General features: G+C 52.1%; 2 protein-coding genes and 1 pseudogene across 4 annotated transcripts; 2 read left to right on the forward strand and 1 right to left on the reverse strand.

Moving 5' to 3' along the window:
- Positions 1-1,266: 1,266 nt before the first annotated feature.
- TMEM255B (transmembrane protein 255B) lies at positions 1,267-45,359 on the forward strand. Of its 2 annotated transcripts, XM_037042093.1 has the most exons (9): positions 1,267-1,420; positions 8,710-8,852; positions 11,745-11,807; positions 26,522-26,611; positions 31,610-31,690; positions 34,417-34,502; positions 35,951-36,110; positions 40,063-40,206; positions 44,233-45,357. In XM_037042093.1, the coding sequence occupies exons 1-9, from the start codon at positions 1,366-1,368 to the stop codon at positions 44,398-44,400; spliced, it is 990 nt and encodes a 329-aa protein (XP_036897988.1). In that variant the 5' UTR covers positions 1,267-1,365; the 3' UTR covers positions 44,401-45,357. The 2 variants fall into 2 exon arrangements, with proteins under 2 accessions (XP_036897988.1, XP_036897989.1); XM_037042094.1 differs by lacking the exon at positions 11,745-11,807 and having other exon boundaries at positions 44,233-45,359.
- On the forward strand, positions 13,568-16,220 carry LOC118984265 (neugrin-like; annotated as a pseudogene).
- A 6,216-nt stretch (positions 45,360-51,575) lies between the features above and the next one.
- Positions 51,576-96,445, reverse strand: GAS6 (growth arrest specific 6). 2 transcript variants are annotated; one of them, XM_037042095.1, is made up of 16 exons: positions 96,119-96,445; positions 95,672-95,838; positions 79,843-79,867; positions 78,233-78,295; positions 71,117-71,239; positions 70,007-70,129; positions 65,842-65,964; positions 64,865-64,986; positions 63,334-63,452; positions 62,923-62,963; positions 62,406-62,554; positions 60,310-60,474; positions 58,916-59,084; positions 54,594-54,766; positions 53,169-53,397; positions 51,576-52,127 (listed from the first exon to the last, which is right to left on the reverse strand). In XM_037042095.1, exons 1-16 carry the CDS (start codon positions 96,195-96,197, stop codon positions 51,973-51,975), a joined length of 2,025 nt encoding a protein of 674 aa, XP_036897990.1. In that variant the 5' UTR covers positions 96,198-96,445; the 3' UTR covers positions 51,576-51,972. The 2 variants fall into 2 exon arrangements, with proteins under 2 accessions (XP_036897990.1, XP_036897991.1); XM_037042096.1 differs by lacking the exon at positions 62,923-62,963 and having other exon boundaries at positions 62,406-62,595.
- Between the last annotated feature and the right edge of the window lie 7,068 nt (positions 96,446-103,513).

Consider the following 103,513-nt stretch of genomic DNA (forward strand, 5'->3'; position numbering starts at 1 on the left):
GCCGGGAGGGGTTCGGAGGAGTACATTCTAACCAGTGTCCCTCCCTGCAGCTAGGCACGCGGGCTTTGCAGGAATTCTGGGTCTCCTCTTGGTCACACCAGTTGACCTCCCAGACCCTTGGTTTTCTCATCTGTGGAATGAGAATGATTCGGAGGTTGTTGAAGGATGTTGTGAGGCACGGGAGGCGGACCCACTTAACTCCTGAGATATACAGTTACATGTTGGTACTGGTCAGCTTCAGAACTCGTCAAACCCTGTACTCATTGCATGTTGTTAAGAAAAAACGCTTAATCACTTGTCGCTTGCTTGGTACTCATTGGTTTCAGCACTTGTTGCAAGTTACAGAACAAACAGACAAGTAGGGAGGTACCACTGTACTCACACCTGCCGTGCCCCTGGGGCACACTCACACCTGCCATGGCCCTGGGGCACACTCACACCTGCCATGGCCCTGGGGCACACTCACACCTGCCATGGCCCTGGGGCACACTCACACATGCCCCGCCCCTTTAGAGCCCTTTTCAGGTTACTTAGCTCAGGTAGCTCAGAAAGCATTTTTAAAATCTTTCCCATTTCAAGTTTGCACCTAAAATTTTCTGTGACAAATTTATTATTTGGAAAGGCAATCATTTCTGGCAACACGCATACACATTTAGAAAATATACAAGTATTTTCAGCAAACCTGTGGAACTGCAAGTCAAGCCCATCCAGCTTCTGGAACACGCCACTGCACAGATGGTGGGCATGAGCTGGGCCAGCTGGCCTGGGTTGCATAAGGTGCTCAGCCACTTGCTAGCTGTGTGGCTCTGGGCTACTTATTTTACCTCTGTGAGACTCAGTTTCTTCATCTGCAATGTTAAGAGTTATTTTTCAGTTGACACACGTGGGCATCCCCGTAACAACCACTCACTCCGGAATTTAATTCTGCACTGGCCCTGGTCGTGGGCACCCAGAACAGACCTCCAGAAAGTCTGTCTCCCTCGCCGTGTGGCGGTGGGACAGTTTGATTTCCCAGAAAACTGGAGGCGCCTGGGGGCTGGAGAGGGGGGTGGAAATAGGAGCAAGGGGTTCGGGAGACCAGGGGAAGAAGGGGAAGAATGGAGGTGGCGGGAGGGGGAAGAATCGGGCAGGACAGGAGGCAAGAGAGGTGGGACCAGGAGGAGAAAGGGGACTGAGGGGTGGGAGGGAGGGAGGGAAGGCGAGCAGGTGGGGAAGGAAGCAGCCAGTCTCGGGGCGGGGGTGAAGGAGAGAAGGGGCGGTGCTCAGAAGCGGCAGATCCTTCGGCCACAGCGCAGCCCGACTGTCGCCGTTGCCGTCACACCAGGAGAGCCGACCTCGCGCGCCCTTGCCAGGAGCAGCCCCGGGATGCAGCCGCCCGCCCTGCCGGTGCCAGGGCCCCTGGCCCTGCTGGACACGATAGGTGAGGGCGGCCGGAGCATCGTCGCAGGCTCCCCGCGGGCCCCCGCTGGCCCCGGAGCGTGCAGGTCCAGTCCTCCCCACCTTCTTGGAGCTTTTTCTGAGGAACCCTTGCGCCCCTCGAAGGGCACAGGCCCTTCGTTATTCATATTCTCGCTCCCCATTTCTTTCCTCTTGTTTCTGTCTGTCTCTGAGTTTGTGCATCTCTCCCTGTCTCTTGCCCACTACCTTTCATTAGGATTTATATGAATGGGACAACCCAAACTGCCCTGCTTTTCATCTCTACCTTGTTTCAGTCTCTAAATATCCGCCAGAAGTTCTTTCAACAAGCCAGTCAGCTTCTTGCTTGCAAGCGACCAAGGCGCTTACAGCTTGTGTGAGTGTGTGTGTGTGTGTGTGTGTGTGTGTGTTGCTCCTATTCAGCACACCCTTCCACAGACTTCTCCCCCCAAAATTCCCAGAATCTCGAATTCTTTGATTTCCGGAAGCAAGACCAATGCAGCCTGGAAGCCAGGCAACGGGTGGGAAAACAGGAAACCTGTTGCTTGTTCACAGGTTGGGGAGCTGGCCGAGGTTCTCTACCAGGGGGTGGCCAAGAGGGGAATAATGCTGGGTGTGTCTTCTGAAGGGGAAAGGGCAGAGCAGATGTTGAGAAGATAAGAGAAGAGAGGCCCACAGGAAGGGGCTCCCGACAACTGGGGGAGTCCCTTCAGGGGACTCCAGGCATCCAGGGATCTGCCGGGCCTGCCCCTTGCTTCAGAAATGATCCCATTGAAAACTTCCGGTTTTTAAGTCCATAACCCTGTTTGCAGTATCTCTGGAAAGCTTCTTTCTAAAGTCGGGTTAGTAATATTGTTTGATTTTTAAATAATAATCAAGGACTTTGGCTTGTTCCTCGAAGAGATAATTCTATGTCCTTGCAACTCTCTAAAGCAAAATGCTCTGTGGCAAAACTTGTTATTTTTTTCACTGTTCAAAGTTGGCAAAACTTATTTACATGCATTTTCCTCCTTCAGGAAATAAATTGTTCACTAATGTTTAATAATAATAACTTTATGTTATGAATGAGTTGTTACTCTATTATTATCTTAGAATGACTTGATGGTTTAAACATAACATTTGACTTCGTTTTTCTTCTGAGGAGGAATTATACATTTAAAAACACTAAACGTTGGTGTTTTATGTAAAAACACTAAACATTAGTGTAGCTGGGTGGGATTGTGGGTATTTTCTACCTTATCTTTGTGTTCACAACCTTGGGCAGGTTATATTAAAATTCTAAAAAAGGGGGAGAAATTGATGGCTGAGGGGTACATCATTATGCCTTGGTCTACTTTCCTGGGGACTGTCACTTTCCTTGGGTGTCCTTACATGGTTAAAAGAGCTCATTCTTTCTGGGAGGCCCAGGCCCTGCTAGCTGGGAGGCCATGACTTTGAATACCTCCAGTCTTTGTGGGATCCCCTTCCCTTCCTGGCTTTACTAAGTGGAGAAAGCGCTGAGTGACAGAGACAGAATCTGCCGCAACCCCCAACCCCCTGCACTTCTTTCAGACATGCCTAGCTTCTCCTAGAAGCTGTGGTTTGGCAGCTCTGGCCGAGACTGGGAGTCGGGACAGGCAGGGGCAGGAGAATGGAGGGGCTCATGGGGAGTGGCAGGTGATATTCTGAGATATTCTAGATAGAATGCACTGGGGGATAGACTGGAGTTTGGAAAAACAGTGAGCAAGACGGGAGAGATATAGCTGTTGACCCATTGAGCTTCACACATTGGAACTGTTCCCCTCAACTCCCCGTGGGGGAAACACTGGTTAAGAATGGCTGAAATAAAAAAAAAAAAGAATGGCTGCTATACCATGGTAACATTAACACCACCATGATTAATATGCTTATTAATGCCTAAATATATTCACTACATTCATAAAGACGTGTAAAGAACACGGGAAACATGGGTATGTTCTCTCACTGGATCCTTGGAACAGTCTCACGAGGTGGATGAAGCAGGTGGTTATTATTATCTCCACTTCACAGACCAGGAGACTGACATTTATTCGTTCATTCAACACGAGGACATAAGCTGCCGCCCAGTCTGAGCTCGGCCCTGGGATCCAGTGAGGAAGAAGACAGATGTGGCCCCTGGGCTCCCTGAGTTCTCTTTCTGCCGGGCTCAGGGAGGGTGAACAGCTGCCTGGGGTCACACGGTTGGTTGGGGCAGGGGCAGAACAGTGTGGGTGCAGTCCATGCAAGCCGCCAGCACAGATACACGCCTAACAGTAGACATTTTAGTTAACAGGCACCATGTTAAGGGCACTTTAATTGTGACAATGCACATGATGATATTCTTGCTAATGGGATAGGAGAATCTAGGGAAGAATTCAGGTAATTCTAGCTGTCTTCCTCTAAGTCAAAATCCTCTTTTTCTCTAACCTGATCTAAAAATGTACATCTTATGGTAATTATAAAGATATCTTACCCATTCTCATCTTTTTAAGTTAATTTCTTTTTTTTGTGATATCCTATATTTGTGAAGAATAAGGTCAGGATTTTCTTTTTATTATCTCTGTTTTTTCTGGAGTCTAAATATGACAATGCGTGTCATTAGAATTGAGATTGCTCGGGACCATTCCTTCCCAGAGCCCTGTGTGAATTATGCTGGCTGTCTTTCCTAACCTTCTAATAACGTTGGAGCCATTGCCAGAAATACTGATGACAGGGGGTAGCTTATACCTTCTGCTTTGTATCATGCAGTTTCAGGGGGAAAAATCAGACTTGGGAAAAAGTGGTGACATGGTAAAGTTGTATTGAAAATGGTTCATACAAAGATTTTCATGAGGTCTTCAAATTTTTACTGAGTGGTTAGCATGTCAGAATGTCACCGACAAATCTGACAAGGGCTGCCCAGTTGCTGCTGGCTTAGTGGGTCTGGTCAGGTCAAGATTCACAAGCTTGAGGAACTAGGATATAGTAGCAGGATACGTCTTCTGCAGACAGATCCCAAAGGGATTGAGAGATGAGGCCCATGGAAGGTTATAACTGTGTCTGGGAGCAGATGCTGAGGCATCTAGTTCCTTATTTGGGGCATAATAAACCTGCAGTGCAGTTAATTAAGGCAGATAGCAAAGCAAAATCCCTTGAGGAGGAGGGCATTTGTCTGACAATTTTGTCAAGTACTTAGCCCCATAAACTCTAGTTTAGGAGTCCTATGGCTCTTAAATCACCTGTCAACAATCAAAACATTAAAATGGGAAACTAAGGGGGAAATAGTCGAGGAGGAATAGCTGACGAGGAAACTGCACTAATTGAAAGCAGTTGGCATTTGGCTGGATTTGCAGATATTTGGAGGCTGGGAAGGGGAATAGAGAAGATGGGAGAGATTAATCCTAACCCGATCAAATGAGACAGAGTCAGGCTGCTTGGAGAAAAGCTGATGTTGCTGCCCAGTTACTAGCAACTAGCATTGTTATCATCGATATGATTATGCTAAGAACCTCCCCTAGAACAGTCACATTAACTTCCGACATGTAGAAGATACGTTTTTACCGTTTGTGTCTTTTTTTTCACTCCACCTACCTTCCTAAAATTAATTAACCAGAGCAGAATTTCACCTGTGGGGAGGCTTCTTTCTTTTGTTTTTCTCTGTCTCATTCACCTGTTCTCAGAGGGGCAGGTGAAATTGCCACTCAGTCTTCTGTTTCCCCACAGACACCCCCCCACCCAGTCCGCTGCCGTCATTCCCGGAACTGCCGATCAGTACCTGACTCCTGGGCACACTGTCTTGAACATAGACTCTTGGCTTCAGGCTTTGAACAAATGCAAGGCAAAAGCCCTTGCTGTCTGCATGCATGCGTGTTTGCGAGTAAGACGCTGTAAATATGAAACGAGGGAGAAGCCCACTATCGGGAACTCCCAGAGCGTGTGCCGATGCTGTGTCCCGAAGAGTGAGTGTACGGAGTCTGCCTGCACTGAGGGCTGTGTTCTCCTGTAAAACGTGCTTACGGACGCCTCTCCCTCAGCAACTCTCCTATGTTGGTAGTAACAAGGACTAGGAAACAACAATGGAAAGAGCAATTTAACACAGTCAGATAAAGCTCTCTTCACTTCTCTTGCTCGTAGATGAAGAATCCTGGGGAGCTTCGGAGAACTCTTTCCCAAGCTTGCGCAAGGACTATAGGCTGATCTTCTGTTTTGTAAATCTGAACTTTACTTCAAAACTTTAAATTTTTTCTTAAAAATGTTTTGATTTCTTTTCCTGAAACTTCCCTTGTAGAAGTTTATCCTAAAAAAAGTGACGAGAAGTGATAGAAAGATTTATGTACAAGTATGTTTATCATGTTGTGTTTTTTAAAAAAGATTCCTTTTTGGGGAAGTTTTAGGTTCACAGCAAAGTTGAGGGAAAGATACACAGAATTCCCACACATACCTCTGCCCCCCATGTGCACGGCCTCCCGCCCACCAGGATCCCCGCGAGCGTTGGGTGTGAGTCACAGACAGTGAACCCACCGACACACCCTTGTCCCCGGAGTCCATAGTGTGCATTGGGGGCCACTCCAGGCGTCGCACATTCTCTGGGTTGGGACAAATGTATGGCGACATGTGTCTGCCATTACTGATCTCAAAATGTCCCGTGCTCCACCCACCCACCTCTCACACTGGGTTTTAATTTAAAAAGTGTACAAACAACTCAAATAGGTTCACGGACACTTCCATTTTGTGGAATGCACATTTATAAATAAGAATGACCTTTGGACAAGTATTTCAAAAGTCGGACAAATTCTTACAGTTGATTGTGGAAAAAAGCAGATTTCTAAAACACGTTAGTCCTATTTTAAGAAAGACCAAAGCCTGCCCACTCTCCAATTCTGGGTGAGAGGTTGCTGTGAATTTTATTTTCTCTTTTGTATTTTCCTGTGCTCTATAACTGTTCTACAATACATATTGCTTTTATGAGCAGAATAAAAGCCATACATTTTTAATAGAAAACTGACAGTCTTTCTTTTCCTTGTGAAAAGGTCACTATCACCTCAGTTATGTTTCCCAGCACTGGTGAGGCTTGGTTTTTAGTTCACAGATAGAATGAGAGGTATGGGGAAGAGAAATTCCTGAGGTCACTGAAAAAGTCAGATGTGAGAAAGAGGAAAGGAGAAGTGTAACTGAGAAAAGACAGGTGTTGAGAAAACTCCGAGATTGCTGGAGCTGAAGGGGCAGTGGGATTGCCTCTTCAGGGTTGGCCTGCATGCTGCTGCTCTTCCTCCCATACTCAGGGCAGGCATAATTAATCAATCTAAGCACCTCTGATACCCATCTATAAAACCGCAGCAGGTACAGGAAGTGACTTGCTTCTGCTCACGTGGCAAGCAGGGCCTGTCCTCTTGATAAGAGTGAAACCGTGGCCTGGGCCTCAGGCCACCATGGGTTAGCATTTGGCCAGTGCTCTCAGGGCTGAGCACCTGGGGAGGGTTGGGGGGCATGGGAATGGTGAGTGTGACTAGACAAAAGGTTCGGAATGTCATTCTAGAATACATGCTGAGTTCAGACGCACTGGGAGATGCTGCAGAACCTGTGTCTGAGCAATGGGGCTGGGGGCGTGGTCATGGGCAGTCTGCATTGTCTCCGAGCTCCTGTGCTGTCTGCTCACGTGTCCACTCATGGGGCCACTCGTACACCCACTCTGGCGTTCACTCTGGGTCCATGCATTCCAATCCCTTTGAGCTCACTCAGCAAGAACTCTGCAGAAGCTGCTGTGTCGGTCCTGGGAGCGCATGGCAAGGGGACGTCTGAGGTTTAAAGGAGAGATGTGACCTGTGGCTGGCCCCTGGGGACTACAATCATGGCAACTTTGTTGTTGCGGTGTGGTAGCCTTTTGAAGTGAGGGCTGTGATAGGGCCTAGAAGACTTGCTGTACCCTGTATTCTCATTGAGGGGTACACAGCACCAATGTCAGGAGCTCCCTCAGGGAAGGCTCTACCCTTTATGGTGTGGCTGGGCTGCCTGGCTGGTGCATCCTCACATGCATGAGCCTCCACAGAAGGTTTTACACAGTCCCTCCTTGTTCCTCGGCAGTTTACTCTCCACACAACAACCATAGTGCTGCAGGAACCAGAAAAAAAAAAAAAGAAACCAGAGTACCTCCCTCCTTCCTCTGCTCAGATCTCTGCAACAGCCTGGCTCTCTCAGAGGGTAGCCAGAGGCAGATACAAGAGTCCGTCCCTGTGGACGCAGGAGATAAACTTGCATTTTTAGGGAGCCAGAGAGAAGAGTGAATAACAGAAGGAACTCTGGAGCCGGTGGCTGGGATTTAAATGCCAATATCCACGTCTGAGTCCGGAGAGGCTGGGCCAGGGCTTGCAGAGCACAGCCTTGCGGGTGGTACTAGGGCAGGGCCACCAGTGCAGAGGCACCCCTCCTGCCTTCACCCTGCCGTGCCAAGGTCCAGGGAGCTGCAGGCAGCACCTGGGCCCAGAACTTCAGCCGATGGGAAGCTGGTGGCTTATTATCTCAGTGAATGAAGTGATCTTGTTCCCTTCAGGGTGAAGGTAATAGGTGCTTTGGGATAAGAGTCTTGGGAGAAGCACCTTCCCAAGGAGCTGGAGAGAGGGTGCTGTGCTGAGGGCTGTGTTTAGTCCAAGAGAGGCGCTGCTGAGGGAGTGTGCGTCTCACATGGGGCTCCCGTCAGCCCCCAGAACGAAGAGTCCTTCCTGAAGCATGCACCCTTGCTAGGTCAGCGTGCTCAGTCGAGCCAAGTTTTTCTACGTTTGCACATCGATTTATAGTTTCATGCAATTCATTTCTGAGTATGTAACCATCCTGTCCTTAGGTGTTGCGACCTTGACCTTGACCTGTCTATAAGCTTTGCTGATAGACTGCAGAAGTGTACATCTTCAGAGGCAAATCTTCTGGAGTGTAAAAAGTCTGCACACCTGCAATGCACGTGCTCACCTGAGCCAGCGGTTGCTATCAGATACGAAGCTGTTTCCCCCATTGAGCACCATGTGCGTGCACACACGCACGGGCTGTGTAGACAACTTTGGCACCAAAGGAAGATCATGTTTTTCCTTCCTCCCCTATTTTGTTTTGGAGTCATGGGGACCAAGATGGCTAAGCTTCGCCCTCTGAGGTGGGCACTGACGGGGAAGAGAGCAGCAGGTGTGTGTCCTGGCTCTGGAACAGACAGGCCTTCCAGAGCCTGCTGGGCGCAGAGAGAAGAACCACACAGACAGCGAGTGCACTCATGTTTGCTAGGACCTCCCTCTGAGCCCTGCCCCCTACTAACAGCTTCCTCGTTTATCCTCCTCCCAGAAGGGTTTACGAGAAGAAAGAAGATCTCCCTTTGGTTTGTGGGGTCTCTGCTGGTGGTGTCCATCTTCATCCTGACCATCGGCCTCGCTGCCACCACCAGGACGGAGAACGTGACCGTGGGGGGCTACTACCCAGGGATCATTGTGAGTGATGGGGTCCTGGGGTTGGAGTGGGGTGCACGGGGGACCACAGATTTCTGCGTGGTGGTGACACACTTCGTTCCAGCTGCGTGGAGTTCAAGGGTTAGGGCATGGGGACTTGTTTTGGTGCTTGTGGTTGGCAGAGTCATGAGCCCAAAGGCGTCTGTGTCCTACTCCCTGGGATCTGTGAGTCTGGGCGGCCGCACAGCACTGGGGGGTCCAGGGTGTGGACACTGACCCTGCATCACCCTAGGGGCCCAGTCTCGGCCCTTCTAGTGGAGGAGCAGGCAGGAGAGCCCCGAGTGGTGTGGCGGGAGAAGATGTTGATGATGGACGAAGGGCCGCCAGCCGAGGAGCGCATCAGCTCCAGACATGGGGAAGACCTGGCCCCGCGTCTCCCCAGAGCCTCTAAAGGGAACCAGCCGGTGCGCCCAAGATGACCAAACCAGTCCTCAGACAAACGTAGCTTTAAAATACACCTACCAAGGAGCCTTGAGTGACGACCACATTGGCGGTGTAATCGCATGGGAACAGCAGGGAAGTGACCGGTACTCAGATCTGGCACGAAGCAGTCACCGAAATCCAGAGTTATCGGGGAGATTTTCTGACTGAATTCACATCCATGGTTACCGGCGATATTTTTTTATCGGCAATAACATTTGCCCCGAGTGTCTGAATTGTGCACAGAAAGAGTCTGTGAAATTGCCTTTCATCAGCTATGACGTCCTTAAAATGCTCCAGAACCTGGAGGTGCTGTGTATGATAAAGTGCTAAACCAAGGTATTTTTTTACGAAGTAAGCTCATTAAATACATTATTCTCACTAAAGGTATTATCAAGATTAGTAATAATATTGATAAAATTTTGGGCACTCTTAATATTTAAAAATTTTCATCAGTGCCATTTATATCATCTTTATATTATCATTTATTTTTATTTTCATGTATGCTTTATAAATTGGCATTACCTGTATATAAGTTATGCGTAAACCCGTCTAAACAGCGTCTGCGCAGAAAGAGCTTTATCTCATGAAGTGAGACAAAGTGAAATCTGAAGCCAATTCAGGTGGGAGACCCTGCTTTTCTGCCACGTGTCCTGGATGAGAAGGGAGCCAGAAATTCGGGGGGGGGGGTGGGGGCTGATGGCTGTGACGATACATCCTTTCAAATTACTTGCAAAGTTTCAAGATCAGTTTCGAGTAGTAGAGGGTTGTTTGTTTGCTTGTTAAGCTTCTCTTAGGCAGGATTTCCCACCTCTAAGAGCAGCCTGGGTGTTATCAGAGCTTGATCTGTGAAGGACCGAACCCCTGGGCGTGTCCAGAATGAAGCTGGCTTCAGCCTGGACAGTTCTGAACACACACTCATGGAGATGACAGATGAAACTCACCAGAGGAAAATGTGGATAAAAGTCGGCTCCGTGGGTGCCCTCGGTCAACGCAGACCCTTAGAGTGGAGTGGGTCTCAGCAAGAACTGGGACTGGATGGGGGAAACACCTCAACATTTTGGAAAGGGGATTTTTTAAAATAAAAAAAAATGGAACTTAGTGAAACTCAGTAGATATATTTTAAATAGATTTATGTTGGAATGGAATTTTGATATTTTGAACTGTGCGTGGAGTTAGATGGTGATATTTTGAAGGCCCGTGTGAAGAAAACATTCCCCTCTCCTTACACCTTGAGAATTCTCAAATTATTGGTAAAAATGGCATCTGCTCGCGCATGTCCATCTCCAGAGACATCATTACAGATAAAGCTATCTGTAGGCATGAATAGGTCCAGTTTTTAGTGCATTAAATTTGACAGCGAGTCCTTAGACTCCACGCCGGTGCTGGTCCGCGGGGTTGGCTGTCCCCAACCTGACCCCAAAGGTCACTAGGAAGTCTGATGTGCAGGGCTCACCCACTGCGTTCACGTGGCTCTAATGAAGGGTCCCAGGGCAGCACCCCCAAGTTGTTTGCAACAGGCTTGTCACCAGCTGCCCTGAGCAGTGTCCTCTGTGGGCACTGCTGAAACTCCAAGTTTTTTAAGCTGAGAGGAAATTAAGAAATCCTTTCGTCAGGTGGGCATGGAGGATGAGGCACACCTTTGTCTCTTGGACACTCTCAGGTGGAGGGATCTTGGTCCCCAGCCCTTGGATCCTTCATTGTGAGATGAGAGTAGCCATGTGTGTGTCTCTCCAACATCCCAACACCCCTTCCTCCCAGAAGCCCAAGAGCTCAGGCTTTCTCGAGGAACAAGAGGACTGATTCTTAGGAGCCCCTAGGCACTCTACCTTGTCCCTCTCCTCTTGTTCCCGAAGTTTACTTGTGTGTCCGCTCCCCTGAGTCAAAAACTCATCTCCCAGTGCTCTCAGCGTGTCCATGGAGCCTGGTAACACTTCTCCTGAAATACCATGGCTCTAGCTTCCTAGTATCTTACCCAAGGAGTCCTTTCAGACTGCGGCACTTGAGACAGGCCCAGGAGAAACATCAGGTGGGCCTCTCACCTGGCGACCAGATGCAGAGATGAGCCGTGAGTGGTCTGGGCCACGATGAAGGGGCTGTCCTCTATAAGGGCAAAGGGGCCACCGATGCTCTCTTTCCCTGAAATTGAGAGATAAACTGACCCAAGACTTAAAATGCTGGAACACAGAAGATAAGATGGATTCATGTCTTAGCTCTTTCTGTTCCAATCACCTGCTTCCACTGAACCTGAGAAGCCCACCCGAAGGTGCATGGACCAGTCTGCCCCTTAGTGGCGGGAACTTTGAGAGGTGGGAGTGGCTGGCCTTGGCCCTTTGATAAAAAGTTTTAAGGGCAGCAGCAATTTCCTTTAACACTGTTTACTGTTGAAAGTCAGCATCACGCCACCAGGCATGCTAACCAGGTGCTTTCTCCTTGTTTTTCCTTTGCTCTCAGCTGGGCTTCGGATCTTTCTTAGGAATTGTTGGCATCAACCTAGTGGAGAATCGGAGGCAAATGGTAAGAAAGTACATTGTTACTTTCAAATGGCAGAAGCTCATCTTTTATTTTATGTGGCTGGGTAATACAGAACTGTTTTCATAAATTCTTGTTTCGGGCTGTTTAATGCAAGTGTATAAAAATACAATTGGTTTTTCTATTTAGTCTTGTATCTTGCAACCTTGTTGAATTCATTTATTAGGTCTCTCTGTCTCTGTCTCTGTCTCTTTATGGATTCCTTAGGATTTTGCATCTATAAGATTAGGTCACCTGCAACCAGAGATAGTTTTGCTTCTTGCTTCTTTTTTCCAACCTGGATGCTGGAAGTCCATTTCTATGGCTTTAGTAAAAGAAATGTAGGCCTTAGAATGGAGGGATGAAAATACAGAGTTGGCAGCAGCTGCCAAAGCAGTGCGGGGCCCAGGTCCCATTTAGCCTCTCCAAACACAGGGCGGGCTGGGGCCACCCACGTTCCTCGGCGCTGAGGCCTCTGACCGGCATTGTTGGCAATGCCTACACAATCTCATTTCTGCCTTCCCAGGGAGAGCATTCTTCCCAGGCTACCTTTGTGTGGTAAACATATATTTCACTCTCTAACGTTTAATGTAATGCTTATGAAGACCGAAACCTGTGCCCATCACTCATAGTGATGTGATCCTGGGAAATTCGCTTGACAGATTTGAATTTCGGTTTCTTCATTTTCAGGGCTGCTGGGAGCATGTGAGTTAATGCATCTGAAGATGTCTAGCACACGGTGGCCCAAACCGGTGTTCAGAGAGTAGTAGCCCCATTGAATACTGTATCTAGGCACCTAGGTTAGTCAGAACATTGAAGTTGTTTCAAAAGAAGACAGTAGCAGGCTGAGAAAATGTCAGCTGAAGAGAAGATGCTTGTACATGTGTTTTAAATGCTTCTAAATATGAAGAATGCTTTCTTTTTTCTTGATTTCTTTTTATTTTAATTATTTACTGAAGAAAAATTTAATCGTATTGCAGAGCAGACAGACTAGTATAACGAACCCCCCCTGTACCCATCACCCACCTCCCTCAACTACTGACCTGAGGTCAGTCTCGTTGCATCTCCCACCCGTCTCTTTCCTTCTCATATTATTTTGAAACTAATTCCAGACAGGGTATCATTGCATCTGTAATGATGTCATTACCTGGTACCGTTTCACTCTGTTCAATCTAATCATTAGAAGTGGCCTCACCATTATCCCTGCCCAGTATTACGTCAGTCTCCAGTGATATCTAAAGAATGCTCCGAATCGAGTCAGCTTTTGAAGTTTTTCCATTGATAAATAAGATTACTTTGTAGTTACTGAAACAAACCTATGAATCATTGATTCCATAATAGCTCTATCATGGTCCCAAAGGCCAGAGATGGAGACGTTAAAGGCCTAAAAACTTTGTTAGCTGCCAATTTCCCCCCATTATATGTGTGCTTGTACACACACACAGAAGAATCTCCCCCAAATATACTTTAAATGCCGCTGATATAGAATAACCAATAAGGACTAATAAGTGGCTTATAGATTAAAAACATTTCCTGCAAAGGGTTAGGGCCTCAGTCTTTGTCTAGTCTAGAGATACATTTTTTTTCTATTCCTTTGAGTGTTTTTGTTTTTTCTTCAGCTATTTAGGGTGTTTTGCAGTTCTATGTGAATTTTCCTTTTTTCCTATTTCCGTAAAAAATGCCATGACTGTATTTACAGCGATTGTATTGTCCTTTGAGTATTGTCCTTTGATTGTATTGTTGAGAACAGTCTCCTGCTTGTCTTCCTTGCCACTCCTCTGCCCAGTGTCGCCAGCTTTTGATCTGTAGGGGACAGGCTGAAAGCAAGGGGTCCCAAGGGACACCGTCCCCTGAAGATGCTGCCACCTACACCTTCCAGAAGTTTGGTTCACTTTGGGAGAAGGGTGGGAATTGGGGTAAGGGGGTGACTGGAGAAGCCACTGGAATTGCCCACTGTCCCTGCCATCTGACCAGCTGGGGTATGTGACAGACACTAGGTCTGGTTAGAAGATAACAGGTCAAGGAAGCTCCAGTAGGTAAGCATCTGCGTGTTGAGGCTTCAAGAGTGTGTACCTGCTACTTAGGAGGCTGACTCATGACTCCGATTACATATGGACTCTACCTTTGGGTGGCCCCTGCTTCTTGTAGCCCCACCAGGGACCACCAGGAGAGGCACAGGTGGGCCTCTGCCTTGCCACTTGCTGGTGTGTGAGTTCAATGGGCTCTGTGACCTCTGAGGACTGGCCTCCATTCCACCCACATGGCCTTGGCATCTGGACCCTGGTCCTTCTGTTCCTTCCTGTTAGAAGCAACCGACCACAGGGGCTGTGGGCCAGTCTTTCCAAGCGTGCAGGGCCGGCTGTGCAACTCAGAACGCGTTTTGCTGCACTAACCTGGAATTTCCCACACGGCGGGCTGCAAGTGTGTGCCAGGATGTGGCTCTCTGGCCAACTGCTAGTTAGAAGCCCGTGCTTTCATGGTTTCCCCTTTACCCGCCAGCCCCTCTGAAGAGATGTTGCCCTGCAGTCCAACCCAAAGGCTGCATGGGGGGGCAGGTGTGAGACTCTGTGCTCCCCAAGTCCCGGGAGCAAGCATCTCATGACCCACTGGCTCAGTTTGTTGCACACACATGGGGCAAACTGATGTAGGGCCAGGGGCTCTGGGTGTCCGCTATTGCAGTCATGTGCTCACAGACCTGCTTCGTCTAAAACAAACCCCGGAACTTTTATTTTCACTGCTGTGCAAGCCATGTCCATGGGAGGCCTGTTTGGAAAAATAATCAATTCTCTGGATGGATCCAAACATCTGCCTGTTTAGAAAGGGCCCTGGGAACCTCCCGAAGAAGAGCCGCAACTGGGTCTGTTATTGCTGCCGCTCCACCCAGAATAACTTGCAACTAGAGCCTCGTGTGTGTGTTAGAAGATGCAGGTGTGCGCATGAGCATTTGTTGAGGGAAAATGACATTATTAATTCCACCCCTATTTTAACCAGCCCCCACCCCAAATAATAATCAATAACTATTGATAACCACTAAAGAAGGCAGCTCTATCAACATGGCGGGGACTCTGACCCCCTCGCTTGGCGGGCATGTCCCTGCTTCCCATAGCTTGCTGAGGAGGGACGGTGGGCCCGGGCTCTATCAGCTGGCAACGGAAGGAGTGGGAGCTGCAGGAGGTGGAGAGGCTCTGGCTCCCTCTGGGGCCCTCAGCCTGAAGCAGGGCCTCCTGCCCCTGCGGTCAAGGCCACGCCCCTTTGGCACTGGGCGTCCAGCCCCGAATTCACGGTGGCCTTTGTCCTTACCCTTATCAGAGCCGCAGGGGCAGTTGTTCAGCTCCTTTGGGACCACGGGCCCCTTCACCAGCGACGTACTTCATCGCCCGTTTGGAGAACTCGGCTCGCTCCAGGACTGTTGTTCTGGATGTCAGAGTTCTGGGGCGGTGAACACAGAGAAGAGGCCTGGGCACGCTCTGTGATATAGCCCGACACTCTTCAACCACCCACCCTGCTTCCAGGCCTGGCTTCTGCCGTGGCTCTCTTCTCCAGCATCTAGACACAACAGATAAAAGCCATCCAGTTCCAGAAAATTTGGAGGCACGTAGGGATGCCAGCTGCCCCACCCAGGACTCCGAGGAGGGAAGCCATATGCAGATCCAGTATTTACATATGAAAATTGCGGAGTCCTGGTCAGTTCCCAGATTGGCTGAAGGCTTTGATGTTAGCACAATGTGAGAGAAGGGTTTTAAAAAGCAAGTTTGTTCCCACATTGGAGCAAACAGTGGAGCAGGGTCAAAAAGTCCTTGAGAAAGCTGGGCTTGGCCACTCACTCCACCAGCTTCCAGGCCCTGGGGATACCTGGAAGCTGCTTTCTGCAGGCCACTCTGTGTCAGGAGGAGAAGCCTCATCCCAAGGCCAGGGTCACAGCCAGCTTTGGAGGTGATAGAACAGGACACTCCCAGTACAAACCCACCGAGGAGCCAGAGGGAGGGAATACAGGAATCCAGAGCCTGGAGAGGAGAGCCTGGGGCCTGTGGCTGCAGCCCATGGTCATTCGGAGACAGCTGCAGAAGTATCCCACCACCAACTGCCCAGGCACCAGAGGAACTGGGAGTGATGGATCGCCAGGTGTGAACAAGCTGGAGGAGTTGAAGGCAGCAGAACGGGTGACCAGAACTTCAGCAGCAAAGTAGTGCAGCAGGGGCGAGAGTTCTTCAACGACAATGAGAACTTCCTGTACAGGATTCCAGCTGGAGCCTGACTTGCGGAGATGCTGTGTGAAACACAGCTGGGCTAGTGTGTTTGAGCCGTCTGGATTTCTGCATATGGATTACCCACCTCGGAATAAGAGGACGCAATGAGCCTAGAAATAGAGAAAAGAACTGCTTGGATTTCAGTCTGACAAGGGACAGTGAACTTCACAGGGCAGATGTACGTGGGGGCAGCGTGAATGACTGGCTGGGTACGGTCCAGCTTCCTGGAGCGTGGCTCTGGGTCTGACCCATGTGGATATTCTGTACTTACCCTTCTTGCTTAGGTTTCCCCTCTGTGTCAAAACCAGCCTGTGTTAGGAGTTTCTGTTGTACTTGTGAAATATTTGGGAAAAATGGAAAAGTTTGCCTTCTGACTTTGTTTACTTCTTGATTAATGAACACTAACAGTTCCGGAACTATTTAGTCAATTGGCTGTTTTCATTATATGCAAAATAAAGTGAAATATAGCATTAAAAATAGCCCTCTATTGCTGAATCACACTTGTCACCTCTCAAGCATTTCTCGTGCACTGATTGTTGTCGTCCATCCATTTCTCTCTTCAACCAACATCTCCCAAGCACACTCCACGTGCAAGGTGTCATGTTGGGCACTGGTGGGGAGGTTCCGACCTCACGGAGCTCAGACTTGTGCACAGAGCACCAGAGGGTACCAGGGAAGCTGGGTGAGGGAGGGCAGAGAAGAGGCAGGTGAGGCTGAAAAGGGCCAAGAAGGATCCAGTTCAAGGCTGGGAGAAGGTGGAGCTCCTGGTGGATAAAGCCTGAAATAGACCAGGAGAACCAATGGCACCGCCGCCCTTTCAGAAGGTCAATGTGAAGTTAACTCTGTGTCTGAATGCCTCTCTCAAGCCCTTTCACTGGGTGGGTGATGTACCATGAGTGCCCTTCCCCCAAATGGTGGAGGGGGTCCCTCCCCAACCCCATGAGGGTTTCACTGGATAACCAATGACCCTGCTGGGGTCTTTCCCTACATATCATCTCCTCCTCTTTGACCTTGTCTCTCATTATTACTTTAAATATCAACTGAAATCCTTCTTGGCTCCGTTTCCTGTCTCCCTTCACCTGTTTCTCTCTGTGATGATAAGCGAGGTCCTGCGGCAGGCCACTGATCATCACAGGGATGTCATTTCTGTGTCCTATAAGAATACTTGGTAGATTTGATAAGAGCAAATTCTCATAACAAATTATCCTCAGGAACACATAGAAGTGTTTGGTCTTTTCTTGAATAATGAAAATTCTCTATCTGAATAAAACAAGGCAGGTTCTATTTCTGACAGAGGACAGGGAGGGTCGGGGAGACAAGAAAAGAGCCACTTTCAGCTCCCTCCCACCTTAAGTAGGACAGAGCCTTTGCTTTATTCCTATCAAGATTTCCACCTAGAGGTTCAGGCCATCATCGCCCCCTACTGGGAGGGCCTGGAGAGGTCAGGGTGCATTGCAGACTGTCCTCTTCTCTGGGTGCTGAGGTAGGGAAAAAACACTAAGTGTGTGCTACTCCTCACCGAGTTCCTGCCAGCTGACCTCTCTCCCTCTCTGTCTCTGTGCCTTTCTGGTCTCTATCTATCTCGGCCTTTCTGGAATGCTCTGTCTCCCGCCCCCCTTCTTCTGTTTTCGTGAACTCCAGTTCCTCCTTCAGATCTCAGCAAAACGTCAAGCCCTCAGGAAAGCTCCCCTAACCTCCTAGATTCCTACTTTTAGAACAAGTAGCCTTCCTAGCACTCACCTGTTTATAGAGACATGTTCCCTGGGGTGTCAATCCAGTTTTCTCACCACCCAATGGGAACCCACATGCGTTTGTTTAATGAATGAGTAAATCTTTGGAAGACGAGAAATTTAGGTGGAAGTTGTTGCCGTGCTTTGGGCTGCAAAAAACACCTGCCTTGACTGGCAGAGACTGTGAGGGTTTGTATCTCTTCAAGACGTCCAGAGCGGGTGATTTCACGGTCGGCTGCCTCAGTGGCTCAATGTGTCCTAAGGCCCCGCTTCCTCTCTTTCTGTTCTGTCCTCCTTTGGGTTGTCACCCTCCAGAGGTAGCAGCATCGAGATAAGGAAGCAGATGGTGCCTTCCTTTGATTCTTCCTTAGGAAGGAGACAAGCTTCCCAGAGTCCATAACAGACTTTCCCTCTCATCTCATTGGCCGGGTCCATGCTCGTTTCAAAACCCACCTGGGTCATGGGATTATCTAACCAATAATAGGCTCACGTAGGAGCCGGGTGGGGCCATCTCCACAGAGGGATAGGATAATGTGGAGGTGAGGGACCCAAACAAAATCAACCATAGTTAGCAGGAAAGAAAGGAGGGGTGGGTGCCGGATGGAGAGCCAGCACGATTTCCTACAGAGATCTCTCTTCTTTGAATTGGACAGTCCAATTTCAGGCAATGGATTCTATCACCCATGTATCTGAAAAGACGCATCTCATTTCAACAATAGTTATCAAGAGCTTACAGGGTACCACAAGGGAAACAGTCTCTGCCCTACAGTTTTAAATTTTGGTGCAGTCCATTTTGTCTATTTTCCTTTTATTACTCATGCTTTTGTTGTGAAATCTAAGGATTCATCGCTAAACTGAGGTCATGAAGATTTACCCTTGTTTTCCTTGCATCGTTTTAGCTCATTGATCAGTTTTTTACTTAATTTTTGTATGTGGTATAAGGTAAGGGTTCAGCTTCATTCTTTTGCATGTGGGTATCCAGTTGTTTCAGTACCATTTGCTCGGGAAACTCTTCTTTCACGCCATTCAGTGGTCTTGGCTCTCATTGAAAACTGATTGGACATATACGTTTGGGTTTATTTCTGGACTCTCAGTCCCAATGACCAGTAGACATTGATCTAAATGTCTAGCCTTCTGCCAACACCACACTGTTGTGATTGTTGTAGATTTCTAGTACTTTTTGTAATCAGAAAGCGTGAATCCTCTGACGCTGTTTTTCTTTTCAAGGATTGCTCCGTCTGTTCAGGGCCCCTCGCCCTCCGTATGGCTTTTCCATTTTTACAGAGAGGCCACCGACGTCCTGCTAGGGGTGCGCTGGACCTCTAGATCGCCTGGGGAGTGTTTCCATCATAACAGCGTTAAGTCACCCAATCATGAAGATGGGAGTTTTCTGTTTAATTAGGTCTTTTAAAATTTCTCTCGGCAATGCTTTGTAGCTTTCAGTACAAGTCTTTCGTCTCTTCAGTTAAATTTGTATCTAAGTATTTGAGATTTTTAGATGTTATAAATGGAATTCTTTCCTTAATTTTTTTCAAGATGTCCATTGATGGTGTATAGAAAAACCACTCATTTTTGTGTATTGATGTTGTGCCTTGCAGCTTTGCTGAATTCATTTATTATCTGTAGTAGTTTTTGTGGATTATTTGTTATTTTGGTGTTTTGTATATACGAAGTCATGTAAGTAGAGATAGCTTTACTTCTTCCTTTCCAATGTGAGTGCCTATTTCCCCCCACCTAACTGCTCTGGCAAGGACTTCTAGGACAATGCTGAAGAGCGGACATCCTTGTCCTTGCCCGGTATCAGGGGGGGAGCGTACAGTCTTCTACCATCGGGTAGGATGGTAGGTTAAGGGACATTTAAAAAGAGCTTGAGAGGAATAAAAATAAAAACAAAAACAGCCAAACTCATGGGATATGGCAAACATACTGCTCATTTAAAAAGACCCTCAAATTAACCTAATACTTTATGAACTAAACAAATAACAGCAAACTAAACCCAAAGCCAGCAAGAGAAAGGAAATAATAAAGGTTAAAGCAGATTTAAAAGAAATAGTGAACAGAAAAACAACAAAGGGAATCAGTGCAACTGAAAGTTGGTTAAGCTGGAGGGTTAAGTCGGGTAAGCTGGAGGTTTTGATAAATACCCTTTATCATGTTGAAGAAATTCTCTTCTATTTCTAGTTTGCTGAGTGTTTATATCCGAGAGGATTTGGATTTTGTTAAACACTTTTTCTTCACTAATTAAGATGACAGTGGAGGTTGTTTCTTCTTCATTCTAGCAATGTAGCATATGACATTAATCGAGTTTCTTGTGTTGAACCACTCTCGCAGTCCTGGACGTGGGGTATGATCCTTCTAACGTGGGATGGGATTTGGTTTGCTAGTATTTGATTGAGGATTTTCACTCTCATATTCAGAAGGATCTGGTCTGCTGTCGGCCTTTTCTTTCTGTAGCTTTGTCTGACTGAGGTGTCAGGAAGTGTCCCCTCCTCTTTATTCTCTGGAAGAGTTGGAGTAGGATTGATGTAATTCTTTAAATGTTTGGCAGAGTTTACCAGCGAAGCCATCTGGTCCTGGGCTTTTCTTTTCTTTGGTGGGAAGTCTTTGGTTATTGACTCAATCCCTTTACTTAGAGGTTTGTTGAAATTTTCTATCATTTCCAAAGTGAATTTTGGCCATTTGTGTGCTTTCCAGTAATTTGTCCATCTCACATAGATCCTCGAATTTGTTGGTGTGTAACAATTCACAGTATTTTCTTATAATCCTTTTCATTTCTGTAAAGTTGGTAGTAACATTCCACTTTCATTTCTGATTTCAGTCACTTGCCTTTTCTCTCATTTTCTTAGTCACTCTAGCCAAAGACTTGTCACTATTGTGGATCTCAAAGAACCAACTTTCAGTTGCACTGATTCCCTTTGTTGTTTTTCTGTTCACTATTTCTTTTAAATCTGCTTTAACCTTTATTATTTCCTTTCTCTTGCTGGCTTTGGGTTTAGTTTGCTGTTATTTGTTTAGTTCATAAAGTATTAGGTTAATTTGAGGGTCTTTTTAAATGAGCAGTATGTTTGCCATATCCCATGAGTTTGGCTGTTTTTGTTTTTATTTTTATTCCTCTCAAGCTCTTTTTAAATGTCCCTTGTGACTTCTTCTTTGACACATTGGGATGTGTTTAATTTTCACATATTTGTGGATTCCCCATTTTTCCATCTGTTATTGATTTCTAGCTTTGTCCATGGTGGCTGAGAGGAGGAAAGGAAGCAACAAAGATGAAGATACAAAGGGTAGGGGTGTGGATGGAGGAGACAGAGTGTAGGGGTGAGGATGGTGTGACCTGAGCTCTGAGACACTTCTGAGTTCCTTAGTTGGGGGAGCGCCACATCAGATGGAATAAACAGAGGAAGGAGGAAAGCAGGAGAGAGAAATCGTAATGAGCTAATATTTGTAAAGTTGTAGAACAGTAGCCACATACCGTTTGCTGAATAAATACAGTTCTTATCCTGGAAACTGTGAAGAAAGTGTTTCCAGAGGAGCCTGATCAGCCCTGTGAATGCTGCTGACAGATTAAGTCAGGTGAGGCCCGAGGCTGGACCGCAGATTTACACGGTGCAGGCAATTGCTAACCTTGACAAGGTAGCGACTGAAGGCGAGTGTGCAGACAGCGGTATCAACAACCCTCTGGAGGAGTTTAATGGGAGAAGAAGGGTGGAGGAGGAGGAAGGGAAGGGAGGAGGTCCAAGGGAAGTGGACATCGAGAAAATGGTTTTGTCGTTTAAGAAAGGAAGGGTTCTGGCACGTCTGTGGGGAAGGAAAGTCTAGCAGAGGGTGAAGGCTGTGGGGGGGCAGCACGGGGGTGCAGTGCTTGTCAGGGGTAAGAGGTGTGGAGTTGCCCGTCTGGGCAGGTGTGCAGCCCTTTGTCCCTGCTACGGGGCACAGAGTGTGGGGGCTCGCACAGGGCTGGGCGGTGCGATCACATCTTGTACAAACTCTCTTCTGATGGCCTTTGCCCTCCCAGGGAGTTGAGCATGTAGAGTCACCTGCTGTTGGGAGGAAGGGTGTGAGGGGCTGGTGGGAGGAGCAGGTAGGGGTGGGCGTGGTCCTTAATTGAGGGAGGACAGGTTTCCATGCTCACCTGTTCAGATTTCAAGAAGTTGGAGAGCTGTGTTTAACTCAGTTTGGGTTTTGGCAGGTGAATGTAAGAACTTAAGAGAAGAGCAAAGGGTTGTGGGTATTCACAGGGATAATGACTGACCAGGGTCTGTAGGCTGGGACTGCACACACAGCTGAAATACGGTAACCAGGTGGCTGGACCGGGGCGAAGGGCCAGAGCAGGAGGAGGGTCAGTGCCTGCGTGGCGTTGCTGAGTGGGTGGTAACACGATGCAGGCCGTGTGGCCAGCATTGAGGGGCTGCATGCTAAGGAAGATGGTGATGCGGGCTGGGGACTGAGAGCCAGGGCAGTGGAAAGGTCGTTCTGGACCTCAGAGTCACCAAGAATCATGGCTACAGTCACACAGGTGAGGGCAACCATGAGCCAGGAAAGAGGAAATGATCTGGAGGTTGGTGAATGACTCAGCCTCCAGGAGACTGAGTCAGGGACATGGACTGAAAAGTCTGGGGTGTGGGGGAAGAAGAAAGAAGGGTCTGGGTGGTGATACCCACCCAGGCAGAGCCAGGCCTGTCCCCTGCCCCGGGGACCCATAGTGGAGCCAAAGGGCCCCAGTCACAGCCAGGGGAGATGTTACAGAGGGGCTGAGGGTTTATGGGGTTTTACCCGTGACCACACCGGAGGACACAGCAGAAGGTTTCGGGAGGCTGGTTCAGAAAAGAGAAGAAGGGGATCATGGGAATGAGGACACACAGAGTCCTGACCACCCCAAGCGACAACCTTCCCAGCCACAGGCTCTCTTCTTACCCTGTTTTCTTTCCATCTTCTCTTATCACCACAGCCTTATCTGCCTATTTGGTGTTTGTTTTTTAATCTACCTTCCCTGTTGAAATGCAAATCTATGAGCCAGCAGAGATTTGAAGGTGACCTCCTACTGAATAACCTGGTTGCCCTTCTCCCAAGAGAGGAGACCTCCACATAGTACAATAAAATATATTTTCAACCTCAATAGAGAGCCTCTTGGAGCGGCTAGAGTAATAGACAGCTTCTGTTTGCAAAAGCTACAGGTTCTGGCAGTCCTCACATCCTATGGAAAGTGATTTGGTTTGCATCTTTGGAGAACCTATCGGGTTTCTGCTGTGTGCCCTCTTCTGGCTTGGTGTTGTCAAGCTCACCCTTAGCTTGAAGGAGAGTTGGTAACACCCGGGAAGGGGAGGGGGGGCCATGGCAGGAAACCCAGCTCGGGTCCTTCCTAAGGGGCAGCCCTCCTGTCGCCGATTCTGGCAAGTTTTCACTTCCAGCCCAAGAGCTGGAGGAGAGGATTTCCAATCTGGTTCCCAGCACTATCGCCTGGACCCTGGGGCTTACGCAGCCAAGAAGTTCTTGGGCAATATCACGCGTGGTATCATGCCAGCACTGAATTTATTGTGCGTGCGATCTTGTTAGCACTGAATTCATCACAAGTATATTCAGGAATTCACCCTGCGAGTGGCCTTGCTCACGTGAAATTTCACCTTTGCAGGGGTAATAGGAGGGAGGGCAACGGGGCAGAACCAGCTGCAAGTCCATGGGGACATTGAAATGGTGGGGACAGTTTGTGCAAGACCAGATCAGACATGTTGGAGGGAAGTCCTGCAATGTTAAAGGACACTTCGGAGATTTTGTGTTTTCTATGAAACTCTGGATGAAATTGGGTGTAGGCATAATGTGAGGGTCTCTTGGCTGTGCTGGCTCTGCCCAGGCAGGGCTGGGCCAGGGCTGGCTGCCTGGGCAGGATGTGGAGTGTGGCGTTCTCCGAGGGTCGTCGAGTTGGTCCATCGTGACATAAACTCACTGGGCAGCGGCTTCCGGCACGGCTCTGGTGGTCCACTTGTGCGGGAGAACTAACTGGGTGTCCGTGGGTCCGTGTAGTGCCACTTCTGAAGTTTGGCAGGTGCACCCTATGCTAAAGGAACTGGGAAACTCCAGAGTGATTTTGTTCATCTTTGAGTCTCTCCTCATTTGCCCTCTGGCTGCTAATTCTGTCCAACAAGAATCGAGGGTGCCCTTGTGGAACAGAGGGCCGTGTCCCTCCTATGTGGCTATGTTGGGTTGAGGGGCCTTACAATTAATCACAGAAACATCCTTGGGAGGAACAATGGGGAAATAACACCCTTCTCTCTGAGCCAATGCTAAAATGAGCTGGCATGGCCTTGGGATTCAAGGTCAGTAGGAAAGAAAAGCATGAACCATGGGGTTTAGTATTTCATCTTTGACAGGTGTGTGCCAAATGAGGACAAAGGACATCCACCTGGGAATGGCGGGAAGGTCAAAGAGGAGGCTGGGAGGACACAGCGGCCACATTAGATACAGGCTCTCCCCCACCCCCTGCTTCTGAATCTTTTTTATATGTATTTTTTTATAATAGCAATACAAAAAATGTAGGAAAGTACGGGTAGGTGTGATTCCTCAAGTGATTTTTACAAAACTCTTTACATCTTAATCATTTTATTTATATGCAATAATTTTATAGGGGAAAAAGCCATATGGCTCTTCCTTTCCTCACTGAGGTAAAGGAAGCATTTTTGCCTTTGGCTGTATTTCCCCAGCATGGCTGAACTTCAAATGTTCCTACCAGTTGTGCTTCCGACCGGTTCCTTAATGGTAGGAAGCACAGCTCCTGGCTGGCGCAGCTTCTGGAGGAAATTCGGCTTATTTCTCCAGGGATAGCTCCAGGCCTTGCCTCATCCTCAGGGTATAGTGGGTCCTCCCTCTTCACGCACATCAGAAGCTCTTGGTTTACACCTTTTTCAGTGGTTGTCATCCTGGGGTGCCAGTTCTTCATGGTGGGGTTCTCCACTCTGTTTCTCTCCAACATCCAGAACAGCTACCGAATCCTTACAGAGTCGATTGACCCAGGGCAGTGGTGCAGGATCGCTGGTGCTAACAGGGCCACCACACTGTAGAACACCCAATAGGAAATCCTTTTTCATTGTACAGACCAATGCTTATACAGGCACAGATCCCCTCAGGGAGTCCCCAAGTTCTCTCTTAGTGAATTCGTCATAAAATGTCATCTTCTGTGAGGAAAGGCCAAGGACATCTGTCAGTTTTGTCACCTCTGCACCCAGAGCACCTAGACTGGCTCAGGTATCCAGAGGTGTTTATTCAATTCCTTGATAAGTCATAACCAGCACCTTTTTTCCAGGTGCAGAAACAGGGTCAAAAAGGCGACCAGCCAGAGATTCTCCCCTGAAGGACTCAGGCAACAGCTCTGATTTGCAATGCAGGGCAGCGGTTTGCATTCAAAGCCACACGTGGGGGCTGGAGTGGGGGTGCAAGGGGCGGGGCTGCCTCCACGGTAAGCCTGAGAGCCATCCCCCTGCATCTGACCTTGGAACAGCAGCATGGACGGGGCCTCGAGGCTCTTCATCTGCCCCTGGAACAGCCCCAGCCAGTTTCACACCAGGACCAAACTCAGAGTTCTGGGGCGTCTAACTAGGCAACGTTTCTTACCTGCTCCCTAAGTTTTGTTGAACAAGTAAATAATGAATATTAACAAGGATGGAGAGGGAGAGGGCTATATGGAGTACAGTGACCAGTGAGCCCGACTGCATCGTTAGTGAGTAACCCAGCCACAGGGAAAGAACCAACCTAAGTCATGTGGAAGACAGGTTTTCACGGAGGCTGAGGACAAAAAGAATGCAAATACTATACCCTAATCAGTGGCTTGCTTTTCATACAGTCTGGATTAGTACATACACTGTGGATCACGATAGCAGAGTTCTCACTGCTAGAGAGAGGAGTTATGATGAAGAAGGTCATTGATGTGGTTTTGCAAAGTGTTGGTATTGAGGGAAGGACATACAGGAATTCTTTACACTATTTTTGCTATTTGTTTTGGTAAACTTGAAATGATTTTGCAAGAAAAAAATTCAAGAAATGGCTAACAACCTTAAGATAAGATCAATTCTCAACCTCACTAATAACAGAGAAATGCAAATGGAAATAACAATGAGCCTCTTTTGCCCCCATCAGATTGATAAAACAAAAGATTAATAGTATGAAGTGTTGTTTGGGATAGGAGGGGATGGTGTCGGGCTGTTGGAGGGAGGGAGTCAGGCTGGCAAAGCCCCTTTACGGGACAGCGTGTCCTCTTGCTCAGATTCTGAAGTGCAGAGACCCTGAACGTGTCCTCTCCAAAAGTAAGGGTTCTTGAATGTTCCAGGAATCGATCCTACTTATACACAAGCCCAGACTTTATATAGAGAGCAAATGCAGGGTCTCTGTAGCAGAGTGTGTAACAGCAAGAAACGGTGAACCATTTCAATGCTTGTTGTAGACACTGGTTAAATAATCCCTGATTATTCGTGAAGATCGTGCAGAGAGGCAGGGGAGTGAAAGTTCTCTCCCAGCCACAAAGCAGCCTGTTTGTTGTGTGAAATAAGATCATCAAGAATGAGTCTTGCATGGAGTGAAATCGGGCCCAGGGTCTGTTTTGGGCTCAAAGTCATTGAAGACAGAAGGTAGGGGTGAAGAAGTGAGGATTCTGTGACAGGCCCAGCTAATGTCAGCTTGGGACTTGAACTCGTGTGTATTTGAAAAAAGGCTTTTGTTAAACCTCGGACACCCACACGCTCCCTTTGCTTTCTGCTTCCAGTTGGTGGCAGCCATTGTGTTCATCAGCTTCGGCGTGGTGGCGGCCTTCTGCTGTGCCGTCGTGGACGGTGTGTTTGCTGCTCGGCACATAGTGAGTTCCATCTTTTTAACTCCATGCTCAATTGCTCTCCTGAGTTTTAGAGATCAACGTACAAAACAGGTGTCTTCACCTTCACCGTTTCTGTTTTCATCTGTGTCTGTCAATAGCAAGAAACTGTGAACCATTTCAATGCTTGTTGTAGACACTGGTCAATTGTTGTCAATTGATGTCTTCCCTTCTCTTGCTTTTCTTCATTTCTTGCACACATGCCCATGCGCACATCATCACCATCATCACATTAGAGAAAATCAAATTCTTCAGTTTTCCAAGTAACTTTCCTCAGGTCTTTCTTTAAATTTAACAAGATGCAATACATCCTAAAATTCACTAACTCATGATGTCCCAGAATCTATCATTCAAATCCGTTTCTCTTAGAAAATTATGACAGAATTTTCTAGGTGGACACTGTAGACTGGGAAACCTTTAGGTCCCTCTAATGGTGCAGATGCCTGAGATGGAAGATTCTATGAACAGTCACAGTCACATGCCACCCAATGATGTTTCTGTCTATGGCCGATTTGCCTATGTGATGATGGTCTCATGAAGGAGCTGAAAAATTCTTATCACCTGGTGACTCCATAGCCATTGCAGGGCCACAGTGCAACGAATTACATGTTTGGGCTGATGCTGGGGTAATCAAGCCCACTGTGCTGCCGGTTGTATGAGTAAGACAGAGGAAAACACAGCAGAACCTTCCGGGGCGGGCCTGCTGCTGTGGAGTCAGCTGGGTCCATGCAGGGGCCCCAGGCCGGGGTCCAGAGGGCCACCTGGAAGAGGCGGAGGCCTAACATGCCCTGCTGTGGCCAGAACTTGCGCCATGATTGTCTCCAGCTCTCGGCTGGAGCTCAACCTACTGAGCCACACCAGCCAGGACCAGAAAGTATATCCTTCGATCCAAACCTGATTTCCCACCTGTGCCTAAGTAACTGATGAGGACATGTTGCTCTGGTGTTGGACTGTCATACCTGCATTTTCTCAAATGTCACTCAATCAGCAGATATTGATCGAGGGCCTCACCCAAGCTCAGGATGCAAAGATGGATGCGCATTGACCCTTTCCTTAAAGAGCAAGCACCCTGGCCCTCACATCATGCCAGCTGGAGGTTGGTAACCTCAAGGTCTTCTAAGGAGGAAATCCCATGTCTGTCCTCAGAACGCTGTTGTGGACGTAGTGCCTCGGAGACAGACGTGTGTGGGTGCACAGTTAGCGGGCAGACCTGGAGATCTGCAGACAGGGGCAGAGTGATGCCGCCTGACCCCCAGCCAACTGGTTTCCCTTCTCAGGAGGTTTCCTCTTACCACAGGGACCCTGAGAGGCTGCACGAGGCAGCCACGTGAAGCCCTGGTGGGGCCACTCGGGACTGGTTAGTAACAACAGTGCCGGTGACAACTCTGACCATGAGTTTGCAGATGCCACACAGACCCACCCCTTTCTCTCAATGGGAGTGGAGAACAACGGGCTGATAGAATTTCTTATGAGCATTTTCAAAATGAGATCATCACTGATGTGTCTACTTTCCCAACCAGATTGAAGGCTTGGGTCTGGCAGGTGGTTTTGGAAACCCTGGTTTTGAAGGAAAAACCTTCCTTACCTTCCTGAGAGAGATGCTTCTTCCTGATGGTGCAGGGGGCGGGGGGCTCACAGGGGCCCCAGGCGCTGGAGGTAGGGTCCCGGCCCTGCTGCTGTGTGCGCCAGCTTTTCCCGGGCCCCATCTCCCCACCAGTTCACATCGGTGAGAAATTTCCTTCAAAACCAACGGTTTCCCGGGCGGAAGCTCTCCCCTTTCCAGCACAGCAGTAGTGAAAACGGAGGCCTGCTGCCACCTCGGCCCTACCTTGTTTTATGGATGGACAGGATTCTTCGAGGCGATTCATCATTGCAGACAAGTATAAATGCCACTAGACAGAGTTCCAGGCTCCCTTGTTCCACATTGGCCAGATCCCTCGTGAAGTGGAACGTGAACCCTGGGAATCAAAAGGTCGTCGCTGGCAGGAGATCTGTCAGAAATTATTAGCCCACTTACCTATTCCCACCCAGTCAGGTGCTGGGCTCACAGTTCATTGCAGGAGAAATGGGAAATACAGGAGTTTGTAATCCTTGGCTGGGCCTCCTGTTCCAGCTCAGGGTGGACTCGTCTCTAGCAGAGCAACTTCATGGCCGCCCCAGAGTGTTTTAGTGGCTATTTTGAAGCATCTTCAGTGACCAAGGGCACAGCGCCAACATTGGGGACACAGTGTCCTCTTGCCTCCTGGGTTGCTCCTTGCTCCTTTATTCATCTCACAGCCACCTACTGAGGTCCTGTCTCTCTGCCAGGTGTGCAGTGGACCAGCGGCAGCTGGCTTCTCTGGAAAGGGCCAGGGAGTTAACACACAAGGGCTGTGGCCACGTAGCCTCTATCACGGCTGCTCAGGCCTGCTGTCCAAGCACAATAGCAGCTACAGACAATATGTGGACAAATGATGGTGGCTGTGTGCAATAAAACTTTATTTACAAAATCAAGTGGCTGGCCAACCCCTTCGGGGGACACGTGAGGTTTTCATTGAGTGTTAACGACTTACAGTCTGATGATTCATGTGTTGTCTTAAAAATAATTTATGTGCAATGATTAAGAAATAAAACTGTGTTCAGTGGTCTTCCTGAGCACCTGATGTCCACTTTCCTAAGCCATGACACTGACTTTGGGCTTTTTCCAGGCCCAGAGAAGGTTACGGTTTTCCCCCCAAAACACAATTTTCAATTTCATCATAAATTTGAAAACTAAGTTTGTATGATTTGGCTGGGACTCAAATAGTTTACAGTTTTATTTAACTCAAAAGAATAAGGATTATTTCATCCTGATTAAATAGTAATGATTAGATAGGACCACTGGTGCTTCTGTGTTAGGAAAAGAATTCACTAAAAAGTCCAAGTTTTAAACCAAGTTTTCATCACTGATTTACTGTGACACTCAGCTGTGAGTTCATTATGTTCTAGAGTTGTTCGGGACTAAATACATGTGTTCCCTCCCCCAACAAGAGCTGAGTGTAGAAGCCCTGAGCCCAGTTCGATAATGCTGGAGTTTAGGCTTTGGGGAGGGGATTAGTATTAGGTTAGATTGTGGGCCCACGATGAGATCAGCGCCCTTATGAAAAGAGACCGCAGCTCTCTTCACCATGCGAGGACACAGCAAAAAGGCAGCCACTTACGCGCAGGGACAAGGTCCTCCCCAGGCCCTACGCACGCTGGCACCCTGACTTCCAGCCTCCAGAACTGGGAGATAAAAGTCTGTAGTGTAAGCTATCCTGTCTGTGGTATTTGTCACGGCAACCTGAGCCGACTGAGACAGAGCTAACAGTAAAATGTGCTCTCTCACACCTGGTCGGTCAGCCCATGGGCTGGGAAGGACTTTCAGACCAGGAAGGTGTGAAGGTGACCTCTGAGTGACTCGTGAATCTGGGTGCTTTCAGCGAGGCACCAGCGTTTGGTCTGGAGGGACATTTCCACATGATCCTAGGCATGAAGAAGAGCATTTGTCACAGGGTCAGCCCCTCAGAGCCGGAAGCTTTTCACCTGCACATTGATCGATGCAGTTGCATGGATTGTGCCGGTGCTGGCCTGACTCAGTGGGGAATAGACACTGAGCCGCAGCTGCCGATGAAACAGCCTCGTTGGGATGACACCCAGAAGGTGAAGGGAAGAGTGGAATCGGGCAGGGGGGCCGCCAGCAGAGGGCCCCCAAGGCACGGAGCTGACCCTGATCCACAGACTCGCCGCCCTCCAGCCCCACTCAGCCTCCCTTTCGTTTCACGTCCCACTGTCTTCCGTGTTCCACAGACACCTCCCTTGCACCGCTGTCTGTCTCACTGCAGGAAGGTTGACTCAATGAGGACAGAGACTCGGGTCCATCCCCTGCCCCCACTTGCTGTGTTGTCCAGAATGGGCCTGGCATGTGGTGGCAAAACCAGTCTGTCACAGCTGCTGCTTGGAGGAACATGTGCATGACTGTCCTTATCTGTTGCCTTTGGTAGTTTTTCATACTCTTTTCTTAGGTCAGAAGTAGGAATGCTTTGAGAAAAATGACTAACATAACAAGTAATAAAACTTAATATAGTCGTTGGGATTCTAACTCATTTATAATGTACAGTTTTATGGCATTTTATAGCTCCTGTGTAGCCCTAGCTGTTCCTTACCATAGAAATTATAGGCACTTTGTAATTGTCAGCTTTTGGTCTGTCTCCTTCACTAATCCCCCACAGGCAAGCACTATACCCTCATAATTTGACTCTGATAAATAGTTGCCTGGGGCCACAGGTGCACACTTGGGTGGTTGGTGGGTAGATGGATGCCCGGGGGGCGTTTGAATGGATTGGGATGATTGGATGGATTGATACAGGAACGGATAGATGGAGAGATAAAAGGATGGGTGGATGGATGGATGAAGGATGAATAGATAAAGAGAGGAAAGGAGGGAGGGAGGGGGAGAGACAGATGAATAGATGGGTGGATAGAGGGAGGGATGGATGCACAGATAATTAAATGATTGATTAACTAGATAGAGGGTTGGGTGGATGGATGGGTGATTGGCTGGGTGAGTGAGCTAGTCTGAAACGTATCTTGCTCTCTTCCCAGTGGAAATCTATATTTTGGTTTCAAGGGAAGAGACGGGAGCCAAGGGGTGTTGAAAGTTGTAGGAGCGTACCTCAAAAGTCATGCACCCACCTCCCTTCAGCCGCCCCGTGTTGGCCCACGAGAGACAGAGGGTCAGTCCGGCCGGCAGCACCAGGGGCCTGCTCCCCTGGGGCACTCATCTGCCTCCTGCATGCGGGAGCTGGGCTGCTCTGCAATGAGCTGTGGTATTCCCTGCTTCGGGCTGTCCGTCTGGCAGGCTGTACTTGGCTTTGGCATCCCTCCTTCACAGAGGTCTGACATTGGCAGACAGGTTTGAAATCGCCTCTGACCACTCCTGATTCAGGGATGAAACTGTACCATTCCATGTGTGTCTGTGTCTAGGAAACAAGACCCCTCACCACGGGAAGATGCCAGTTTTACTCCAGTGGGGTGGGGTACTTGCACGATGTCTACCAGACGGAGGTAAGCGAGAGCGCGGGTTGATGTTTCCGGCGTCATCCTGCTCATCTGTGGCTCCCACACCGTTGTCTGTGTCCCTAGTCATAATCTGAGTGTTTGGATTCTTACAGTTCTCCCTGTCATGTCTTCCCGGTGCCGTGGCGAGGCATTCGTGGCTCACGCTTTGTTCTGAGTTCCCTTTGACACCTCAATGTGTTGTATTTCTTTTAGAATCATAGCTACTGACTTGTCTTCTTTGACACAAGACAGTCCTGGAATTCACTTGTCCAGTTTATTGTGGTTTATCTGATGAGCATTTTTTTATTGATTTAATCACCTCAATAAAAAGCTAGCACACTACACTGACATTGGCCAAGAAACTCCCTGACTGCCCCCAGGCCAAGGACGTCAGCAGGGTGATTTCATTTCTATTTCTAGCTGTGTGAAGTGCCGAGAGCAACAAAGGCCATCCTCCCTCAGACGGCCGCAGGTGGGCGTGTAGCTCCCTTTGTCTGGCCTTTTCACTCCAGCCCTGTGTAGACTCGCAGGTTTAACTAAACACAGCCCCTCAAACTGAGTACACATGTCGGAAAAGGGGAGGACAGAGTAGCCAGGAGTAGCCAGGAGAACATGGGGGAGCAAACGCCATGGTTCATGTCCTGCCTGGTTGTTGGGATGCCCCATGAACCATGGGAGGAGAGGGGGCGTCCTGCTCACCGTGGCACAAGGCACTGGGTGGGTTTGAGGCCAGGGCTCTGCTGCGCGCCTGGGGCTCCCTGTTGCTTCTCTCCAAGGCAGGAGGCACCTTTCTTCTCCCAAGGCTGGTCCTGGTACTCACAGCCTTTCTCCTGGCCAGAGGGGGCCTTGAGGACCTGTCCTGCTCAGAGGGTCACTCTCTCCGGGCCCTCCATGTGTACCCCCACCACTCCAAAGGCCCTCGTGCTGCCCTTTCCTTCTTTCCTACTCACCCTGGTGTGTTCAGTCCAGGTCAAGGTCAGCTTTTGCTCTGCTTCTGGGATCACAGACAAGCAAGGTCCCCGTCGTGACCCGGGTTTTCACCTTCTGACAATCCCACATTCGGGGCTGCCCCACCTCCATCCCTGCAGCTGGGGTCCTCAACCCCACTGCCCATAGGAATCAGCCCAGGAGCCTGAGCAGATCCTGATGCTGGGTCCCATCCTAGGGAGAGGGTTTTAGGGGATCTAGGTATTTAAAATCTCCCCAGAGATAACAGGGAAGAAGCTGCCCACATAGTGCAAACCAGGGGCCAGCAACCTTCTCCATAAGGAGTCAGTAACACTTTACGATTTGCCAGCCAGGCGTTCTCCATCCCAGCTGCTCACCTCTGTCTCCCCAGTGTCAGAACAGCCACGGGCGATGCACACACAGATGAGTGTGGCTATGCAGAGTGTCACCTGCGGAACTGACAGTGGACCAGGCTTCGCTTCAGGCCCCTAGTGGCTGACCCTGCTCTAAGCTGGTGTCCTGTGCTGTGGCTCTTCCTAGGAGGGAGACACCTCCCGGCAGGAGACACCCTAGGTTAGGCTTAGGCTGGTGGACCCCCAGCTCCCCATCCTGAGGCTCTGACCTTCTCACGAACTGGTTGCTGGGCTCAGAGCCACGCCTTGCCCTTGCTCTTCGTCCCTGTCCGTGACTGCTATCCTGCCATTCCTCCAGTTTTGCCTGTCACGCCTCCCAGCCCGGTGTCTCATTCTGGGTCTGAGGTACACTGGGGCTACCTTCCTGGCTCCCCGGACTGCGTCTGGTCTCCACCCTGTCTGGACTACTTCCCATACCATGTCCAGTGCTCCGGAGGGCCCCATTGCCAGTTTGGGTGATTTCCAGAAAGTAGACACAGAACTTTGAAAGAAAGATCATGTGCCCAACGGGTCGCTTGAGCCCTCCAACCCTCTGGGTCCCCAGGGAGGCTCTGAGGATTTCTAGGGGAGGGTCCGCCTGGGTCTGCTCTCAGAGCCGCCCTCAGCTCCTGCGGAGAGGCCTTGGAGAGCCAGCTGGGTCCTCCGCCTACCACTCAATGTACCCTCCTCCTTCGCAAGCTCCTTCTTCCCAGACATCACTGCCTTTTTTCTGAAGATCGGTTGGTCTCTGCCCCGCTTACCTCCTAAATGTGGGTAGCACGGCTCAGTCCCCACATCGAACAGTGTAGGGGAAGGAGGAAGGCATGTGTTTGGGCCCTAATCTTGCTTTTTTTTCAAACATCAAATGTCCTCCAAACATTTGTAGGCCTGGGGGACAGCCTCTGCCTGGGTTAGGGGCTCCGCAGCGGCTGGCTTGGTTAAGTCAGGCTGCTGGCAGCTGTTCTCTGTGTTGTCAGGAAGGATCCTGGCCAGAGGGGTCCCACCTGGAGAAGGTTCCCCCAAACTGGAGGTATCCCCACTTGCAGAAATCCCTGCCTGGACGGGTCCGTATCTGTAGGAGCCTTCACCTGCAGGCACAATGCTATGAATCCTCTCTCACCTGTCCATCAGTTGTCCATTTGGACACCCTGGCATGACTGAGCCTGGTCCCCCAACTCCCCCTACAAGGCAGGGTCCGGCCACACCCCAACCCCGCAGCACTCCGCAGCACCCCACAGAACAGGGGGAGGGCGGGGAAGGTCAGGAAAGGTGGGCTCCGGAGGGAGAGCTGCCTGACTGACCAGTCAGGCTCAGCCCTGCCCCCGTGGGGTGGAATGAGCAGGCACATGGGCGATAGGTCTCTGAGCCCTGACAAGGTCTCTCTGCCTGCAGGTCACCTGTCACTCCCTGAATGGCAAGTGCCAGCTGAAGGTGAGGAGCAACACCTGCTATTGCTGTGACCTCTACAACTGCCACAGGTGAGTCCAGTGGGAAGTGGGCAGGGGACAGCACCCTCACGCCCCCCTCCTCCCCCTCCTCTGCTCTCCCCTGTCCCTGGACACCGCACCTGCGGACACCATCTCCTTAGCGTTCAGGCATTCAGGTGGGGGATGGGCGCTGGCTCCATTCCACAGATGAGAGAACTGGCCTCAGTGATGGGGTAGGGGGCGGGGAAGCGTTCTGTAAGCCCCGTGGCGTGTCTGTGGGTGAGCCTGTGCGTCTGGACTGTGAGTTTCACCAGCAGCTGCCAGTTTTTTCTCGCCCCTTAGCTGGGACAGGCGGCCAAGCGAGGCCGGAGCTGGGTATTTCCCTTGATCGTACTCTGACCAGTTAGGTTCTGGTTAGCCTGCTTCTGAGGACAGGCCTTGTTAAGAACAAATACTTTGGAATCCTTGCCCTCCCTCTGCTGGAAGCCCGAGGGCATTTCTTCTCTGATATTTACTGTGGGAACCTGAATGAGCTCCAGCAGGTGAATCTCACCATACTTTGGGGACCCAGTCACGGGACAGGTTTCAGTGCTCAGACTTACTTACAGCGGGTCGTCCATTACAGGTCTGTTTTCTGCCCACCCCTAGGCCCCCCAGCGCTTCCGCTGCTGGGTCTGTGCTCCGGGCAGCCGGGCTCCCTGTATCCATTCATCTGCCTCTCCAGTCTGGGGAGCAGTGATTTGGCCTGCATCCCCCCCTTTTGTGATCTAATAAGTCATTGATTTTTCAGTCTGAATCAGCTGTTTACTTGTTGTTAGGACCAAGTGCGTGGTCCAAGCCAGACCCAAAACCCTCCTGAATTGTCTTTTATGTTTATGTTGATAGCCTGAATGTCCACCTTAAAGCTGGTGGGAAGTTTTAATGTTTGTTCCTGGGGGACCTCTCCCCTGAACTGTTGAAAATTCCAGGGGATTAAGCTGCACCCTGTTCCCCAAGAAGAGGCTTCCAGGCCAGCCCAATGGCCCACGGCCATGAGGCTGCGGTCCAGAACCCTCCCTGGACAGACCACCGCAGGCCCCTGCTGTGAGGGCCAGGACAAGCCTCTCTGCCAGCGTGGCCAGGTTGGGGGACTGCAGCTGCCAGCCTTTGCACGCTGCCTGCTGAAGGCTGACCTAGTCGGGGCCCAGTTGCCCTGTGCAGGGCTAGTGTTTGGGGAGTGTGCCCAGTGCTGGTGCCGCCCTCTCTGCTCAGAGCTCTGGGCTCCTTTCCTGGATGGATGCCCAGATTCCTTGGGGACAGCTTTGCTACCTCGGCCTCAGGGGACAGCCAGGCAATGCCTCTCCCAGCGTGACCAACAGGGGGCCCTTGGGGCGTTTGAAAACAAAGACCCACAACTTGCCTTGTCCCAGCACTGTGTCCTCCCAGCCCTGCTCAGTCACGTGGCAAGGTCCTTCCTGACCACAGGTGGGGGTGACACCATGTCTTCTCCCCGCGTGCAGCACTGAGTACTCTCCCACCTACTACGAGTTCGTGGATGTACGCAGCTGTCAGGACGTGCTCCACCTCTACCGGCTGCTCTGGGCCTCAACTGTGCTCAATGTCCTGGGCCTGTTCCTGGGCATTGTCACAGCAGCGGTCCTGGGGGCCTTCAAGGACATGGTGAGTAGTGCCACCGGGGCTGGGGGGCGACAGCACTCTGGACAGACCAGGGCTTTGGGCCCATGTCCTTGGAGGCATGCAAGGTGGTCTGGCCATCCTTTCTCCCAAACAGGGAAACTGAGGCTCATGAAAACCACCCACCATATGTTTTAGTGATGGCAAGACTTCACGGACCTGTCTGGGAGCAGCGTCTATTCCAGCACTATCCCCCCTCTCTGAGGCTTGTGCTGCACGATCCCACTTAGGAAATGGAAGTTCAGCTGCAGAGAGGGAGAACCTGAACTTGACACTTTGACGTGCCTGTCTCCACCACCTCTCATCCCACCTGCACATGGAATCACTGGAGCTTCTAATTGAGTAGCTCTGGGGGGCGGGGGTCCTGGGGACTGCATTCTCCCAGACTGCTAGGTGATTCTGATGCAAGACCTCTGCAGAATGGGTGTGTCCGAGTTTGGGCCTCATGTGTCAGCGCTCCAGGGAGGGCGGTGACTGCAGGGACCTCACGGGGAAGGTGGCTGGCTCTAGCTGAGCCCCTCCCTCAGGGCAGTGCCCTCAACATGGTTCTCTCTTCACAGCAAAACAGCTCATGCCTGGAGCTGGGCCGGCACAACCTCCCTCCTCCAATCTTTTACCAGTGGAAACTTCTCTGTTTCAAGCTAGAAATTCTCCCATGGTGCAGAGGTGGCAGCACCCCAAGAACTCCCCCTTCGTCTGTAGAGGTGTCACAGGCAAAGGGACAGCCCTCTGGGGTCACCAGTTGCAAACACCAAGGCATACACAGAACATGTTGCTCAGGGATGAGGAGCCACCCACCCATCCCCCAATTTTAACTCTAAGCCCAGCTCAAATTCTCACGCAGACAAGTCCCCATAGGCCAAACTCCAACCTGCTTCCACAGCTAAAACTCTTCCTGAGTGGTCTCTTGCTACTGGCTGTTCTGGAGACTTTGGTCACTGATGATTTCTAGTGGCTTAGCCTGGAAGCCCTCCTGAGATCTGCGATTTTCCTGAAGGATCTGTTTCTCTAAATAAAACCTGAGATAGCCTGGGAAACCCTGGTGTCCCCCAGAACCAAGCCTTTCTCCTGGCTGCCACCCTGGAGGGTGCAGACAGCCTCTCCAAGCTCTCACTGGGTCACAAGATGTCTTTAAACTCACAAAAGACAACCATCCTCCGAGGAGGAAAGTGGCTGGTTGCCGTGCCTTCAGGAAAGTCTCCAGTGGGCGTTGCAGCTGTCCCAGGGCACCGGGGCCCTGCGGAGGGTCCCACAGGTGCCTCCTGTGAAAACCCTCAGTATAGGGGTTTTTTGACTGCAGATAGTTCAGGGGTTCCTTTCTTGGTAGGTTTTCTAGAAGAGCAAGGTTAGATTGGGGGTTGGATCCCCAGTGTGTCTGGTTGGAGTTCACCATCCCCACAAGCCTGGGTGAAGTTTGCTGGGACAGCAGTCAGCCTGGAGGTTTTCCTGGGAGGGGCCCTGTGTTCCTAGGGTTTACAATGCAATTGCTGGGGTGTTCTGGCGGGAATACAGTGACCCCAGGGGGGGCACTGGTCTCAGCAGACCGCAGTGTTGTGTCTAAACTCTGCTCTGGAGAATTTTCTTTCTCAAATCCAAAGCAAAAAGGGTGATTCCTTAACATTTTACACCTACTGAGTAGACACTCTTAGAAGTTTAATGGATTTTGTAATTTTTAATTCCTTTAAGGGACAAAGGTCCTCTGTTCACCAGCCTGCAGCTGTGTGTGCCCTCTTGGCCTGTGAGGGCTTCACATGCAGGTCACCAAGTGCCTGCTGCAAGCTGGGGGCCAGAGTCATTTCTTCTGTCCAGCACGAGGAGTCCCCCGGGTCTGCAGAGGGTCCCCTGAGGCTGATGCTTTGGTGACATGGCAGCACCTATGTACACAGTCATTTAAAGCCAGTCTGGGGAGGAGGGGTCTGCCCTGGGTCTCAGGCGCATTGAGGAATGCAGGCAGACAGTCCTGTTGGCCCAGCTGGGGCCTCCTCCAGGTCACCCACACAGTGGGACTCGGGTCAGAAGGGTGGGTGAGTGCTCAGGGCAAGACCAGGCAGATACAGGGAGCCAGGGCCAAAGTGGGGCCGGGCCTCCCAGTGTTCCCCGCAGACAGAGTGGCCATCATTCTCTGTCACTTCCCTGTCACTTCTCTCTCCATGCCAAAATGTTAAGCTCCCTCATGGGGCACCCGCCTGCACCACCCCCACCCCATCCTTTCCTAAACCCCAAATGGCACAAATGCTGAGCAAGTCCAGGTGGGTTCCTCTCTGGCCCCTGAGGTCATTTGTGAACCTTGACCTTCAACCTCCATCACCCGGGCTTAGCCCAAGCCCCCAGGCCTCCGGCTGCAGCTGTTTCCTCTGGCCAGGGTGCCCCCTGCAGCCTTCTGTGAGGCCCAGCTCCTGCTGTGCCAGGACAGCTCTTAGGTCAGCCTAGTGCATACAGTTGGCACTCAGCAGTGTCTGTTCATGAATATGGCATCAAGGTGGCCAGGTGTGCAGGCTTTGCCCTGAGTTTTTTGTTCTCTCTCTCCCTGTTTTCGGGATTCCCTGTTCACTCCTCAGAGTGACCCAACTCTCATTACCTCAGTTAAGAGCCGTGGTGTGCAGGACCTTTGTGTGGAGCTCCTGCTGGAAGGACCCCGGTGCTGGGCTTGGCAGGGGAAAGAATGGGTGTTATTGTGTAATCCCCTCTCCTCCTAGGGGGGTGACTGCATTTCTAGGGGCTGGGGGAGGGAGGCGTGAGCACAGGATGTGCAGAAGGCAAGCCTGGGTTGGGGAGGGCAGGAGGCAAGAGGTGAGTTAGCAAAGGGACTGCCCCTGCCCTGACCCCAAAGTCCCCCCTCAACTCCCGGTGGGGAGCTGGGAACAGGCAGCTCTGGGTGGGTTCTCACCTCCCACCACTGTCTCCTCTTGGCCCACGTCCTTCCTGTCTGGTTAGTACCGCCCTGAAGTTCTGTGGCCTGGTTCCAAGCTCCAGCCTTCCCTTCTCTCTCCACCCCTAATCCTCAGGACCTTCGGGGGTGGTGATGAGTTTTCAGATAATATATATTTCAGATAATATATCTGAATATATATATATTCAGATAATATATACTTTTCAGATAATATATATTATATACAATATACATATAATATATATATATAATATCCAGATAATATATCTGTATATAATATATACAGATAATATATAATATATAATATATACCTCTCCGACATGGCAGCGCCTGCCCCATGGGTGTCAGATGGGATCCAGGTTCTGTCCTCTTAGGGAGGGACACATGTCTGGTCTGTGAACCCCCTGAACTCCCCATGTGAGTGACTGGCTTCCTTCTGGGGAGGGGTCTGTCCTGTGGCCCGTCTTCCCTGGGGCGCAGGTGGACAGCTAAGAATCAGGGCCCTTGTCCTGTTCTCCTTCTGAGAAGTAGAGCCACCCAGCGAGCTAACAAAGCATGAGCCCTGAAGCATCTGGGATGCCTCGGGGATATTTGCATCTCTGCAGAAATCCCTGGGCTGTGGTCACCTGGGGTGGCACCTGTGGGAAGCAAGCCCAGCGCCACCGTGCCTGCGAGTGTCCAGGAAGCTCCCTGGAGTGGAGCCGTGCTGAGAGGTGCCCCCGACACCGCCTGCACCTGGAGAGGAGGGACCGGTGGCTTTCTTGCTTTTCCAAAAGGGCACCCAAGAGAGCCCGGGCCTAACCCGGAATTTTGGTGGGTCCCTGGGACAAAATTTTTAAAAAAGCAAAAATAAGCCCTGCTTTTTTGGTGTGCAGCTCCAATTCGAGACCTATTGATCTGAGAATTCGTGGCATCTCCCTGTGGCCGATTTGATAGGTCCTCACCTTCTTATTGACTTGAGGATGGGGCTCCCTGGAGGGCTGCCTGAGGCTGGAGGTGCCCAGGCTCTGGGAGGGCTGGCTGATGCATCTCCACTCTCCGCGGCAGGTCCCCCTGTCCCAGCTGGCCTACAGACCCTCTGCTCCTCCGCAGATCCTCTACAACCCTGCCCAGCAGATCCTGGCCTACTCGGGCTTCTGCCCGGCACCCGCGACCCTCCCCACCTGCTCGTCCTACCCTCTGCCTCTCCAGGTAGGTCCAGCGTCACCTGCCTGAAGCTGCTGTGCTCCTACTACGGGCAGCAGCCACGCAGGACAGTGCTGGTCAGACGGGGCTCGGACGGGGCTTGGGCTGAGGGAAGACCTAGGGCTTCGCTGTCCCGATGTGGGGAATGCAGAGGCGGAGCATGCGTGGATGGAAAGGGGGACAATCCAAAGGGTGACGTGGTGGGAAATCCACACACAGCGCCCTCACACAGACACTCCACAGCCCCTTTGACAGTTTGGACACCCTTGGCTCCGTGTGGCCCTCGTGACCCACTCATTGCTGTCTTTTGGGACTCTGACTTTTCTAATCCACAACCTGGTCCCACGAAGGTTCACTGCAGTTTCCTGGCCAGAGCGACTGGGGACATAACGAACACGACGTGCCTGAGTCCTGGCAACACAGCAAAGTCACTCAGGTGGAGCCACGTGAATTTGCTAACATCCAACCACACTGTTCCCACAAAAGTGGTGATTTCACAGATTCACCCTGCAACAATGCTGTTGGCCTTGGGGTTGTGGGAAGAGGAACGCCTGGTGGGGGCGCAACCTTATTTGTAGAGTGGTGTTTGCTTTTTCCTTCCATTGTGGTTTCGGCTTTTCCTTCTTTATGTTCCTCTATATTCTAGGAAGTATCTGGTTGAAATAGACCCTGGTAATCTGTCACCTTATGGACTCCAGAGCAGGGGCCCTATTGACGTTGGGGCCAGATAGCTCTGAGGGGTGGGGCTGCCCTGGGCGTGTTGAGCAGTGTCCTCAGCCTTTAGTACAACCCCTGTAGAGACAACCAAAAGCATATCCAGATGTTTCCCAGGTTCCTCAGGGGGGCAAAAATGAGAACCACAGCTCAGTTCGGCTTCCATTTTGGGGTGGGGCAACCAGATGGACTTAGCACACATCCTCTTGCCTATCTTTTTTTAAAAATATATTTCATTGATTATGCCATTACAGTTGTCCCATTCCCCCCCTTCACTCCCCTCCACCCTGCACACCCCTCCCCCACCATTCCCCTCCTTTCATTCATGTCCATGTGCCACAAGTTCTTTAGGTTCTGTATTTCCCATAATATTCCTGCCCTCACCCCTGTCTATTTTCTACCTACTGTCTATGCTTATTCTCTGTACCCTCTCCCTCCTTCTCCTCCTCCCACCCCCCTGTTGCTAACCCTCCATGTGATCTCCATTTCTATGGTTCTGCTCCTGATCTAGCTGTCCTCTTACTTTGCGTTTGTTTTAGGTGTGGTTGTCAATAACTTGAGTTTGCTGTCCTTTCACTGTTCATATTTTTATCTTCTTTTTCTTAGATAAGTCCCTCTAACATTTCATATAATAAGGGCTTGGTGATGATGAACTCCTTGAATTTGACCTTATCTGCAAGACCAACCACCACCAAGTTGTAGGAAGTCCACAGAGTTCAAACGCAGGAGAAATTGTGTTTCCGTGCTTGGGCGGGAGGGGCGCTGTGGGCAAACGGGCTGTGGGGCTCAGGCCCTGATCACCTGTTGTTGTGCAGTCACATGTGCATCTCCACCTGTGGTTGGAGGGGGCCAGCACCAGGTGAACCATCCCGGTAGGCAAGCCACAGCCGGGGCTCCCGGTCAGTCTGGAGCCTGGCTGCAGGGCGCTGCGTGGGCATCCTGCTCCTGCAGGTGTGACGTGTGCCCTCAAGAGATGTGCTCCTTGTAGGAGTGCAGGATGTGGGTGGATGGTCTTCCGTCTCTGCAACACGCTGCTGGGCAACGGATCTACTTCATTCCAGTGTCATATTCCGTCCTTTGGGGGACCTCTGGCTCTTCACAAGCAGCAGATGCCCCCTCTTTCCCCCTCCCCGGGGAGGCCTGGGCTCCCCTCCTGATGGCCTAACCAGCTATTATCACCAGCACAAGCAGGGGTATAATTGCATCTACATCAATAATCAAATTTGGAGGAGAGGACAAATCAATGAGGTTCCTGTGTTTCCTTAGGAGGAAAACAACAGAAATGATGCTTCTGCTTCTGCTGACGAGCAGAGAAGGAAGGGGAGTACTTAAATGTCCTCTTGGAGTTATTAGCAGCAAACTAGCAAAGTCACATAGTCACAGGAAGGGAGACAGCTCTCGGTGGGGACTGTTTTTGAGCAGTTGGCTAAAATAAAGGTTTTTGAAGAGAACCCGCCTCCTCTGCCCCTAGCAGTCGCCTGGTCAGGACAGTCAGGGGAGGGACTGGCGTCGATGAGTTTTGGTGAACAAGGAGACAAGCAGAGGTTTCGTTCACACCCTGTAATTATGGGAATTCTTGTCCACTCCCCTGGTGGGGGCTCCTATGTAGGCAGAGTCCGTCCCTTGGACGGCCCTGTCTGTCGAGGTAGTTTATAGCTTCTGGTGTTTTACTCCCTGGTTCGTGGTGGTTTATTCTGTGGTTCGTGATGGTTTACTCGGTGGCTCCTGGCAGTTTACTCTGTGATTTGGGGCAGTTTCCTTCATGGTTCCTTCTACTTTACTCCCTGGTTCTTGGTGGGTGATTCTGTGCTCTGGGGTGGTTTATGCTGCGGTTCGCTCAGGTGCTCATTTCTAATGAAGAACTGAGTGGACACTTGCATGGTAGAATCTGGAAGCTTCCAGTAGATCTGAGAGAATGTTCTCTTAGAGATTTGCATTGCCTCTGTGGTCAAAGGAAGTGTGAATTTGAGAGAAAGAACGAGAGCTGGGCAGGGCCCTGGGGCTGTCAGATCCGGAAAGCCCAAGCTGTTGACCTTGAGGAAAGTGACATTCTTGGCTTCAGGTACAGCTTGTAAGGGAATCCTTGTTTTAGAATCCCAAGGTGCTGGGGCTGCAGGGCCTCCTCAGTGGGCGAGGTTCCAGGAAGAGGCGAGGCAGACAGGCTCGTCTCCTGGGGACACGGGGGCCTGGCAGGTAGAGAGTGAAGGCTGCCCCGCACTGCCCCGCACTGCCCCGCACTGCCAGGGCATGGGGGCCCTCATACGGGTGCTCTGTGTGTCCACAGAAGGCATTGTTTGCTTTATTTATTTAAATATTTATTGTAAGTAGGTGTTTTCAACTCAGAAGAACAAAAATTTAAGAGGTTTGTCAGCAGGGGGAGAAAACCTGGAAAACACTTTTCTTCTCAGAATCCCTTTTACTTGAGTCTATGTCAGGGTTCTGGAGAGAAACAGAGCCAGCAGGGTGGATGCAGCACATGTGGAGACCCAGCCACAGACCCGGGTCAGACATGCGCAGAAAGGGGAAGACGGGGATGGAGCAAAGGGGCCCAAGACCTGCAGGGCAGGAGACCCCGGGAAGAATGGCTCTTGCAGTTTTGAGTCCAAGGTCAGTCTGCTGGGAAAACCCCCTTTCCCAGAAACCTCAGTCTGGTTCTCTTAAGGCCTTCAATACCGCTCGGATGAGGCTCACCGACATCACAGAGAGCCGTCCACTTTACTCAAAGCCTACAGATCTCGATGCTGATCACGTCTACAAAACACCTTCACAGCAACGTCCAGACTGGTGTCGGACCAAACATCTGGGCACCGAGGCTGGCAAGAGGACACAGAAAATCAACCGTCACATTGGGAGAAAAATGCTGAGCTCTTGGTGTTTCCCTTAAAGTACGAAGTGCTGGGTGAACCCGGAAGTCCCCAAATGAGCCGGGCAGCCTTCCTCTCTGACGTGTTTGCACTTCCGCGTGTCCTGATGTCAGCCTGGTACAAGACCACCCCCTGGGAAGTCAAGACTCACACAGAGCAGGCAGGAGGCCTGGGAAGTCTGAGGATTCCACAGCTGGGTGTTTCCACAGGCGCCTTCAGGAGCAGGGTTTGTGCAAAGAAGGCCCCAGCTGGGCAGCCTCGGGCCCTCCCTCTGGCCTCCCTGAGAGCACGCTTTGGTCACGGAGTGTGCCCACGAGAAGGGCCTTGGTTAGGCGGGTGACCCTGGGTCGGGGGAGCCTGAGCCCAGGTGGGCTCTTTGAGGGGTACTCCATGTGGACTGCATGGGTGGCCGCCCTCTCCACTGACTGAGGAGGCCTTTTCTGTTCAATTGCAGCCACCCAGCAGCTTCCCAGCCTCGCCGTCCACTGGCCTCTCTCTGTCCGAGGACACGCAGCCTCCGTCCCAGCCCAGCTCCAGCCTCAGGCTCCCACCCATCGCCCCACCTCTCTGTGCTCCGGCCCCTTCCCTCCCTGGGGAGAAGCCGCCCCCCTACGCACCATGACACCGATGGGGTAGATTAGAAGATAACTTCTTTTCTGATCTGTTAAAAAACAAAGCGGCCTCTGCAAAGCCTGCTTCTGTGGCCAACCTCCTAGAGACACCAGGAGAAGGTGCCTGAAGTATGTGCCCTCTGGCCCTTCCTGGGCACATCTAGGTGAGGAGAGGCCAGGACCAGCGGTGAGGACGGAGCCCCAGGTGGCCCAGACCCAGGCAGCATCTCTGCTTGGTCGCTGTGCCCACCACGTACACCAGATACCAAGCAGCTAAAACTTCTAGCTGTCATCACTTACGTAATACCAAGTTTTATTTCCCTACAAATTTTTATGTCTTCCTAATTAGTTAGTTATCATTATTATTTTGTAAAAGGGATATGACCTGGGGTATCCATTTGTCTTAAAGGAAATGTGTCGGAAGTTTACATATTTCTGTGGGCCCCCAACAAGGGCAGGGTCTCTGCTCCAGTGCTGTGTTCTCCTGGCATTTCCTCGCTTGCACGAAGAGGCACTCTGGTTCAAATACAGAGTGTTGTTTCCGAGGCCCACCTGTTCACTGTGGTCTGTGTGTGTTGTTGTTTACAAATCTGCCATCACACCCGGAGAGGGCTTGTTACCTGAGGCTGCGTTTCCTATTTAAAGCTTCTGGGCTTCCACCTGTCATCCATGGAGTGTGCTGGAGGCCACTGGTCTGCCCTACAGGGCACCCTGTATGTTTACCCCTCTGGAGTGGGAGGCTTCTGAGGCCCTTCAGCCAGAGTCTGGGGTGCAGCTCTGTCTATTACAGACCGAGGGCCCAGTGCGTGCCTACCTGCTGCCAGACAGGCCTGAGGCAGCAGGTGGGCACACCCTTGGAAATGATCAGAAATCCTGCTTGAGTGACAGGCCAGAGTCCCTAAATGACAGTCCTGGACCACTGCGGAAAAGAGATATGGGAGAGGGAGAGGGGAGAGGAGGAAGGTGAGGGAGGAAAAGGAGTGTTTTAAGAAGACGGTCTACTGCTCCCCCTGCTAGCTGGGAATGCCTCTCTGCCTAACAGACAGAGTATTCTTAGCCCATATAGAAATGTCTCACGTTTAATTTTCTGAGCATACAGAAAGCTCCCTCTAAAGAAGGTAAACACACACATTCAAATAAGGAAGCGACACACCTGGAATACAGCAAACACAGGGAATCTGGCCAACTGACCTTGGACAGGCTATTGATTAAAGACCAGGAAGCGAGAGGCCTGGCCGCTGGGCCAGGAGCCGTGCTCAGTTAACAGTTTTGTTACGTTCAGACTCACGCACCCTCGGCTGTTCCAGGAGAGCCTGAACGGATGGTGCCTCCACATGGCCCTGGCCTCTGCAGGACAGGGGCATCCTCGGCTTCCTGTCGGACAGGGGGTGCCCATCCTCTGGGTTTCTAAACGGGAGAGATGGCACTGGTTGTGAAGAGGAAAATTTTTTTTATTAGTTGAGACTGTGGAGAGTGGGAGGTGTGGCCTCACAGTCAGACCCATGCAGTGTCGGAGCTCGGAAGCAGGCCATCTGACCTGGGGTCCGACACTCCCAGCCAAATGTCAGTGATGATAATAAGGTGGCAGAGCCACCCCACCTCCCCTGTGGCTGATGTGTCTGGGGTCACACAGCAAGTACCTCAAAGAGCAACGCTCTTCTGCCTGGAGTTTAAGAATCAAACTGTTCAAATGAGCCAGGAGGTCTTTGCAATCCCAGACGATGAACCCATTTGGGGGGTTTCCTCTTCCACGAGCACTGGGCAGGGGAGAAAGGTCAGCTGCAGGAATCCTGAGCATGTAAAGAGCACCTGCTGGGCCTGCAGAGAGGGGAGGCCCACCCCGCTGTGGGCGGGGCTCGGGCCTCATCGGGGTCCATGCCGACCTGGGTGCTAACGGCAGAGAAGCTGAGTTGCAGAGCTGACATAGAGCCTGTGCCAGCTGGACCTGGGCCACAAACCCCGGAGGACAGCCGGGTGCCAGAGAACACAGGGACAGCCTTCATCCTCCACACATGACCTGGGGTCAGAGACGTGCGGCGGCGTCAGTGTTTCCCCAGACTGTTCGCACCAGCGTCGCCCAAACCCATTTCTCTCTGTCCTGCAAAATCTTTTAATCTAGCCTAGAGCCAAGACTGATAAAAAAATATTAAGCTCCAAGGCCAACAATTTTGCTCTTGCCCACAAAAATGTCTTTATCCCTTGCCCCAGCCACAAAGAATGTGAACAATTCAACTTCCAGTCTGGGGGTGGCTCCCAGGCCACCTCCCCCACCTTCTACACACTACAGCCCTACCTGTTTCCCAGTCCCCCAGCCACCTCCGGCCCCCATGCACTCACACTTGGTCCCCCAGCCCCCAGGGTTAGCTTCTCTACCCCTGGCCCACGGCACTGGGCACACCCAGCCTGCAGTGTGATCCAGGTGCCATTTCTCAGTGGAGGAGGGGACCATCTCTGCCAAAACCTTTGCCATGCTGCCACGGACCCTGACCTGGCTCTGCCTGAGCCTTGATACGCTGTCGGGCGTGGACCCTAAGCTCTGATGAGCACCACCCAGGGTGGGTCTTCTGCCGAATTTACCCTGCCTCATTCCTGTTCGCAGATGGCAGTGGGTGCTAGGGTGCCTGGGCTGGAGTCTGGTGGGGTGGGGGGTGTCAGGAAGGCTGCTGATGGGTACAGCGTTCCCTCGACAGGACTTCTGCAGAGCAGAAGTTTTAACTTTAATAAAGTCCAGCTCATCGGTTCTTTTTTTCGTGGCTCATGTCTGTGATGTATCTGAGAAGCCATTGCCACATCCAAGGTCATCTAGATTTTCTTCTATGTTATCTTCTAGGAGTTTTATGGGTTGTTTGTTTGTTTTTACATTTAGGTCTGTGACCCCTTTTGAGTTAATTTTTGTCAAGAGTATAAGATCTGTGTCTAGATTCACTTTTTTGGCTTGTGGATGGATGTTCAGTTGTTCTAACTCCATTTGTTGAAAAGACTGTTTTTGCTCCATTGTATTGCCTTTGCGCCTTTGTCAAAGGCCAGTTGACTGCATTTATGTGTGTCCATTTCTGGGCTTTCTATTCTGTTCCACGGATCTATTCGTGTCTTCTTTCAGCAGCGCCAAGCTGCACTGACTGCTGAAGCTTTATAGTAAGTCTTGAAGGCAGGTAGCGTCAGCCCTCCAACTTTGTGCTTCTGGAAGTTGTTGCTTATACCATGGTTTAATTTTAAAATCCTTCCCTTTACTGTTAGAGAATTTTGTGTTTCATTTAAGAAATATTTCTCTACCCTAGAGGATGAAAATATTCTTCTCTCATAGGGGTCAGTGCAGTTTTTCTACAAAGGGCCAGGCAGTATTTTCGGTTTTGAGGGCAGTAGGTGTGTAGCCACTACTTAACTCTGCCATCTTAGCACACGAGAAGCTGTAGATAACAGTAAGTTAATTGGCGTGACTGTATGCCAATAAAGTTTTATTAACAAAAACAAGAGAAGGTCACAATGGGCCCACAGGCTTTAGTTACACATTAACTTCTAAATGCTTTAGAGATTACTTTTAGACGACATATATACTCAACCTGGAGTTAACTTTCTGTGTTAGATAAGGTAGCAGTCAAATTTCCTTTTCTTTAGTGCAGTGGTTTTCAACAGGGGTGATTCTGTACTCAGGAGACATCTGACGGTGTCTGAAGACATTTTTGACCGTCATGAGCGTATGTGTTGAGCAGGGTATGAGCTGTTGCTACCTGTGTGCAGCTGACAAGGATGCTACTGAATGACCCAAATGCAAGGAATAGCCCTCCACACAAAAAGGCGCTCTCAGTCAATAGTATCCTATAAACGAACACAAAGAACAAAACCAAACAAAGTTGTTACTATTCTTCTCTTTTATAACTATTTATTTACTATTTTAAAAGACTTTATTTATTTATCTTTAGAGGGGAAGGGAAGGAGAGAAGGAGAGAAATATCAATGTATGGTTGCCTCTCGTGAGTCCCCTGCTGGGAACTGGCCTGCAACCCAGGCACGTGCCCTGACTGGGAATCGAACCGCGATCATGTGGTTTGCAGGCTCGTGCCCAATCCACTGAGCTACACCAGCCAGGGCCTATCCTTCTCTTTAAAAAAGCCCTGAAAGGGGTTTTTAACCCTTTTTTAACCCCACAGGCAATAAATGTGCCAATAGCATAACCCATTTCTCGCTCTGTCTGCACAGAGCAAATCAAGTCATCTATTCTCCTCCTCCATAGTTCACACTCAGAGTCTTCCCAGTTCTCCCACATACCTCACACTCAGGTTCCTCCCAGTTCTCCCACATACCCCACACCCAGGTTCCTCCCAGCTCCACCCCCGTACCCCACACTCAGGTCCCTCCCAGCTCCACCCCCGTACCCCACACTCAGGTCGCTCCCAGCTCCACCCACATACCCCACACTCAGGTCCCTCCCAGCTCCACCCCCGTACCCCACACTCAGGTCCCTCCCAGCTCCACCCCCATACCCCACACTCAGGTTCCTCCCAGCTCCACCCCCATACCCCACACTCAGAAAACACGGAGCTCTCTATCACAGCCTTCTCTGCAGCCTGACCCTGCCCAGACTGGACAGTGGCAAGGACGCCAACCTGGCTGGCACAGCTGGGGGATGTATTGCAGCATTTGGCTCTGTACTTGCCATAAGCTTTTTCTTGACCATAGTTAGAATAACCTCTGGCACCCAATGGAAGTCTAAGGAAACCAAACCAGGAAGCAGATGTGCGCCTAGCTCTCCCTGGACAGAAGGTGAACCCGAGGCGTCAGAAAGCCTCCAAGATGCTGGTCCCTGTTGCGTGTGTGTCTCTGAGGGGCTTCCAGAGTGTCCGTTCCCGGAGCTGAGTGCATGTCCTTGCACGGCTCTTGGCCGTCCTGGCCTTCTTGGGGAATTAGGGCTGATGGGAGGAGACTCCTAGCCAGCCAGGGCAGCATTCCTCACGAACATTCCAGAGCCGCCTCCATAGTGAACGAAAAACAGAGCACACCGTGGGGAGTGTTGCAGTGACCATGTTGATAAACAGATCGGCGCGGCCCCGGACTCCCACAGCTGTATGGGGCCCAGTGGTGGGCAGCAGGGGTGGAGCTGTGCTCCTCAGAGCTGTGCGCAGCCGGCTCTGGGGGCCCACTGGGATTGGGGGCAGACCTCCTGCTTATTGAGCAGGGGACATTCCTGCCTGGGTCTTCCTGGTCAACACCAGAGTCCCCAGGAGCTGGGCCCCCACGGACAGCCTGAGGCCACGTCCTACAGCTCCAAGCCCTGGCCCAACCAGCTCGGCCCAACTGGGCTGCCTGCCCGTCCCAGAGCCAGCATAAGGGGCCCGGGTTTGGGATCCACTTACAATGGAGCCGGCACATACATTCCCCTCGGTCACAGACCGAGAGTGGGGAGACCCACAGAGCCGTGAGAAGGGGCTGGGTGAGGGCCACCTTTCACACAGGACTTTGGCTGGTGATGGACACTAGACGAGGACACCGTTGGTGGCAGCAGCTCAGGGGGTGCCTGACACGCTCTACGCGGCACCAAAGCTTTTCCTGCATCTCTTATTTTCATGCAACATTGTGGGAAATTACCTGAAGAACCTCTTAGACTAGTTTTCGGAAGCCAGGAGCCAACAAAACTTCCACCCAGATGTTGCTTGAAGTTTGGGGGGAACAACAGCAGAAAGGACGCAGCCTGCATGGCCCGAGAGAGCAGCACTGTGCGTCTGTGGTGGGTGGGGTGCCTGGGCATGCACACGTGGTTGCGGGATGGGCAGGGGAGCGGGAAAATGGGTTCAAGTCAGCAGGTGCCCCAGCGACATACTCTGTACCTTCCATGCCTCCGTCTGGTCACGTCTGAGGTGACTGTGGCCCAGGAGGGCCCTCTTGATGGGTGTTCATGATTGCCGTTTCTTCCCAGCGTCATGGGGACCCCTGCACCTTTGAGGGTGTGCCGACCATCTGGTGAAGAGGGAGGGTTGCATTCTCCCAAAGCAGCTTATGTGGGGTCATTCCACCTTGCCGATCCGGCCTGGCAGGGGCCTCTGACAGTGTCTTTGGGGCCATTCCCCTCTTTTCAGAAGCCTAGGGGACTTCCTCCTCCTTCAGTGGAGCCGCACCCACGTTGCTTCCACGCGCTCATTATTTAGCTGTGGGTAGATTCTTCAGGCTTCCCTCCCCCTTTCCGAACCTGTTTATCTGGACTCGGAGTCCAGTTGTGACTTACAAACGCGTTCAGCAGCCAGGAGGACGCAAAGACAAAGAAACCTCAACAGCTCTTTTCTGTGCTCGGTGAGTGTGGCTTTTAGGGATTGACCCCATAACGGTGACGTGATGAAGCTATGGGACAGTTTGCTGCCCCATCTGAGGAAGAAAATCTGAAAGCAAATGACCCAAACCTGCCAGACTGCCTCAGATCATACACGCTGGGGGTTGGTATTTAAAAATTAAAAAAAAAAAATCTCTGCCTTAGAAGAATCGTTCAGGTGTCAAGTACAGTCCCCACCCGAGGCCACAGACTTCTCTGGGACCCTCTGCTTGAATGCCAGCTGCAATGGCCCTGGGGTGTGAGGCACAGGCCCCTCCTTGACAATCACGTCCAGCAGAGACATGTCCCACACCCACTGTGACCACGACCTCGGGTCTTGGTCTCCCCGTCAGGACCATGGGCCTCTGAGACCTCTGCTGTGTCTGGTGGCTTCCGGCCTGGATGCGTTTTCACGTGGCCAGTGTTGCCATTGCCCCCCCCACCCCCGGGGCCAGAGTGCAAGGGTAGCCTACGCCACCCCTCACTTGTAGACCAGGAGCTGAGGCCCATTGGAAGCCTCAGCGGGACCAGTCTCCTGAGTCTGGTGCACCTGACACCAGACCAGGTGTCGTTTCAGCTCTGCTAACAGCCTCTTGGAGGAAATGCGGGGATGGGGGACAAGGGAGACAAGCAGTGCCGGCCCTGCGCCTTCATGTGCCTGCCTCTCCCCAGCAAAGTGGGTTCTTCTTTCTCAGAGGGCCAGCTCCAAGGGGGCTGGTGGCGCAGGCTGGCACCGGGGAGATGCCGAGGAGCGGGCAGAAGTGGCGTCCGGGCACAGGCCTCCCTCTGCCTCGGCCTTGGCCCCATGGCATGAGTCGTCCCTTCTCTCTTTTCAGTCTGAGTGACGGAGCACCACAGAGGCAAACACCAGAGACTACCAACACAGAATTAAAAAGGTTTCTGTAAATATTTTATTTTCCCCTATCTTTAGGTCAGAAAGAAGCATCTGGTAATAAAAATAACAGAGAATTATGTTCCTGGGTCCCTTCTGGCGTGCGCAGACCTCCTGCCTCCACCCTCGGGCTGGTTCTCGGAGCCCAGCCTCACGCAGGGTGCCTTGGGGCTCGGGTGTTTCTGGGTCATTGACATTAGTCCTCTCAACTATTTACACATATATTACAAGGTAAAGAAAGGTCTCAAAAGAACTCAGCTTGCAAGGATTCAGTGTTTCAGAAGCTGCTCACGCTGGGCGGGCTGGGGTGCCTGATATCGTCCCTTCCTGCTCGTTTTGGAGAGGAAATGTGAAGAGTGCTGTGTGGCCTCTTGTGTTGCAGCAGTGGTCAGTCTAGGGGCTGGCCTGCTTGACCGGGGGACAGGAGTGTGACGTGATATCGCTGTGTTTGTAGGCGGCTTCGTCCAGGTCCAGTACCTTCTGGTTGACCTCCAGCATCATGCAGCCACGGTAGAAAGCCGTGACTGGCACCGAGGTCACCGGCACATCTGGGACGGGGGGGAAAGAGCAAATACCATCTTAGGTGTCCCCACCCTGGTGTCCCCTGCCGCAGTGCTCACTGGCACCATGGGACCCTCTCAGTCCCCGGACTTTCTCCTCCAGGGCACTATTTCCATTGCTTCCAGAACACAGCCATCCCGGCCGGGCTACGCGCCCAAAGGCAAGCACTAAACATCTGCCGGGCAGGCTTCGGCGAGAATCCCCCCCAAGGAAGTACACAGATAGTCACGCCAGTTAAATAAATATTATCTTCTTCTCGGCCCAGCTGAATCATCCCCGCTGCCCGCTCCCTGGCCCTCTCACCCTCTTCAAAGCTTTGTTTATTGAGACTAAACGGGGTTTGTGTCTGGTAGCCAAGGCAGAAAATCCTGCTATCTGAAGCGAGTGAAAACCCGAACTGCACCAGGGGTGCAGACGAGACTGGCTTACGTAACAACACCTGGCCCTCGCCTGCCTTTTCACCACATTGCCCTGATCCCTCGGCTGGTGACAGGCAACACAGGCAAGGACGCCCTCCCTCTGATGAGAAACATGTCCTGCCCATTGTAGGAAGCAGCTACACGCTGGCCCTCCCCAGACTCAGGGGGAGCTGGTGGTTACTCTGTTCACTGCTGTGGCAGCTGGGCACCAGGGCTCAGGGAAGAAGGCAGGCCCAGGGCCCTGGGGCGCCTGATTCCAGCCTGGCCCCAGCAGCTGGGCCGCCCTGTGGGTCTGGGTCGAAGCCACTGTCTGGCGCATGCTCTGCTGGGTGCTCCTGGAGGATGTGGAGGGGTGGGGGCAGGTTCAGGCCATTGCTTGCTCCCAGGGAGCATGTTCTCAACCTCAACTGCTAAGCTGCTAAGCTGGTGCTGACAAATATGAAGGCAGCACAGTGCCAGATGACAAACCCACCTGTGCTTTCCCTGCTGTAAAACAAGAGCCCATCCCAGTATAGAGAGTCCCAGGTTTGATTTGGGGTAAGCGAGTCGGGGATGGTCAGGACAGCTAGTGCCCCCATCTCTAGGCATGCAGCCCGCAGTGAACCCTACCTGGCAGTCCCCCAACGAAGGTGAGCACAGAGCCCTGCAGGTGCCTCTCGAGGACGGCCAGCCTCTCCTGCAGCTCCGCAGGGCCCACTTCACTCTGGCCTTTTGTGCCGTCGACCACCAGGGTGGCTCCACCCTTCTTCATGGAGATGGTCACCACGTGCTCTTGGCTGTCACAGACCTTGATCTCCATCAAGGCCACGGTGACATTCTCCACAGCCAAGATGACCAGCTGCGGGGGAGAAGCACACCTGAGTACGCAGCAGTGAGGGCAGTGCAGCCCCACAACTTACCCCTTTGTGTGTCATGTCCTGGGCTAGAGGCCTACTGGTCTCTCAAGTGCCCCAAGCCCTCTTTGGGGGCAGGGGTCTCTTGCAGGCCAGGGGCATCACAGGAAGCCACCAACACAGGGCAGCAAGTACAGGCAGCAACCATAAACAACCCTGCAGGCAGCTGAGCCGTGCAGCCTGGGCGCTCATGCTGGGCAGCGCACGCACGCCTCCTGCACCAGGGGCCAGAAACACACACTGACAACAGAGCAGAGACAGCGTGACGAGCAGAGGCCATAATCGCACGCCAACAACCCAGACGCCCGCAGTGCTGCCCTCTCCTCTCCCTCACTCTCGGCACCTGGGTGGTCACCCCAGCTGCTTATCCCAAATGCCGGGGGCTAGTGTGAAAGGGACCCATGCCTTGCGGGTGGTGAGTGAGTCTGGCTATAAACCGAACCGGTTTGTGCCCAGTCCTGGTCAGGAGAAGAGCTGGAGTACCGCTCTGGGTCAGCCACGGTTTTGCACTTTGGACAAGGGTGAGAGGAGAAAACCTATTTCCAGTGCCTCTCAGTTAGTTGTTCTCTAAGAAAACTGCCAGCCCAAAGACCAGAGACAGTTGGCTCAGAGTCAGGAGACAGTGGGGGCTGCGTTAAGTGGACAGGGCAGGCTTCATCTGGGTGTCCAGCCGCACTCACGGCTCTGCCTCTGTCATCCAGGGAACGATGTTCTCAGGGGGTCCGGGCTGTACAACTCACTTTTCAAGAGAAAATGGAAACCTGAATTTGGGAGTGAAATCATCTGACTTAAAGGTGAATGACTAATTCAAATGTTTTCAAACCACTGAGCTGGCCAACTGTGTAGGCAGGAAAGTCACCCCCCGCACCACTGGCTCAAAGGCCCCTGGCCTCCCCAGCCTACAACAGAGAAGATGTACAATTGTGTCAGGTGATCTGTGTCCACCATGTCCCCAAACCCAGCTTGGTTGGTTAGACTCTGCTAAGAGATGTGTGGGGAGAGGACAGAACTTCCCGAGGTGGGCACTGAATGACCTGACCCCAAGAAGGGCTGCTGGGGCCCTACGGGTGCACAGCCCCAAGGGCAGATTGCTGGGTGCCGGGGCAGCCCCTCCACCCTAGGGCAGGATAGCACGTGGTACCTGTTTTTTGAGCTTCTTGGTAGAGTGGTAGTCGACCAGGGCCACAGAGAGAGCCACGGTGTGGTTATCGCCCACCAGCGCGAACAGCACCCCCGTGTCGGTGGCGGGGCGGATCCGAGCCACAACCTCTATTTCCCAGGTAGTGTCGGTCCCAACGTCCAGGGATGTCCGTGCTGCAAAGAAGGCGGCGCATAAAGAGGCCATACAAACCAGGGAGAGATGGGAGTGAGCGGAACACACCGGCCACAGCTTCCGGCCCTGCCCCGGGCGGCGGAAATGCTGGCCTGGCTGCAGATGCAGGTGGGAAGCCAAACCACCACTCCATGGGGAGCTTTTAAGAAGCCTTCGCCGTCTGAGCCCACAGCACCTCCATGGGAAGTGACAGGAGAGCCTGCGCCCTAGTTCAGGCTCCACCCACAGTCAAAAGGCACTGGGGCCACCGAGGACGGCTGCTCCTTCCTGGCCACGCCAGCGCCCAGCTCCCAAGTGCCCCTGTGAGTGACCAGCGGACCAGACACTCAGATCCGCTGAGACCACAGTGCAGGCATGCCACATGGGCTGTGGGTGTCCCCCTCCACTGCACCGAGTCTCGCCTGCGGCTTCCAGGCAGTTCTACAGGGTTGGAAGTACTTTGAATCAAGAGTTTAAAAGCAATGCAGATAGAAGCTGCCACTACCATCGTCCCAACAGACTATATACAATTTTATATTCTGAGTTGCGATTTTTTTACTGCTCTAATGTCTCAGTGGACTTTTTTATTTATATGTATACTATGAGTATAGTATGATATGAGTGATATGACATATCATATATAATGTATCTAAGTGAAACATGTATATAATACCTACCTATATCTTACACAAACAGCCCCCCAAACCACTTTTGGGTGGAAAGGGCTGCATCCCGGTTCTTGGAGGACAAAGACCGCCTGTGTTTCCTCCTCCTGTCTGAATCGCCTGCTGATGAAGACGCCAGAAGAAAGCCTCTTCCCTCTTGGTTTTTAAGTGTTTCTGTTTCAGCAGAACTTCAGCGTTCAGATGAAGGAGCGGCGTTTGGGCCGAACGACTCTGAGGCCATGCCCGCACGTGCTCCAGCTCAGGACGGGGTTAGCGCCAAGGGTGGATCATGACGCTGGCTTCCGTCTCTTCCCCACTGGGCTGTGAGCTCCTCTAGTGATCTGTGGCCCCTTCCTCAGTGGAGTCTCCACAGTCAGTGCTCAGTGATTGTTCACTGAACTGAATGCAGAGAATTAGAAAAATAACCACACACACATTCTCCTCTGTCGCCAAGTGTTCCCTTTACTTGTGAAGGAAGAGAGAAGAGCGCTTGTTCTCTGGCACGTAGGTTTCCCCTTGATGGGGTCAGTGCCTCGCTGCATGTTGGAGCATTGTGAAGGCACAGTGCCTAGGTTCTCCCAGGGCGTTTTCTCGGGCACAGGACGGGCTCTGCCACGCACCCCATCCCACCCCGGGCTTCACGGACTTCGAGGCCTAGTGCGTCCAACCGATTTCGAACTACCACAGAGCGGAAGAGTACAGGACCTGCAATTTCCTAATGAGTCTTTTCTGTGCTATAGTGCACAGAAATGGCATAGTTCAAGATTTATTAAGAACACACAGAGTTCTAAACACCAGTTAGACTTTGCTGTCGTAAAACGTACAAACCAAAAGCACACAGCAAAAATGGTAAGCAGACTGTGCTGTGTATAGTCATGGGAGTGTCTGCAGTCACCGCAGATCCTGCCTGTGATGTCTTTGTTACACCATGAAAAACATTTATAACATTGAGTGAAAAAAGAGTGAAATGTTTTACATTACATGGTTTGATATGAAACATCATAATGATGTCCTAGCTTTGTATGCATAAAGGCACAGACTAAAGAATAATTCATGTGTTGTATTAGGAAGTATGATTAGGAGTGAATGGTTCTTTCCCCCCAAATACCTGTAACGACTTGGTACTTATCTGACAATTACAGCGAAGGTATGAAGGGGAATGGTGATAGGATGTCTTGAGAGGATGGCCTGCCTCACTAAGGAGGGAGGAGCAGGCCTCATTGCCTCCAGCTGGATGGACCCTCCTTGAACTTGGAGGTCCCACTGGGTGCTGGAGGTGACATGTGCAGGTGAGATCTGAGGAGAGAGCATGCCGCCTGCCTAGGCTGATGAGCAGGGGCAAGACTGAGTGTGGGTGTTTAACCATGAAAGGAGTTTAGGAACAGGGAGGGGCTGGGGACACCCCAGTGGGACATTTGCAGGGTGGGAATGAGGAAAGAGGCCCGGCAAAACCAACTGGCCTCAGGAGAGGTGGCCATGGCAGCATCGCTGGGATCCTGGGCAGCCGGGGCCACAGAAAAAGGAGCCGGGCTGCGGGTCAGGAGCCAGAGGGGCTCAGCATGAACCCGGCAGAGCTACCGGACAGAGAAGGCTCTGGACGTGCGTTCCATGGGTATGGTCTAGGGGCCTGTGAACCTGCCAAAAGAGCTTGCACAATTCTGTGCACACGCTTCCCTGGGCCAGGACATGTGTCTCTCCTCACCTGCCCAGGTTCAAAGCCGCTCAGGTCTATGAACCCAGGCAGAGTATCGAGTGAGAGCTCCAGCTAGGGTGTGCTCCAGAAGCAAAGGTTAACATAAGGAGAAGATTAGGGGGAGTCGTGTGAGTCCAGAATCAAACAACCAAATGTCTTAGCCATCTACCACTCATCCAGCCTTTCATACCGATGTCCTCAGAACAGTGTCTCCAGTGGGTGGGCCAAAAAGTTCGTTTCGTTTTTTCTGTACGGCAGCTCTCCTAGCACTTAGTTGTCTTTCACTTCATTTGGAACAATTTTGTTAGCGTGAACTGTGACAGCTGTCATATCAGCGTGCATTTTTTTAAAAAATCAAAATTTTGTGCAGCCATTTTCATATTGAAGATGGAAGAAGATAAGCAACATCTTTGGCATGTTATGCTTTGTTATTTTAAGAAAGGTAAAAAAAATGCAACTGAAACCCAAAATAAGATTTGTGCAGTGTGTGGAGAATCCACTGTGGTTGACTGAATGTATCAGAAATGGTTTGCCAAGTTTCTTGGTACCACTGGCATTTTGGCCAAATAATTCTTTGCTGAGGGGCTGTCTTATGCATTGGAAGGTGTTCAGCAGCACCCCTGGCCTCTACCCACTAGAAGCCAATAGCAGGAGATAGCTGACATTCTCAGAATGTCCAAATCAATAACATTATGGCTGGAAATGAAAAATGTGTCTTATTTTACGGGAAAACCATGTACAGAATTTTTAGCCAATCCAGTATCATCGGGCAATCAATCATACAATTTGGAATGTTAATTCATTTCATATAAAGTTTACGTTTAAATGAATGCTTATGTGTCAGTATGTTAGGATTAGTTTTACTGTGAATTGTCACTAATTTGATAATAAAAGGAAGGAGACATATGTGTTGTGTTTTGTTGTAAGAAATTAAGGGCCCTGCTTTACAGAAGCCAGGAGGGCCTCTGGGCCCACCTCTGCAGCTACACCCACTTCCTAGGCAACGCTGCTGATGGACGAGGCATCCCCACCACCCTCAGGTCCAACCCCTCAGCATTCCCACCCGTGCTCTCCGTGTGCGCAAACAGCGTTCAGGGCCGCAGCCTGCCACACCTGCCTGCCCATCTCCTGCCTTCTTCCTGTTGGGTGTAGAATCACGCACCAGCTTCTTGTTCCTTTCACTGTTTTTTTTTTTTTCTTTCCTCCAGGTATAATGAAAAGCTCCTTTGTGGCTTTCAACATTGGCTTGGCGAGCCTCAATTCTCCTGAGAATGTCAGCCTTTCTGGCAGTGCTCCGGGCTGGGCCACTGGCTTCTATTCCCTAGAGGGCCTTTCTCCTTCTCCAGTTCTTCTCTCTCTTTGAAAACTTGAGGGCCCTGGGTCCACGAAGCAGTCACGCTGCCATTTTTAGGTACTGCCCCAGCTTTACTCCTCATGAGTCCGTGGTGACTGCTACATTGAGTACAGTTTGGGGAGCTTCTCCATCCACCTGGACAGACCTAAGCTTGTCTTGTCTCGGAACCTTCTGCAAAGCGCGCTCTTACAGACTTCCCATCCTACCAGCCTCCCCATCTCAGCCACCACAGCACCGGCAGGGTGGCCGTCCTCTCTCCATCTGTCATTCCTTCCTCACTGGCTAACTCACCCCGCTGCCCAGGCCCCACAGCTCACAGTGGGCCCAGCCTCTCCCCTGTCATCCTAGGTAAGAAGCTGCTTCGCGGTTTTCCTGTTGTTTAGTGTACACTGGCTTAAAGTACAGCCCCAGCCATCCCCACCCGGGAGCCGAGACTTACCGTAGTCGAGGCTGTAGAAAGCAAATCCACTCCCGGGGTAGAAGGACCCTTTCTCCGTCACAGAGAAGCACTGCATCTTCGTGTTCAGTTTGACTGTTTCTTGGATGGTGGCGTCTTCACCATTCATCAAATTCCAGCTCCTCATACAGCCATCCAGGCGGGGGTTTATCTGGAAAGACAGAGAAATCCTAGTGGCTTCCCTGGGGCCACACAGGCTCCCAGATACCATGAGGAGACCCTTTGGCGGGTGTGGCTGGTACCAGCCTCGTCAGATAAGTGGGCTACCCTCCAGGCTCGGGCGTGTGGAAAGCTACTGAAAAATGGACAAATCCTCCTGGTGGAGGTTGTTTATCTCATTAAGGGCACTGTGCTTGCCAGATGACTCACTGTAGGGTGCCTCTGAGTGGCGCGCGTGTGGTCAGCCCTTTCCGTGCAGGAGAAGGAGACCACGTATCAAGTAGCAGACCCCACTTGCTCAGTCTGCATTGGGTGTCCCCACTCACAGAACAGAGTGAGGAGCACTGACCACCTGCTGGAGGGGTACAGGACAAGGCGACACATGTAGCAGCTGTGCCTGGTATCCTTACCCGGACCCAGAAAGCGCCTGTGGAGGTAGGTCCGGGAGCCAGAAATACTGATTCAAGCCCGGCCATCCATCCACTTTCTATGTGGTTTTGAGCAAATCAGGGCACCACAGCTTTTATCTGAGAAACAAGGAGGGATAAGGGGGAGGGCAATGGGAACTATGGGATGGAATTATGGGAACCGGGGCCGGATTCTGGAGGTCGTGTGTAGGATGCCCCTGCTCCATCCCCTGGAGGGAAGGGGGTGCTACCACCCACTGTTGGGAACACCAACACACTCCTGACTCATTCTCGAATTGGGTGTGGATCTCATCCTCAGAATGCCAACGATTCTGGCCCTGGACAGCGGCATGCTGGGAGATGGAGACAGACAGGGGCAAAGGCATGTGGGACGGGGAAGGGGAGAAAGGGCAGGACTTTGAACATGACCAGTACTGACCTCCCCACTGGGTCTTTTTCCCCTACGGAAATCCTGGCAGGGTTAACAACCCAAATGTTCTTGGGAATTGTCCAAAAAAGTTGATTGCTCTTTTTGTTAAAGAGTAATTTCATTGTGTTTTATCTCCACTGCAAAAATAGACATTTTCATTATCAATTCAGTTGAAAAGTCAAATGTGTCTCAGAGAAGGAGATGTGAGACTCGGGACGCAGGCTGCACCTGCTGCTTGTTAGAGCAGCTTCTGGGGGATGTTACCTTTCGCCGGGTCCTTCGCCAAACCTGGCTAGTGCCAAACACGTGGCGGCTCACGCTAAACCTCGTCTTCAGACCGATCCCAGGTTCTGACCCCAGGGACTAATGGCGGCACTTACAGGCTGGATAAGCTCTTTCTCCTTGAAGGGAATGCCTCCCACGGTCAGGTTCAGGTGGTACAGGCCTCTGTCCGGCTGAAACAGATCCCCCGCCACCACGATCTTCATAACAGACTCCTTGTTCACCTTGATGACCAGACTCTGCTCCAGCTCCTCAACGGATATCTAGGAAAACCAGTGCTGTGAGGGGTGGGAGTGGACCTCCAGAGGGCCACCCAACCTGCTGTGCATCACCACCTGGGACGCAGAGCCTCAGGTTGACAACGCTCATCACCTACACCTCCTCCGAGTGCCCACACAGCCTCCATGCAGCTGGCGCTGTGGCTCAGGCTCTGACGGCCCCCCCAGCACTGCTGCCCCCGCCACTGCTCTCCCTGTGAGAGAACCCACCTGGGGCCACTCTCTCATCTCTTGTCTTAGAGCCCCTTCCCTAAACCTCAGCCAAGGGGTGGGAATTATGCCTCATGTCCCTGCCCCACTGAGTCAGCCCTGCCCTGATGTCACCTCCACACTGAGTCAGCCCTGCCCTGATGTCACCACCCCACTGGGTCAGCCCAACCCTGATGTCACCTCCACACTGGGTCAGCCCTGACATCACCACCCCACTGGGTCAGCCCTGCCCTGACATCACCACCCCACTGGGTGAACCCTGACGTCACTGCTCCCCCACTTTGGTCCTTCTCATCCTTAGCTGTGCACAGTTAAAGGCAGAAAAACACGTTTTATGTCTAAACTTCCAACACTTCCTCAGTCCCTGACACACACTGAATGCTGAATGAACAGGAGTCCATTCTGAAACTTTCCATTCTTTCCTACTTTCCATGTAGAAAAATCTTTAAACCTATTGCTCTGTGCACTGTGTGTCTTCCGATTTTCCAGAAATCTGTTGATTTCCTCTTTGTCCAACGTGGAGAAACATTTATGTACTTGGGTCTGAGTTTGGCTGGAGAACGTGGTGTCTTACGTGGGGCGCTGCTGGGACAGGGACCGGTGAGAAATGGGGGAGAGAAGAAACCCTCCACGGGCAGTCCACGCGTGAGGGAGGGGTGGCAGCGCTGCCCACTGACTGGTCAGGCTCCCTCCAGCTTTCTCACCGCAGGGCACTGTTCCCAACCGCACCCAGCACCTCTCATGCCCCACAACCTCAGGGCGGGACACCTGCTTCAACCCCCGAGGCTGCCTCCTTGCAGATTTATTGTTTTATCTGTAGCTTTGCTGCTTTGGAGATACTTGCACTTGAAGAGGTCAGGAAAAAGGGAACTAAATAGTACTTGACAGGATGGAAATATTAGCAAACATCTGCAGCGTTTTTATCCCCAGAGGCTGGGTGAAATTTTCCATTTTATCTTTACTTCTAAAGGAAAAGAGAATGATTTTCTCGTTTCTCTTTCAAGTATTTACTTTAGAAAGCCCATTTCCAAGTAGGCAGCCTCTGGGTTGCTGGGGGAGCCTGCTGTAGCACAGGCTGCTTGGCCCCAAGCTTGGGACGCAGGACGAGGCAGTGAGCTCCAAGGCCAGCATCTAGGGGACAGCTGCCCCCAGGTCAGGTCTAAGCAGGCCATTCTCCACAGAGAGGCACCTGAGGGCCAGTTTGCCCGGATTTCATTCAGCAGGAACAGAGTAGATTCCAAAAGCCAGAGCCCAAGACACTGCCAACGTGTCCCCTCTGACCCTGCCTTCTGCTGATAGGTGAGATCCTGGAGCCTGGACAGGCCACATGGACACAGTGGCAGGTGCCGGGGCCTTGATCAGGGTTTCCCAGCACCATTCACAGTCTGAACGAAGGTGTCTCTGCAGGGGGCACCCTGTGCCTTGCAGAGTATCTAGCAGCGCCCCCTGGCCTCAACCCAGGGCCGGGTCCCCCCCCAAAACTGTGCCTCCAGACACAGCCGGGGTACCCTGGTGGAAATGCCCCTGCCGATGACACGAGGAGCTGATGCCCCAGCAGAGTGTCTGCTTCCAGGGGGCAGAGGGCCTGTCCTGCCAGGTGCAGCACCCACGAACTGCTGGGCACCTGTGCGCACAAGCAACTGCCAGGGCCTGCATCCCAGCAGACCCCGGGCCGGCCCAGGAGGGGCAGGGGTGGCCACACTTACCGTCTGCCACATGCCGTGGTTGATGATAGGCCCGCTGCTGGTGACACGGGAGACGCCGTGGTAGTGAAGCTGCAGCTCCAGCCGCCCAGCGCGAAGGCCCAGGACGATCCAGTTGTTGCCTTGATGGCCTCCCGCAAACAGGAGGATGCCTTCAGGGTCGAAGGTCCTGAAGTCAAACTCAGCCACCAACCTGAGGGCCAGCACCGAGAAATAAACTGGTTACATGCAGGTCGATGGGTCCGGCCACCTTCCCTGGGAGACCTCAAACTGGCCTTGGAAAGAGAAGCAGGCCAGCAGGCCAAGGTCCCTGCAGACCCAGGCTGAGCCCCCCACAGGACCCACAGTGGACTTCCTGGAGGAAGTGTCCAGCTGGCGCTAACCCAGAGCCCAGCGCTGAAACTGAACTGTGGCTGCGTCTGTGCCAAGACTGAGCTGATGGCCAGGGCGGCCAGGACCGGTTGTCTGTGTGTTGGCCTGGGGACACTGGAGCAGAGNCCTCCCGCAAACAGGAGGATGCCTTCAGGGTCAAAGGTCCTGAAGTCAAACTCAGCCACCAACCTGAGGGCCAGCACGGAGAAATAAACTGGTTACATGCAGGTCGATGGGTCTGGCCACCTTCCCTGGGAGACCTCAAACTGGCCTTGGAAAGAGAAGCAGGCCGGCAGGCCAAGGTCCCTGCAGACCCAGGCTGAGCCCCCCACAGGACCCACAGTGGACTTCCTGGAGGAAGTGTCCAGCTGACGCTAACCCAGAGCCCAGCGCTGAAACTGAACTGTGGCTGCGTCTGTGCCAAGACTGAGCTGATGGCCAGGGCGGCCAGGACCGGTTGTCTGTGTGTTGGCCTGGGGACACTGGAGCAGAGCCATCGGTCGGCCACTTCCCTGGGGCCCTGCTGGGTCTGCTCACCTCGTGGGAGCCACCTCCTCACCTCGTGGGCTGCAGCCTTTTGAAGCGCAGTCTGATCACCGGCGTCCCACTGAACATGCGGCCCAGGTACAAGGACTTCATGCTTTTGGCCACATTGAAAGGCACACAGGGCAAAATGTCCTGTCGGAATGGGAGCAGGGAGTGTCAGGCAGGGCCAGGCCCTGGTTCAGCCCTGCTTCCAGATGCAAAGGGCCTGTCCAGATGCCGCAGCAGCCCTCAGCCTCCCCGGACACCCTGCCCAGGGTGGGCCCCTGGCACACGCACAGGCAGTGCTGGGGCGTCAGGGCTGCGTTCTGGCTGAAACCCCCGTGATTCCGTGACAGCCCACCCAGCACGTGGGGGCTTGTGAGCGAGGCTGGTCCTACCTCTGCTGAAGCCTTGGGCTCGGGCGCTTACAGCCCTGAACGCCCTGCAGTGCTTCTCCCTGCCAACGGCCCTTTTCCTTTTATTTTTTTTTAGATTCAAAAGATTTCAAACATGCAGAAAAGTATAGGGAATAATAAAAACAAGCTACAAAGATCGTAAAATAAATAAAATATGGAGGCTGAGGAGACTGTTGTTTCTAGAAAGCTGCTATCCAGTAACATTTTTTCCTGATGTCCTAGGGGCAGTTGTGGACATGTTAGTGTTCTGGTTGCTAGAACTTGTTTGTATACTTTAGTTGATTAGTTGGACCATTTTTTAAGGTTTTGTGTTACTTGTCTTGGCATGCATTTTATTTAAAAAAAAAATTCTTCATGGCCCTGGCTGGTGTGGCTCAGTGGGTTGAACCTCGGCCTGTGAACAGAAAAGTCACCAGTCTGGTTCCTGGTCAGGGCACATGCCTGGGCTACGGGCCAAGTCCCCCTTTGAGGGTGAGGCAACCGACCTATGTGTCCCTCACACATTAATGTTTCTCTCCTTTCTCTTTCTCCTTCCTGTTCACTCTCTCTGAAAGTAAGTACAGAAAATCTTTTTAAAATAATTCTTCATGGATAATGACACAGTAACTGGGATTCAAAAAAATTATGTTAAGCAGCATTTGAAGACACAAACTCCTGAAGCTTGCCTTTACCAAGTGGAATGGGTCAGGTGTGCCTTTTTATTTCCTTTGTTCCTCTTGTCCCTGGAAGCTGCTCTGTAGTGTGGCTTCTCCACAGCCCAGAGAGAACAGTGGGGAGCCCCAGCAGGGCGGCCAGGGGCCCGCAGAGTGGGGGCAGCGCACTGACTGCACACCCGTCTCCGAACCTGGGCAGATATGAGGGTGCGAGGAAATGCGCACTTCCAAGCAAGCGGGTCCCACTGCCTGGCCCGTCCTGGAGCAGGTGGCTCTGCAGCCATCAAGTAAACACGACCAGACCCCTGGGATGGAACACGCCTCCCATCCCACCTCTCTCCGCGTGGCCCCACGGACACCAGGCCTTTCAGCGAGAGAGATTCTCCCAGCAAACCTTCCCACCAGCCACTAAAGGGCCAAAAGAGGAGCTGACTTGGGCAGCCCAGCAACAGCGAGGGCCAGGCCAGAGCATCCTGGCCACGGGGAGGGGAGCTACCTCGCAGGTGTTCATGTCCTGGGACAGCTTGAGGCCCCCACGTCCATTGCAGTGGCAGGCGTAGGTCCCTGGAGAGTTGACGCAGGCCTGCTCGCAGCGTCCCTCTGCACACTCGTCCACATCTGCCAACCACAAGGGAAATGTCCCCGACCTCACTTTGTGCAACCACACACACTTTCTGTCTCATCGCACACATGGCGCTTGTGTGCACCATGAAAATGAATTCTAAGCTAGGTGGCCCAGGAGGCCCTAACCCTAAACCCCCACTCCCAGAACTCCCACCCTGGACTCCGAAGTCCCGCTCAGCACCCAGGCCTGGCCAGCCTCAGCAGTCCATGCCTCCTCTGCCCTTCCCTGAAGGGAGCAGATACTGTACAAGGTGAGGGAGGACGTCAGGACAAGCTAAGCCCACTGGCCTGCTACCAGGTCAGCGAACAAAGCATGTCTGTGTGAAGCTTGGCCTGAAGGTTCGGGGCAGGTTCGTGCCATGAACAGGAGTCCCTGGGTGTGTGAGGGGCTCAAGGGACAGGCCTGGAGGGGAGATGGAGGAGGGGGCAGGGCTGGGACCACCCTATCATCTCCCTTAAGTTTTGGGCAGCTGCCAGGGCACCAGGCAAGAAGCTGGTGAGAGAGAGCATTTCTCTGCACTTCCTGAGGACATGGCTGGGACTAACCAGGGAGGGACGATCTCATCGGCCTGTCCCCAAATACAGCAGGTCGAGCTGAGGCTGGGGAGAAGGCTGAGTCTGCCGTAGTCCACAGGGCATCTTCTTGTGGAACCTTATCTCCTGGTCTGCGGTATCTGTGTGTCTGGAGAAGGTGCCCAGCTGCATCAAGAAGTACGTGTGTGCATGTGTGTGGGGGGTGTACACACAAATGTGTGTGCACACATGTGCATGTAACAATGTACATATCTCTGTGTGTGCGGTGCAGGTGTGCACACATGTGCGGTGCCTGCAGCGGCTGGGGTCACGTACCTCGGCAGGCCTTGTCCTGGGAGCTGAATTCGTAGCCCTCGTCACACAGGCAGGAGTAGGAGCCCAGCAGGTTCTTGCAGCGCGCCTCCCCACAGGCGTCTGGGTCTGCACATTCGTCTATATCTGCAAAAGACCCCAGAGGACCCCAGCTGCAGCCCAGACTGACAGCAGATGCAGCCAGCCCAGGCCTGCCTGGAGTGAGACAGAAAGTTACTGTGGCCCCGGCTGGCAGGCGGGGAACAGGCGGCCGAGAGGCATCCTTGGTGCCGGCCCCCCCGTCCTGACCCTGCCCTCTTCCCTTCCAGCCCTGTGCCGCCTGCCGCTTTGCCCACCCACTGGCCACAACAACCTGAGGGTTCGAGGGTGGAGGGAATTTCTGATCAGGGTCTTGATCGAGAAGGTCAATTTCACGCACTGGACAGAGCACTGCTTGGCCAGAGGTGTGCACAGAATTGTTTACTTTAAATAACTGCAGTATGGGAAGGTAAGAAAGTCACCCCTAAGGGCCTTGGAGCTTCAGTCCCACCTAGCACCCTGCAGCCCCTCGCTCCCCTCTGGGCACCTGGACTCAGCCCCCTACTCACACTGGGCTCTGTCCATTGGAAACCAAACGCCCCAGGACTGACATATCCTCGAGGCTCTGTCCAGATGTTTCCATCCACTCTGCCATTTTGGCAACCCATAAGTAGAAAAACCCTGCAGTTAAAAACCCACTTCCTTCAGCCACAGAAGGAATATCTAGAAAGTGCAATTGTTACTTCTAGAAAGTGTGATTGTTACTTCAAATAACGTGTGATTCCTCAGGCGGCAACATAGAGCCCTGTATCGCAAAGCTTCGCAACTCCTCCTCATTTCTTTACAGGGGTAGTTTACTCACCAACACAGGCTTTCAAACACAAAAACTGTAAGACCTTGTTCGCAGATGTAAGAGCGAGCCAGCACCACCAGCACGCGTCCCCAAGGGAAGTGTGTCAAACCGCCAGGCTTTCCTTCGTCAGCACTGATCTGTGGTGGTGCTTCTGAACTTGCGTTTCATTTCAGCAGCCAAGCGGGCCAACCCCACGCCCGGGACCTTATGAACCTGGCTTCCCTCAGCAAGTGTGGCAGTGGGTTCAGCCTGGCACTGGCTGCACTGGGGACCCCAGGGAGGAGACTGCCCTCCTCCCCCTGAGCACCACGCTCACACTTGGGGCCGCAGGGCCTGGGCTGTGACTGAGCAGCCGCCCAGCACAAAGGGTGGCTTATCAGCGCAAACTGACCACAGCAGACAGTAACCTGCCACAGTCCCAGGGCCGCCCTGCGGCCTTTACCAGCCTTCACTGCCTCCACAAAAGCTTCTGGTCTGGAAAGATGAGCAGTCGCCAGATGTACCTGAGTCAGCAACCAGACAGCACCTACTGACCTGTCCCCACAGGCCACTAAGGCGTTGCTGCTGGGCAGAGTGGCCACAGCTGGCCTCTGCGGGCTGCTCCAGGGTAACCTAGACAACGTTCCCTAAGCCCTAGCTGCCCAAGAGCCCCTGAAAGCCCTGCTAGGCCTGGATGGTCCCCCTTAAAGTCTCTGACTCAGCTGGCAGGGAGGACCCCAGAGACTGCCCTTCTCACAAGTCATAGAGCTGTCACAGCAGCGCCGCGGAGGGGCCCGGGGCTGGGGCTTTCTCTCCTGGCTGGAGTCTGTCCTTGCCACATCCAAGCAGACCCAGCACTGGGCCGCCCTCCCCCACAAGAAACAGCGGCTGGAACCCCCAATTCCACGGTGCCCACCGTGACCTTAAGTCACCCCACTTTCTTCTCCCAGAGCAGCTGTACTCCCGCAGAACCTCCTGCAATGCGGCTCGTGGGGCTGGGGGCCCAGACTGTGCCCCGCCCCCCATCCTTGTGCCCCGCCCTCCATGGCCTTAGCTATCTCCACTCCGTCCTCTTTCCTCCCCAACCCTCCTGACACTTTGCCCACTGAGGATGCTGCAGTCCAACTGGTAATCATGGAATGCGATGACCCAAGAAAGCTGAACGGGAGCAGGCAGGTGGGTGGTGTTGGCACTGGGCACAGAAAACCCAGACCCCACCCGACTGAGTTCACTGTGGTCAAGGGGCCCGCCAGCCCTGATGTAGGTGCCAACGCCCCTCCCCCCATGGGGTCCTCCTCTGCTTCTCCTCTTCGGAGAGGGCCCAGCCCAGCACACCTGCCACACAGCCTGACGCTGCCCCGTCCCTTCCTGCGGCAGCTGAGGGGAGATGGTGGACAGTCCTGTGCCCTGAACCCACCGGCCCAGCACCCCCTTTTCTCTTGCTTCCCAGGGACAGTGCTTGAAGCAGAGGTGCAGGCGCCCCCGCCTCCTCCCTCCCAGCATCCAAGGAGGACGTGATGGAAGATTCAGTCTCTTCCATGGTCCTCATTCCCCAAAGCGTCCTGGGTCTCCGTCTGGTGTCCCAAGATCCCAAAAGACATACGGATGGCCAGGAGAAGGGAGCTGTGTGAGGCCAGTACCTGCAGGCACGCCCTGAGACCGGGCATGGGGGTGGGGCTCCTGCCAACACACTAGTTCCTAATCAGCCATGCTAATGAGGGCACCTTTTGGGCCTCGTGTGACTCAGGTGGGTGCAGAGCCCCACCCTGCTGTCCTGTGCACTGTTCTGGGGGGAAAGGCCACAGGACGCAGGGCTCCTCTCTGACCACTGTGTCCCCCTTGAGCTTCCCAGACTTGGGGGAGGGTGAAAGGAGACTAGTACTTCGGTCGCTTGGGGTCTTCCCAGAAGGTTGAAGCAGGGCTCCCTGCTCTTCGGTGCACGGCGGCATCGCTGGGGGCATCTGGAGAGGCCAGGAGAGGGCTCCACCTCAGGACCCAACCAAGTCTGGGCAGCTGCGAATTCCCCAGTGGCCGCAGGTGCACCGGACACAAACCCCGAGTTCAAGAGCTTCTGCTCTGCAGGTGGGTTTTCAAGTAATAGAGAGACCCCTGGGGCCATGTAAAACACTTCTGCCCAACAACGGCAGTGTCCTTGGTTGCTCTTAAGATGAGGACATGCCTGCAGGTGCGAGACTTTCCTCAGGGCATGGCAGAGCCATGTACGGATGCAGCCCCTGGCCCACAGCCCTGGTCTCAGGTGGAGGCGGGCAGGTGGAGGGGAATGAGTCACTCTGTGCACTCGGGCGAACACTGTCATGGATGCCAGAATGCCTCCTGATCATCGGCGATGGGGGCCACCAACGTGGACTAAAGTGGAAGCTGTTCTCCAAGAGGGGGGAGTCTCCCTTGTCCTGACTCTGAGATCCGCCCCGTGGTGTCTGACGCTGCTCTCCCCGACCTGTCTGTCCCGTTTCCTGGGTGCGTTGCTGGCAGCACTGAGAAACAGGCCCAGACTCTCCAGGGTACCACAGCTAAACAGACGTTAGCACGCCTGGACCGGAGGGTGGGGAGAGAGGAGGAAGCAGCCCCCTGAAACGTGGGGTGCCGCTCCTGGGTAGCCCCCAGCAGCTTTGACCAGGCGACACCACGGCCGCACAGGAGCAGATAGGATGGGGCCATAGTTCACAGTCTCCTTCTCAGGCAGGCACAGGGTGCCAGACCCTGGGGAACCCAGACCAGACTGCACACAGAAGAGAAAAGGGCTGCTGGGCTGCCTCCTGCTTTGCTCAGGGAGTGGGTCTTTCCCAGAGGCAGGCTGATAGCTGGGCAGGGGGCAGGGCCTTGGGGAGGTGAGCAGGGTGTGCATCGAGAGGTGAGACCCTGGGACAGGGGCCTCTGCCCCTGCCCATGTCCAGAGATGTCCTGAGCTCTGAGCTGCACAGAGAAACCTGCGGGGCTGTGGCCCTGGAAGGAGGCCCAGCAGCCGCACCCGTGCAGGGGTGCTGAGCTCCGCCTCTGCTGGGCTGGCCTGGTCTACGGACACAGTGACTCATCCAGTGTGAGGTGGTGCTGGGCAGCTCTCTCTGGCTGCTGACATGCCTGGGCATGTACTCGTCCTTCAGAACAACCTCCTCCCTCCTCTCCAGGGGCAAAAGCAGCAGCCACCACCAGCATCGTCTTGCAGAGAGCCAATGTGACTGACAACTTCAGCATTTGGCAATTGCCAAAATAAAAGAGGGAAGGAGCAGGGAGGCGGGAGCCCAGGAGGGGAGGGGAGGGGAGGGGCCGGGAAAGCCTGCAGGCGACCCAAGGCCTTACCTTGGCAGGTCCTGCTGTCCTGCGAAAGCTCGTAGCCACTGTAGCAGGCACAGTGGAAGCTGCCTGGCTTGTTGTAGCATATTTGGTTGCACCCCCCGTTCTTCTGGCTGCATTCGTCGATATCTGGGCACACACAGGACACAGAGGGACTGGGGAGAGCCCAGAGGTGGCACGCAACCCGCCTTGAGCCTGTGGCAGCAACTGCGGGTCCATCTCCACTGCATCCACCCTCAGACCACGGGCAGGAGGGGGTAGGGAGGCCGCCTGGGCAATGGATGCTGACCATCCACTGTGCCAGCTCTGTAGCTGTCCAAGTGTGCATGGGACTGGGGCAGGAGTCGAAAGTGCCCAGGGTGGACATGGCTGGGCAGCCACGAGGCCCCGGCTCAGTCTGGCCAGGCCCCCCAAGCACTGAGCTGAGCCCTCACAGGCGACCTGTGGGTGGGGCCTCCAGTTCAGCTCAGCTGCCCCGGGAAGGAGCCCCAGGAAGCTCTGAGCAGGGGACAGGGCTCTCGGCCACAGTGAAGGGGTCCGCCTGAGAGTTCTAACCAGGCACTGGGGGATATTTCTTGCAGCTTCTTTGTTGACACTGTGCAAATGCAGACTCAAGGGGGCTCGGAGATGGAATCCTACTGCTTTACAGTGGGCCTTCCCTTTGCTCCAGGCCTGCTCTTGGAGAGGACTCACTCCACTCCTCCCCAGTTCTCCCAAGGAGCTGACAGATGGCTTCTCAAGCTGGACAGTACCTCTGCCCCAAGAGGCAAAAGCAGGGCCTCCAGCACTGTTCAAACGTTCTCACTCTTCGGATGACTCTGATGAGGGGCCGAGGATGCCCTGCTCGCCCATCTTCTCCCTCCTTGCCGGGGGGCTGAGTGGAGGCCAGCCAGTGCAGGGCTAACTCCTAGGACACCCTGTGGGCTCCTCCATGCCTCCCCGCTCCGGTCTCTGCCAGAGCAGGCCGGCACGGCTGTGTCCCCAACTGGGGCATGGAGGGAGTTGAGGCAGGGAGAAGACGCAGCTTCTCCAGCTTGGGGGTCTCTCAGATGGCCCTACAGGGAGGTCCCAGCACTCACACCCTCAATCCTAGTTCCATGGCTGTGGTGGCCTTACCTTTGTCACAGCGCCGGCCCCCCCAGCCGGCCTTGCACTGGCAATAGAAGTTGCCCATGAGGTCTTGGCAGACTTGGGTCCCCTCCTTGTTGCAGGGCTTTGGATAGCACTGGTCAGGCAGGTCTGGGGGGAAAGGAAGGAGGTCACCTTGCTGAGCTGCTCCCGGCCAGCTGGGAGGAACCAGTCACGCCAGGCGGCAGCACAACCTCTCTTCGGGTTCCTGGGAACATGGGTGCTTGGCAGGGGCACTCTGAAGCAGGCCCGGGTCACCGGGGTGCTCTCTACTGACCCAGGCTGGCTACCTCTGGGTAGGAGTAGGGTCACAGACCAGGCTGGCCAGGCCCCGGGCTAGTTCCAGGAAGGAGGGCCGGTGGGGCCAGGGCGTTGGAAGTCTCGGCCCACCAGGGAGTGAGGGAGGAGAGGGATGGGCCTGGCTCAGCCCCATGAGCTCAGACCTCCCAGAGAGCAGGTCAGCAGAGCCCTGGCTGACCCAAGGGCCTTCAAGGCAGATGAGGACCATTCCCCACCCCCGGTGGATGCCTCTAACCCTCTCAGGCCAGCCCCTGGCCTACTCAAATCATGAGTGCATGGACCTTCACCAGCGTCCTCACTACTGGGCTGGGCCTCTGTGGGAGCACCACCCCCTTTTACCCAGAAATCTGCCTGTGCAGGATGGGGCATGGCCCTAGACCCTGCCCGCACTGTTGCTCCCATGCCCTCCCACCACGTCCCAGGGTGGCAGTGCCCAGCCAGGTGTGCTCTGACCCGCTTGCTTAGGGAGACATCTGCCTGGGATAAGCATGTCCATCACCAGCATAATTTCCACTTGTTTTAGGCACTATGGTTAAGAGACTGTCCCTGTGGTGTGTCTTCCAAGGGCTCTCCATGCAACAGGGAGTCTCACAAACACAGCTGAAGCTTCCATGACACATGGCTGGCAGGGTGCTTACCCCACCGTGTGGCGATCGAATGCTCCCAGGCTCCAAGCAGCTGAGAGCAGAGCTCTTGGGGGAAAGGCATGATCCTGCCCAGAGCTCCAAGAACCCTTCGGCAAGGCCCCTGGCCGTGCCAAGGTGGGCCTGGCAGGCAGGGGCAGGCCTTCCCATCCACGTCTCTGCCATCAACGCCCAATTGGCAGCACTGTCAGGGTTCTCAGAACCCTGTGGAGAGGCTGCACTCCGCTGGCCTGAGAGACACTCCTGCCCACAGACACACATGACGGCTGAGCCACGTTCTGGGGGGCTGGGAAACCCCGACTGGCCAGGCTCAGATGGCGGAGCAACACAGGCGGGTCTTGGGGAACAGCGGGCCCTGCCTCACCGCTGCTCACCTGTTGAGCTTTCCAAAGCCTCTCACCCAGTGTGCTGCATCCCGGCCACTCGGCCACTCTAGGCGCAGGGCCCACACTGACCTGCCGCGGTGCATCTCATCCAGTTCCCACAGGGAGCGCCACGCGATCGTCGGCTCCTGAACAGCCCACTCTCTTCCCTCACCTAAAGCCGCCTTTGCCTTTGCTCCTCAAAGAATCTTTTGGCTGTCTTTCTCTCATGGGCCTACAGACATTAAACATCTCCTGGTGACTGCTGTTTCCCCATTTCTCTTCTCCTCCAGTCCAGGGGACACAGACCTTATTCAGCCCCTGACAGCACAAGGTCCATGGCTGAGGTCCAAGCTGAGAGCTGGGCTGGCGCCTTCACAGTTGGGGGTGGGGAGGGGGGAGACACTCCAACCGCCCTCAGTAAACTCATCGGTGTCCATGGTGAGTGGATATCGGCTGCACTGACAACCGCAGCAAAACAGGCTTCTCTTTGTTTTATTTTTGGGTAAGGGCAGCTAGGTCCATTTCCCCAGCAGCCCCGAGACTGCGGTCACCCAGACCAACTGGCTGTCAAAAATCCCCAGGCCCAGGCAGATGGCAGATCAGGCAGCAGAGGGGCAGGTGACATCAGGGGCATGCCCCTGGGCCTGGCTAAGACCAGGTACACTCTAGCACACAGCATCCGCTGTCATTCACACCTTTCACTAGTACTGTTTCCAAGGGACATACATCCATCTACGGCACCTGAATCAGGTATGGCTACTTTTTCAATTTAGAAGTGAGCAGTCATCTTAGGGGTTGTGGCAGGAGGGCCGATGCTCCCCCGACCCGGGGGGACCTAGGACACAGCGACTCTCCAGCTTTCCCTCTCCGCCCCCACCCCATCCAGACCCGAAGTCACCATTCATCCCACTGCCTGGTCGCTGGGGCCAGGCTCCAGCCAACCAGTCCTCCAGCCGCTGAAGCACCAGGCCAGAGTCTTCTTTCTTAAAGTGAGTGGCATTTCCTGCCCAACTCCAAATTTGGGGACAGCATTTCCACCACAGGGACAGCATTTCCACCACTTGCTCTTGCGTCACAGTGGACTCCTGGCAGGCCTGTTCCCCTGCCACCAGCTGCAGAGGCAGCTGGTCTCTGCGTTCCTCCAGCTCCCTCGAGATCGAGTCAGCCCTCGTTGCCAGCACAGACTCCACACGGCACTGTGCTCTGCATGCCCTCGGTGGTCCCCAAAGTCTGGGTACCCTGGTTGGTCCTCAGGGAATCTGCATAATCGTGTCTGAAAAATGAACCCATGAGTCTCTCGTGGAGTTTTTCTTGTGGCTTTCCGTGGCGCACCTCAGAGTGGGCTTGCTTTGCATGATCGCAGCCAACACAACAGTTGTGGATATGCAGACCGAACCCAACGTCTCCCAGTACTGCTGAGACGCTGCACAGTGGTTTTTGGCAGGGAGCCCTACGTGCCTTCTACCCGTGAGCAAGCAGGGACTGGGTCCAGTGATCAGAGGAATTCGGTCACGGAACGAGGGAGTGTCACGTGCAGGCTCCTCCGGCTCCCTTCCCGTGCTCACTGTAACGAGGGTCATCCTCTGGGGACAGGAGGGATGGGGAGATCGAGGCCAAGCCCAGCCCCAGGACTGACATGATGAAGGGACAGGCCTGCTTTCTGGACTTCGTCTTGGCAGGAAGGCGCTCTGAGGGCTGGAGGAACCGGCCATGGGTGACGTATGCCGGGCCTGGCCAGCACCCGAGCCTGGGTGGAACAGTCGGTTCACCTAACACCTCCCAAGACACTCGACACAAGGCCCAGATGGGCCTGCAAGGGTGGGGAGTCAGGGAGGTGGTGTGCGTCTCCATCTGACGTGGTGGTTAAAGATCGAAAGTTATTTCAGAAGTACACACGTGTTGCTTTGGTGTGGAGCGCTGTTCGCTTCATCTAGAATTTGCCTAGAATGCCTAATCCCTGCTTAAGAAAAAGTTCAGGGTCTCCAGAGCTGAGGAGCCAATACTAGCTTCTACTGAGGTGGAATTTTCGAAGAGATTTCTACACAACCCCATCCCAGGAGAAAACCCCTCAGAGCCCCTCCCCGCCAGAACAAAGTGAGGAAAGCAGGTCCGCCCCCATCTCTCTGGTCCTGGGCTAGGCCTCTCCCTCCCCGGCCTCATTACAGCGAGAGCGGTGGCCTGGAACTGCGGCTGGAGCGGCATGTGGGGACTGCGGGGCTGACCTCGGGAGGCCTGGGGTGGCTGCGGGTGACCCACAACTCCACGACCGAATTCCTCTGATCACTGGACCCAGTTCCTACCTGCTCACGGGTAGAAGGCACGTACGGCTCCCTGCCAAAAACAGCCGTGCAGCAAAGGAAGGAAATAATAACTATCAGCGCTGGGTGGAAAGGTGAAGGGATTAAGCCAAAACCAGACACACCCCTCCCCCCACCTCAGAGACAGACACCACAGTAGGATGGTTACCTGGGGAACGGAGGGGGATGAAAGGGTGGAGAGGGGAGGAGGGGACCAACAGCCACCGAAGGAGACCAGACTGGGGCGGTGAACACAGGATACACAGGTGATGTGTCCTAGAATTGTACACCTGAAACCTGCATGATTTTATTACCCAGTGTCACCCCAATACATTCGATAAAAACAAAAACTCCTCGGGGTTGAGACAAACTCTTGCAGGCCCAAGGGCACCCATTTCGCCCCCTCCCGCCGCCACCCCCCTCCCAGCCCCGCCTGTCCCCAGCAAGCCTGCAGAGGGTTCCCAGGCTGACTGACGACCTGTGACCTGTGCCCGAGGCAGGGCGTGGGAATGGAAGGAGCTGCTTAGGAGATAAGGGGCTTATCTTGGCCTTGAGGTGGCTGTTGAAGGAGAGGGAGGAAGGAACTGTTTGTTACTGTGGCCTGGAATGTGAAACATCTGCTGACAGCCACCGGGATGGCTCTCTCAGGTGCCTCTGATTCGCCCGTCCCAAATGTGAAGGTGATGACAAGTTATAACCTGGACAGCACGCTCCACCATGGGGACCACTGTTCTGACTGAGGAGAAAGTACAAAGGGATACCCCCTCGCCAGGAGAATTGGGCCTGGGGCTGATGAAACCCGCCCTGGGCAAGGCAGCGAAGCCCTGGCTTCAGAAAGTGACCGCAGGTGGGAAGCACGCCCGCATGAGAGGGAATCTGTGAACAGGGAAGACTGATGGTGTGCGAAAGTCTGTCCCCGGCCTGGGGCTGGTCTGGGCTGAACACTAAAAGGTGATCTCTTTGAGGCTATTGTTTGATTTTAACAAGAATGGATAACCACAACACTAGGCTACACACTGCCTGTGACCACCAGAGGCGACTGTTTTCAGGGGGGAACGGAGGAAACAGCGCCAAGTTGCCTGAATTGGTCCCAGCAAACTCAGGCCCGAGGGCACATGTTGGAGCACAGCGAGACAGGGTGCACGTCCTTCCCGGAGTGACAGCCCAACTCCCTGGCAGTCTTTACAGGGTTCCTCCTCAAGGACAATTGGTGTATTTGTGCAGCATCTCAGGCTTCAGGGACTTCTGTCCTGTCCAGGACTCATCTGAAGAGCACAGGGCCCTGGTCAGGTGCCCAGGGAGGGAAGGAGCCTGCTCAGGGTCCCAGGGGGTCCTGGGCAGGACGGAGAGAGCGGGCGTGGGAGGCAGCCTCCTAACTGCCAGAAACTGCATTTAGCACATCTGGCACGAGCAGCAGCTGCAGGAGATCTTTCCTTCAAACAGCAGCTCCGGAAACATCTCTGGGATTCTCCCTCCTTCCTCATCTCCCAGGCTGTCTGCCACCCAGGCGGAAAAGTCTCAACCGATTAAGAAATGGTCTTTGCTATTCAAACAACTCAAGTCACTTCAATGCCACAAAAGCTCTCGCACAGGAACCACACGGGCCAGGACTGCGGCAGGCTGAGCAGAACCCCAGACTGTGGATGAGTGCTGCAGGGACAAGGCTGCTGCCCCCTGGAGAAACAAGGACACACGCAAGCCTGTCCTTCATCAGGAGAAGTCCCAGGCAGTCATACAGTTACATAAAACATTAGATAACTTTTTTATAATCTCAGAAAATGGACAGCTTAAAACCTGGGAACTAAAACAACCTAATGAATTTGAATACGTTATCGTAAACTAAGAAATTAGTTTGGCAAATTGACAACAACAACAGAAAATGCTAACTAAAAACAAAAAGCCAAAATGACCCAAAGCTGAATTGCTCCCTGTCTGGCTGAGGCCCCAGGGAAGTCCTGGATGACCCCTGGGGAGGCTGGGGTCAAGGCCTGACCCTGAGGGGAGGGGCTGGCTCCAGGTCTCCCTCCAGGCATGACCATGGGTTTTAGCTTCTCTGAGTTAACAGACGCCTCTGCCCAGGAGGGAGCGGGGAGCCAGGCCACACAGCAGCACTCCTCTCCCTTTCCGCGTTAAAGGGATCATTTCCTCTGCTCTTCTGGCCTCGGCTGGGGCCTGTGATGGGAGCAAGTCAGAGGTAGCTCGGGGCCAGCATGTGGACAGAGCCCCAGCCGGCCAGGGGCTATGAGCAGTTCTGGGCCTGGTCAGCCTTCCAGGCTGACTGAAGAGGCTGGTCTGATGCCAAGCGCAGGACAAGTCCTGTTGTGTGGCACCACTGGCACCTCAGTTCTCCCCACCCGCAGAACAGGTGCGGTGAAAATACCAACACCACGGGCTCGGTGCCCGTTAACCGGCTGCACTCGAAGCACCTCGGACCAAGGACGGCCCGAGTCAGGCTCAGGAGCAGTGGCCACACAGTTCCATGTGTGGGTTAAAATTCACACAACAGGAATGCCAGTCTTCCTGTATGCTAACTTAAAGTAACATCAATAATAATAAAAAATGAATTATGACCTGAGGGGGAAAACTGTTACCTTTAGTACAAATGGCAAATTTGCAAAATCTAATCAAGAGCTCCTACAAATTGAGAAAATAAGTAAAGAACATGAACACATCATTCACGGAATACAAAACCTTAAGCACGTGAGCTCAGCTTCATTCATGAGTAAGAAAAACATCAACTGAAATGACTGGATAAAATGAATTAAAATAAAACATCATCTTTCACCATTTATATTGGAGGAGATCAGAAAGTTTTGAAAAATGCACTAGATTGTGGAAGAGGTACATGCTCCTGCCCGGCCGCTGGCGGGCGTGGGGGTGGGGGGGCGTCACAGTGAAAAGGGAACACAGGTTTGAGCCTGCAATCCCATCCCTAGGAACTGAGTCTGCAGATACACTTAGACGTGTAAGAGGTGACAGACGTACAAGCCTACCACTCCGGTTTGTCTGTAGTAATAAAAATCTGGAAATAGCCTAGGAGTCCACCAATATACATTGGTCAAATGATGCTTGTCACCCCCGCCGGCGTTGGCAGGAACGTGCTCGTGCAGCTCTGTGTGGACTGACAGGGCAGGTACCCCGGCACCTGGTGGCAGAGTGGGTCATGGGACGCCGCTCATATTCTATGTTCTCAGAACTGGCAACCGTGGTGGCCTCTGGGAAAGAGAACTTGCGGTTGACCAGGAGGCAGGCCCTGGGATGGGCATTCTCTTTACACCCTGGTGGAAGGGCGCGTACCGTGAGCATTTCTTGCTGATTCAACACCAAAACATACTCGCTTAAACAAGACAGTTTATTGAAAAGGGAGCAGACTTTGGGGAGGTGTTGGAGCCCCTTGAGGTAACGGAAGCAGTTAAGACCCCCCCAAAAACCACAACAAAGCTTAAAGTTACACAAACTCACACGGCTTTGAGGAAGACAGGAAGCAGACAGACTTACTTTGAGCGCACTTTACAAAATCTGGGTGTTTCGTGTACGGAGATCCATATTTACTGATGCACGCTGCAAGAAAGAAACGGTGCGTCACTCTTCAGCCACGGGAGGCGACACGGACCTCAGAAGCAGCACTACCGCCTCTTAGACTCCTCTGGAAAAGTAGGTCATTCACATTTCCTGGGATGCTACGGTCCTCCAGCCACCACGCAGCTCAGCTTTTGTTAATACGCCTTAACACAACCCTGTCATCCTGACTGACAGGAACTTGCCTCCACCGAGACCGCAGGCCCTGCACCCCAGAGCGTCACCGCGCACGGTCTGCGGCATCTGCTGAGGGTCCCTCTGCCCTCTCTCGAAGAAGAATTGCTAATAGCATTCAGAAAGTTTTCTGATCTGAGCGTAGTCAGAGAGTTCAAGTTGACCCCTGTTTGGAAACACTGCCCTTATTTTGAAAGTCAACCTGCTGTGGAAATTCAAAAGCAGATTCTGCACATTCTGGACGCTGACTGACAGTGGAATTCCCACAGGAGCGTGGGGGCAGGGATGCGAGGCTTGGTGTTTTGAGCACAGGCTTCCTGGCCTGATGTGAAGCGTGAAGCTGTGCAGAGCGGGCGTTGAGCCACTTTATCTGGTCCTTCCACAGGTCCCTGGTGCTTCTCCAGACCCACGAGGACAGTGGCACAGGCAACAGGTAGTCCCTAAAGGGGGTACTCATGGGATGACTGGTCACCCTTTGCCTCAGGAAACAAACCCCAGAGACCCAGAGAGCCCAACCGAGAGCCCAGAAGCACCGGGTACCCCGCTTTTCAGGGCCAGCCGCAGGTCCATTTTGCTTGTTGCCAGATATGGGCCCAGAGGAGGTTCCCACCTCTAAGAGGGTATAAGGCCAAGGGAAAATTTACCAGCCTGCACTTAAAACATTAAAAAGGAAGGCCCTGGAATACATTTCTCTCAGTATAAGTGGTATGCTTCCAAAAACATCTTAAAACAACATTGATTAAAGGGTCAGCTCTCAGGGAAATCCAGGCCCCTTTTGGGTTGTTGGGAGGTCACTGCCATTCGCCCCGTCCCTCTCGATCCCTCCCCAGGGCACTTCAGACCTTCCAGAGGCCACCCTACACACAACGACATCACCACTCAACGGCCAAGAGGGTGTCTGCCGGTACCTTCCTGTTGTTCAAATTAAATAAAAAACAGTTTTCAATGATCTCAGTTTTAATTAACAGCATGGTAAATATCCATAAATACAGCCCGCATGAATGAAAGCTCTTTGGCATCCTCAATAATATCAGATACACAGAGTCCTGAGATCTGAAAGCCTGAGAATTACTAAATTAATCGTATTTCCAAATAATAAGCTAATCCTGGACTCAGAGCAGAAAAAAGGTTTGCAAATAATGGCTTTGGACCGAAGTTAACATGGAGCATTACGGTACAAAAGACACAAGTGTTTTGACACTCTGGATAGTTTCAAACTCGCTAAGGAATTAAGCAATCTTCCCTCCAGGAATAACTTGGTAATGAGGTTTTGACCAATTGTTTCTCTGACTTGTAACACATATTCCCCAACTATGCCTTTATGACAATTAAAGGAAGCAGTGATTTAAACTTACCTAAGTATTTCGGATAAAAATATTCCTGCAGAAAAAGAAAAAGAGCAACAGTTTACTGGCACGATACAAAGTTTCCCACACCAGACAATCAGTCAGTTAACCGAACCTCGCCTTTCTTCCTCGGCACATAGAACAGACACTCTCGGGGAGGCAGGTGTTCGAGGACAGCGGAGAATTTCTCCACAGCTGGCTCATTTCCAGGACCAGCAGGGCAAGAACCACCCAGAAAGCCACTTCCTGCTTGGAAGACCAGCACGAGGGAAGTACCTCTGCAGAGTGCATGCCAAGTCGTCAGCCTGGTTAGACTTCCTGTAACCAGCAACAGCGATGCCATTTATAGTGACTTCGAAGGCGCCACTCAAAGTGTCTTGCAGAGGGATAGGAAATGTTGCAAGTCTTAGACCCTCGTGGAGGTAGAGGTCCTCGCAGAAACCGGAAGCCTCCTGTGGGGCTCTCAGCATGTGGGCACTGATTTGTATTTACTCAGTTTGTAAAACAAAGCAGTGCTGGGGGAGTTATGGAAGGTCTAGGCCAACAGTCTCTTTACCCGTGAATGAATGGGGATCTGGAGGTCAGCACTGCACAGGGGACTGTCAAACATGGGAACTGCCTGACGTGTCTCAGGGGGCATCAGGGACCTGCTAGGAAGGCCGTCGGGATCCTTCTGCCCCAGACACAGACCCCAGGCCATGGGCTGGTTAGAGCCCCACCACGTCCACTCTGATCTGCCCCTTAGGGCCAATCGTGGAGCAGTTTGGCCCTAATTGTGCCCCTTAATGGAACCAAGTGACTGACTAAGCAATGGCAGCCACTGGGTTTTGGGTGTCGACTATTTGCAGGTGACATTCCATATTTTTACATTGTTTGTTTGATTTTCACAACCACTACCAAGGCGGGCCTCTTTAATTAGCCCATTATCACAGATGAGGAAACCGAGGCTGAACATGGGTGGCAGAGCTGGACTGAGGTCACGAAGCTGCAAAGGGCTCCCACCGGCACGCTGCACCCCAAAAGAGCGTGGACGAGAGCTGGTGGGTTGCATTTACAGACTGAACAGCCAGAGATGCCCCCAGGGCCACCCACACAGGACATCGCTCCTCCCCACATCCGCCAGCTTCCTATGCTGGTCCTGGCCCGACCTCGTTGGTCAGCCTCGCTCACAGGTTTGGCCAGCGCCCCCTTCTCTGCTGTTTGTGAAAGAGGCCAAGTGGGCGGTGCCACTTGAGGACAATGAGAGTCCTTAGACTGGGGTGGCACTGGGGACACTTTGCTAAGAGACGTCAGATTAGATGTGATTTTAAAAAACAAACCTCTCAAGACCTCTACAGGAAAAGAAATGGCCAGGGCAGGTTCGACACTGCAGCTTGTGTGACAGTTGCAAAGACCGCACTCAGTGCAGATGTGACGGAGGGGGCGGCTTTGGAAGCCAGAGCTGCAAAGTCAGGGCGGCACTGTCCTCTTCGCCACACTCAGAGGCCCACGACAGGCCCGGTTTCACTTCCCTCACTTCTTTCTCGTGCTTTCGGTGACGGGTTGGCCAACCTCTGAGCACTGGAAAGGCAGGCAAGGCCAGGTGCGCTCTGCCAAAACCTCACACACCAGAGGCTAGAAGATGGCGCAAGCAGGGAGTGACATCTGTCTGGGTTGACAGGAAGAACAAAGGCCACCGGGTTTTGTCACAAAAGGAAAGGTGTCGGTTCCGAAAGAAAAGATTTAGAACGAATGCCGAAAGTGTGCACTCAGGTTTAGGGAACTGAGAGAAACGAAGTAAGATCTGAAAGCAAAGAAAGACTCCGAGTAAAGTGCCTAATTATACAGGAACATTCACATTCACACAGCTCTCCAGAAAGTTCTATCACGTTTTCCCGAACTGTGACTAGTCTATAGTTTTGTGGAGCGTGTTCAGTAATGCGTTCTACTGTTGTGAGAAAACATTACTAATAGAAAAACCACGCTTGTCTCTCCTCAGTTAACCACACCTCTTGGGAATGGGGTCACTGAAACCACAGGGTCATAACCTGGTGACAATTCATCCTGAAGTGTGTGCTTGATTTATTAAAGGCAGGGAAAGGGTGGAGAGCGTGTGCTCACTTGCCCGGTAATCTAGGAGCGAGACGGTTAACATGGAATAAATACAAAGCTGAGATGAATACCCTTAAAAATGTTACACACTCTTCCAAGAGAAAGAGACATTTCCAATCGTCCTTCAAAATTCTAACAGAAGAGGAGGGCCTGTGAGAATCACGGCGAATGCAGGCACCAGACAGGACACAGAGTTGCCCTCCCCTGCATCACAAGGGGGTCAGGGCGTAGCCTCGGTCCAAGGCCCAGGAGCTGGGTGGGCTCTCACGAGCAGCAGCACCCCTTGGGGACTCACAGACAGGCCACCACAGCTCAGATGGCCAGACTCAGAAGCAGGGAGCAGTTACCTGCATACTTTACCCTCTGTCTTCTCGACTCCAAGAAAAGTAAGGCCTGGGTTCTGAGGTTGTGTGAGGGCCAGAGCAGGGAATGGGCGGGCCAGCAGGAGGCTGGGACCACCCAGGCTGGAAATGAAGCCATTTGTCTTCTGGCAACTGCTCCAGGCCCCGCCCCCTGCCTCAGGGATTTGCTTCTACTTTGCTCAAACAGCTAAAGACAGAAAGAAGTGGGCAAAACTGCAGGCTGCTGAACTGTGAGCTGAAGCTCCAAGAGAGGAAGGACACATCATTCTGCCAGGACATAGCCCGGAGCTGACCAGCCCAGGAAGGCCCTCAGGAGCGACTGCTAAACATGTGGGTGGAAGATGGAGGGGTGCGTGCGTGGATACCTGGAAGGATGAGTGAACAGATGGAGGAACGAGTGAATGAATGTTCAGGCAAGCATAGTCGGACAATTTTCACGGAATTAGACTGGACGGTTAATTCTAACCCAGATAAGCACCCTGGGAGAAATATATAAATCAATGGTCTCAGCGCAACCCCTTCAAAATATGGAAGTTAATTGTGGTTCCTCAAGTTTACAATGTCTTTTTAAAAGTTGCATTTTTAAATACTTGTATTTTTAAAACTTGGATCCTCACTCTTCACTGACATTTACCTAACTTTCCTTCTGTTGTTCTCTCCAAGGGCCCTACCCTTCCTGCTGGCGATTAGACAGAGTCCACGCAGGATTGGGCAGTTACGCCATCACCCTTACCAACAGGGACTGCCCGCAAGGGAAGCGGCCTGCGTGCAAAGGGCACGTACCTCTGTGGGCTCCAGGAGGCTCGGGGCGCAAGTCGTGGTGGGGAGCCCACCAGCTGGGAAGCATCCCTCTGTAGAGAGAGTTGAGCATCACCCGTCACCCCAGCCTCCTCCTTGGACGCCATCCCCCTGAGCTCCTGTTCCCCGTGGTTTTGTAAACACGGGAAGCTTGTACCCCAGGCACCTTCGAGGAGCTGGGTCCCAGGAAAGGCTTGGCCCACTCAAAAGTGAGGCCTGCCAATTTGTTTGGAAACTACAAAGGAGTGTCTCCATGAAAAAAACCACACCTACTCTGCCTTTGCTCCCTAGTTATTCTGTCCCAAATGGTCCCCTTGCTAACATGGGGAAAGCAGGAAAAAAGAACAAGCTTGGTGAAATCCTTGGGAATTCCTGCCTGTTGACAACTTCTCACCAGCCTCCACCCTACGCTCGCTGACCACCAGGACCCGTCTGCCTGGCTGGGTCTGTGTCCACATGGCCCTGGACACGGCAAAGGTCAAGAGCAGCAGGAAGCAGCCCAACCTCTGCACCGGCAGGGCGGTGGGTTCGGGAATCCAGCTTCAGAATCACCTAGTGACCCTGGGCAAGCCTCCTCGCGGGCGGCCTGCCCGGCTCACAGCCCCAGAGCCCTGGCCACTGGCCCTCCTGCGGGCTCTTTCCCTGTGGCTTGGGGAGAGTTTGGAGGTCTCACAACCAGACTCAATGCTGAGAGCAGATTCCAAAAACTGTCAAAAATCACACAGCCGAGCCTGTTGAAACGTACATTATCAAGGCGGAAACATCACCTGGATTGGGACCCTGTGGAACTGAAGACAGTCACCCTCACGTAGCTTACGTACAAGGACCATGCACAGCTGGGAAGGTTCTAGAACTTAGGGCCTCTACATTCTTCGGGTACAAATCTACTTTAACTTTGTCAGCTCCTCAGGGCTAACAATGGCCCTGCAGGGACAGGGTAGCCAGTGGAATTAAAGACCACATCCACCTTGACATTGCCACTCACCTTTATGTAGCTGCCTTAATTCCTGCCTTCCAAGGCACACACAAGTTCAGGGGCATTCACTCCCAGTACCGCTGTGGGACCCGCTGTCTTAATAAATGTGGAAACTGCTTTGCAAACACATCAATGCCATTTGGGCATAAACCTTTAGGGAGCGGGCCATCTAGAACTTTGGTCTAGATTTATACAATGCATTGCAGCAGGGATCGCATGTCACAATACAATGCATGGCACTCATTTTTCAAATGATAAAGCAAGAATGCATTGCTTCTTTTAATAAATAAGTGGCTGAAATTTTATTTCCAAAACTCTTACGCTATTTGACAAAGTAGGCTGAGACTCAGGTATCAGTAATGTTGGAACATTGACAGGACACATACAGGGAGGGCAAGAGTAGGGTTATAGCTGAAGATGAATCAATAATACAATAATAAGTAAATAACAATATAAGAATAAACTTTTGCATACTCACAACTGTAAACCTACTTTTGCCCTCCCCTGGATATAAGGTGTTTTCTATGGAAACAGTCAAGAGAATTGACTAATCCTTTTTAAAATATATTTTATTGATTATGCTATTACAGTTGTCCCATTTCCCCCCCTTTTTTCCCCTCCTCTCTGCACACCCCCCCACTCCCATTCTCCCCCTTTAGTTCATGTTCATGTACATGTCAGTTCTTTGGCTTCTACATTTCCTATACTATTCTTAACCTCCCCCTGTCTATTTTCTACCTACCATTTATGCTACTTACTCACTGTACCTTTTCCCCCTCCCTCCCCCTTCCACTGCCCCACTGAAAACCCTCCATGTGATTTCCATTTCTCTGATTCTGTTCCTGTTCTAGTTATTTGCTTAGCTTTTCAGTTTTGGGGTGTTTTTTTAAGGTTCAGCAGTTAATAGCTGTGAGCTTGTTGTCATTTTACTGTTCATATTTTTTATTTTCCTTTTCTTAGATAAGTCCCTTTAACATTTCTTATAATAAGGCTTGGTGATGATGAACTCCTTTAACTTGACCTTATCTGAGAAGCACTGTATCTGCCTTTCCATTCTAAATGAAAGCTTTGCTGGATAGAGGAATCTGTCCTTGCCTTTCATGACTTCGAATACTTCTTTCCAGCCTCTTCTTGTCTGCAAGGTTTCTTTTGAGAAATCAGCTGATAGTCTCATGGGAACTCCTTTGTAGATAACTGTCTCCTATTCTCTTGCTGCTTTTAAGATTCTCTCCTCTTTCATCTTGGGTGATGTAATTATGATGTGCCTTGGTGTGTTCCTCCTTGGGTCCAAGTTCTTTGGGACTCTCTGAGCTTCCTGGATTTCTTGGAAGTCTATTTCCTTTTTCAGATTGGGGAAGTTCTCCATTATTTGTTCAAATAAGTTTTCAATTTCTTCTCTTCTTTTCCTTCTGGCACCCCTAGGATTCGGATGTTGGAACATTTACAGTTGTCCTGGAAGTTCCTCAGCCTCTCCTCATTTTTCTGGATTGTTGCTTCTTCATTCCGTTCTGGTTGGATGTTTATTTCTTCTTTCTGTTCCAAACCCTTGATTTCAGTCCTGGTTTGCTTCCCGTCACTGTATATTTTTATTTCACATAATGCAACCTTCACTGCTGCCTGAATCTTTACGCTGTTGAAGTACCTAGTGCGTTTCCTGGAGCATCCTGATAACCAGTGTGTTGAACTGTGCATCTGATAGGTTGGCTATCTCTTTTTCGCTTAGTTGTATTTTTACTGGACTTTTTATCTGTTCTTTCATTTGGGCCATTTTTTTTTTTGTCTCCATGCACCTATTACATAGTAAGGGCAGAGCCGTAGGTATTCACCAGGGCAGGGCAATCCACACCATTGCGTTGTGACACTGTATGTGGGGCAGGGGTCCGAGAGGGAACAATGACACTTGCTCTGCTCTCTGCTGGTTTTCGGTCACTTCTCCCACTTCCAACAAGCAAGTTGGGCCCTTCTCGTGCTGATTCCTGTGTGAGTGGATTTGTGTATGTTCTAGGACCCGGTGGGTCTCTTCAACAGACTCTCCTGTGAGAATGGAAGTTTCTCCCAGCACCTCAACCCCCACAGGTGTTTTCAGTCAGAGGTTTGAGGTTTTATTTCCCCACACTGGGATCCCGGGTTGCGTGGTCTGTCTCGGTCCCCAGTTGCTCCTCCCAGTTTATTGGCATGTGAATTTGGGACCGCCCGCTCCACCAGCTACACCTTGCCCCGAGTCCTCTCTGCCTCCCTCCCATCTCCACCCCTCCTACTGGTCTGGATGAATGTTTCTTCTTTAACTCCTCAGTTGTTGGACTTCCACACAGTTCGATTGGCTGTCAGTCTGGTTGTTTTTTTGTTTCTAAATTTGTTGTTGTCCTTCTTTTGGATGTGGGAGGAGGCACAGTGTGTCTACCTACACCTCCATCTTGGCTGGAAATAGATCCTGTAATGCTGTCTTGCTAGCACCCTTGACTTCTAAGAGAAAAGCTTATCAAAGTCACGTCAGTTTGAATGGCCACTATTGAGGTTTTCAGCTTCTCAGAGTTGGATGAACTCACCACCCCAGTCTGACTGTGGTCACAGCAGCACTCAGGGGCATTCAAAGTCAAACTCGGTCCTGCCCTCGGACCCCTGAAGGGTTCTTCATTCCTAGGCAGGCATTACTCAGATCTGGCCATGTTCTTCTAACATGGTTAGAACCATGGTATGAACATGGTTCATACAAAATCCTTCTTTCCTCCCTCCCAAACTCATTTTCTGTGATTCTCTAAACTAGGCACCTGCTTAAGCACTCCATGAACCCGAAGGAAACGGACACCACTGTCTGCACCGGGTGGCTTCCCAGGGCAGGGGCTTCCCCGTCACTGAAGTGTATGTCCATGGTCAGCGCTGCTACTGAACAAAATCCTGGCCATCATTCCTGAGCCACGGGACAAAAGCTGGGAGCAGCCCTGTCACTGACCCCAGGGGCGGGATGCAGTGTCGTGTAGTACACAGTCCAGAGCTCCACACACCACTCCTCCCTCATGGCTGTCCCCTTGCGCCCAATCCACGTGGCATGACAGGGACAGGGGCCTGAGCCAGCAGGGGACTCATTGGTGGCTAGAGCCCACTGGAAAGCTAAGTCCTCCAGGTGTTTTTCATAACCAGTTTTAGGACAAAACACTTGTAACCAATGTGAATTGATACACGCTCTTCTGGAAGCTCGGGCTCTGGTGTGTGCAGCAGTGCACTTGGCGGGGAGAAGACGTTGGCCCCTCCCCAAACCCCAGAGACGACGTTCCCTGCAGTCTGGGCACATCCACAGTACCACCCAGCTGCACTCTGCGTGTACGCTTCTCGCGAGCTCTGGGTCCCCGGCAACCACAAGGGGCCCTGAGTGGGGTCCTCAGGCTCTTCCCCAGCCACGCTGGGCTCCCAAAGACGAGGGCTGCAGCCCTCCCCTCACTGCACAGTTGACAAGTGACTGCACAGGCCAAGCAGAGGGCACCAGGGAAGGGGAGGGGAGGGCTGGTCCCTCCACCAAGTAGCCCATGAAAAGGCAGGATTGTGAGAGTGCCGCTGAACAGACCCGTGTGAGAGGTGCATTACGCAAAAACTCTCTGACACGGCTAATTCTAGTATCTGTCACCAAGTGTGAAAATATTCACAGGAGTTAAAGAGATTTGCTCCCAAATATCTCTTCCCCACTGCAGAGATTCCCAATTTTCTCTTCATCCTTAGAAATAGAACTTTGGGTTTATTTTAGAGCTATAATGTACCCAGCTAGCTACCCTGCATTCCCAGCCTCCCTCGCAACTAGGGGCGACCATGTGACTAAATTCTAGCCAATGAGACACGAGCACAATGTAAAACCAGTAGACAGTTGGGGGCAGGGAGCTTTGCTCCTCCACCTTCCCTGCTAAAGTGCAGATGTGATGGTTGGTGCTCCAGCATTTGACAGGTGTGTGAGGAGGCCCCGAAGACCCCGCACCAGCGGAAGCATGGCTGCTGCCCACGTACAGGCTTAATGGTGGTGACAGGGGAGCGCCAGGATGACCTGCCCTCCTCCTTCACCCCCGGGGGGGCCAGATTGCACTGCTTTAGAGAAACCAAGCAGATACCAGGGAAGACACGCTCACACCACAAATGCAAAGTTGTACTTCTCTTTTTATGTTTCTTTGGGAAAAACAAAATGATGTACTTTCCTGTCATGTAAGAGAGCAAAATAAAATGCTCGACGGAGTACAGGATTAACAATTTAGCAGCTAAGACAGCCCGGGCCCGAGGACCTTTGGGGCGAAGGTATTTTTCTCCAGAAGTCCCTTCCAGCGGGTTGTGTAGATGCTTTGCTTTGGGCCCACGCTCACCTTCCGAAGGTCTGCACGTTTAACTCGGAGTTTGGTGACCTGAGTTTCCATCTGAATCCTCCACCAATGAGCTAACTTGGACAAGTCTCTAAATAGATTCTTGGGCCGAAGTTCCACGTGAGTGCCTAAAACGAGGTGACACCTAAGACTCTCACTAGCCACAACGTTATTGCAAAATCCTTGTTTGTCCCTGGCTTACGAAAGGGAAAAGCAAGTGCATTCTGGTGCCTCTCTGGATGCAAGCTGACCCACAGCGTGCACGTGATTAGTGGGCATGACAGGGACAGGGGCCTGAGGGACACTGTCCATGACAGGACAGTGCAGCGTGGACAACGGGGAACTTGGGGAACGCGCCTGGCGGTTATGGTTGCAGCCAGCACACGATGCAGATGCAGGGAATGGATTCCTACATCACAAACGGGGGGGTTGCCTCTGAAGCTGAGGAGTTCGCTACCCAGTGAGGCAGGAGGGAAGCACAAACCCACGGGCCTGTGTTGGCCCCTGACAACTGCCGACGGGAACCTCCTAAACACGTTCTTCCATTTTTTTCTGATGCATCCTGCTAAAGCAATGTGTGCTCACAGCAGAAGGCTCCCGGGAGGCTGCACCTGCAGCCGCCAGTCACCGAGCCATCCTGGGCAGAGGGCCCCAGCCTGGCCTCAGGGAGGCCCCTGTGTAGCTGGGTGTGTGGCTGCAGCTGTGACCGGTGCACCCCTGTCCCCGGGAGCAGGCGGAGCCCAGCTCTGTGTTTTATAGAGTGAAACATTCCAAGCAGAGGTCCTGGAAAAACTGGGTCTAGAAGGCAGATTTTAAGGGCTGATGTAAAAAAACGTATTTTATTATCCCAAGCAACAACATCAGAAAGAAACAAATTTCACTGCAATTTGAAAACACAAGCCCCCCCCCTAAAAAACAGTATGTTAACAAACATGACAGTAGCATGTTACTATCTCTCATGAGTATGACACTTCAACCCGTGCTGTCAGTCAAAGCAGATCTGGGCCTCTGCCACGGGGACATAAAGGACCGATGTCCTTTTCAACTTCTTCCACTTCCAACTCCGCTTTAAAGATTAAGTTAAAGCTTTTGATGAACTACCTGTCAGGGTCCAAATCGACAAGGCATATACAGCAGGTTTGCACCGAAATCATTAGACTGTACTAGCTGCTAAAGAGGCACAGAGAATTTCCAGCATCGAACACCCATCACTACTCTGTGACCCACAGAAACAGCTCCCAATTCCGGCCTGCGAACGAGGGGAGAGCGAAGCAGGCGGAAACCCGGACCCGCGCCGCGGTGCTGGAGCTGACTGACCTGGGAAGTGCCTGACTGTGCTGAGCCCGGCTACTGGGAATCTCAAGAAATAGGCCTTGAGCATCAGCTTCCTAAAAGGGTGTTTTGTTTCTAAATAACAAAGGCAGACGTTCAGTGTTTTCTGAAATGTCTTTAATTGGTCTCGACAGATGTGGAGCCCACTGAGGAGGGTGAGGTGTAATTTATGGGGCCGGGCCTGTTATTACACTGGAGAGCCTGACTGTAAGTCCCTGTACACTCCTCAGATTAAAACCAACATGTAGGTAAGCACAGGGGTGACAGAAGGTGACTGGGCGGGGGGGAGCCAGACAGGGTTTGTTCCCTGCTCAAGGCCCATCTCATGGGTGCTGGGGACCTGTGGGTGCCAGCTCTGACCTAACCAGCCACCTGCAGGAGCCAAGTCCAGAGAAGGCATAACCGGTCGAACAACAATTCAGCGACCCAGCCCCTGTGACACGCAACCTCGGGCCTCTGGTGGCAGAAGCCCAAGTGGGATAGGTCCCAGGCAGGGAGGCCTTGGCCCAAAGAGGTCAGTGGGAGCAGCCATTTGCCCTGGGATCAGGATGCTCCCCAAGCAACAGAGCCCGGAGAGGGGAGTGGGGGCTGGGTCTCCACAGGGCGAGGGAGACCTAGGCTCACTTCTCAATGGACCCACAGTCACAGAGAGAAGACTCCAAGCATTGTGTGGCTGTGCGCCAGCATGTGTGTGTGTGCACTGTCTGTGCCTGTGTCCCTGTGTGCGTGGGTGTGTGGATCTGAGTGCACATCTGTCTATATGTCATGTGTGGTGTGTGTCTTGAGTGTTCACGTGTTGGGGAGACAGAGTTGGGTGTGGAGGGCAGGTAGGGAAGCAGAAAGGCGCAAGGGGGCCACAAGTGTCTTGGCTGTGACAGCCAAGGTGTCACCATGGCCGCCAGGGGACCCACATTGCAGAGGCAAGTCACTGGGACTGACAAAGTCCCCCTCCTCCTCCTTCCCCACTCTCCCACTTCTGCCCCTTTGAGACCCCTCAGGCCACCCGAAAAAGCCTCCTTTTTGAGGGAAGGGTTTTCTCACCTCTGTAGGGGGTGCCCCTCCTCAAGCCATCCCCAAAGAATGTGAGATCTCAGAAAGACAGGAGTCCTCAGCGTGCAGGCCAGCAGCACACAGGGCTCTGAAGCTGAGTGCACCCCTAAACTCCCTCAGGTAGAGAACCTATCACCACCACTGGGTTCCCCAATGTCTGCAAGAGCTGGGGGGAGTGGGAGTAAGGGTGAGAGATGAGAGACAGAGACAGAAAGAGTAAGAGACAGACAGACAGATAGGGAAAGAGAGAAGCAGGGACAGGGAGACAGAGAGACCGGGATGGAGATGGAGACTGAGAGAGACACAGAGATGGAGAGAGAGAGAAAGAAAGAGAGATGAACAGACAAAGAGCTAAAGACAGAGAGACAGACAGAGACATGGGGGTGGGCAGGGTGAACACAAACACATTGCAGAACAGGCCCGTGGTCTTGCCTGTTGTGAAGTCTCCCAGGCGCACCACTAGCCAGTTGCAAATAGTGTACGTGTTATTGTTTGGACCTCAGATTAAGCCAGGTGGTGGGATAAAAGAACTGCAGCCTGGAATTTTTTTGCTGCCAACAAGCCGTGGGTCGCCGAAGGGCAGGCACCAAGTGCTACTGCCAGGTGGTGACGTGTACCTGGGCGGCAGGTCGGGCCAGGATAAGCCTTTTGTCCAGAACCCTTTCTGAAAGCCAAGGGTGATTGCTGAGATGGTATCTTTAAGGCGTCTGGAACCCACCTACCTTGAAGGACTCAAGTAGAAAGGTGACCTGCTGGGCTGGCCTTAGTGGCCTTGCAGAGAAACTGGGGAGAGTCCCCACAGGGAGAGCTGAGGGCTGGGCTACCCAGGCTCCCAGCTTGAGGAAAAGCAAGGGAGAGGGAAACACCAGGAACAGACAAATGGGAAAGGAATCAAGACAAAAGGGGCTGTAATCCTGCCTCCGGCTCTGGAGAAAAGGCACAGGCATTGGCAGTGACAAAAACGGGTGGCCTGGGACACTCTCCTGGGGACAGAAGGAACGTGGGTGGGAGACCATCCATCCCCAGGAGGGAAGTGGATAACCAGGGAGTCAGGACGGCACCCCCAGGCCCCCTTCCATTCTAGCAAGGCATGTGACGACCCAGGAACTGGCAAGAGCCATGGCACTGACCAGTGAGTGGAGACCATGACCCTGAAAGAGCACACCTGCAAAACTGATGACTATTCTACTGAAACCCTCCCCTGAGACCTCCCCTAAGATTCCTAAGAGAGGTAAAAACCTCAAGATAAAGGACCCAGCACACGCCTCTCCCTCTGGGGAGCAGCCCAGGCCATTCCCCTTCCCTCCTCCTTCCCCCACATAGTTCCTCGCAGGCACCGTGTCTCCTAAACTCTATGGCTACAGGCAGCTGGCAGCTTGTCCCAGGCCAGTTCCTTGAACCCGTCCCCAAAGCCCCTTTCCTCTGACTTCCCAGTGAGTTTGGGCAGCCCAGGCTCTCCTGCTGCTCCTCTGTGCTGAGCCCTTCCTTGTTTCACTGTCCCCAGTTTTAATAAATGGGTCCTCATAGTCACCTGGACTCATGTTGTGGAATTTTCCTACACAAAGTCAAGAACCCACCCACTTCAGCTGGCCCTGGGCAGACCCCTTCAGGGCCAGGCCCCTGTCTGGTACAGGAACAGCTCCAGGTGCCCAAGTCTCCCTGTCCCCATCCCTGGGGCTCCCTCTTCCAGGGTGCCCCCAGAGCCCCAGGAATGGGCACGGGACAGGGGGTACCGCCTCCTCTGCCAGCAGGAAAGAGCAGTGTTGTTAACGCCACCACCAAAGGCAGAGCCAAAGCCGGACAGGTGTGTGACCACAACTGGGCCAGACACATTGAGGGCAGGTGGCTGCTTCTAGCATCCTAACCCAGTGGACAATGAGGCGGGGCAGGCAGAATCAGCCACAAAGGTGACCCTGGCCTGTGAGGACTGGCATCTCCCACAAGCACCCCCATGAGAGGGTCAGGTGATTACAACCCAAGAAACACCAATTATGGTGCAGCCTTTCACCTTCAGGATGCTGGCGTCCTAGGACCGTCACATGGCCAGGTCCTGGGGACTTCTGGAGCTAAATAAGGTCATCCTGGATCACTCCATCAGCCTCAGTCAAAAAAATGCAGAATGAGCTATATTTTAAGGAATAAATATTTCCTAGTGGGAGCCCCAAACTTTTTGGAGCAGAGGAACTCATCCGTTATTTCATTGGATTGCCCTTTTCAAAAGTGCTGTATTTACTAAAATACATTAGCAGTGAACAGTGAGTATCTGGGGGATCTCACCACTGGCAGGGAACATGCATCTCCCCGAAGTAAGGACATGGAATGGGAAACCTGGACACATCAAAGTGGACAACTGGTCTACCAGAGCAGCTGGGTCTGGAATTGGCCCACAATCCCTAACCCTGGCCCCTGACCCCTAACCCAGCTCCTTCCAGCATTCCACACTGCCTCTCAAGAGAAAGGAAAACAAGCTGAGGGCCAAACCCAGACAACAGGGCATATGGTCCACACACCAGTCTCCACAGGACACAAGGTGCTGGTTAAAACGAAGAGCCTGTAACCCAGCAATCTGGGGTGGATGACAAAGAAGTAACTGTCCAATTTGGGAAGCTGACGGACAATGGAAAAAATGTAATACTATTTGGGGACGGGGTTTGGGAAGGAGGACAGAATTCTAGGAAATTATAGAAGGCTTTGCTGCGAAAAAGACTTTACAAACTTCTGATGGGGCTGGAGTGTAAGAGAAGTCACCCCGCTGCCCCCCAACATCCAGCATTAAAGCAACTCAGCTGTGCCTCAGAGGGGAGGGGGCCAAGCCTGCGCAGGGAAGTGCAAGCCCCGGTGCAGACAGAGGGTGGGAAACAGCGGCTGCATTAAAGTCAGTGGGATCCTGACCACGTTTCTTTTCATATCTTCACTCCATTCATTTGCAAATAAATTTAAAATTATAACACAAAAGCCATTAAAATGAGAGAGGGGATTCAGGTTCTGGGAAGAGCGGCACCCTGGTTAATGGTAGGATGTCACGAAAGGAAGGAAAGCCCAGTCACAGCTTTTCTCACCTGTGCAGGCCGGAGCTGGGGCCAGCAGGGCAGGCGGGGGATGCCTGTGCAGGTGGCAGCCTAGCTGCTCTCAACTCTTGTCCCCTACAAGCCCCTTACGCACACTTTCTGCACAAGCAAATGTTCCAGGTAAGGCTTGTGGGTGGAGAACACTGGACCCGTCACACAATCCCACAGCTGGACAGTGATCTCCGGTGGCCTGGCACACAGCCCTGCCGCTAGGACCTTCAGAAACCCGCTGCAGAGGCGTGGGTCATCGGCGACCAGGATTTTTCATCAAAGACACTGGAAGCCAGGGAGGCCAGAAAAGACCCGCAGAATGGCTCACAGGACGGGACTGAAACTGCTCTCCTACTGACACGGAGGGCAGTAACACGAGCAAATCGCCCATCACAGCTCGGCTGCCGCAACTGCGAACTGTGCCAGAGAGAACCGCACGTGGCCATCCATCATTTCAGAGCTTGTTTTCAGAAAGGGGACCTAAAGGGATCGTCAAGTCAACCGATCAGCAATGTAAGTCCAAAAGAAGACTACATCTGTCACACAGAGCCATTCGTTGACTGCATTCAACATTTATTTCATTCCAGAGAAGTCTTTAAAAGAAAAACTCTGGTAGAACCAAAAACAGCTGTGAAACCGCCCTCACAGCACACAGTGATGTAATGTACGTCCACCCCATTTCTATCCCGACTGCCTTCCAAAGTCGTCTGCCCCGGAGCAGATACACATCTAGGGCTTTCGCCAGGCCCCGTGGGTCACGACCCCCATACATGTTCTTACCCGTCCCCTCTCCCTTCAGATCGCACAGCTCCTGCACAGACGCCAAGTCCACACCTGGGCTGCTCCCTGCCTGCACTTGGCTGCCCACAGCCCCACAGTCTCCAAGGACATTATTATTAGAAGTATGTCCTGAGCCAGCACCATCAGACTCCAAAAATTGCCAACTCCTAAAAGAGCACCTTGCTGAAAGGGGCTGGTGAGTGTGTGTGTGCACACACACTGGGGCCCTTTCCTACCAACCGCCGGAGGTCCCCCTGATGTCTTGCCCTCTTTGGGGCCTCCCCCCGTATATTCTCTAGCATATTCCTGTAATCATATTTTGGGACCTATTGCTGCAAGCAATTCCAGCCCTCACATCTTTTAATTCCTCTTTCAAGCAAACCCCCTTTCCCTCTTCACTAGGGCGAAGCAGCTGCGGGCAGCCCCAACCCTCACCTCCATTCCAGCTAAGGGAGAGGGGAGGTAAGAAGCTGTTCGGCTTTTTTAACCACGGGATTTCTTTTACATTTTAAAAACGGCCTCTATGCCACTCTGGTGGAGGTATCGTACACTGTACTGCACATTTCCTTCAAGGTGGCTCCCTTCAGAGGTCTGCAGAAGAGAACTGCAGGGTGTCAACAGGACCCCGCTCAAAGATTTGCTTCTACCTCCACGTAACAGAGCACCTGGGAGTCACCTACACAACTGGAGCTCACAGGGTGTGGAGGAGGCCTGAGGGTGGGCCAGGGTCCGGATACCCTAAGCCCTGCCCCTATGTGTTCCTGTTTAAGAGTTCTGGGTGTGACTTGCGACACGGCTCCCCACAGGAAGGGCTCACCAAACACTGGGAAGGGAAGTCTGAGGGGCTGCAGAAACCCCGGGGCTCCCTACAAGGGCGCACAGGGATGGATCTTCCCAGAAATGCGGTGCCGCCGGGACAGCGCGGGAGGTGATCTGCCTTATCTAAAGATCCGCACCGCGGTCCCGCCCAGCCACAGAATCCCTGGGCGCCCCGCAGACACCTCCCCATTTCTTCACCTCCCCTGCACGGCGCCAGCGCCGGGCCCCCGCGCTTACCGTCTCGGCGTCGTTCTCGAACACCTCCCGGGCCTCCTCCTTGCTGCACAGCTCTTCGATGCATTCCCTCTCCAGGTGGCCCTGCTTGGCCTCCTCAAAGACCTGGTATGCGCGGCGCTGCCTGGGCCGCAGGAACTGCGCCGCCTCGCGCGGCCGCAGCATCAAGGCTGCCGGGACGCGAGCGGGAGGACGAAGCCAGGCGGAGCGGGGAGGAGCGGGGAGAGATAAGGGAGAGAGCGGGGACACGCTGTCAACCCCGGCTCCGCGCGCACCGTCCTCCCCGCAGAGGGCTCGGGGATGCGGCGGTCCACTCCGCACGGACTAGGGGCGCACGGGGCCGGGGTGGGGTGCGGGCACTGGCGTAGCCCTTGCCCCCAAAGGTGGCAGGGTCTTTTTGGGGAGGGGCTCTCGATCCAGCCCGCGCCACGGCCCCCGCGCGGTACTCACTGGGCGCGGACTCCCAGGTCAGCAGGAGTAGCAGCAGTGTGGTGCCCAGGGCGGCGGCGGGCCCGGGCGGCGGCGGCATGGCGAGGCCGCGCGCCTGGACAGGGGACGGGGACCGGGACCGGGGTCGGGAGCCGGGCGGACAGCCGGGAGCGCGTGCGGTCAGAGTGCCAGGGAGGCCGTGGCAAGCCGCGGGCGCCGCGGGGCGGTGGCTCCGGTCATCCTGTGCAGGCGGCTCTGAAGGTCACATCCCGGCGGCGGTGGCGGCGGCGGCAGCGGCGGCGGCGGCGGCGGCACCTCGGGCTTGCAGCCGGTCTGGGCGGAGGCGGCGGCGGGGCCGGGGGTGGCCGGGGCGGGGCGCGCGGCCGGGGGCAGGACTGGCCTCCGGGCCGCGCCGGGCGGGCGGGGCCGATAGCTCCCACCAGCTGCCTGGCGCCCCAGCTGGTTTTCGCTGGAAAGATCAAAGATTGAAGGGGAAACAGGTCATCGGGGCGTGGCTATTTCACACGCAGGCTGCTTAGACTACCGCGTCCTGGAGAAGGAGTTTCCATTAAACCTGCGATGGAGTGTATCAATGCGTGGAGTTAAAGGAAAGAACCAACACCCAGGTACAACGTGTCCAGGTACTGCAATTTGACCACTTACCAGTTATAAACCTCTTTCCCACCACACCACCCCCAACCCAAATATCCCGTATCCTTTCTGGATTCTTCATTCTTGGGCAGATTTTCCCAAGACTTAAAACTCACCAAAGAAAAGATAAACTGAGGTCAAACTGAATCCCGATGGGGGCCAGGGAGTGACATTAAATTATTTCCTTTTGTAATCTGTGTTTTCCATAATGATGACATTGAAAACCTTGAGGTTTCCCAGTGGGTATTTTAGCTGAACGCAACATTGTACTTGTTCCCAGAGACCAAGACTTTCTGTCTCTCCTTCCAGAATATTTCGCAAAGTCACAGGCAAAATACACACAGAGAGAACCAAAATGTAGCAGACGAGTCAAACGGGGGCTGAAGCAGGCGGTGTGAGTCCAGCATGCGGGGGGGAGGGGGTCCTGGACGCAGCCGGGCCTCTGAAGAATCCTAGCCCCGGTTTTCCCCTCACCTCAAAACGATGAGAAGGGGCCGGCAAGTCGCCTCCGCCCGACAGGGCTGGTCGTTTTGCTTGGTGGGTTCAGTACCTGGAGCCCGGACCTGTCTCTCCTCCCGTTTACGGCAGGAGAATGAAGCGTCATTGCTGATAGAATGCTTTGGGGTCATTCATTTAAAGGTAGGTTAATGAACACTAATATGTTAGATTTGGGGAAATGAACGTTCATGAGGATCATCTTAAAACAGAATTAACAACTCACTAGATTAGTCACCTGCACCTGTGTCTGAACTAGAGTTGCACTCCCTTGTCAGCTAGCCACCCGAAGGCAGCCTAGTGATGAAAGTTCCCTGCAAACAGCGCAGAGATCAGAAAGACTGTTGTGTTCAGGCACTTCTTTCTATTCCTTAGGGCTTCTAAACCAGCAGCCCAAGGATAGATTTCAGAAAGTGCATGAACTAGAAACTGTTCGCAGTTATTCTCCGCATTGTTTGTGTGTGTTTGGAGGAGAGAGTTTGTGGAGTGCATGCAATTCTCAGAGTCTGATCCACGTAGGAGTGAGATTCTGGCCTCTGTTCTGCCCCTCTGGGAGGGCCTGTGTGGGCGTGGGCTCAGGGCTTCGGGTAACCAGGCATCCGTGTGGCCCCACTGGGTGGAGCCTTTCAGGTCCCCTGAGGCCTGGGCCTGGATCTTCCTCCCTTTCCCCACTTTCTCCACTCACCCCTTCTACTGAGTTGGTATCCCAGGAATCATGATCCCTGCCATTAGGTAGAAACTTTGTTTAATAAAAGCACTCACATACACTTGCTCGGTTTGATTTTGATAACTATAGAGTACAGAAAACACATATGGGGAGCAGTGGAGGATGTCTGACCCAAACCTTAAGTCCCAAATTTTCAACCTAATTACCAATGCAGGGAATTTGCTATAAAGAAGAGATGGAAAATAGGCAAATCGGATCATGTGTTTCAAAATTGGAAAGAGTTGTCAAGCACTGTATTTATACCCCAAAATAGCAACAATGGAGTACACAGCTCACCTCCGCAAGGGACAGATGAGACCCAGGACAATGGATGCTTTGTGTGGATAGCCAGCCTATGGTTAGGAGGTGGAATGCAGTAGCTCTTTCTGAGGGTAAACTGGGGTGAAAGTGTGGAGCTGGGGTAGAAGGTGGGGTAGGAAGTGACGGATTTGTAGGGAAATGAAAGTTCTGCATTCTCCTGTCATCACATCTGTGGGTGCTGATTTCAAGTCAATAACACCGTTTATTTAGGTGTTCACTCAATGAATGTGAGTTGAGTGCAGCTGACTCTTCAATGGCTCGGGGCTGGGATGGGATTAATGGTGCCGACCCTCCCCTCAACACAGTCAGAAATCCATGTATAACTTTCGACTCCCCAAAACTTAACTACAGCCGTCCCTAGGTATTCAGGTGGGGGCTGGTTCCATGCCCCTCCTCAGATACCAAAGTCTGTGGGTGTGAAGTCCCTTATATAAAGTGGCACAGAACAATGCACATAGTTGGCTCCCTATATCCACACGTCCTACCCTGGATCTAAAATACCGTTTCTATCCAGTATTTGGTTGGTTGAATCTGTGGGTATGAAACCCAGCAATACAGAGGGCTGACTATATTTATTTTAAAACATCTGTCTATAAGTCAACCCCTCTACACAATTCAAACCATGTTGTTCAAGGGTCAGCTGTCTTAAAAGACCCTGGGCGGGGGGCTGACCAGACCAGTCACATTTGGTTTTTGTTTGATTTTTTTTTTGACCAGCTTGACTGTGGGGCAGTGGTAATACAGTACACTGCACACAGAAGTTTTGGTGTATGAATACGCCCATGAAACCACCACCACAACCGAGTTAGGAGAATACCCATCACTCAGAAACATCTCCACGTGCCCTTTGGCAAGTCCTCCCTCCTCGACAAAAACCCTCACCCCCATCACTAGGCAAAACCACTGGCCAGTTTTCTGTCACTATAGAATAGTTTGCACTTTTCCGAATTTTACATAAAAAGAATCATACAGTATGTAGACTTTTTGTCTGCTTTCACTCAATGTATTTACTTTCAGATTCATCTACATTGTCGCTTGTATTGACAGTTCATTCCTTTTCATTGCTGAGTAATATTCTCTTGTATGGATGGGTTGAAATGTGTTCATCATTCACCTGTTGACGGACATTTGGCTCGTTTCCAGTTATTGGCTATTACCAATAAAGTAGTTCTGAACGTCTGCATACAGGTTATTGCATGCACTAAACTTTCGTTTCACTCGGGGATATATCTAGGAGCAAAAATGCTTGGACTATATAGTAGGCATTTGTTTAACTCTTTAAGAAACCGACAGACTGTTATTCGAACTTTTTTCATTTTGCTCTCCCACCAGCAGTGTGTGTGAGTTCCAGCTGCTCCACATTCCCACCGACGCTTGGGATGGTTAGTCTTTTAAATTTTAGCCATTCTAGTAGGTGCATAGTGGTATCTGGTGGCTTGAATATGCACTTTTCTAATGATTAATGATGTTAATGACTAATGATGTTTAATGCGCATATTGCCATCCAAATGTGTTTTTTGGTGAAGTGTCTTTAAATATTATCTTCTTTTCCTGCCCTGGCTGGTGTAGCTCAGTGGATTGAGCACAGGTCTGTGAACCACATGATCGTGGTTCAATTCGCAGTCAGGGCACATGCCTGGGTTGCAGGCCAGTTCCCAGCAGGGGCCTCATGAGAGGCAACCATACATTGATATTTCTCTCCCTCTCTCCTTCCCTTCCCCTCTAAAGAGAAATAAGTAAAATCTTAAAAAATAAGTTTCCTTTAAAAAAGTATTATCCTTTTTTCCTTTTACTTACAATGTTTCCTTTTCTAATTAGTGAGTTATTCATTGTGTTTTAAGAGTTCTTTAAATATTCTGGATACAAATCATTTATCATAGGATTTGCAAATACTTCCAATCTGTGACTTGCATTTTCATAGAATGAAAACTCTGATCCTTTGAAAAGCAGAGTATTTAATTTTGAAGTAGTTTATTATTTTTTTAATTATATTTGCCTAACCAAAGGCCACAATGATTTTCTTCCAGAAGTTTTATAGTTTAAGTTGTACATTGAGGATTATGATCTACTTTGAATTTGTTTCTAAATATTTTATATTTTTTATCCCATTGCAAATGTTTTTAATTTTAATTTCTAATTATTTAAGCAGTTGAATTTTGTATGTCTATTTTCTATCCGGCAACTTTGTGTAACTAAATTTTGTTTCATTGCCTTTTTAAAAAAATTCTATAGAATTTTTTACATAAATGATCATGTTTGTAAATACAGATGCTTTACTTCTTTCTTTCAAATCTGGGTACTTTTTACTTCTTTTCTTGCTAATGACGGCTTGGCAACCTCCACTGCCCTGTTGACTAGAAGCAATAATAGTGGGTATTCCTGGCTTGCTCCTGATCCTAGAGAATTAATTCACCATTAAGTAAATGTTAGCTATAGGATTTTCATAGGTACTCTTTATCAGGAGGAGTAAGTTCCCTTCTATTTCTAATTTCATGTGAATTTTTAAAGTTAGGAATGGAGCCCTGATAGGTGTGGCTCAGTGGGCTGGGCGGCATTCTGCAGACTGAAATGTTGCTGGTTCGTGTCCCAGTCAGGACACGTGTCTGGGTTGAGGGTCAGGTACCCTATTGGGAGCACACAGGAGGCAGCAGATCAATGTTTCTCTCTCACATTGATGTTTCTCTCTCTTTCTTCCTCCCTTTCCCTTCTCTCTAAAAGATAAGAAATAAGCCCTGGCTGGTGTGGCTCAGTGGACTGAGCATGTGATTGAACCAAAGGGTACAAGTTTGATCCCCAGTCAGCGCATGTGCCTGTGTTTCAGGCCAGGCTCCCAGTAGGGGGCGCTGGAGAGGCAACCACACATTGATGTTTCTCTCCCTCTCTACCCTCCCTTGCTCTCTTTAAAAATAAATAAATAAGATATTTTAAAAATATAACATAAATAAATACTATATTTAAAAATAATAAAATTAGTAATAGATACTGGATTTTGTCAAATGCTTTTTCTGCATCTATTGAGATAATCCTATGTTTTTCTTTCTTCCATTTATTAACAGGTGATTTGCCTTGATTGATTTTCAAATGTTAAATGAACTTTGCATCCTTGGGATAAATTCTACTTGGTCATGATGTATTTTTTTTTTGTAAATTGTTATTGGATTCAACTTGCAAATGTTTTAAAGAATCTTCGCATCCATGTTTATGAGGATATTTCCTTTTCTCGTATTATCTTTACTTGGTTTGGTACCCAGGAAATGCCAGCCTCACAGAATCAGTCAGTAAGTGCTCTTTTCGTGTTTTGCAATCCACTGGTAGGTCTTGAAATCAATTCAGTATTTTGTTAACCAGCAGTTTTCTAATGATACAGAATAAATAGAGGATGTCAGTTTATCAGACGCAAGTGCTTCATTTCCACTGTTCTATTTTCTGGGTGGGCACTGGGTCATGATGTAAAATGTACTTATTACTCTGGGTGGCTGTCAACACATTTGAAAAACGCTGCTGACCGTAGTGAAAGAAGTGGTCAGACTCCTTACGGTGAAAATCCCTTCATGGAAAAGTCCTCCAGGGCTTTTCCTGAGGGTGATCATCTTGCCCAGTTTTAGCCTCAAAAGTCTTGGTTCCCAGGACCATCAGCCTGCGGCAGATAAAGGTTGTTGCTCCCCCTACTCTGCACCTTGGGGCTCCCTCTGCAACCTGCTCCTTACAGTGGAGATTCGTGCCAAATAAGTGGTTTTGTGGAATACAGTAGGGATCTCGCCATAGAAACGGCCATTTGCAGGCAAGGCTGCCTCCCATAGCCTGATTGACTTCTGTTCAGTCTGAAACATAGAGCCTCACCCTCGCCTGAGTCCTGGTCCTCATCCTGGTGAGTTTGCAGAACAGATGGAGGGAGCCAGCGAGGGAGGGGAGAAGATGGTGTAGGGAGGAGGTGCATGGTGGGAAGAGAGGGACCTTTAAACTGGATAGATACACTTCACCTTAATGTGACCTGCTGCAATTATTTCTATTCTCCACCCCAGATTTCCTTATCTGCAAAATAGCATGATACTTCCTAACTGTTGGGGCACACTACAGCAATTACATGAGACAGTGAGTGGCAAGCGCGAGCCTGCCACTCCAGTGGGAGTGGCCTGCCAGTTCCGCCCCAGTGCGAGCCGTGCGTGTGGCTCTCCCACTGTTGACTCCCTGCTGGTCTTAGAAGAGGAGAAGAGGGTGACAGTCTCACTATTGAGAGTGTCTATAGTAGAGGAGCTACCACTAACCAGGTATTAGTTCAATCCAAAAACATCCCCATACTCAGATCTAGCACAAGAGAACTGCAATAATGAATCATCCCAACAGAGGAACCGAGTGGGAGCTGAGAATCAAGGGAAGGGTGCAGCTGGGTGGATGGTGATGCCAGGTAGAGTCGCCTGGGCCTCCTGGGGGGAGGGGGGAGCAGGGATGACCAAGGTAGCATTGTAGAGCATGAATGTGTTGCCACAGTCATTCTGATGCGTCTGTATTTGGACAAAGCCCACGAACTATGATGCCATGGCCCAGGGATAACTACAGTAAGACTTGCAGATTTCAGTAATGTGTTATTTAGGGCCAGTTTGGCTGCATGTGCAGAAATCTAATGTGAAAGTGCTTACACTGCAAATGGGAATGCATTGGTTTGGGCGACTGAGAAGTCCAGGCCTGCGCTGACCTCAGGGATCCGGCAGTGCCAGGACTCTGCTTTTTATGCCCTGGGATTTCTCTAGAAGTTATGCTTCCTTTGGGAGTGGCAGGGTTGGCACAGCTGCTCTCGCTTGCAATATCCTCACATCCGGAGGAAACCCCCATGGTCTCACAGAGCTCCCACTAGAATTCCAGGGATGAGTTGGTTGGCCTTGCTTGGGCTGCCTCCCACTCATGATCTGTGGGACGTGCATACGTGGCTGTAACTGGAAATAGGCCACGGGATCAGCAGCCCCCTCGTGGCAGGGCAGAGCTCCAAGCAGAAGTTGCTAGGCCAACAAAATGCAACAGATGCCCCTTATCTAGAAGAATAACTTTTTGCTTTGGGGGTGTAGATAAATGTGCTGTGATACAAAAGTTTACTTTTTTAGAGCTTCCAAGACAATAACTTTTTTCGGAATATTTTTCCCTTCTGGCTGATAAAAGTATTTGTTAGGAAAGCTTATGATTCAGCTTAGAAATACACTTAAAGATCTGAAACGCTGACATTATTTTGCAGGGTTTGATCTACTCTCTGT

This window comes from Sturnira hondurensis, unplaced genomic scaffold (genome assembly GCF_014824575.4).
Source record: "Sturnira hondurensis isolate 20B ecotype Veracruz unplaced genomic scaffold, ASM1482457v3 Scaffold0003681, whole genome shotgun sequence".
Classification (NCBI taxonomy): Eukaryota; Metazoa; Chordata; class Mammalia; order Chiroptera; family Phyllostomidae; genus Sturnira; species Sturnira hondurensis.

Coding starts and splice junctions, on each gene's coding strand:
- TMEM255B (XM_037042093.1), top strand. CDS start 1,366: ATGCAGCCGCCCGCCCTGCCGGTGCCAGGGCCCCTGGCCCTGCTGGAC. Junction 8,853..11,744: donor GCTACTACCCAGGGATCATT/GTGAGTGATGGG, acceptor CTTTGCTCTCAG/CTGGGCTTCGGATCTTTCTT. Junction 40,207..44,232: donor CCTACCCTCTGCCTCTCCAG/GTAGGTCCAGCG, acceptor GTTCAATTGCAG/CCACCCAGCAGCTTCCCAGC.
- GAS6 (XM_037042096.1), bottom strand. CDS start 96,197: ATGCCGCCGCCGCCCGGGCCCGCCGCCGCCCTGGGCACCACACTGCTG. Junction 95,839..96,118: donor GACCTGGGAGTCCGCGCCCA/GTGAGTACCGCG, acceptor GCGTCCCGGCAG/CCTTGATGCTGCGGCCGCGC. Junction 52,128..53,168: donor CTTCGTTGGGGGACTGCCAG/GTAGGGTTCACT, acceptor CCCCCGTCCCAG/ATGTGCCGGTGACCTCGGTG.